Raw genomic sequence first — 119,141 nt, 5'->3', positions numbered from 1 at the left:
AAACTCTTGTGAATTATTGGTTCGTCTTGATAAGAGGAATTGAAAAAAGTAAAAAATTAAGACTTTTACCAAATATTTTGAGAAATTCAATATTTTAGGTAAAAGTAATAAATTTATACTCTTTTGATTCCTCTCGTTGAGACAAACCAATAATCTATAAAAATTTAACGCAAAACTAACAAATACGAAAAAAATTCAAATATGAACAAAAATCAAAAAGCCTAAAAATCCCACAAATAAACCCACAAATTTTTTTTTCATGCGGGCTTGTTTGTGGGGTTTTTTAGGCTTTTTGGTTTTTGTTCATATTTGAATTTTTTTCGTATTTGCTAGTTTTGCGTTAAATTTTTATAGATTATTGGTTTGTCTCAACGAGAGGAATCAAAAGAGTATAAATTTATTACTTTTACCTAAAATATTGAATTTCTCAAAATATTTGGTAAAAGTCTTAATTTTTTACTTTTTTCAATTTCTCTTATCAAGACGAACCAATAATTCACAAGAGTTTGACAGAAAATTAACAAATATGAATCCTTTTAAATAAGGACAAAATCTCAAAGTGAAATGAGCACAAAGTGTAGAAATGTTTGTATTTTATATTTTATAAATGAGAGGGGTAAAGAGTCTGATGAGAGTAGTGTAGGTATTGTAAAAAGTATAGTACAACATCACCTTTTCCATCCATTTTCTAACGGAAAGTTAACGGCAGGGGGGTCCCTTGATATTGTCGGGTAAAGGAGGGGAGGGCAGTGTCATTTCAGAAACCTCAGGGGAGGTTTCTGTTCGTGTCAGAAACCTCAGGGGAGGTCAGTGAAATTTGCCCAATAAATTTTGTAGAGGAATTGGGAAAAATAGGAGTATACAGCAGTACTGTAGTTCGAGAAATTGAATGGGCCCCGAGGTGCCCATCCGACGGCGACCTGCGCACGATTGGGGTGCTTCCCAACAATTTAAAACCAGAGACGCCGTACTGACACATCTCCACCTTCAGTATAGTGGTCCCTATCCCATGTGATTGTTCTGCCACGTTTCCATATTCCTCCGGTCCTCCCTCGTGGTGGCCCCCCACCCCCATATTCTCTCTTCCCATCCTTTTAGGAGTATTAAAATTTAAATACTCCGATTTAACTCCAATTAACCGACTAATAATAATAATTCGAAATACTCCATCAAACTAACCATTTTGTAACAGGGGTTTGAAAGTCTGAACAAAAACACAGGAGTAATTAATTCCTACAATTAAAATAAAGTTACGAGCACATAATCCGGGGATAAAAAACACCCATTTTCCCTTCCGGAAATTGGCACACCCGCGTAATGAAAGACAAAATGTGGAGCGCTCGAGGTTTTTTTTTGAAGTGAGAAATATATATATATATATATATATATTTTGTAGACAAGCAATAAATGGTTTTTTTTTTATCAGCAAAAAATTTATTAGTCACCGAATTTGAAAACTACATAGATTAAAAGACAAGCAATAAATGTTAGTAGTTGTATTACTATTAGTGAGAGTTTAATTTAAATATTGTGCATGAGAGTAGTACTAAATCTCGAACTAAAGACTTTCGAGACCCCTTGACTTTCGGATAACTACCATTGCTCTTCTTGTAAGTTCTATCTGTGCTTTGTTACAATTTCCTTGTTACTGTATTTGAGACTTTCGGATAACTACCAATGTTATGATTGTTAGTATCAAATGAAAAATAATAATTTATGCAATAAAGCTATAGGTACATATGAGATTGTACATATTATGTACATATAGATTTTGTGGGGGTCCATTTCGGATCCCACAAAGATAATAAGAACTGCATATTATTTATAAAATATTTTTTTAGGCTTATAAAAAAACAACTCAACACGATATCGATAAAGATATTATTTTATTTATTTATTTGGGTAAGGATATTATTTGATGCTGGCCTTTTGTTCCATCGAATTTTTAATGTGGGGTAAAGATTGGAGATGCCTCCCTATGTTAAAGCTGAATCAAACGGGTACAAACTTCAATAACTCGAAGCATACTAGTACTACTTTTGATGTTAACCATTAATTAAAAACTCTAAAAATTTCTGAACTGATGTTATGTTTATTTGTAAAATCAGCCACCTGTCTTAATTTATTTCTGTTCTGAATCCTAGGCCTAGCTATTCTCTTTTTAGGAACTCAAGAACTACCGCCGCCGTGCTCGTTTGGTTTGCTATCTTTACAAAAGATAAGTGAATAGTATTATAATTAATGACTAACCAAAATAAACATAACTAAACGAATGATAGTCAAAATCTTTTAGTTATATGCACATCTGATTTGGAATTAATCGTTCATCTCGATGAAACAAATTGAAATAGTATAAAAATATGAATCGATGTTGAAAAAATTCAAATAGTATAACACTTTAGAAGCAGCAGGGATAGATGACCGGTCAAACCCTTTTCTTGTGGGAGTATTTAGTTAGTACTCCTATATTTCTTTGTTGGAAATGTGAATTTCTCATTACCGTATTTCTTTAGTGCCGAAAACAGTTTTAACATTTGTTTAGCCGCCCCTTCATGTCGGCACACGATTGGCAGCACACTTTTTAAATCAGTACTTCTGTTTCATTAATCATGTGCTTTTCCCCCCCTAAAGCATCCTTAATCATACACTTTTGTGCTGAATTTAGTGATTTCACTTTGTGCTAACTTTTGAGGTTGTTTCGTTTCTTGGAAAGTAATTTTACAAGATGAATCGAGGAGCGAATGAGTTCAGACTATCGCCCTACCCAAGTTTCAAACTTTTCCTTGAATCATAGAAGGTTTTTATTGAAAAACTTTAAAATCATATAAGTTCACTCGCTTAACATCGTTTTGAACACTCCTAACACATTTCTAACAAAGAGTTTTGGAAAAATAATGTTATTTTTTTTAGCAATATCACTATTTCTTGTAATATTATTTCTTGCTTAATAAATGGGGATGTACAAGATTCTAGTACGTAGTCATAATCGAAAAGATTATTTGATGATATTTTTCGAAGTATTCTCATAGTGCATGCATTTCTGAATTTAATATCGTATTTCTTATTTATTTATTTTTACGTTCGCCCACTCAAATTTAAAATCCTTATTACAATTTCATGTTTTTTAAAATCGCAACCAGAAGAAGGTATTTGGATAAAAAACGCGAGTCTCATTCATTTATTCATCCTTTTAACGAATTTATGGCCTTTTTTTTTATATTACAAATATTTGAACCCCTCTAGCAAGGGCGGAGGAAAATAAAAAGAAGTGGGTTCACGCAGCCTCACTGAATTGAGTTTAATTTGTCTTAGGCTCCGTTTCGAAAAGAAAAATAAATACTTATTTTTTAACAAGGCAATTTCAAGCTCAAAAATTATGTGCTTACGCAAATTATTTTTCTATCAGTATGGATCTTGTTTGATAGATCTCATTGAGATCTTTAATACGGTGCAAAAAAATTGAAAAATTATTTTTTATTTATATTATTTTTAAATTTAAAAATATAAAATAAATACTTATTTTTTAAAAAAGTATTCTAGAACGGGACCTTAATAAATACCAAAAAAAAAAAAAACCCCATCCACGGCATATGCCGCATATCTAGCTCCGCCCCGGCCCCCACCAATGAAACGTCTTATCCTATTTTTAGACAATGGATGCGCTAAGAGAAAACTAGGCTGAGTATGCTTTAATTTCATTGACGCAAATCTGTGTGTCCTTTTTCCCGATTTAGGCTGTCGCCTTTGTTCACTCTATCAACAACCCCCCTTTCTTTTTCTTTTTTTATACGATTCAAGTATCTGGACCAACTTATGTATACTTGAATAATTCCGGGAGATCAATCGTACATTTCACTTGCGGGGAAGCCTAATTAAAAACCGGATCAAAACTTCATATCAATTGACACTGAAAGCATTGATAGCTAGTATCTGAAAAATTTCGAATCCGAAAGTTTAAGAAGAATCGATTTTTAAATCTCAGGCCTTAATCACCTCGCAATCAACTCAGAGTTCTCTCTGTCGAGAAGCTTGCACTTTATCGTCTTCTTTTTTCCCCTTATCTTTGAAGAGTCCAAATCTTTTCTACGTACCCAAATTACAAAGACTAAGGCTCGTTTTGATTTCTTAAAAAATAAACTTTTAAAAAATAAAAGTAATTTTAAACTCAAAAATCATGTGATTATTCAAATAATTTTTCTATCAATATGGATCTTGTTTAATAGATCTCATTGAGATATTTTAAACGGTATAAAATAATTGAAATATTATTTTCCATTTTCGTTATATATGAGTTTAAAATTACTTTTTTTAAAAAAAATTAAAATTAAAAAGAAAGCGAAACGGATCTTACTATAATTATAGGCGTTACTGTGGGTATTATTTCCCTCCCCCTCTTTTTCTTAAAGCTGGATCGCATTAATTCTCATCTACTAAATAAACATGGTTAAAGTGCAAACGAAGTTAAAAAGGTTTATTAGAGTTCGGTAGCCCACTTTAACCTTTCCAGTACATTCCCACTTCTCTTTTTTTTACCCCCTTTTCTGTGTGTAAATGCCCCCAAATATTTGTTATACTTGAATAAAGAACTTGCTGTAGATATTTTTTTGGCGAACAACGTGAAAAATATCACTCATTATTTTATATATTGTAAAGGAAAAATTGATGAAAAGTAGGAGTACTGTACTCACAATAATACACTATAGGTGTGTAGTGCGTCTTAATAGGCTTCATCAAAATTCTTAGGTGGTGTTTTCAAAAAAGTAATTTTTGAAAAAAAAAGTAATTTCAAGCTCAAAAATAATGTGTTTACGAAAATAATTTTTCTATCAATATGAATTTTGTTTGATAGATCTCATTGAGATCTTTTAAACGGTGCAAAAAAAATTAAAAATTTATTTTTCATAATCATTATATTTGAGCTTGAAATTACCTTTTTTTTAAAAAGTATTTTTTTTTTTGAGAAAGTGAAACACCACCTTAATGTGATATGAACCGTTTAGTTTGTAGAATTCGTTGAAAAACATATCTGAACCAATAAGAAAGTTTGATCGGACATGAATAACCGAATAATTGAGATATATTTTCATCGTACTTTACTTTTATAGAGTTATAATGGTCATCTTTTTTTTTTTGTGTATCAAATATTGTCTTGCCAAGAGGCAAATTACATTGGATTAATTTTTAGTTCGTTTCCTGATAATGTACTTACATAAATTTTACAAATCGAATGATTCATATCACAGTAGGAGAATTTGAGTAAATCTTACCTAAATATACTACACCGTTTATTGCATTAGCACACTACGAAAAACCGTTTTGGGAATCTGTGGCCATATGGATAGGACGAAGGCTACATACAACGTTGTCCGGCAGTGTCTTCTTATAGGCAATTATAGTTTTGCTGCTGCAAAACACAGCTCACACCCAGCTTTTTTTGCATGTTGGTAATTACTAGTAGGCTTGTGCAGCATTATCAGCCAGGATCTTAATTAACTGTCTAATATAAGGTGGGTGGAAGAAATGATTGGACTCTTAAAAAGTAGTCCTTCCAGGTCAGGTAATTATTCAGTACTCCGGGAGGATATTCTCTCATCTCACATAACATGTGAGGTCTACGTGTAGATTTTATGTAGCCCCCTTATGTTATATGAGAAGAAAAAGTATATTTCCGAAATATTGAATAATTTTCATTCAAAGGTCATATACCTTCCAAAGTTCCACAATTCCATGCCGAAGGACTCGGATTTTGCTGGCCAACTTTTCATTTATGTAATGATGATGCTCTCCCTTTTGTTATAATGAAATTAAGTTAAAAAAAAAAACCAATCCTTCAACAATTACGCGACTACATGGTTTAGAAACATGCCAATTTTACGCCGGTCAAATAAAATATTAGTTTGTTCGAATATCGATAGGTATATAAACAAAACTGATTTGTATAAGAAAAAAGAGAGGATAATTTAAGTTTCAAAAATTTAAGTCCAAAAAAAAAAAACAAGGGTTTCAGAAGTTTGTTTGTTGTCCCATTTTCTTTGTACAACTCTATTTTGTTTATGTACTTATCGATATTCGATCAAACTTGTTTTTTACTTACTGATGTACTCAACGAGCCTTATTCATTCATTGTTGTGAGTCTATGAGGATTCTCATTTTTCCTTTTTCTTTTTAAACTTAAGGCTCTGTTCCAGAACACCTTCTTAAAAAATAAGTACTTATTTCACATTTTCAAACTCAAAAATAATATAAATGAAAAATTATTTTTCAATTTTTTTTTCACCGTATAAAAGATCTCAATGAGATCTATCAAACAAGATCCATATTGATAGGAAAATTATTTACGTAAATACATGATTTTTGAGCTTGAAATTGCCTTCTTAAAAAATAAGTACTTATTTCCGTTTCCGGAACGGGGCTAATCTACTCTATCCTAGAAGATTTGGAAAGAGAGATGGATGTATAAGAGTATAAATGAGACACCAATTGTAATTCACTCCACTTGCTCTATGAGGATTCACAAAAGCTCAAATTGGACCGGACTGAACCACAACAAAATTAGACAGGAGCCCTGTCCTGTCCTGTTGGTACTACAATTGAAACCCCCAGAGGCCAGACTTCAACTTGAATCTATTTGCTTGAAATTTTTTCCACCACTCCGTCCATCGGGGTACGGACTGTGACACAGTGCAAACCCAAAAATCAGGACACATACACACAGCAGGTGTGTGGGCTCGACCTTGACATGGTACACGTGCCTCATTTATGTGGTTGTCCTTAGTAATTGTAAGGTAGTAGAAAAAAGGGATCGGATCTTATCCCTTCCAAGTTATGGACTTGGACCGGACCGGAGGAAACAATCCAATTTTGAATCACTAACGGTAGTAATAGATGGTCCAGGCTTAGACCGACTCCTTGAGTCCAAAATTTGGACCAGAGGTGATCCAAATTTTAAAGAAGAAAGATTATTAACATAAACTTCTTATACATTGGCTGAGTTAAGAATTAGCACAATTATAACCAAACTCACGTCGCGAATTGATGCATGTGAAGTAACTAACGACATGCCATAATTGTGTAGGGTTACTCGCAGGGATGGAACTAGAATTTCATAAATGCGGAGGCCGAACTATGAAAAATAAATTGAAATTTCAAGGTTCGAAAATTTAATAGTTTGTTTGGTTTAGATTTTGAGGGAGATTTTTTTGGATAATGAATGGAGTGAAGTAGAAAGAGAAATTTTTGAGGAAAAAAAAGAGATAGAAATAGAAATGAGATTAATAATTAAAGGAAAACTTATGGCAGCCATGTGTGGAGAGAGAAATTAGATTGTGGGACCCAAAACGATTACATTCTAAGTATTTAAATATCTTCAGCCTTGTTCTCTTTGCTTTTCTAAAAGAATTTTTCAAAAAATTCTCATTCTTCTTACTTCCAACATCTCTTTCTATCTCTTTCCACTTATTACCCTTACTATTTTTCAAAAAAAATTTAAAAACCAAACTAAACACAGCATTAACACTCAATACAAAATTGTGGGCACACGCCTTGAAAATCGATCGTGACAAGCGGATGCGCCACTTTTTGAAAAGTGCGGCGAAACGCTCAATTCAGAGTCGCCACTTGTTGAAGGTCCGCCACTCAAGGAACCAAACTTGAAATGTTTGCTACTTTATTTGATTTGAAAAGGCTTGTAGACTGGTTCGTCGTCACCTTGATATCTGAGGTTCGGGAGCCACGTTAAGAGAGGGGAAGGGTTTTAAGGCACCCCTCTTGCCCAATCTAGAAATCGGTTTCTATTCAGGCATTTGTAAAACGTTTGCGATTCTCTCTCATTAATCAATTTTTAGTCAGTTAGGGTGGAAGAACAATTTAAGGGGATTACAACTGTAACAAATTTGCAAGATATGGTAGATAACATGCTTGCTTATTGAAACAACTAGTATAGGATGAAAACAAACTCCTATGGCGATCTTAAACAGACTAGAAGGCCATTGTTTTGGAGTGTCGAGCGCAAGAATAAACCAGCATGCACTGATTAAGTCACTACGTGTTGATCTAACCTGCGCGCGCCAGTAGATTCAAACCCATAGCTCTTATTTTCAACCCTCTGGGCTCTGGAAATGACCAGTACACACCCAAGACAAACGAGTGTTGCTACAGGTACCGAAATTGGGGGACCGAAATCGGACCGACGGCCGCCGGCGGGCCGTCTCCGGCCACCGGACGGCCGATCCGAGCCGTCCAAAAATTCTAAAAAAAAAAACCGAGGGGCCCCACGCGGGAATCAACGTCATCCGAGGTGTGTAGGGTGCTTGATCGGAGCACCCCTTTTCGTGTGTATATGTAAATTTTACATATACACACGAAAAGGGGTGCTCCGATCAAGCACCCTACACACCTCGGATGACGTTGATTCCCGCGTGGGGCCCCTCGGTTTTTTTTTTTAGAATTTTTGGACGGCTCGGATCGGCCGTCCGGTGGCCGGAGACGGCCCGCCGGCGGCCGTCGGTCCGATTTCGGTCCCCCAATTTCGGTACCTGTAGCATTTTTGCAAGACAAACCACACAAATCATATAACAGTTAATATACAGTCACAGGTAGTTTGAAAGGGCTACAAAGCCACAGAAATGAACAAAACATCCCATAAACAATGTGGAGATAAAAATAGAACCAATGCTTAGTTATCCGTGCAAAGGCCAGCCACTGGTTGAGACTAAACTTGCATGCGCGGGTAGAGCACTGCTGCATGCAGGTTTGAGTCAACAAACCAGTGCTTGGTTCTACATATTTCTGGATTCTGGGACATGTCCAAAAAGACCACAGAGGTATTCCATAGCAGCAGATATAAGCACTGAAATAAAACTAGCAGTTTTAACAAAGGAAAGCAGTAAACTGGTTGTTAGCACACTTACAGTGATCTATACAAAAGAGAGTATAAAACATGACCTTAGGCTCCACACAAGATCTGTGCGTGCAACCAATGGGGTATTTTATAGATGATGGACGGATATAGGAGAGGAGCGATCAACCAAGTAATGGCTGGTTTGGCTTGGCAAACAAAGTCCTCTCATTCAAGAAAGGTTGATGGGAGGTGTGTGAGAGAGGGGGGACATCCCTCTGTCCGAGGATCACCCCTCAAGCGAATAAGCAAGGTCAAAGACACCCCAAAAGTCCCGTGATCCTGGCAAATGCAGGCTGAAAAAGGTGATGGGACAACCCTTGACCAGCGCGCGCATGTATGACCTGTGCGCGCAGGTCCAAGCAACACTATGCTGGTCAACGGTTAAAGCTGACAGATGACCAACATGTGACACTTGGACCAGCGCGCACTAGTTTCGGACCAACGCGTGCAGGTAGGTTTTCTCTGGCTAGGTTAGGTTCAAAAGGGTGTTAAACACTCAAAGCTCAATCATACTAACATTTTCGGGGTGTTCTTGATCCGTTTCATCATCGATGAATCAAAAATTGAAAGTAAACTAATCTGGGAAGTTCATATTGGGGTGTCTACAAAAATACAGTATTTAGGTATTTTTAACAAATTAAAAAAACTAATACAGTATTAATATTGAAATTAAAAAAAAATACAGAACAACACGGGGCCGTGGCTCTCATATGCCCGTACACAGTTCCGTCATTGGATACTCGTAACTTACATACGGGTAATTTTGTATGCTTTCATGCAATGCATTCCCATCCAAAGACCAGACCGTCCTCTGGTTTTGGATCGAAGTGCGAAACGCAAAGAAACAATAAATTTGACGACTGTTGAGTTGGTATATTCATATTTTTACGAAACATCGTACATTATAATTCATGTTTTTTTATCCTCTCAAAAGTTCCCCTGTAATACCAGGAAAGCTAAGAGTTAGAGAGAGAAAAAGTTAGGTGAAGTGAGAAAGAGAGCAAAGAAGTCTATTTTATAATTTATATATAAAAAAATAAGGCCACTAATGTTCAATTGTAGATGGCATAAGGAAATTTAAAAAATAAGGCCATGCAAAAAGTGGGGTACTCAACTCTAGCAATTTTCTTAATTTTTTTTATTTAATTTTATTACACTCCAGAATTTTTTAAATACTTCAAATTCATTAGAGTAGTTCTGACGTATCATATTAAAGCACCATCTATTAGATTCTTAATATTGTGGTTCTTATCCGTATTTCTATAATTTACAGTTTCCAAACCTTTCTTGTGAATGTTTCGAAGAACAATGCTATCAATGCAACTTAAAACACAATTCCGGACACAACTGCGTTTAGAACCTTTCGACGCGCATGGGTTCACACACATTGAATGATTCCGGACACAGTTGTGTCTAGAGTCATGTTTTCGTGTCAGTAGACTTTGTTAATTCTAGTACTCCATTTGGGAATATCAGCATCAATCCATTAGTTGTTAAGAAAGATTGCACAAAAATCATCTCCCAAAACCACGTGCTTCTCTTGTGACCATGAAGGAGTGAAAAGAAAGGAAACAGAGTCCTAGTAATGGTTTGCCAATGGAGCTTTCAAGCTCATGATTTCTTATTTGGCCATTGAAAAGAAGCCAAGTCAACATAAGAGTGGTTCCTTTGGTAAAACTTCTGCCTTGGGAGCCCTGGCACTCAACATCATGACTGATAATAGTATTGAATAATGATTAATAATTATTCACAATCTAATTCTCTCCTCAACAACCCCATTAATTATTTGATAATACTATACAATATATAATCGCGTGAGTAATCCTATCATATATTACCATATCTCCCGCGATATATATTTTTTATAATCTAATTTCGTATAATCTAACCAATCGAATTAATGGACGCGTATATCCTATTACACCAACCGTGAGGAAATCACAACGATCGTACCTTTCATATCTCGTAGTCGTGTATCCTACGCATTTACAATCTTGCTAGATTCATAATCTTTTTTTATACACGGTCCATCCAACAAAATAAATTGATTCGTGCATGGGGTCCAGAAAACCGAAGCCGATCACAGCTGGCCACGTGGTTGGCATCGGCTAATCTCTTTGATCGGACATCATTATCGTTTTATCTAATCCAAAATGAACAGCACTAGTTAATTGATTGGATCAAGGGTCAATTTTATAGTAGTATCTCTCACAAAGAAGAAGTAAAATCTCTATATTGGAACAATTGTTGAAATTCCATGGTGTTTGAAACTGACTAGTACTTGATTCTTGACAGGGACAGCCATTCCCACAGCCACCCATTGAAATTTCATTTATGGGCAGACAATTGGGGTCCCCTCAAAACCATGATAAGCTCTTGACACAAACACAAATTCAATGTAAAAGAAAGCTTTTCAACAACAAACCCCCCTAAAGTCCCCCTTTTGATGAGTGAATGTTTCCACTAGTTGTGAACCAACAGATCTTTCTAGTCTTGGTTGGATTATTTCCTTTCCTACGTGATTGGAGAGTGCTGTAAATGTGTTGGAGTCGGCCAATTGTCAACAAGATAAAAGTGTGTGAATAGGTCCCCACACAGTTTTCACACTCATTTTGGTTGTTTAGACTCAAGCTATTCAATGATCCAATTCAAAGTTTTTCCAACCATATTCTTTTTTATCTTTCTGGTTCGGCGGTCAGTGGTCTTCGAGTTAGCTTATGCGTACCTCAACTATTCTCTTCTCTAGCATAGTCAAAGACGGGGACCGTCCACGCAGTCCGCTAGGACTTGAAAATTTACAAGAGATTCTTGTATTGCGGTCTGGCCCAAAGAAGTTGCCAAGTTTCGAATTCAGAATGTTTGAATATACAAGCTCATCCCTGTTGCCACTTGAGCTACCCTTTTGGGATTTACCCCACCCATATTCATATTCTTGTCCACAAGAGGTAGTGGGCCAACTAATTTACTGTCCATTAGCTAGGACCTCAATAGAAGTCGGAGAAAAGACTCGTACGGACTGACCCAACTCAAACATTGGTAGGATATAGTGGAAGTTGGAGCACCAAACCAAAAGTTTATCGACCACTGTGTTGGGTTCCATAATCTTTTTACGCTCGCTAAAATTGTATACAATTATCTAATGTTTAAAGCAAATGATGCTTCACTATTATGATTCACATCGTAGTAGAGAAAATCATCTCGTTGGCGTAAAACCGCGAGGCCTGACATTTTCAACCTCAAATACCAGTCACAGCCAAAAGATTTGACACCTTAAATCTACTCATGAGTCCCAAGGGAATTTTTTCCCCGACGTGTTGGCGTCCACGGCTCCACAACATGTCGGTTTTGGGGTACCGTCACGTGGTGCCCCAGCAGGCCAACACACTCATCCAGCAGACATTTTTTTTGGAGTCTCCGACCGCCTTTCTCCTGGCACATAAGTGCACCTCTAATGCCGTTAGGCTGAAGGCTTCTTGGCCCAAGTGCACCCCTGAGTTCAGTTTATAATTAGCGTTAGTTCGTGTTTTTATAGTTACCTATTACACATTACTTTTGGGCTTTTCTTTTGGACTAATTAAGGAGCCCAAACACTTCATTACACACGTAGGGGAAGGGTAGGGTTTGGATCACTCATAAGCCCAACAACTAGGATAGCCAATTGGGCTAGTTCTGTAGTTTAACCTCTCGCTTGCTAAATAAGAGGCCCTAGTCATGCCAAACGTATATTGGGCCTCGACCGACCACTTAAATAAATTGTTAGCGGATATCCGTGCTTAAAAACACGTCAGAATGTATCATGGTCTCAACTTAAATAAATTGTTCGTACTATCCAATTGCTCTACGAAATAGTTGTAATTTCCACAAAGCGTCAGTTACCATTTTTAGATATTATCATATTTGATCATATAAGGCAACAGTATTTTACGTAGAGATACATTGCCTAAAGTGAGGATAGAAAGTGATAGATTTATTAGGATAATATTCTCTGCATCTCTTAAAAAAAATTGATCCGATGGCTATAAATTTAACATAAAAGTGATCTAACGCTTATAGAAGTTACTCTCATTTATATGCCTAAATATTTTTTAAACAGAAAACCGCTCTGTTTTATAATAACCTTCCCGCCATGTTTGGATGCTTGCAATATTAAGTGCAAATGTAAATCCGATTATTACAAGAGAAATTAAGAACTACTCAATCCAATAACAAAGGTTCTGATTAGACAATACGAACCCTGTTAATCTAAACACCAGATATAATACGTTCATTCTAATGTTTAAATTAATTCAAAAGTGTTATCCATGGAATCCATAGATGTTGGAAAGTCTTATTCATTCAATCGTTGGAAAAGATAATCATGTATTTCCGTCGTTCAGAAGAGTCCTCACATTGATTGTTGACTCTGAAGTTTCCGTCTTCGTTCTTCCTTCTAATGGTCCATTACGTGTCCAACTTCACGTTCTGAGCTTTCAGTTATAGAATGATTTCGATTTGTTGATTGCATGTTCATTTCGTCTCCCTTACGCAGCAAAATTCCTGGTTCTCTCTCCCCTGCCTCATTCCACTCTCTCTTTCTCTCTCTCTTTTCGCTCATTTTTTTTTTGCACTTAGTATTTCTCTTCTTAATATCTCTATTTAATTGGCCCATTTTTTTTTGCACTTAGCATTTCTCTTCCTAGCATCTCTGTCTAATTGGATTGTGAGGCGGTGGAGAGAGAGAGAAGACAAACGGGAGAAATAAACTGGACCGGTCCCCTTGGGATGGGAATTCCGGACACGATCTGTTAACACGACGCGAAGTTAGAGGGTTTGTATCAACCACTTTGTTTTTTTTGACACGAACACGAACACGACACGATATGTTAACACAACACAATAATTAAATGGGTTAAATACAGATTTGACTAGCGTAACTGCACTTTTATACCACCAGGGTTTTATCCCCTATGGTCACACCCACCCACAAAGGGTGTACCCCAACAGTATATATGTAATCTTTTTTCTTTGAAGAGTAAGTAAAGTATTAACAATCTATACGTTCATGTATTCCTAATACTTTTCATTCACGTTATGCACGAAGTGTAATGTGACAATCCTAATTTCATTCCTAAATTACGGATTAAGCCTAATTTAGTCAGATACCGCATTAGGCACTTCGAATTTTGTCAACACCTCCATTGATTTTTTTTGAAATGAAGTTAAATGGGAGACTTAGTAAAAAATCCATTATATTTATATTTTGTGTGCTCAAGGACAAACACCTTTTGCAATCAAACAAAATGACAAATGTACCTGTGAAAGTACCTAAATCCTAAGGTATTCTATGAAAGTGGCTAAAACCCTAGGGTACCCTATGAAAGCGCTTAAACCACTAAAACCCTATAATAGGAAAGTGCATCCTAAAACTCTATGAAAGCTCCTATACATGTTTTGGCCTTATGGCTGAAAAACTCAAAAAATTGAAGAACCTCCACTGAAAATTATTTTGCTGGCGTCCTTTCCCTAAATGAAAACTATTTTACTGTTTTTGTGACTAATTTCCCCAAGTTATTAAAGTATGTTGTATCTTATGGCCAGTTCGGATCCCCTAAGGGATCCCGCACGGCCTTACCGTGCGGGACTCCCCTTTCTCGATCGAATTGTGATGATCCGAGCTGCTCAAAGTGATCAGAACGTGATTTTAAGGGTACTCGAGAGAAATCAGCAAAAAAAAAATGATCGGGAAGGGCTTGATCCGAGCAGTTTTTTTTGAACGGTTCAATAAAAAACTGCTCGGATCAAGCCCTTTCCGATCATTTTTTTTCTGATTTCTCGCGTGTATCCTTAAAATCACGTTTTGCACACTTTGAGAGGCTCGGATCGTCGCAATTCGATCGGAAAAGGGAAGTCCTGCACGGTAAGGCCGTATGGGATCCCTCATTGGATCCCGAGTGATCTTATGGCTATGTGGTACCAATGCCAATTTAAATCTTATCGGCTGTGGTTCGAATTGTGGCTTCCTTTTCCTCATAAAAAAAAGAAGAAGTCAAAATATACAAATCATCAAAAAAAAAAAAAAAATATCAATGGAGGTGTGTATATTGACTTGTAATACAATATTAGTTCGACGGTGCCTTTAAAAATTCAGCCGGCAGCACCCCGCATTGTTTAGAGCAGATTTGACCTAACTGGAATACGCGTTGACCTACAATTATAAATCGTTGTGGTAACTATTTCCGACGTACCAAAAAAAAAAAAAAAGAATCGTTGTTGTAATGCAAGTGGTCCCGGATCAGCTTGCACGCATTTCAAATTAATCCCTATATATAGTTCATTCCACAACCTTTTTATACGCTTACGCGTAGGGATGAGGTGACCCCATAAATTACTCCCCAGAGAAATATGCGATTCATCCTCCTTTTTGGCGTTTGCTTGTAATTGAAGTTTGATCAAAATAGTTACATGGCACTTGGCCGGCAAATTCACATTTCGCTTACCATTGATCGGATTTGCCGATAAAAGTTAAACTTGATGGGGAGGAACAATGCAGCAGGCTGTAGAACTGTTTGAGAAGCCCAAATTGGGTTATTCCTTAGTATACTATATTAGAATAGATTTTCTACAGTTTTAGGAAAATCCGATACTCCTAATTGTCATTGTAGTTGTTAAGCACTATGAATAACTCAAAACATGGCGAGTACAGTACTCGAAAATTTGCGAATTAGTGTGTTTTTTTGGATGTCCCTTGAGCCACCCCGTATGTGTGTGTGTGTGTGTATATATATATATATATTTTAGGGTAAGTTTTAAATTTATTTGACCAAACAACAACCCTTACAACAAGTCCTCATGGGAACAGTACCCAAAACAACAGCAAACAACACACCCAAACAGGCGAAGCAAAAACAACTTAGAAAGGGAGAAAATAGCATGAGAAAAACTCCACTCCCGACTCAAGAGCTTGTTCTGAGCATTATTCTTCTTAGATGGTACTAGTATTTACTAATTTTCCAATTACCCGAGATTTATAGCTAGCTTACACATGCACTTGACTAATTCAACCTTTATAGTCAGCAGCTGACAGAATTAAATGTGGGACAAAAACTCCGTACGACTAACTCCACAAAAGTACTTGATATTACCTATGAAATTCTAAAAATGTGATTTTTTAATACAAAAACTCTATTGATTTTTGTACTAGATTTCTTGCTTAAAGGTTCTTTTCTGCTAATCACCAATGGAGCCCAGTTCTTCGTCATTCTCCCCTATTTGGCCAATAATATCGTTAGACTAGTCGAAATAGTGGTGCTAAAATATATATATTTTTTATTGATGAACACTTTGACTTATTCGAAACAAATTATGTAGTAGTATAGTAAGAGAAGGAAATTTTGTGGATATTAGTACTATTCTTCGAGCAATAGTAGCTCAAGTATAACACGAGATATAGGCCATACTCTAACTTGTTCATCTTAGTTCAGCACTAAATAACTCAAAACATGGTAAGTATAGTAAGCAAAAAGATATGAATTAGTCTTCATATATGTATATACACGAAAAAGGGGTGCTCGGATCAAGTACCCTACACACCTCGGATGCCATTCATTCTCGCGTGGGCCCACTCGGTTTTATTTTTAAAAATTTTTGGACGGCTCGGATCGGCCGTCCAGTGGCCGGAGACGGCCGTCCAATGGCCGTCGGTGCATTTTTCCTATGGTACCGTCGGTACCAATAGGATCTCCTCAATTCTATATCAGTACGTATTTGATTACATAGCACTTGTTTCACTTTCCATTTTAGAACAAAATTTTAAATCAAGAATGGAATGCTTTGATCAAGCATTTTGTCGCTATCCAACAGTGAAAGGAGTTACTTACAAAATTGTTGGGAAAATTTCAAAATGACACCTAAACTTTGAACCCAATGTCTCATAAACACTTGAACTTCATTTTATTTCAAGTAGGTGGTTTTGTAAAGCACAAGTGCCTAATTGAAATAGAGTGAAGTTCAGGTGTTTATGAGACATCGGGTCCAAAGTTTAGGTGTCATTTTGAAAATTTTCCAAAATTGAATTTTTAATTTTGTATCAATTTTACAAACAAGATAGAAACTTTTTTAATTGAATAACCTTTTTTTTTTGCTCAGCATATTTAATTGAATAACTTGCAAAATGCATTAATCGAATCATTTGCAGTTAGAGAATCTCATTCCCAACTGAAACCCCAGTGACTCTCTCTCTCTCTCTCTCGCCAAGGGTCACCTCCAACCGCCTAGCCGTCCCATTTTGTTCCCGCCTCCCACCGCCTAACCGCAGCCATCTTCTTCTCATCTCCCACTGCCTTTCCCCAGCTACACGGCTTACACCACAGCCACCATCTTCTGCGGCCCTGCCTCTTCCGTGATCTCCTTCCTGTTGTGCCCTAAGGATCAAAACCAAACACACACAAACACAAAATATATGTAGTTCCCGAAAATCGGGTAGCCCACGGAGGTAAACTGGAGCTATTATGAGACGGCGGGAAGTTTTACAAGTGAAGTCTCATACCTCACTACACTCTCCTACATAGCTACTGCAATTGAACCTCACTGGTCTCTCTGATTTTCAGATGCAAACTACACAAGGCCTAAGCACTCTGCCACAGCCCGGCCGGAGAGGAGGTGTGGTTTCCAATGTTAGAGATTGGAGCTCAAAGCATGGATTGGGATCTGATAATGGGATTTTTTGGCACCGGAGTTTTGATCTACCTTTTCTTTTTTGGGAGCATTTTTGTTTGTTTTTCCCACTTAATTTCCTTTTGTGGTTTTCTGTGTCGGGAATTATATGGTTCTGCAGTGCTATCTTTGAATTGATGAATTTAATCCACCCTTTTTTTGTTTTTCCTCTTGATGACTTGCACTATTGCCCAACTTGTTCGCGGTCCATTTTACGGTATGTGTTAAGACTTAAGAGTATGAGGCTCATGTCTAGATACAATAGAAACTTCCCCTATTTTGTTTTATTTGTTCGTATTTCTTGACAGTTGCCATTAAATTCTCTTCTTTGTTGTTTTAGATGTACTAATTCTTTTCTAAGTTCCAAATGGCTTTCATGAATGAGAATATGACTAACTCTGCAAGAGTTGATATTACTTATGAAGTCCCCAAAAGGTGACGAAGGAGTTTGCATTTAAAAAACTTGTAAAGAGTCTTAAAAGGTAAGAAATTAGGAGACATTCATGAACCGACCGAAGCTTAGACTGATTATTTGGATTATTTAACCAAGCTAAAAAGAAGTTAAAATTACATACAAATACACAGATATAGGTCTGATTTGTCGTTGATTTTTGTATAGATTTCTTGCTTAAAGGTTCTTTTTTGCCAACCACTAATGGAGCCCAGTTCTTCGTCATTCTCTCATTTCCACTAATATCCTCAGTTTAGTCGATAAACACCATATTATTTTTTCCTGACCATAGCGAACATTGGTTATCGGAAACAAAATAGTCGTGCTAATATATTTTTTATTGATGAAGACTTTGACTTATTCTAAAACAAATTATGTACTAGCATAGTGAGAAAATGAAATTTTCTACTGAATCGTTTAATTCCGTGAAATCGAATTTTCGGTGGCTTATTAGTACTTTCTTCGCCTTTCAAAAAAAAGTCAAGCACTAAGAATAGCTCAAAACATGGTAATTGTAGTACGCAAAAAAATATGAATTAGTCTTCATAGATGGTATTTATTGGTTTCCTAAAACTCAAGATGTCTGAGCTAGTTTATGCTTGCACCTTGACTAATTCCACCTTCTACCTCTGCAATTATTGGCAGCATTTTTTTTGTATCGACTAACCCCACATATGGTGATATTACCTATGAGTTTCCGAAAATGTGACAAAGGGTTTGCTGACCTTGACAAAATTGTAAAGAGTTTAAGGAGAAGATTACAACGGGGGAAGTAGTTACGAACTGGCTAAAGCTTAGACTAAATTATTTGGATTTACAGAGCTTAGTTAAAATTAATTATTAACATTTTACACCCAGGCATATAGCTCAGATTTGCAGTTGGTTTCATATAGATTTCATGATTAAAGGTTCTCTTCGGCTAACCATTAATGGAGTCCGGCCAATTCTTCATAATATTCTCTAGAATGCACAATACAGACCGTATTATTTGTTAATGACCATAGGAAATATTTGTATTCTCTTCTGCTAAACCATTAATGGAGTCAGGCTAGTCCTTCGTAATATTCTCTAGAATGCAAGATAAAAACTGTATTGTTTGTTAATGACCATAGAAAATATTGTTTATAGGAGACTGACATAGAGCTCAGCTAAAATTAATTATTAACATTTTACACCCAAGCATATAGCTTAGATTTGCAGTTGGTTTCATATAGATTTCATGATTAAAGGTTCTCTTTTGCTAACCATTAATGGAGTCCGGCCAGTTCTTCGTAATATTATCTAGAATGCACGATACAGACTGTATTATTTGTTAATGACCATTGAAAATATTGTGTTCTCTTTTGCTAATCATTAATGGAGTCTGACCAATCCTTCGTAATATTCTCTAGAATGCACAATAAAGGCCGTATTGTTTGTTAATGACCATAGAAAATATTGTTTATAGGAGACGGACATAGTGGTGCTAAAATATTATCTATAGAACAAGTAAGAGACCGTGATAAAAAAAGAAGAAGAGAGGAAGAAGTAATTAGAGAGCAGATTGGCAATACGTGATTTGATTTTGAATAATTTTGACCTGGTTGTAACGCTAATTAAGAAAACAATTCACTTAAAAAGTACTGTATTTAATTTAATTGAACCAACAAATTCAGCTTCTTCTTCAACCTTTGGACAAAGCGTGAACACACGCTAACTAGCCTTACACGCTCCACGATTGAACGGCGCGTGAGAGGTAGTTACTGCTCCGATTGAGATGGGTTTTACACAAATCTCTTTGTATCGACGATACGAAAGGGATGAACAGATCAGATCAAGTTTTCAAGCAGTTTCGAAAACCTGCAATTTCGGACATAGAACAAAAAATGGCGGTGGTTTCGCAAGTTTTGGTTCCCTAGTGCTCTGATACCAATTGTTGCGGAAATAAGGATCAAACCAAAAACACACAAAGAAACACACACACCCAATTGAACACAGAGACAACGGATTTACGTGGTTCGGCAAATCGCCTACTCCACGGACAACTGATTTGTATTTGGAGGATTTACAAACTCTCACCCAATCCCAGTGTACACCCACCCAAACTCACAAACTCTCAGATCTCTGTGTTACTTTACAATAGCAAACTACTAGGGTATATATAGGGAGGAGTAAAACCATGTTCACAGCCACGCCAGAGAAGAAAATTCCCATTGAGACTTTTAATGCAGCTTTATCCCAAAGCTTCCTTTTGTCAAACATAGCTGCTGGAGGGGATGAAAATTCCCATTGAGACTTTTAATGCAGCTTTATCCCAAAGCTTCCTTTTGTCAAACATAGCTGCTGGAGGGGATTTTGAGCCAATCCTCTGAAGATCTTCTTTGACCAAAATCCTCCCTCTTGTGGAAAACGTGAGAAAACTCCAATCTTCAACATCTTCTTATTTCTACTCTTCCCTTTTGCAAACTCTATTTCCTTCAACTTTCCAAATTTCAACCCAAATGACCCAGACATATACTACCAAGGGGATGCATTTGAAGCCAGCGGAGTAATCCAACTCACAAAGAACCAAGCCGACGGTTCCCTCTCATTTAGTGTCGGACGGGCCACGTACGCGCAGGCCATGCACCTATGGGACTCCGAGACCAGAAACTTTACAGACTTCAACACCCAATTCTCTTTCAACATAACAGCACTTAACCTCAACACTGCCGGCGATGGACTCGCCTTCTTCCTTTCTCCCTTCGATGCTACAATCCCTGACGATTCTTCCGGAGGATGTCTTGGTCTTTTTGACAACTCCCTTGCCTTCAATCATACCAACAATCAGATTGTGGCCGTTGAGTTTGATACTTTTAAAAATACTTGGGATCCAAGCGCGGACCATGTTGGTATCGATATCAACTCGATCGCCTCCGAGGCCACTGTCACGTTGAATACTAGTATGAAGAACGGAACAACAGCAAATGCTTGGGTGAATTATAATTCCACTACAACAACTTTGAGTGTCTATCTAACTTACGCGGAGAATCCTATTTTCCAAGGGAATTATACCCTTTCCTATGTTGTTAATTTGACGAAAGTTTTGCCTGAATGGGTTAGTGTTGGTTTTTCGGGTGCTACAGGCGGTATGAAAGAAACACATAGTGTTGTTTCTTGGACCTTCAATTCAACTTTGGGGGGATCCAACAATCCAACCTTAGGGCCCTCGCCCTCACCGAGCACGGGTCCCTCCACTGGTATGGGTCATAAGATGATCCCACGTCTGGTGGTTGGTTTGGCAGTGATTATTGGTACCTTGAGTTTTTTTTTTCCTGTGATTTAGTAATAAGAGTACAATATTGTTCTTTCTTTTCTTTCTTTTTTTTTGTCAAAGGGAGTACAATGTTGTTCACTCACCTAAAAAGTGTGTAAAAATTTCTCACTCTCCGTGAAGCTAATACTGGATGCCACTTCGATGATCAAATCCATTTTGAAGAGCTTAATTTTTTATGCTCCTGCAAAAAACTAACTCCCCATATCAGCAAGTGTTTGATTAAATAGTACTTGTTTCGCTTTAAATTTAAGAATTTTTTTAAATCAAGAATGGAATGCTTTGATCAAGCATCTGCCGCTACCCAATTGATGAGTTATTTTGTTTGTCAAAGTTCTGACAAAATCAAGCTTTACAAATTGAATAACATAACAAAATTCAATAATCGAATCAGTAGCAGTTAGAGAATCCCAACTGAAACCCCAGTGAATCTCTCTCTCTAGTAGCCACTAGCCATGGGTTCTTCTCTTCGGACTTGCCGAGATTTGAGAGCCTTCCTCCCTCCCACCATTGCTGTGTATTTGCACCATAAATTCCACACGACTTGCCCTGATTTATGGTGCGAATTCATTCCTAGTGTGTCCCGCATCAAACCTATTTTGAATCTATACGTGTGCACCTCGACGATTTTCTCCTTCTACCAGCCGGTCAAAGAAAGACGGGATAGAATTCTGTATGAACCAACCCCACGAAAGTTGATATTACCTATGAATTTCCGAAAATGTGACGTAAGGGTTGGCCTTGACAAAATTGTACAGAGTATTAGGAGAAGATTACAACGGGGAAGCTCCAGGTTTCTGATCAGGATTGTCTTCAGTGGAAGTGAAGCAATCACCTTGCATTTTCAATTAAGACAGCCAGCTTGAAATGGGAAAACGCGAAGTTATAACTGAAGATCCCGATCCATGATCCGTGTGGGAAAACATTTGCCTTCCAAAGGTGGAATTGTTTCTCTGGATGGCTGTCCAGAATTGAATAGCATATCAAAGTTTGTCCTGGTTAGGTGGGGTATTATAGCTAATGACTTAGAGCCATGCCCTCAGAGCAACTCTGAAAGGGAAACTCCAAACCATCTTTTACTACTGCGCAGGGTCTCCTGGGGTATTTGGTCAGCAGTGATGAAATGGTGGGGAGTAGAATGGGTGAGGCTATTCCAACCAAAATGGCCTTACTGCAGGTGTAGAATGCACTACAGGAAAACGTGGTTTTCTTTTCCTGACACTAGTATTGAAACGCCGTTAAAGATGACTTTTACCGGCAACTCTGAAAGGGAAACTCCAAACCATCTTTTACTACTGTGCAGGGTCAAATGGGGTATTTGCTCAGCAGTGATTATGGTCGCAGGGTTGCTTCTACGCTGTTGTGTGGTCAATTTGGTTAGCTAGGAATGAGATTGTGTTCAAGAATAAAAATATGGACAAGGAGGAAATTGTAGATTTGGCAAAGACTAGGAAGGCACAAAGATTAAAGGGAAATACAAGGTTAATAACTCTACTCTGTTGAGGGCTTCAAAAGAAGCTTGAAGGGTATCAGAAGACTGAAGATAAAGCTTATTGAGGGATCCATCACTGAGTGGGCTGAAAGCAGCTGGATGATGTCTTTGGGAAGGCCAACTGAAGCTTCTTGGTTCAAGTCTGTGTATAAATTATAATGCTATCTGCTACTATTGTTTTAGCTCCTCCGGCTGGTCATGTTTTCACTTCTGATGCAGCTACGGCGGGCAGCATACCTGTGTTTTGGTGGAATCTTGCACTTGACCAACTACACTTGCAGGCCTTAAGAGTACTTATGCTGTTGAATCCTTTGTTTCAAGGAATTTGTGTTCTTTGCTTTCTTGTTCAATTCGCCTTTGTATTTATGCATTCAACATCTTGTTCGATGTTGTATTTTCGGTCTAGCACTTTGCTACAACAACATCATGGAGCTCGTGCTGTTCCTTCTCTTTTTTCCGAAGTACCCTTATCGAGCTATCAATATTTTTTTTTGGCTGATAAAAAAAGATAAAAAAACGGGAAAGATGTTAGGAGAAATTCTTGAACAGGCCGAAGGTTAGACTAAATTATTTGGATTTATGGAGCTAAGTTAAAATTATTAAAATTATAGATACATGCAAATAGCTTTTGTTCTTGGGTTTTGTATAGATTTCTTGATTAAAGGTTCTCTTTTGCTAGCCATTAATGGGCCAATTTTTGGTCAATCTCACCTCTCCAATAATATTTTCAGTTATATTCGATAAATACCATATTGTTTGTTAAAGACCACAGGAAATATTGTTTATAGGCCCAAAAAAGAGAGAGGTACATCAGTTATGCAGGAATTCAAAAAAAGTAATGAATTATGAAAACACAAATTAATAGACCGGCATAAGTGTCACTCTATTAAAACATACATACTGCATCCCCATTTGTTGGATCTTTTTGGTAATTTAATTAAATATTAAAAGAACAGTCATAAACTTTTCATATTTTTATTTTCGCTTTTAACCTTTAAGTCTTTTAAGAAACATCGTCGTCGTCCTTTCTTATTGCTAGTAATTAAGTTCAAAAGTGAAGGGTAAATAATAAAATCTTTTGATCAGGAACAATTCTTTTGGGACAATAAAAGTGCCAAAAAGAATCAACTAATTGGTACTGCGGGCGTATTTTTTTTTTTGAATCGGAAAAAGGATTGAGTATCGTTCAAGATACACAATCTATCGCCATATATTGAACATGATTCCACACAATCTCATTTCGTTCAAATAACGGAATCTATTCATTTAAAGACCCATCTTATTTCGTCAGATACTGGCCTTAGGCACTTGGAATTTTTCCAACACCTCCATTGATTTGTTGCTTTTTATTTTGCAGATTTGTTTATAGACTTTCATATAAGTATATATGACTACGTTTGTTTCATGGTGCCTTGGAAAATTCAGCTGGCAGCTGGCAGAAGCCGGCATTGTTTAGAGCAGTATTATTTGAGCCTGCTTGAACACTTAATACTAATCGTTCGGTTGTAATCAGTGATTATTTTAAGCGGATTCTTTTTTGGGTTTCAACGTACTCATGATCGCCCACGTTGGACAAAGCAAGATTGGAAGTCCTACACCATTTTGGATCCGAGCAATGCTAGTACGCACGCTCCTACCGACCACTTCTCTCTCACATCCTAGACTTATTGTTTGGATCCCCTCGTCCGAAAATGAAAATTTACCAAGATGATAAAATGTAGGTGGAAATTAAGGAGAAGGGGGAGGGAACGTTGTGTCGATATGCTTAAGCTAGCTCCAAGACAAATGTTAATATTTCTACAGAACAGAATGGCATAGGGTTAGAGTCACTTAGAGAGATCATGTGGTTTTTCTATACAATTTTTACACCGGTGGATTAAAATCCTGTAGAGGCACCCCTGCTTGAAGAAATTGTGCAGAGTATTAGGAAAAGATTACACCCGGGGAAGAATAGGAAAAGTTCTTGAACCGACCGAAGCTTAGACTAAATTATTTAGATTTATGGAGCTAAGACGAAATTAGCAACATTATAAGTACACGCATATAGCTCTGATTTGTAGTTAGTTTTTGTTATTGATCTCTCGATTATAGTCTCATTTCTACTTACCATTAATGGAGCGAGCTTTTCGTCACTCTCACCTGCCCAGTAGGGGTGAGCATGGATCGGATTGGTCTGGTTTTATAGTAATCCAATAACCAAACCACTACTTACGGATTATGAATTTAGAGAACCAAACCAATCCATAAAATTCATAAAATCAAACCAATCCAAACCATTCAAAGGCGGTTTGGTTTCGGTTTTAAACCACGGTTCGTTTAAAATTGAGATATCATTACTATAAACTATTTTAAGTACTTAAAATTGCATAGATAACTTAAACTAAAAGTTATATTGAAATTAATATATTAAAATCATCAAAACTCACTAACATCAATCAACTAAATAAGAATAGAATACATTAGAAAGTAAGTTACTGAGATAAAAGAGTAAGAAATCACTTTACTAAGCACAAACCATATATGTAGCGTAATGAAATTGTAGGAATAGGAAGTTTAGGAAATTAATATTGAAAGTGAAAGAAAAGAATAGGGTGGTGGAATAGAGTATTAGATAAGGAAATTAAGTTTATTAAGTATATCTAAACAAATTATATACTATATGTGTGTGTGTCTATCACACGGTTTGGATTGGTTTGGAACCAGAACCATTAACATAAATCCATAAACCAAACCATCTAACACGGTTTTTATTTTTTTTAAACCAAGACCTAACCACATGATTAAAAAACCAAACCATATTATTCGGTTTAGATTGGTTTGGACTGGATTCACGGTTTCATGGTTATTTTGCTCACTCTTACTGCCCAGTAATATTCTTAGTAATGTTTGATAAACATCATAAAATCTATTAATATTTGATAAACATCCTTTGGACATGCTTAATTTCTTGACGTACCAGAAGTCGTCCCGGAAGTTGAAACAGATCCTAATCTGCCCATTTTTCTTTCGAACGAACACGATGTTAAATAATCAACTGGTATAGATGAAGGGCTCAATAAAACCGGCCTTCTCCATCTTGTCGACCTCTGCAATGACAGGTAACTTCATGATTCATCCGTCTCTATGGTGCTAAAATATATTTTCTTGATGAAAACTTTGAAATATTCTAAACAAAATATATAAGATAGTGAGAGGAGAATATTATCTACGTACTGAATCTTTTAATCTCATAAATTCTAATTTTAGTACTAGCTTATTAGTATTATTCTTTGAGTAACACAAGAGATACAGCCCATTCTCCTAGTTGTTTGTCTTAGTTAAGAACTAAGAATAAGTCAAAACACGGTACGCATATAAAGATAATAGTAAATTGAGTAGACTTGGAACATTTTCTAGTGTAATATGGGAAGCTTACGCCTGCACTTGAGAACTAATTCAACCTTTAGTCAGCAGCTGGCAGAATTTAATATGGGAGACAAAAATTTCCTATGATAACTCCACAAAAGTACGTTGATATTATGTATGAAGTTCTAATGTAAAATGGCACGAAAAACGAGAATGGACAATAAAAATGGGACGGAGGGAGTAACATTTTACACGCAAGCATATAGCTCTAATGTTTGTTTGGGGGTCTTAAACTCCTTTGCGCACAGTCCTCAATAAATTTTCTATATCTATCCCTCTCCACTCATTATTCTTAAAAGCCTCCCTCCCCAAACCAAACAGAGCCGGTTCTCTTCTTGTTTTAGCTAACCAGTAATGGAGTCCAATTCTTCATAATATTCTCTGGAATGAATATTGTTTGTAAATGACCATAGGAAATACTACTTCTATTGTTTATAGGTGACGAACAAAGCATGGTGCTAAAATAAAGTTGGCAATGCGTCATTTGATTTTGAATCATTTTGACCAGGTTTTAGCGCTAAAAATTTAAACAATTCACTTAAAATGCACTATTTAATGAGACTTTCTCTGTACCTTCTCAAACCATCCTCATTCTCTCCATTAACATCCATGGCTCTCTGCAACTCAAAATCACCAACCCATTTCCAAATCCAACAATCACAACCAATTCTCTTCCTCAACTTTCTCAGGCTAATTACTATCTTCTTATTTCTAGTCTTCCCTTTTGCAAACTCTGTTTCCTTCAACTTTCCCAGTTTCCAACCAAATGACCAACAGATATTCTACCAAGGGGATGCATTTGCAGCCAATGAAGTAATCCAATTCAACATGAACCAAAAGGGCGTTACCCTCTACAACAGCGTCGGACGAGCCACATACGCGCAGGCCATACACTTATGGGACTCCGAAACCGGAAACTTGACTGACTTCAACACTCAATTCTCTTTCAACATAAACGCACCTAACATCAATGATGCCGGTGATGGACTCGCCTTCTTCCTTTCTCCCTTCAATGTTAAAATCCCTAACGATTCCTCCGGACCATTTCTTGGCCTTTTTGACAGCTCCCTTGCCTTCAATCATACCAACAATCAGATTGTGGCCGTTGAGTTTGACACTTATAGAAATATTTGGGATCCAAGCCCCAACCATGTTGGTATTGATATCAACTCGATCGTCTCCGAGGCCACTGTCACGTTGAATACAAGTATGAAGAACGGAACAACAGCAAATGCTTGGGTGAATTATAATTCCACTACAACAACTTTGAGTGTCTATCTAACTTACGCGGAGAATCCTATTTTCCAAGGGAATTATACCCTTTCCTATGTTGTTAATTTGACGAAAGTTTTGCCTGAATGGGTTAGTGTTGGTTTTTCGGGTGCTACAGGCGGTATGAAAGAAACACATAGTGTTGTTTCTTGGACCTTCAATTCAACTTTGGGGGGATCCAACAATCCAACCTTAGGGCCCTCGCCCTCACCGAGCACGGGTCCCTCCACTGGTATGGGTCATAAGATGATCCCACGTCTGGTGGTTGGTTTGGCAGTGATTATTGGTACCTTGAGTTTTTTTTTTCCTGTGATTTAGTAATAAGAGTACAATATTGTTCTTTCTTTTCTTTCTTTTTTTTTGTCAAAGGGAGTACAATGTTGTTCACTCACCTAAAAAGTGTGTAAAAATTTCTCACTCTCCGTGAAGCTAATACTGGATGCCACTTCGATGATCAAATCCATTTTGAAGAGCTTAATTTTTTATGCTCCTGCAAAAAACTAACTCCCCATATCAGCAAGTGTTTGATTAAATAGTACTTGTTTCGCTTTAAATTTAAGAATTTTTTTAAATCAAGAATGGAATGCTTTGATCAAGCATCTGCCGCTACCCAATTGATGAGTTATTTTGTTTGTCAAAGTTCTGACAAAATCAAGCTTTACAAATTGAATAACTTACAAAATTCATTAATCGAATCAGTAGCAGTTAGAGAATCCCAACTGAAACCCCAGTGAATCTCTCTCTCTAGTAGCCACTAGCCATGGGTTCTTCTCTTAGGACTTGCCGAGATTTGAGAGCCTTCCTCCCTCCCACCATTGCTGTGTATTTGCACCATAAATTCCATACGACTTGCCCTGATTTATGGTGCGAATTCATTCCTAGTGTGTCCCGCATCAAACCTATTTTGAATCTATACGTGTGCACCTCGACGATTTTCTCCTTCTACCAGCCGGTCAAAGAAAGACGGGATAGAATTCTGTATGAACCAACCCCACGAAAGTTGATATTACCTATGAATTTCCGAAAATGTGACGTAAGGGTTGGCCTTGACAAAATTGTACAGAGTATTAGGAGAAGATTACAACGGGGAAGCTCCGGGTTTCTGATCAGGATTGTCTTCAGTGGAAGTGAAGCAATCACCTTGCATTTTCAATTAAGACAGCCAGCTTGAAATGGGAAAACGCGAAGTTATAACTGAAGATCCCGATCCATGATCCGTGTGGGAAAACATTTGCCTTCCAAAGGTGGAATTGTTTCTCTGGATGGCTGTCCAGAATTGAATAGCATATCAAAGTTTGTCCTGGTTATGTGGGGTATTATAGCTAATGACTTAGAGCCATGCCCTCAGAGCAACTCTGAAAGGGAAACTCCAAACCATCTTTTACTACTGCGCAGGGTCTCCTGGGGTATTTGGTCAGCAGTGATGAAATGGTGGGGAGTAGAATGGGTGAGGCTATTCCAACCAAAATGGCCTTACTGCAGGTGTAGAATGCACTACAGGAAAACGTGGTTTTCTTTTCCTGACACTAGTATTGAAACGCCGTTAAAGATGACTTTTACCGGCAACTCTGAAAGGGAAACTCCAAACCATCTTTTACTACTGTGCAGGGTCAAATGGGGTATTTGCTCAGCAGTGATTATGGTCGCAGGGTTGCTTCTACGCTGTTGTGTGGTCAATTTGGTTAGCTAGGAATGAGATTGTGTTCAAGAATAAAAATATGGACAAGGAGGAAATTGTAGATTTGGCAAAGACTAGGAAGGCACAAAGATTAAAGGGAAATACAAGGTTAATAACTCTACTCTGTTGAGGGCTTCAAAAGAAGCTTGGAGGGTATCAGAAGACTGAAGATAAAGCTTATTGAGGGATCCATCACTGAGTGGGCTGAAAGCAGCTGGATGATGTCTTTGGGAAGGCCAACTGAAGCTTCTTGGTTCAAGTCTGTGTATAAATTATAATGCTATCTGCTACTATTGTTTTAGCTCCTCCGGCTGGTCATGTTTTTACTTCTGATGCAGCTACGGCGGGCAGCATACCTGTGTTTTGGTGGAATCTTGCACTTGACCAACTACACTTGCAGGCCTTAAGAGTGTTGGTTTAATTTAATATTTTGCTTTAATGTTAATATTAATTTTGTGGGTTTATTTTAAAGAGGTAATATATGCAATTAGAGATAAAGGAGTGTAAATATCTTTGAAGAGGTCTCCTTGTTTTACTCCTAATTATTAGTAGCATGTGTTGCATACTAACGGCAGAATAAACCCTATCCTTGATAATCTCCTAATTCTTTTCCTAAAAATCTGCCACTTTTCCTCTTGCCCAACAAACTATTGTTTTACTATAAAACAACGTTCATTGTTTCGACTGTTTGGTAGAAGAAGGAAAAAACTCTATCTACATCTTATTCTCTCTCCTGCTTTAGAAATCATAAACAGTGACTGATCATATTCGGTTCATATATACATATTTGGTTCGGTATTATATTTGGATTTTGAGTGTCGGGAAACTATACGGTTCGTGAGTTCAATTCGCTGCACAGAAGAGAACTTGAAGGTCGTTGTATCTTGGGGAAAGAACGCCATCCAACCCCGTGCAGAAGGGGGTGTATCATTCCTTAGGAGGGCGTCATCACGTGCCTCGACCACCCCACAGGCTATTCTTATCTTTTCTCTAATAATATTGAATTGCCTTTCTTGGTAGATTATTTGTTCTTGTTTAGGCATTTAATTCTAGCAGAAATATCCTAATCATATAATTTTCCCAACAATCTAAGGAATGTTATTTGTTAGGATTTTCTGTTAGGGTTACACTTGCTATAGTATTGTTGAGCAGCTTTGTTTTGAAAAAAAAAATGGCATTTGACGATTCGAGTTCTTGCAAGCCCGAGAAGTTCAATGGTCAAAATTTCAAGAGTTGGCAACAACAAATGAAATTTTGGCTCACCACTTTGGGTTTATATTCTGTGATTCACAAAGGTTTGGTTTCAAAAGGAAAAGGAAAATCATCGGATAAAAGTGGAACTTCTAAGGCTGTTGAAATTGTTGAAACTGGCAAGGATTCGATCCCGTCGAAAAAATCTACTGACGATGATGGTTTCGATGAGAAAGATTATTTGTGTCATGGTAGGATTTTGAGTGCATTATCTGCTAGTATCTATAATATTTTTTGCACTACTAAGACTGCCTTTGAGTTGTGGGAAGCATTAGAATTTAAATATGGGGCCGAAGATGCCGGTCTTAAACGGTATTATGCGGAAAATTTTTTAGACTTCCAAATGGTTGATGGAAGGTCAGTGATGGAACAGGCCCATGAATTTCAAAATATACTCTATGACCTTAAGAGAAAAGGCATGGATTTAACTGATACTTTTCTAGTTGCTTCTCTCATTAAAAAATTGCCTCCCTCGTGGTCTAAATTTGCTAGAGAACAAAAGCAAAAGCACGATGACTATACTTTTGATGAACTTTTAGTGTCTCTAAATATTGAAGAGAAGCATCGTGAAAAACTAGTTGAACCTGCTTCTGATTTTTCGGCTAAGGCTCTCATTGTAGAAAATCTTCATAAGCCTACGCATCAAAGTTTTAAGAAAACCAACTCTACTAAACAGTTTGTGAGCCATAGCAATAATAATAATAATAAACCAAAAGGCGGAAATATTATTCAGGAAAAGGTAGTGGCTTGTTGGGTGTGTGGAAATACTAATCACAAAGCCAAGGATTGTTACTATCGTAAAGGCCAACCTCCTAAGCCTCATGGGAATAATGTAGCTCCTAGACCACAAGCTAATGTCGTCACTGTGGAGGCCAACTCCTCTTTCCCTGCTAACAGGTATTTTGTTAGTAGCCCTGAGTTAAATGCTGTTTCAAATCAAATGTTTGGTTTATAGACTCGGGTGCTAACGTTCATGTGTGCGCTGATAAAAATATTTTTCCATCTTATTATCAGGAATCAGGCACAAGAACTATAAGCATGGGAAATGGGAGCATGGTCAGGGTACTAGGAGAAGGAAATGTTAGTTTGAAGTTGACCTCAAGCAAAGTTTTCACCTTAGATCGAGTCTTGCATGTTCCAGACATTAATAAAATCTAGTCAGCACTTCTTTATTAGATTGTCATGGTTTTAAGATTGTTTTAGAGTCGAATAAAGTTGTCATTGCTAAGAATGGTAGTTTTGTTAGTAAATGTTGTTTAGTTGATGGTTTGTTTAGTCTTAATGTTGTGAATTTTGATTTGAATAAAAGTACTTGTTCTTTGCCTATAAGTTCTTCAGTTTCTAATGTTGAATGTTGTGGTATTTGGCATGGCAGACTTGGGCATGTAAATACGAAAATTTATATTCGGCTTGTCACATTTTGAATAAAGTGTTTTACAAAGATTGTGATAAAACTCCCTTTTGAACTTTGGAAAAATCAAAAGCTTAGCTAAAATATTTCAAAGTGTGGGGGTGTTTGGATTTCTTTGAATTGGTTGGGCTGGTATGCACGTAGTGCTTGAGAAAAGGAATGTCGAGATTTTATTTTTTGAAGCGATCAATAGTAGATGTCGATTTGCAAATTGTATTACACTACACTAATTTGACATTACAGAATGTTGTTTGAAAGACTTTCAGGTGCATGTCGCTAGCTACCTTGCAATAATGAAACAATCAATTCTGCAACAATACTTGAAATATGTGGGGGCCTGATCAGCCCATAGAGAATTCTCATTTAAAAAGATTAGCGCGCAGGCTAGTTCTTAAATCATCGAGGGGAATAGGACTGAAGCCTATAAGTTAGTCACCTCGGCGGACACCTAACCTTTGTGATTGGAGATCCCATGAATCAGGTTCAATAGGTAACAACGAAGTTGAATGGTGACTAGGAAGAGCACTAAAAATATTAGAGGGAAATTCCCTGGTCCTATTCCTATGGTGATAGTGCTCAAGTTAATTATGTGACGATAGGAAGAGCTTAGCTCTGAATGTGTCCAAGGTAGGATTTCTACAGGGTGTTGGTCACAAGTCACCCTTGGAGGATACACCTATATGAGTGTGGCAGTGGGGTCGCTGCTGTGAGAAATTAGGCTACTCTCTAAAGACACTCATGAAACAAGATACGTGCGCATGACCGTCTATCGCGCCAAACCGTTCTAGAACCGTAATTGTTTCCCGTACTGTGTGTGTGGTAGGCGTAAGTTTGATTTCAAGGACCTAGTTCAAGACTTAGTTCACTATGGTTCTTCGAATTGAAACCTGCTAACACTAAGTGTAGGTTCAAGTCTGGAAGACACCTATGCCCATTGCACAGTAAAAGCACTCTTGTAAAATTTTAAATTATGTGGGGGATTGTTGGTTTAATTTAATATTTTGCTTTAATGTTAATATTAATTTTGTGGGTTTATTTTAAAGAGGTAATATATGCAATTAGAGATAAAGGAGTGTAAATATCTTTGAAGAGGTCTCCTTGTTTTACTCCTAATTATTAGTAGCATGTGTTGCATACTAACGGCAGAATAAACCCTATCCTTGATAATCTCCTAATTCTTTTCCTAAAAATCTGCCACTTTTCCTCTTGCCCAACAAACTATTGTTTTACTATAAAACAACGTTCATTGTTTCGACTGTTTGGTAGAAGAAGGAAAAAACTCTATCTACATCTTATTCTCTCTCCTGCTTTAGAAATCATAAACAGTGACTGATCATATTCGGTTCATATATACATATTTGGTTCGGTATTATATTTGGATTTTGAGTGTCGGGAAACTATACGGTTCGTGAGTTCAATTCGCTGCACAGAAGAGAACTTGAAGGTCGTTGTATCTTGGGGAAAGAACGCCATCCAACCCCGTGCAGAAGGGGGTGTATCATTCCTTAGGAGGGCGTCATCACGTGCCTCGACCACCCCACAGGCTATTCTTATCTTTTCTCTAATAATATTGAATTGCCTTTCTTGGTAGATTATTTGTTCTTGTTTAGGCATTTAATTCTAGCAGAAATATCCTAATCATATAATTTTCCCAACAAAGAGTACTTATGCTGTTGAATCCTTTGTTTCAAGGAATTTGTGTTCTTTGCTTTCTTGTTCAATTCGCCTTTGTATTTATGCATTCAACATCTTGTTCGATGTTGTATTTTCGGTCTAGCACTTTGCTACAACAACATCATGGAGCTCGTGCTGTTCCTTCTCTTTTTTCCGAAGTACCCTTATCGAGCTATCAATATATTTTTTTGGCTGATAAAAAAAGATAAAAAAACGGGAAAGATGTTAGGAGAAATTCTTGAACAGGCCGAAGGTTAGACTAAATTATTTGAATTTCTGGAGCTAAGCTAAAATTATTAAAATTATAGATACATGCAAATAGCTTTTGTTCTTGGGTTTTGTATAGATTTCTTGATTAAAGGTTCTCTTTTGCTAGCCATTAATGGGCCAATTTTTCGTCAATCTCACCTCTCCAATAATATTTTCAGTTATATTCGATAAATACCATATTGTTTGTTAAAGACCACAGGAAATATTGTTTATAGGCCCAAAAAAAAGAGAGGTACATCAGTTATGCAGGAATTCAGAAAAAGTAATGAATTATGAAAACACAAATTAATAGACCGGCATAAGTGTCACTCTATTAAAACATACATACTGCATCCCCATTTGTTGGATCTTTTTGGTAATTTAATTATATATTAAAAGAACATAGTCATAAACTTTTCATATTTTTATTTTCGCTTTTAACCTTTAAGTCTTTTAAGAAACATCGTCGTCGTCCTTTCTTATTGCTAGTAATTAAGTTCAAAAGTGAAGGGTAAATAATAAAATCTTTTGATCAGGAACAATTCTTTTGGGACAATAAAAGTGCCAAAAAGAATCAACAAATTGGTACTGCGGGCGTATTTTTTTTTTGAATCGGAAAAAGGATTGAGTATCGTTCAAGATACACAATCTATCGCCATATATTGAACATGATTCCACACAATCTCATTTCGTTCAAATAACGGAATCTAATCATTTAAAGACCCATCTTATTTCGTCAGATACTGGCCTTAGGCACTTGGAATTTTTCCTAACACCTCCATTGATTTGTTGCTTTTTATTTTGCAGATTTGTTTATAGACTTTCATATAAGTGTATGACTAAGTTTGTTTCATGGTGCCTTGGAAAATTCAGCTGGCAGAAGCCGGCATTGTTTAGAGCAGTATTATTTGAGCCTGCTTGAACACTTAATACTAATCGTTCGGTTGTAATCAGTGATTATTTTAAGCGGATTCTTTTTTGGGTTTCAACGTACTCATGATCGCCCACGTTGGACAAAGCAAGATTGGAAGTCCTACACCTTTTTGGATCCGAGCAATGTTAGTACGCACGCTCCTACCGACCACTTCTCTCTCACATCCTAGACTTATTGTTTGGATCCCCTCGTCCGAAAATGAAAATTTACCAAGATGATAAAATGTAGGTGGAAATTAAGGAGAAGGGGGAGGGAACGTTGTGTTGATATGCTTAAGCTAGCTCCAAGACAAATGTTAATATTTCTACAGAACAGAATGGCATAGGGTTAGAGAGATCATGTGGTTTTTCTATACAATTTTTACACCGGTGGATTAAAATCCTGTAGAGGCACCCCTGCTTGAAGAAATTGTGCAGAGTATTAGGAAAAGATTACACCCGGGGAAGAATAGGAAAAGTTCTTGAACCGACCGAAGCTTAGACTAAATTATTTGGATTTATGGAGCTAAGACGAAATTAGCAACATTATAAGTACACGCATATAGCTCTGATTTGTAGTTAGTTTTTGTTATTGATCTCTCGATTAAAGTCTCATTTCTACTTACCATTAATGGAGCGAGCTTTTCGTCACTCTCACCTGCCCAGTAATATTCTTAGTAATGTTTGATAAACATCATAAAATCTAGTAATATTTGATAAACATCCTTTGGACATGCTTAATTTCTTGACGTACCAGAAGTCGTCCCGGAAGTTGAAACAGATCCTAATCTGCCAATTTTCTTTCGAACGAAAACGATGTTAGATAATCAACTGGTATAGATGAAGGGCTCAATAAAACCGGCCTTCTCCATCTTGTCGACCTCTGCAATGACAGGTAACTTCATGATTCATCCGTCTCTATGGTGCTAAAATATATTTTCTTGATGAAAACTTTGAAATATTCTAAACAAAATATATAAGATAGTGAGAGGAGAATATTATCTACGTACTGAATCTTTTAATCTCATAAATTCTAATTTTAGTACTAGCTTATTAGTATTATTCTTTGAGTAACACAAGAGATACAGCCCATTCTCCTAGTTGTTTATCTTAGTTAAGAACTAAGAATAAGTCAAAACACGGTAAGCATATAAAGATAATAGTAAATTGAGTAGACTTGGAACATTTTCTAGTGTAATATGGGAAGCTTACGCCTGCACTTGAGAACTAATTCAACCTTTAGTCAGCAGCTGGCAGAATTTAATATGGGAGACAAAAATTTCCTATGATAACTCCACAAAAGTACGTTGATATTATGTATGAAGTTCTAATGTAAAATGGCACGAAAAACGAGAATGGACAATAAAAATGGGACGGAGGGAGTAACATTTTACACGCAAGCATATAGCTCTAATGTTTGTTTGGGGGTCTTAAACCCCTTTGCGCACAGTCCTCAATAAATTTTCTATATCTATCCCTCTCCACTCATTATTCTTAAAAGCCTCCCTCCCCAAACCAAACAGAGCCGGTTCTCTTCTTGTTTTAGCTAACCAGTAATGGAGTCCAATTCTTCATAATATTCTCTGGAATGAATATTGTTTGTAAATGACCATAGGAAATACTACTTCTATTGTTTATAGGTGACGAACAAAGCATGGTGCTAAAATAAAGTTGGCAATGCGTCATTTGATTTTGAATCATTTTGACCAGGTTTTAGCGCTAAAAATTTAAACAATTCACTTAAAATGCACTATTTAATGAGACTTTCTCTGTACCTTCTCAAACCATCCTCATTCTCTCCATTAACATCCATGGCTCTCTGCAACTCAAAATCACCAACCCATTTCCAAATCCAACAATCACAACCAATTCTCTTCCTCAACTTTCTCAGGCTAATTACTATCTTCTTATTTCTAGTCTTCCCTTTTGCAAACTCTGTTTCCTTCAACTTTCCCAGTTTCCAACCAAATGACCAACAGATATTCTACCAAGGGGATGCATTTGCAGCCAATGAAGTAATCCAATTCAACATGAACCAAAAGGGCGTTACCCTCTACAACAGCGTCGGACGAGCCACATACGCGCAGGCCATACACTTATGGGACTCCGAAACCGGAAACTTGACTGACTTCAACGCTCAATTCTCTTTCAACATAAACGCACCTAACATCAATGATGCCGGTGATGGACTCGCCTTCTTCCTTTCTCCCTTCAATGTTAAAATCCCTAACGATTCCTCCGGACCATTTCTTGGCCTTTTTGACAGCTCCCTTGCCTTCAATCATACCAACAATCAGATTGTGGCCGTTGAGTTTGACACTTATAGAAATATTTGGGATCCAAGCCCCAACCATGTTGGTATTGATATCAACTCGATCGTCTCCGAGGCCACTGTCACGTTGAATACTAGTATGAAGAACGGAACAACAGCAAATGCTTGGGTGAATTATAATTCCACTACAACAACTTTGAGTGTCTATCTAACTTACGCGGAGAATCCTATTTTCCAAGGGAATTATACCCTTTCCTATGTTGTTAATTTGACGAAAGTTTTGCCTGAATGGGTTAGTGTTGGTTTTTCGGGTGCTACAGGCGGTATGAAAGAAACACATAGTGTTGTTTCTTGGACCTTCAATTCAACTTTGGGGGGATCCAACAATCCAACCTTAGGGCCCTCGCCCTCACCGAGCACGGGTCCCTCCACTGGTATGGGTCATAAGATGATCCCACGTCTGGTGGTTGGTTTGGCAGTGATTATTGGTACCTTGAGTTTTTTTTTTTCCTGTGATTTAGTAATAAGAGTACAATATTGTTCTTTCTTTTCTTTCTTTTTTTTTTGTCAAAGGGAGTACAATGTTGTTCACTCACCTAAAAAGTGTGTAAAAATTTCTCACTCTCCGTGAAGCTAATACTGGATGCCACTTCGATGATCAAATCCATTTTGAAGAGCTTAATTTTTTATGCTCCTGCAAAAAACTAACTCCCCATATCAGCAAGTGTTTGATTAAATAGTACTCCTTGTTTTGCTTTAAATTTAAGAATTTTTTTAAATCAAGAATGGAATGCTTTGATCAAGCATCTGCCGCTACCCAATTGATGAGTTATTTTGTTTGTCAAAGTTCTGACAAAATCAAGCTTTACAAATTGAATAACATAACAAAATTCAATAATCGAATCAGTAGCAGTTAGAGAATCCCAACTGAAACCCCAGTGAATCTCTCTCTCTAGTAGCCACTAGCCATGGGTTCTTCTCTTCGGACTTGCCGAGATTTGAGAGCCTTCCTCCCTCCCACCATTGCTGTGTATTTGCACCATAAATTCCATACGACTTGCCCTGATTTATGGTGCGAATTCATTCCTAGTGTGTCCCGCATCAAACCTATTTTGAATCTATTCATGTGCACCTCGACGATTTTCTCCTTCTACCAGCCGGTCAAAGAAAGACGGGATAGAATTCGGTATGAACCAACCCCACGAAAGTTGATATTACCTATGAATTTCCGAAAATGTGACGTAAGGGTTGGCCTTGACAAAATTGTACAGAGTATTAGGAGAAGATTACAACGGGGAAGCTCCAGGTTTCTGATCAGGATTGTCTTCAGTGGAAGTGAAGCAATCACCTTGCATTTTCAATTAAGACAGCCAGCTTGAAATGGGAAAACGCGAAGTTATAACTGAAGATCCCGATCTATGATCCGTGTGGGAAAACCCGAGCCGAAGTTATAACTGAAGATCCCGATCTATGATCCCGATCTACCTTTTCTTTTTTGGGAGCATTTTTGTTTGTTTTTCCCACTTAATTTCCTTGTGTGGTTTTCTGTGTTGGGAATTATGTGGTTCTGCAGTGCTATCTTTGATTTGATGAATTTAATCCATTTTGTTTTATTTTTTCGTATTTCTTGACGGTCGCTATTAAATTCTTTTCTTTGTTGTTTTAGATGTACTAATTCTTTTCTAAGTTCCGAATGGCTTTCATGAATGAAAATATGACTAACTCTGCAAAAGTTGAAATTACCTATGAAGTCCCAAAAAGGTGACAAAGGAGTTTGCATTTAAAAAACTTGTAAAAAGTCTTAAAAGGTAAGAAATTAGGAGACATTCCTGAACCGAACGAAGCTTAGACTAAATTATTGGGATTTATTTAGCCAAGCTAAAAAGAAGTCAAAATTACAAATACACGGATATAGGTCTAATTTGCAGTTGATTTTTGTATATATTTCTTGCTTAAAGGTTCTTTTCTGCTAACCACTAATGGAGCACAGTTCTTCATCATTCTCCCTATCCATTAATATCCTCAGATTAGTCGATAAACACCATATTATTTTTTTCTGACCATAGCGAACATTGGTTATCGGAAACAAAATAATGGTGCTAAAATGTTTTTTTATTGATGAAGACTTTGACTTATTCTAAAATAAATTATGCAGTAGTATAGTGAGAAAAGGAAATTTTCTACTGAATCGTTTAATTCCGTGAAATCAAATTTTTGGTGGCTTATTTGAACTGTCTTCGCCTTTCAAAAAAAAAAAAAAGGTTAAGCACTAAGAATAGCTCAAAACATGGTAATTATAGTACGCAAAAAGATATGAATTAGTCTTCATAGATGGTATTTATTGGGTTTCCTAAAACTCAAGATGTCCGAACTAGTTTATATTTGCACATCGACTAATTCCACCTTCTACCTACATGGCAATTATTGGCAGCAAAAAATTTCGCATGAACTAACCCCACAAATGGTGATATTACCTATGAGTTTCCGAAAACGTGGCAAAGGGTTTGTTGACCTTGACAAAATTGTAAAGAGTACAAGGAGAAGATTACAACGGGGGAAGGAGTTAAGAACTGGCTAAAGCTTAGACTAAATTATTTGGATTTATAGAGCTCAGCTAAAATTAATTATTAACATTTTACACGTAGGCATATAGCTCAGATTTGCAGTTGGTTTCATATAGATTTAATTATTAAAGGTTCTCTTCGGCTAACTATTAATGGAGTCCAACCAGTTCTTCGTAATATTCTCTAGAATGAACGATGCAGACTGTATTGTTTGTTAATAACCATAGAAAACATTGTTTATAGGAGACGGACATAGTGGTGCAAAAAAATATATTGTCTATAGAACAATTAAAAGAGATTGTGATAACAAAAACAAAAAAGAAACAAAAAAAAGAGAGGAAGAAGCAAGAGAGCAGTTCGGCAATACGTCATTTGATTTTGAATAATTTTGACCTGGTTTTAACGCTAATTTAAGAAAACAATGCACTTCACTTAAAAAGTACTGTATTTAATTTAATTAAACTTTCTTTATACCATCTCAAACCACCCTCATTCTCCATTAACAACCATGGCTCTCTCTCTCTGCAACTCAAAATCACCAACCCATTTCCAAATCCAACATTCACAACCAATTCTCTTCTTATTTCTACTCTTCCCTTTTGCAAACTCTATTTCCTTCAACTTTCCAAATTTCAACCCAAATGACCCAGACATATACTACCAAGGGGATGCATTTGAAGCCAGCGAAGTAATCCAACTCACAAAGAACCAAGCCGACGGTTCCCTCTCATTTAGTGTCGGACGGGCCACGTACGCGCAGGCCATGCACCTATGGGACTCCGAGACCGGAAACTTTACAGACTTCAACACTCAATTCACTTTCAACATAAGAGCACTTAACCTCAGCACTGCCGGCGATGGACTCGCCTTCTTCCTTTCTCCCTTCGATGCTACAATCCCTGACGATTCTTCCGGAGGATGTCTTGGTCTTTTTGACAACTCCCTTGCCTTCAATCATACCAACAATCAGATTGTGGCCGTTGAGTTTGATTCTTTTAAAAATACTTGGGATCCAAGCGCGGACCATGTTGGTATCGATATCAACTCCATCGTCTCTGTGGCCAATGTCACGTGGAATACAAGTATGAAGAACGGAACAACAGCAAATGCTTGGGTGAATTATAATTCTACTACAACAACTTTGAGTGTCTATCTAACTTACGCGGAGAATCCTGTTTTCCAAGGGAATTATAGCCTTTCCTATGTTGTTAATTTTACGAAAGTTTTGCCTGAATGGGTTAGTGTTGGTTTTTCGGCTGCTACGGGCGATTGGACAGAAATACATAATATTGTTTCTTGGAGCTTCAATTCAACCTTAGGGGGATCCCACAATTCAACCCCTGGAGGATCCAACAATTCAATCTCAGGGCCCCCGCCCCCGCCCCCGCCCTCAACCTCCAACAATTCAACCATAGGGCCCCCGCCCTCAACGGGTACGGGTCTCTCCACGGGTATGGGTCATAAGATTATCCCACGTCTGGTGATTGGTTTGGCTATGATTATTGGTACCTTAAGTTGTGGAGTTGGCTTGTTTTGGTTCATGAAGTGGCAAAAAATTAATTCGCGGGGAAACAATGAAATGGGCATTGATGCTTCTACTGATGATGATGACGACTTTGAGAAAGGCACGGGGCCAAGGAGATTCACGTTCCATGAACTAAGTCACGCAACAAACAATTTTTTCGAGGGGGGAAAGCTCGGACAAGGTGGATTTGGAGGTGTTTACAAGGGTGTGTTAAGTGGTACTCAAGAAGAAATAGCCGTGAAGCGCATCTCCAAAGGGTCAAAGCAAGGGAAAAAAGAATTCAAATCAGAAGTGAAGACCATTAGTCGGTTGAGACATCGGAATTTGGTTCAGCTCATTGGTTGGTGCCATGAACGAGGAGAGTTCCTTCTCATCTACGAGTTCATGCCTAACGGGAGCCTCGATAACCATCTTTTCGATGGCAAATCCAAGCTAAGATGGACAGTGAGGTACAAAATAGCCCTTGACTTGGCTTCTGCCATCCTTTATCTTCACGAAGAGTGGGAGCAATGTGTGGTTCATAGAGACATCAAGTCGAGTAATATCATGTTGGACTCAAACTACAATGCCAAGCTAGGCGATTTTGGCTTGGCTAGGCTTGTGGACCATGAGTCTGGCTTAGAAACAACCGTCATGGCTGGCACCATGGGGTACCTCGCTCCAGAGTGTGTCAGCACAGGCAAAGCAAGTAAAGAATCGGATATCTTTAGCTTCGGTATTGTTGCCCTTGAAATAGCATGTGGAAGAAAGCCGGTGGAGCGCAATAGGAATTTGGGTGAGGTAGTACTACTAGAGTGGGTTTGGAGCCTCTATGGGAAAGGACAACTCTTTGAAGCTATTGATAAGGATCTCACAATGGAGTACGATAAACATCAAGTAGAGCGGTTAATGTTGGTTGGGTTATGGTGTTGCTACCCTGACTTCAAACTCCGACCATCCATAAGGCAAGCGATCAACAGTCTTAAATTTGAAGCTCCATTGCCTGTTCTGCCATCACAAATGCCGGTACCTGTATATTTTTCACCTTCCATGTGCATGCCTAGCTATACATCATCGGTTGTGACCACAGATTCCGACATTAATGGTCGGATTCAATGTTCAAGTAGCAGTCATGCTCGCAGTAACTATTCATCAGTTTCAGTTGAATCTTCTAAAGCTCCCTTGCTATTGCATGAAGATAACGAAGAGAGCATCCTTCTATAATTTCTTTCTCACTTGAAAGAGGGGATGATTGAGGTATATTCTAATAGCAGGATTGTTAGATGCACTGTAAAGTACTGCTAAGTTTGTTTGTTTTTTTTTTTTTTTCTTTTTTCTGTGATTTAGTAATAAGAGTACAATGTTCTCTTTTTTTTTTTTTGGTCAAAGGGAGTACAATGTTGTTCACTCACCTAAAAAATGTGTAAAAATTTCTCACTCTGTGAGGCTCATTCTGGATGCCACTTCGATGATTAATCCATTTTGAAGAGCTTAATTTTTTATGCTTCCGCAGAAAATTAAATCCCCATATCAGCAAGTATTTGATTAAATAGTACTTGTTTCGCTTTAAATTTAAGAATTTTTTTAAATTAAGAATGGAAGGCTTTGATCAAGCATCTGCCGCTACCCAATTGAGTTATTTTGTTTGTGAAAGTACTGTCAAAATCAAGCTTTACAAATTGAATTTTTAACTGAGTGACAAAAAAAATTGAATTTTGAACTACTTTTACAAACAAAATAGAAACTTTACAAATTGAATAACTTACAAAATGCATTAACCGAATCATTAGCGGTTAGAGAATCCCAACTGAAACCGCAGTGACTCTCTCTCTCTCTCTCTGCCATGGGTTCTTCTCTTAGGACTCGCCCAGATTTGAGAGCCTTCCTCCCTCCCACCATTGCTGTGTTATTCGCACCATAAATTCCATAGGATTTGCCCAGATTTATGGTGCGAATTCATTCTTAGTATGTCCCTCATCAAACCAATTTTGAATCTATACGTATGCACCCCGATGATTTTCTCCTTCCACCAACTGGTCAAAGAAAGATGGGATACAATTCCGTATGAACCAATCCCACAAAAGTTGATATTACCTATGAATTTCCGAAAATGTGACGTAAGGGTTGGCCTTGACAAAATTGTATAAAGTATTAGGAGAAGATTACAATGGGGAAGCTCCAGGTTTCTGATCAGGATTGTCTTCAATGGAAGTGGCGCAATCACCTTGCATTTTCAATAAAGACAGCCAACTTGAGATGGGAAAACCCGAAGTTATAACCAAAGATCCCGATCTATTATCTGTGTGGAAAAACATTTGCTCTCCAGAGGTGGAATTGTTTGTCTGGATGGCTGTCCAGAATTGCATAGCACATCAAAGTTTGTCCTGGTTAGGTGTGGTATTGTAGCTAATGACTTAGAGCCATGCCCTGAGAGCAACTCTGAAAGGGAAACTCCAAACCATCTTTTACTACTGTGCAGGTTCAAATGGGTATTTGCTCAGCAGTGATTATGGTCGCAGGGTTGCTTCTACGCTGTTGTGTGGTCAATTTGGTTAGCTAGGAATGAGATTGTGTTCAAGAATAAAAATATGGACAAGGAGGAAATTGTAGATTTGGCAAAGACTAGGAAGGCACAAAGATTAAAGGGAAATACAAGGTTAATAACTCTACTCTGTTGAGGGCTTCAAAAGAAGCTTGGAGGGTATCAGAAGACTGAAGATAAAGCTTATTGAGGGATCCATCACTGAGTGGGCTGAAAGCAGCTGGATGATGTCTTTGGGAAGGCCAACTGAAGCTTCTTGGTTCAAGTCTGTGTATAAATTATAATGCTAACTGCTACTATTGTTTTAGCTCCTCCGGCTGGTCATGTTTTTACTTCTGATGCGGCTACGGCGGGCAGTATACCTGTGTTTTGGTGGAATCTTGCACTTGACCAACTACACTTGCAGGCCTTAAGAGTACTTATGCTGTTGAATCCTTTGTTTCAAGGAATTTGTGTTCTTTGCTTTCTTGTTCAATTCGCCTTTGTATTTATGCATTCAACATCTTGTTCGATGTTGTATTTTCGGTCCAGCACTTTGCTACAACAACATCATGGAGCTTGTGCTGTTCCTTCTCTTTTTTCCGAAGTACCCTTATCGAGCTATCAATATTTTTTTTTGGCTAATAAAAAAAGATAAAAAAAACGGGGAAGATGTTAGGAGAAATTTTTGAACCGGCCGAAGGTTAGACTAAATTATTTGGATTTATGGAGCTAAGCTAAAATTATTAAAATTATAGATACATGCAAATAGCTTTTGTACTTGGGTTTTGTGTAGATTTTCTTGATTAAAGGTTCTCTTTTGCTAGCCATTAATGGGCCAATTTTTCGTCAATCTCACCTCTCCAATAATATTTTCAGTTATATTCGATAAATACCATATTGTTTGTTAAAGACCACAGGAAATATTGTTTATAGGCCCAAAAAAGAGAGAGGTACATCAGTTATGCAGGAATTCAGAAAAAGTAATGAATTATGAAAACACAAATTAATAGACCGGCATAAGTGTCACTCTACTAAAACATACATACTGCATCCCCATTTGTTGGATCTTTTTGGTAATTTAATTAAATATTAAAAGAACATAGTCATAAACTTTTCATATTTTTATTTTCGCTTTTAACCTTTAAGTCTTTTAAGAAACATCGTCGTCGTCCTAGTAATTAAGTTCAAAAGTGAAGGGTAAATAATAAAATCTTTTGATCAGGAACAATTCTTTTGGGACAATAAAAGTGCCAAAAAGAATCAACAAATTGGTACTGCGGGCGTATTTTTTTTTTGAATCGGAAAAAGGATTGAGTATCGTTCAAGATACACAATCTATCGCCATATATTGAACATGATTCCACACAATCTCATTTCGTTCAAATAACGGAATCTAATCATTTAAAGACCCATCTTATTTCGTCAGATACTGGCCTTAGGCACTTGGAATTTTTCCAACACCTCCATTGATTTGTTGCTTTTTATTTTGCAGATTTGTTTATAGACTTTCATATATATGACTACGTTTGTTTCATGGTGCCTTGGAAAATTCAGCTGGCAGAAGCCGGCATTGTTTAGAGCAGTATTATTTGAGCCTGCTTGAACACTTAATACTAATCGTTCGGTTGTAATCAGTGATTATTTTAAGCGGATTCTTTTTTGGGTTTCAACATACTCATGATCGCCCACGTTGGACAAAGCAAGATTGGAAGTCCTACACCTTTTTGGATCCGAGCAATGCTAGTACGCACGCTCCTACCGACCACTTCTCTCTCACATCCTAGACTTATTGTTTGGATCCCCTCGTCCGAAAATGAAAATTTACCAAGGTGATAAAATGTAGGTGGAAATTAAGGAGTAGGGGGAGGGAACGTTGTGTTGATATGCTTAAGCTAGCTCCAAGACAAATGTTAATATTTCTACAGAACAGAATGGCATAGGGTTAGAGAGATCATTTGGTTTTTCTATACAATTTTTACACCGGTGGATTAAAATCCTGTAGAGACACCCCTGCTTGAAGAAATTGTGCAGAGTATTAGGAAAAGATTACACCCGGGGAAGAATAGGAAAAGTTCTTGAACCGACCGAAGCTTAGACTAAATTATTTGGATTTATGGAGCTAAGACGAAATTAGCAACATTATAAGTACACGCATATAGCTCTGATTTGTAGTTAGTTTTTGTTATTGATCTCTCGATTAAAGTCTCATTTCTACTTACCATTAATGGAGCGAGCTTTTCGTCACTCTCACCTGCCCAGTAATATTCTTAGTAATGTTTGATTAAACATCATAAAATCTAGTAATATTTGATAAACATCCTTTGGACATGCTTAATTTCTAGACGTTCCTGAAGTCAACACAGACCCTAATCTGCCCATTTTTCTTTTCAACGAATACGATGTTAGATAACCAATTGGTATAGATGAAGGGCTCAATAAAACCGGCCTGCTCCATCTTCTCAACCTCTGCAATGACAAGTGACTTCACGATTTATCCGTCTCTATGGTGCTAAAATATATTTTCTTGATGAAAACTTTGAAATATTCTAAACAAAATATATAAGATAGTGAGCGGAGAATATTATCTACGTACTGAATCTTTTAATCTCGTAAATTCTAATTTTAGTACTAGCTTATTAGTATCATTCTTTGAGTAACACAAGAGATACAGCCCATTCTCCTAGTTGTTTATCTTAGTTAAGAACTAAGAATAAGTCAAAACACGGTAAGCATATAAAGATAATATAGGAGAAATTCTTGAACCGGCCGAAGGTTCGAAAAAATTATTTGGATCTACAGAGCCAATCTAAAATTACAAAATTATACATACATGCATATAGCTCTGATTTGCAGTTGGTTTTGTATAGATTTCTTGATTAGAGGTTCTCTTCTGCTAACCATAAATTAATAGAGCCCAGTTCTTCATCATTCTCACCTCTCTAGTACTAATATTCTCAGGAATAATAGATAAACATCATGACATTGATTGTTAATGACTATTGGAAATATTGTCTCTCTATAGGAAACAAAAACAAACATAGTGGTGCTAAAATAGTGTCTACTGATATATACAATTAAGAGCAAGTTTTCCAACACATTCTTTGATTTTCAATCATTTTGACCTGGTTTTAATACTGATAAACCAACTCAGGCACTCAGCTAATGGGTATTTAGACTTCCTTTAAGCCATCTCAAACCACCTTCATTCTCCATTTACAACCATGGCTCTCTGCAACTCAAAATCATCGACCCATTTCCAAATCCAACATTCACAACCAATTCTCTTCCTCAACTTTCTCAGGCTAATTACTATCTTCTTCTTATTTCTACACTTCCCTTTTGCAAACTCTACTTCCTTCAACTTTCCCAATTTCGACCCAAATAACCAAGACATACAGTACGAAGGGGATGCAACTGCAGCCAATGGAACGATACAAGTCACAAAAAACCTAGAGAACACTCAGCTCACAGGAAGCGTTGGACGAGCCTTTTACTTGCCGCTCATACACCTATGGGACAACGATACGGGAAACTTGACAGACTTCATCACCCATTTCTCATTCGTCATATCCGCAACTAACCTCACTGCTGTCGGTGATGGACTCGCCTTCTTCCTTTCTCCCATGAATGCTACACTCCCTGTGTCTTCAGGCGGAGGATACCTTGGTCTTTTCGAGAGCTCCGTCGCCCTCAATGATACCGACAATCAGATTGTGGCCGTTGAGTTTGATACTTTCCTAAATCCTTGGGATCCGAGCATGAACCATGTTGGTATTGATGTCAACTCGATCCAGTCCGTGGCCAATCTCACGTGGGATACTAGTTTGGCAAATAATGAAACAGCAAATGCTTGGGTGAATTATGATTCTACTACGACAACATTAAGTGTTTATCTAACTTACGATGAGAATCCGGCTTTCGAAGGAAATTATAGCCTTTCCTGTATTGTTGATTTGAGTGAAGTTTTGCCTGAATGGGTTAATGTTGGTTTTTCGGCTGCCACAAACTCTAACGCCGAAATATATAGTATTGTTTCTTGGACCTTCAATTCAACCTTAGGGGGATCCGACAATTCAACCTCGTGGGGCTCGCTCTCAACGGGAACGGGCCACCAGGCGAACCTGCTCCTGATGGTTGGTCTGGCTGTGAGTATTGGTGCCTTGAGTTGTGGGGTTGGCTTGTTTTGGTTCATGAAGCAGAAAAAGATTGTTTTGCAGGGAAAAAGTGAGGTGGGACTAGATGCTTCTATCGATGATGATGACTTTGAGAAAGGCACAGGGCCAAGAAGGTTCACGTTCCAGGAACTAAGTCATGCAACAAACAATTTTGCTGAGGGTGGAAAGCTTGGACAAGGTGGATTTGGAGGTGTTTACAAGGGTGTGTTAAGTGACACTAAAGGAGAACTAGCCGTGAAGCGCATCTCTAGAGGATCGGAGCAGGGCAAAAAAGAATATGTATCAGAAGTGAAGATCATTAGCAGGTTGACACACCGGAATTTGGTTCAACTCATTGGTTGGTGTCATGAACAAGGAGAGTTGCTTCTTGTCTACGAATTCATGCCAAATGGGAGCCTCGATACCCATCTTTTCGGTGGGAAATCCAAGCTAACATGGACAGTGAGGTACAAAATAGCACTCGGCTTGGCTTCTGCTCTGCTTTATCTACACGAGAGTGGGAGCAATGTGTGATTCATAGAGACATCAAGTCAAGTAATATCATGTTGGACTCCAACTACAATGCCAAGCTAGGAGATTTTGGCTTGGCCAGGCTTGTGAACCATGAGGTGGGCTTAGAAACAACCGTCTTGGCCGGCACCATAGGGTACCTAGCTCCAGAGTGTGTCACCACAGGCAAATCAAGTAAAGAATCAGATGTCTATAGCTTCGGTGTTGTTGCCCTTGAAATAGCATGTGGAAGAAAGCTGATAGAGTTCAATAGGAATCCGAGTCACGTAAGACTTTCAGAGTGGGTTTGGAGCTTCTATGGGCAAGGACAACTCAGTGAAGCTGTTGATAAGGATCTCACAATGGAGTATGATGAACTTCAAGTAGAGCGGTTAATGTTGGTTGGGTTGTGGTGTTGCCACCCTGATCACAATCTTCGGCCATCCATAAGGCAAGTGATCAATGTTCTTACATTTGAAGCTCCATTGCCTGTTCTACCATCACAAATGCCGGTACCTGTATATTTTTCACCTTCCATGTGCATGCCTAGCTATACATCATCGGTTGTGACCACAGATTCAGACAAGGATAGGACTTCAAGTAGCGGTCATGCTCGCAGTAACTATTCACCAGTTTCAGTTGGATCTTCTAAAGCTCCCTTGCAATTGCATGAAGATAACGAAGAGAGCATCCTTCTATAATTTCTTTCTCACTTGAAAGAGGGATGATTGAGGTATATTATTTACTAATAGCAGGATTGTCAGATGCACTGTAAAGTGCTAAGTTTGTTTTTTTCTGTGATTTAGTAATAAGAGTACAATGTTGTTCACTCACCTAAAAATTGTGTGTCGAGGCTGTATATTTTTCACTTCCCATGTGCGTGTATAGCTAGCTATTCATCATTGCTTGTGACCAAATAATTCTGACGAGTATAATAAGGCTCGGTGTTCAAGTACTAATAGTCCCAATCCCAGTTGCTACTTATCCTTTTTAGTTCGATCTACTAAAGCTCTCTTGCAATTGCATGAAGATAACGAATATAGCACCCTTCCACAAGTTCTTTAATTTCTCACTTGAAAGAGGAATGATTGAGGTATATTATTTTCTAATAACATGATTGTTGGAAACACTGTGAAATTCAAACTTGGTTTTCTCCATGATATAGTCACTACCAAAGAGTGCAATCTTGTTCCCCCACCTAAAAAAGTGTGGAAATTACTCACTGTGAAGCTGATCATAATGGATTCCACTTCGATGATCAATCCATTTTGTAGGGCAAAGAGTGCAATCTTGTTCTCCCAATTCTTATTTTGTTCTATTATTTTCTATCAAATTTCTACGTACGTAGTGATGGGGTTGTAATGATTTGATACAGATTATGGGATGTGTTATTTGCAGCTTCAATTATTCTTGTATCAACTGCAATTGATTAAGGCCTCGATAAGGTTAATTATACCAGTGGGTTTACTCTATCGAATTTTTACAACGACTAACATTGATAAACGAACCAAGGTATCTGAGTTTACTCTGTGTAAATAAGCTAATACCTGAATCGTTTTTTTTTTTTTTTGATCGGCTAATACCTGATTCGTTTTGATTATAATGTTCAAAAAATCCAAACTACTCGAAGGCAGTTCATTTTTTGCTTAATTAATAAGTACTTGTTTGGGATCAATTTGTCTGATAAACAAGCAAGTTTGAACATATTTTGGTGGATATTTTTGCTACTTACACAACCATTGTGTTGGTTGTGTGCGTAATTCTGACCGTCCGGATGTATTTGGACGGTCTAGATTTTATAAAAACTCTTCCAATGAAAAATTTAACTTTTATGAGGAAGAGTTTAGCGAATTCTGGTCATTTATTACAGCAATGGACGGCTAAAGATTCGTTGTGTGTTGTGTTTTACACAACGGTTGTGTGTATAGCACTTTTGGTGTACAAAATCAAAACTCGAAAAGCTATTAGAATGTGTGCCAATAGAAAATGAATTAGATGCAACAACCACCCATTGTACCTTAGATTATTTATTTATTTATTTTGATCCGCCATTGTACCTTAGATTGTTCCTCACATTCTTGGCTGCAGAAGCGGTTCTGTTTCTGAGACTTCTGAGGCACAAATAGTAAACACCCGTTGTTGTACAGAGAGAAAGAGAAAATGGGTGTGGCCGCGTGGACGATTTCACCAGCTCGGATAGTCTGAGTAGCGAACATACCTCTGCCGGCTGACTCAGTGATCGGACTCGGATCGGCGACGGTGAAGGTCGACTTGGATGGCGTCGTTGTTATGATAGACTACGACCACCAAAAGGAGAAAAAAAATGTCTTTTAAAGTTGTAATCAAGTGTTCCCGGCTCACTTTTTCAATGTTTTTTTCTACATAGTATCTTCTCTAATTAAATACTAAAAGAAGTATTCGATTTGACTTGATAACTTACAAAATCACTGTAATTGAAAATTTCTACAATGTGAACAAATCGGATCATAAAAATGATTCCGAAGTAAGGGCAAAATTTTAAAAAAACGGAGGAGGACTCCTTATCCAGTTTCATAAGGGTTGTAATCAAGTGTACTCAACTAATTTTTTTTCATCCTTTTTTGAAATATATCTTCTCCGATTAATAACCATTTCGTACTCGATTGAATTCATACTTAACATGAACATTTTAATCGACAAGGTATACAATAAGGACAAATCGGATCATCAAACTAATTCCAAAATCAGTTTCAAATTTGCCAAGAAAGGAAGAGAAGTCTTCTTATTGGGACTTCGTTGGTTGAAGATGCGAAGTCTCTTCACTACCGAACTCACGGAAGTCTACCCATTACGGAACTCGCGTTTACGAACCACTTTTTTCATAGAACATATATTTGTTTTGTTTTTCAAGATTTTCCTCTTTCTCCTCCTCCTCCTCTTCCATTCAGATCCCTTTGTTCCGTCATACTTCTGCATCACCATCATTGAGGTGAATATCTTCTAAATAATCCTCTGGATTATATCCTCTTATGATTCAATTTCGTTGCTGAAAAATTGCCAGGAAAGAAAATGACTTTTTTGGCCTATGTTTTCTCAATAACGGATTGAAATGTGAATTCTCGGGTTTAACAACGTTTGAATTTTGGGTTATTGATGATGGTGGCTATGGGTTTTTGTGTGGCCGTGTAGTATTGTTTTTGCTAAGTATGTTTGGCAACAAAGATTACGTTTTTCCGGGGTTAGCATAGTTGAGGAGGGAAAAGTATCTACTTTCTCGTCATTGTTTTCCACTTCAACAGTATGTACACAAATCTATTGTGCTGAAATTGAGCCACTATTTTGTTTTTTCCTAATGTTGTTTAGCCCAATAATCATGGTATGTAAAATGCAATTGTGTCGGAAATCCTTTGTTATCATTGTAGCTCTATTCTTGTTTATAAAGTACCTGTGAGGGACAATATCTACCACCCTTCCAATTTTTTTTGGTCTCTGCTGTAGCTTTTTTCTGTTTAGGGTGATTAACAAAGCAGAGTTCTAAATCTTTGGTTCGAAGGTTCTAATTAACAAATTAATACAGTCAGTAACTTTGATCGAAACAGCAAATTAAGCAGTAACTTAGATTGAAACAGCAAGGAAAGAATATGCATTTGTACTACAACACATAACCAGCTGCATCTCATCGTCTCTACTTCATAAATCACCTTTCATTTTTCCAAAATAAAGAAATCGTAAAGACTGAAAATTCACAAGAAACAACCAGGGGAAAAAAAAAAAATTTACTGTGTCACATTTTGTTGGCATGAAGACAACGAACTACAAGTTGGCTTCTCCTGGTTTTTCATTTTCACTACCTTGACCAAATCCTCTTCTTATTTTCCCTCTCCTTGATTGCTTGAACTGGATCTCTCGTGGTTTGGTTATGCGCAACTGGCCTTTTACTGGTTGTAACAACAGGCTGCTTGACTGTTGTTCTTGCAACCCTAGAAAATGGTTTAGGAGGGTCAGAGTGCCTCCCCTTCTTGTCATTCAAGGAATTGTTTTCTGGTTCGCTGTTTCTGGATAAACGCTTCCTTGTACCGTGAAAAGGTATGTTTCCTTTAGGCAATGTCGACCCTAGGCTCATTGGGCGGTTTATGGAGTTTGAACTCCGGAGGATATGGTGCTCAGTATCATTCATAGTGTCATCTCTTATGCAGCGTTTTCCTTCTATCGGAGTGGCCCTTACCGTGGGATCTAGACTTAGCTTGGAAACATACTGCTGTTCCTGTTCTCTCAATTTGTCTTCAAGCTCCTTAACCTGAAATCAACATTTCTAGTTATTCTTTAGCAGTTGAAAGAAAAGAAAAGTAGTCCGAAGACTGTTGTAGCCATTTCAATGAGTTCAGTCAGAAATGACCAAGTTAAGGAAAGTGAATGGGCTGAATTGAGGAGGAAGCAACTATGATTAACTGATTATGGAAATAATGACCAAAAAAGAAAGGACAACAGAAACTAGGGATCAATTTAGTGGAGATCATGTTAAGTGTATAAGAGAAACAGAAGTCAAGGTTTCTGCGTATGTAGAAAATTCTGTTGGAAAAGGTTATGCATTGACATGATGGCAAATGCTGCATGGCCTTAGAAGGAGGGTTGAATAACGGAAACAGGCAATCTGCAAAAAGGTGGAGTAATATGCTATCTCTTCCGAACCGAAACAAAGAGCAGGAAGTTATGCCTACTCCATCACTTGCTTTTCTTCTGAGCAAAAACCAAAAGAAAGAGAGAAAAAAGGCAAGACCTTTTGATGAAGTAAGGGTTCTGAGTTGTGTTCATGACCTTCTTTCAGTTTCCTCTCTAACTCCTCAATCTGAAACAAGGAAGAGTATAAACGATTACTTTTAACTTCTCACTTGCATAAAATTACAAGGAAAAGACCCGCTTTACAAGGGAAAAAAACCTTGTGTTGAAGGTTAGCGGAGTAAGACTTGGACTCTTTCACTTGCTCTTTCAGTTTGTTTTCAAGATCCTTGACCTGGTTGACAAGTTTAAAAAGCAGGTAGTTTCTACCCGTATGAAGAATAATATATATAGTACATTCCTAAAGGGCTGTTTAGTAATAATCTATGTGGTGTTCAAAAAAGAGAGTCATAATATCTGTTATTTTCTACCTCAATTAACAGGAAATCGCCCATGAATTATGTATGGGACGAAAAGACAATAAATTTTTGTGAAACAAATAAAGAGGGTTATCACAAAAACCTGTTGATAAGTCGTAGACTCTGATTGCTCTTGCTCTTTAAGCTTCTTCTCCAGCTCTTTTACCTTGAGTAGAAGCAAGACATCTGATTAACATACTTTATCACAAGTTATCGGCAAAAAGAAACATCAACCACTTTACTTCATAAAAAACACACTTTCTGTTGAAGACAGGCACAAGTTTCGTCATTTCCCTTTAATCTTTCAGATAGATGAAACACTTGCTTTTCTGATTGGTTATGTAAAGCTGTCTTCAGCTCAAGCTGGCTTTCAAGTTCCTTGATCTTTTCCTGTTGGTTTTTGTAAACCTGATCCTTGCCTTTAGCCTTACTTTCAAAGTTGTGTAAACTATCCTCTAGCTTCTTCAGAGATTCATCTTTTGTTCTGCATTCCTGCCTTGCTTTATCAAGCTTCAGGGAAACCCATCAAAGATCAGTCAAATGAAGTCCAAAAAGCACACATGCAAAAAAAAAAAAAAAAAAAAAAGAACTCGAGTTGAACATCACCAAGCATACCATCATTTTTAATTTCTGAAGCTCACTCGTATCAATTTGCTTCTTTGCAGGACCCAGCTCAACTCCTCGAGCCCGGGTGGCGAAGTTCAATGAACTCAGGGTCTCACTCAAGTCATGCTCAGAAGGGCTTATTTGCACGAACATTAACGTTTTAGAGTCGCCTCCTGCAGCAAATAACATTTTCAGCATCAAGTAGAAAAAGAAGTTGGAAAAATTAAGGATAATGTCCACATAGCGAAAGCACTGGATTTGAATTGTAAAACATAATGGCAAAGCAGAAAACTAAGGATTTGATGTACCTAATGAATCCTGAAGTAGATGTGTCAGCTTAGAGTTCCTGAAGGTAGAAACAAAGAAGAAATCAGATGTAAGTTCAAGTCAATATTCAAACAAAGAAGGCAATTTGTGTATTAAATAGTACCTATATGGAATGTGACTGCTTTTAGTTGCTAAAGCTGATATCACATCTCCAAGGGCTGAAAGTGACCTATTGATATTTTGAGCTTCCTTGAGGCGATCCCCTTGAACATCAGTTTTCGCAAGCCTCTCACTGCCTGCCAAATCCACAAGCCAAAGTTTGCTCTTGGTGCATTCACCACTCATTAAGTTTCTTGTTTTTACCATTATACAGAGCATGCTGAAGAAAAGGGAAAAAAATGCAACTGCCATTAATACAACAAGTAACAAGCAACTGAAAGTCTGAAACAAAAGAAACCATAACAAGGAGTCAAACAACAAAAAATGAAGTTGTGTCTTATTGATTACCAATGAGAACGGCTGCTATGCTCATTGATATTATTGGATCCCACGGCCCTTGCACTACTTCCAGCCTGCAGTACATTCCAGACTTCCCTTGTGTTCTCCACTTTGGCTTCCACTATTCCAGGAACATGATGAAACCCTTCCGAAGCTTGCTTTATCTCCAACCTACTAGTCCCCAACAATAATATCATTAAGTATGGTCTTCCGTTGGTTCATCTCAATGGAGCTAGATTGTCTATAAAACCTTTCTAGCTCAGTTGATTTATTCTACATGCATGTATGCAAATTGCAAAGAAATGTCAAGAGTGGTTCTTACTTTTTCGATGTTGGTGATGCACCCAAAAGGTCCCTAATCTGCTCATTATATACTTCAAGCACACTAACAGATATATCGTAGGAAAAAGTTTCGCTCCTTTCCTTGGAAACTCTGAACAACTCCTCGAGTGTCCTATAATTGACTCCCCGATTTTGCTCAATACCTTCCATTGTAAAAGTTTTACCAGTTCCTGTTTGCCCATAAGCAAAGATACACACGTTGTAGCCGTCCAACACTGAGATCACCATTGGTGAAGCATCCGCAAAGACATCAACTGTCAACAAAAACACAAACTCTTCATAAAAGAGGATTTGGAAAGATGTGATTATGATTCATCACATACTCCTAGCACATAGATGTTGTTATGCACAAATGAACACGAAATTCTAAGGTGTCCCCGTCTATTTTGGGGACACCATAAAATTCTCAAGCCATTTTATGGGGAATGCATGTTATGCATCAATTGGGGCCAAAAAGCTACAGGTATTTGGTGGTATTATTATTTTGTTACGCCTTGCATATTTTTTTGTGGTGGCGTTACGGCATTGTGTGGTGAAGTCAAAGGAGGATATGGTATCACACTATACAAGCTCCCCAAGTAAACATTGGAATTTTTTAGTGTGATTTATCATGTAGTTGTAGCCATAGAGGTACCTTGATCATCTTTTGGTGTATAAACTCGGTCGAATTTGAAGTTCTTTCTCGTAGAACCACCAGTCAGTATCCCAAGTTCCCCATCCTTGGCTGCATCAAAGTCCACAACTGTTGCATGCCCAGATGCAACCTCAGTCTTGCTTAAAGGACGACATCGGCAAAATACCCGTATATTTCCTGATGTGCAACCAGAATAATTAGCACCTTTAAGTTTGCATTCAAATCATAAAAAGAAGACATGTTAACATGCCTTTTGCTTCCTGAACTTCGTTATATAGCTTCCTTCTCTTTGTGTGCTCTTCATTGTACTTGACTTTTAAATCCTCACACTGAGAAACTGTAACATGACACCATGAAGATTAATGGATAATTCAAATACCAAGCCACTGGAACTCTCCTGTAACTCAAAACTTACCCAACGACTGAACTGCAAAAACCATTTTATTTAAATCAGGAATTGAGTCGGTGCATTCATGCGCTTCACGGGAGAGCCGAGAATGCTCCTCTTTCATCACCTATGAAACAGTTGAAAAACGTTACGTACCAGAGGATAAAACACAATTGTGCACAGCTGAAAATGAGAATACAAAAGTACTAATTGGTACTCTCCTTTTGTAAGGAGATTACCTTTATCTTTTCCTGCAAATTATTAATTGCCATGGCCCAAAACTTCTTATCGCACTCATACTTGCTAGAAATATTCCTTAGGTTTTCAGCTTGTTTATCCACAGTTTGGTCTGAAAAGAGAAGATAGAAAGAATAAGAAGGGTTCCAAACACAAAGGACAGTTGTATGAATACGCATACATGGTCTTAACTACCATTAAAATGGTTAATTGGCCAAAAGACTTTTCCTTCTATATGAAAAAGAGGCTAACAACAAACTTATATGAGCATCTCCAAGGGACTCATCAAAGTTTAACACCAAAATCATACTTCGCTCTTGTTTACATTTTTTTTTTGCATCATATATTGTTGACAATTTGAAGGTGAATTTCTGTGCTGCACTCCGCATTAGGCCTTACAAATGCTATTTCATGAATATGAAATGATGCTAACTACAAAAGAAAAGAACTTAAATTGCAAAAGGCAAGAAAGTAAAAGTTACTATTATCTCAACATTTGAAGGTTTCTAGCAAACATTCAAAATTTGAAGAGTGAGAAGCAAAATTTGAAAGGTGAGATATAGGTATTCTCTGGAGCACAAAAAAAAACACCAAAACCTCCAAAATTTTAAAGTTTGGATGTTTGAAGGTTCTCTTGCAGAAGCTCTAATGGAAAACATCAATGGAACAGACCAAACTCTAGCCATATCGAGACATAAGCTGGCAAGATGACTTAAAAATACTCCTTCCGAACTATCTCCGAATACGAATGATATTCTTGAGTAACAAAAACATTACTGAACCTTTGACCCCATCTTACCAAGAGAGTATGTCTGGAACAACTTGTTGTCAAGTTCCATCCTAACCTTCTCTAGTTGTTCATTTGCAGCAGTTAAAGACATCCAGGCTTGATAACATTCATCTGACTTGCGTTGGCACTGGGCACTCAGCTCTTGTATCTTCTTCTCATACTTGGCAGTTGATTTCATTTGCATTACTTTGTGCTACAAGTATATAATTTTTCAAATATGAATTTAGAATATACTCAACTTTTAGGTCATACTTTTCACATTTAGCTTAATATCATACCTGAGCTGAAGTAACTTCAATCTCTGCAGCACAGTTTCTACATACAAGATGCTCACGTTTCACTGGTAAAGCTATAACCAAGTCAAAGAAAGGCAACATTAGAAGTTAGTGAAAGACCCACAAATAACCCATTGAATACACAGAACAATTAACTATTTGAAAGATTAAACAGAAAGCAACCTGAGAACTTTGGCGCTCTCCGTATACAGATCCCACTAACCAGAGGACTTCCATTGACTCCTTCAAATCTTATTATAATCAGGCCATCATCCTTAACAGAAACCCTTGAATCAACGAGCTGCAATGGTTTGTTGGCTCCAACAATGGAGAAAATGTCAAAGTCTGACAGGATCTACAAAGTTCAAAGACAAAAGTAACAAAATGAGTCCTACTGTCGTAGTGTATAGTTTCTCTGAGAACCCACAGTAATCAAGATAAAGTAATTCTACTAACTGACTTCACAAAGTAATCCAGATAATGTAATTCTACTATTTGACTTGCCTTCTCATCCTGCATGAATACATTGAACACCCTCATTCCTTTAGGACCATAAGTATTTATTATCTCTACAAAATGAAGGTCCACGTAATAATCTCCAGGAAGCATGTTGTTGAACCGGTAACAGAAATTTCCTAGTCGCACTGATTGGTATATTAAAGAGTGATCGCCGCTCTCAACTATGCGCTCGTCAGTTTGGAATGCATCCCCTCCTTGAAAAAAGCTATCAGCCATGAAACTCATAGTGCAATTTGCTTCAGTTGAACCCTCCCCGCCGGCATTTACAAACATCACAACTTTCTCTGATTCAAAACACAGTCATTAAATGTAAGTACTTCAATCCCAACTTACAACTCGAATAGGACAAACTAAAGTGAAAAAATGAGGATTGAAATTAATGGCCATCATTTGGTTCTTGGAAAACATTACAAATATAAATTTTGTTTCTAGGAGCATAAGAAATGAAGCCTATTCAAACATTACCCCTCAGCTGATCTCATTATTTCCGACAACAAAGCAGGCTATACTTGTCGTTTGATTCGGAAATGGGTGGGAGAAAATACATGATGTATGAGTTTCGACACTGTTCTTGGTACCCAACCAAAAGGAAGAAAGTTGAGTGATCTTTGTACTAAATGATACATTGAGGCTTTTGAAAACAATCTACTTGTTTGGGAAGTGTTATTGCTCAATGAATCGCAGGCATGTTCTATGTTGAGTTCTGAGTCTTCAAACTACTAAGATAGCTGATTCATTACTCTGGAATCTAGATTGGCCAGATATTCTCAGTCAAGTCGTTTTGCAATACGTGGGTATCTCACGTGGTTTACTTGGGGGAGGTGGTGCATGTAATTGGTCTGACCTTCCTACCATCTTTTGAGATTGTGAATTGGTGAGGGTTCAACGGGCGTACTGCCTCCTACTCAATTGTCTTACAACAAAATTATTCTTTTGGCTGATCAACGACAAAATAAAAAGGAAAATTCACTGTTACAACTTTCAACATTGATCTAAATATAACCCCAAGGGGTTGGCTAAGTGGTCGTGGTCTGAGACTTAGGTGTTTGCTCGATCCTAAAGTCTCGGTTCGATTCTCTTTGCCCACAACTCTTGGGGCCACCTCACCCCACGCGTAAGCATGTGAAACGGCTGTGGGAGGGGCTGTAGGGATTAGTACAAGGTACGCACAAGCTAGCCCGGGACACCCTGTGTTACAAAAAAAACAACTACATTGATCTAAATACGAGAACATGACTTCAACCCAAAGACCCAATTGCAACAGAAACCCTAATCTGAGTTGGGTATTGTCAAATGCATCTACCTTAAACCAAAAATTGAATCAAACCTAGAGCATGGCCACAACACAAAGACCCAATTCCAACAGAACACACTAATCTAACCTGAGTATTGTTACATTACATGCATATAATTTCACCATAATTGCACAAACTGCCAAAGCATGACTACAACCCGAAGACCCAATTACAACAGAAACCCTGATGTGACTTGAGGTATTTTTATATACATCTGAGCTTAACCAAAAAATTGAACTAAAACTACAGCATGGCCAGAAGGCCCAGAACACAAAGACCCAATTAAAACAGAAACCCTTATCTAACTTGGGTATTGCTGCATACATACAATTTCACCAAAATTAAACAAACTACCAAAGCAAGGAAAAAGCGAAGAGACCCAATTGCAACAGAAAGAAGTCTAACTAATGTAAAGAACGAAATGAACACAAGATACACCAACCTCTGCAATCAGGCTGTATAAACCCACTTAAAATCAGCCTTGCACTTGAATCGCAAACCATACGATCTGTCGAAGATTCCTCGTCCTCATCCATGGGAGATTCTTGGTTTTCCTCGTTGAAGGGTTTGTCCCAATCGAAAACAGGAGCAATAGAGGGGTCTGAGATTTGGGTTTCTGTGTCTTGACCGAGAGTGCTGAAATGGGTATCTTCCATTGGTACGAAAGATTTGGGTGTTTGGGTACCGAGAAAATCTTGAACTGTAAGAAGGAAAATTGCTTTCTTGCAGCGTAAAGAGCGCGTGGAGTCGGGAGAGTGGTATGCTTCTTTCGCCGGAGTGGTGTGTCCAAAGATATTCAAATGTAAATTGCTATTCCCCCCCCCTGACACACCCCCCCCCCGGCCCCACCTCCCTTTTCTCATTCTACCCCCCTCTCTTCTCTCTCTCTCTCTCTCTCTTTTCTTTCTTTCTTTCTTTTTTTCTTTACCGTTTGGTTTTTTTTTTCCTTTTTCTTTTCAGTTTCAGTTTCGTTTTTTTTTTTTTCATTTTATTTTCAGTTTCGTTTTTTTTTTCATTTTATTTCCTTTTCGCTCTTTCCAGTTTGAATTTTTTTCTCTCTTTAATAATAGGTTCAAGTCTAATTCTAGGCTTTGTAAAGTAATTGAGAGAAAAAAAAAGTGTTTTAATTGATCATGTTTATCCGACTGTTTTATTTTTATTTTTTTGACCTTTATAGATTAAAAAATATAGTTACTAAAATAAGTGTTTCAATTTTCAATCCGTTTGAACCGGTGCAAAGTTGTTATTTTTCTGATCATTTCATCCTAAATGGATCTAGTAAATTTTTGGCTCCAAGGCCTTTCAATGTACACCCTAAAAGAGTTTTGAAACTAAATAATGAGTCTTAGGGTATTTGTTGAAAGGCCTTAAACCAAAAAATTCATTATGACCATTTAAAATAAAATAATAATAAAAACGATCTTTGCTCTGATTTAACTGAATTGAAAATTAAAACACTTAATTCTTGAATTATATTTTTAAATATGCAAATGGTGTATTTATAGAAATTAAATAAATAAGGTATAAGTAATTAAATAAAAAAATAAATGAAAAAATAGGTGGGACCCGGGGGGCTCAACTGCCCTCATTGGCACAGTAGCCCCTACGAAGCCCCTAAAACGTTTCCGTTTTAGTTATAAAAAAAATAGAAACCAGCCATTTGCAATCCTATGGAGTAGAGACGTGATTTGAAGCAACATACTACTGAATCAGTTAAGAGGATTTATGCTAAATAATAGTTAACAAATTTATTAAATTGTACTATAGTTAAAAAAAAGTAATCCTAAATATAACATTTGTATTTTGGATTAGTATGTCGTTTGCAAAATACATTTCGTAATTAGTTCCCGAACACTAATTGTAATCTTAATTGAAAATAGAATTTGAGTTAACCAAAAAAAAAAAAGAAGGGAGGTAAATGGGAAAAGAAACAAATAAAGAAAATAATTGGAAAAAAAAAAGATTCAAAGTGGAAGGAATAAAAGGAAATAAAGAGAAAAAAAACGAAAAAAAAAAATCCAGCCGAAAAGAAACAAAAAGAAAATAAAGAGGGAAAAAGAAAAAGAAAAATAAATGGACGGAGGGGGGAAGCAGGAGAAGAAGAGAGAAAAAAAAAAGTAAATGGGAGGAGGGAGGGGCAGGAGAAGTAAAATGGGAGGAGGGGAGGGGGTAATATGGGAAAGGGGGTGTGGGGCCGGGGGGGGGTGGGGTGTCAGGGGGGGGGGGAAAAGCAGCCCTCTATTCAAATTTCAATTTTCCGTGACCGTTGTAGAGAATGACCGTTAATGCGTTGTGTCCTTTTTATAACCTACACTAAAAGTCAAAGATAAATGGTATGAACATATTCACCAAAATATTCAACAATGGTAAGTAAATTTTTTTTTTTTTTATAACTGGATATCTGGTAAATATTCTTTTGAGTTCAATTTTCTGTACGTAAAGTTATTTACTCATTACTTTTGTACCAGCCCGACTAGAGTTGAGTTTTTTTCACCCTCCACTTAAGAGGGTGAATATTACCCTCCTTCCTGTTGGTTGAAATGATGTGGACAAGTGATGTCATACTTATCAAAAAATGTATTGTATGGTAAGCATGATATCACTTTGTGGTGAGGTCTACACCATTTTAACCAATGAGAGAGATGATAATGTTCACTATATATATATATATATATATATATATATCAGTCTCCTTCTTATAAGAACTACCTTATTTTAATAAAATGTGGACCTCCATTTTCCGATCGAATTTCGATGATCCAAGCTGCTCAATGTATTCAGAACGTGATTTTAAGGGTACCCGCGAGAAATCAGCCAAAAAAAAGACCAGGAAGGGCTTTATCCGAGCAGTTTTTGTTTGTTTTTTTATCTAACGATTCAAATAACAACTGCTCAAATCAAGCTCTTCCCGGTCATTTTTTTTGCCGATTTCTTTAGGGTACCCTTAAAATCATGTTCTGAACACATTGAGCGGCTCAGATCATTGAAATCCGATCGGAAAAGGCGAGAAATGGGAGATCCGCATATAAGTCCTCATTTTAAGGTCCTTACCTGAAAATTTCTGTATATATATACAGTCCGGATCTCCTAAGGGATTCTACACGGTCTTACCGTGCGGGACTCCCCTTTTCCAATCGAATACGATCCGAGTCGTTTTAATAAGAAACTTCTCGGATCAAGCCCTTCCCGATCATTTTTTTTGCTGATTTTTTGCGAGTACCCTTAAAATCACGTTCTGCACACTTGGAGCGGCTCAGATTGTCGGAATTCGATTGGAAAAGGGGAGTCCCGTACGGTAAGACCGTGCGGGATCCCTCATTGGACCACGAGTGTGTGTGTTTGTGTATATATATACATATTAATCCGGATCCTCTAAGGAACCCCAGACAGTTTTACGGTGCGGACCTCACATTTTCAATCGAATTTCGATGATCCGAACCGCTCAAAGTAACCTAACGTGATTTTAAGGATACTCATGAGAAATCAGAAAAAAATAAAAGACCGAGAATGGCTTGATCGGAGTAGTTTTTATTGAACGGTTCAATAAAAAATTGTTCAAATCAAGCCATTACCGGCCATTTTTTTTGATGATTTCTCTCAAACACCCTTAAAATCACGTTTTGCATATTTTGAGTGACTCAGATCATCGAAATTTTCTCGGAAAGGGGAGGTCTGATGAGACACTTAAATGATATCCGATTGAGCTGATTTTTGATACACTCATTCTACACGATGAGCTCTAGGAAGCGAACGACTTCGATCATTGATGTGGGATCAGAGCGGCGGCAATTTACTGTGCATAGCAAGCTGTGCAGCCCCGTGCTGCACAACACACTCCTCCGGTCTGGTTTAATAGTAGTTTTTCAGTTCCCTGTAGAACCGGACCAATACAATCCCACTTACCCCGGAGTTGGAAGGTCATAGGATAGGATCATCACACCAAGAGAAAGAGAGAGAGATTTGAATTGTTTGGACTTTGGATTGCACCCCAAGAAACAAACCCTGCCCATATTCCACTATATCTATACAGCGTCCACATTGAAACGGCCTTTCTCTCTAAAAAGTGTCAAAAACTAGCACTGAGTTCCCGATCAACCATGACTGACATGGATGGTGGTATGGTTTTCTATCTTCCCTTTTGCTGTTTTGAATTTGCTATGATTTCTGGTTTTTTTTTTTTTGCCCTGCTTGGTCCTCTGTTTTAATGCGAGTCACAGGAATTGGTCTACCACTCAAAATTGTTTTTTCGTGTCAAATATGCAGCTCCTCCGTCGCCTTCTCACGGTGACAATGGTGGATTCAATTCTTCTGGTGTTCGTGCTCACTTACTCTGGGGTACGTGCAGTCTCCTTCGATGGTTGGTAAATTATCTACTTCCTTAACACTTATGACTTGCAAGAGAATCACTTTCACGTTACAATTTTCAGAATACACACTGAGTCGTATATATGACAATGAATGCCATGATTGTGGCTCGTACAAATTGTTTGAATTGAGATCAATTTCAAAAAAAATTTACTCCGTATTGCAAAAAAATGAATTTTTCATAAGATATTTTTGACAAAAAAAATAGAGCCAAACACCAAAAATTAAGTAGGACCCAAACACCAATTGAGGTGAACAACTAAGGAGTTTAATTCATGAAATTACGAATAGCGTCTCCCCTCCATCCCCTTCTACTTCCCTTTCTTTCTCTTTCTTTTCAAGTTCTATTCTGAACAATATTCTTTTCTTTGAGTCCTTCATTCGCCTCGATTTGCTTAATTTCCTTATTCCATCTTTTAATTTGAGTACTTTGATATTAGTAATAGTTTTAGTTTGCTTTAATATAGTACCCTTGAATAACTATAGTAGTAATAGTTTCCCACAAATTGTTTTTTTGTTTTTAATTTGCAGCCGTGTCATATGGTGTAGCCTCAGCCATAGCACTCAGGACCATCGATGCCCTGACTTGTAAACGAACAACAAATCAACCTGGATCTGAGAAACCAAAAGAGAAAGAGAAAGAAAAAGTGGAAGAGAAAACTACTACTACCACCAATCCCACTGTTTGCCATGTTAATGTTTTTCCATCAGTCAACACTATAACCAACTCCAAAGATTCATCTACTCTTATCACTACTAAAAAGGAAGATCAAACTGCAACAGCTTCTTCTACTCCTACAAAACTTAGTGAAAAAAATGGTGGCGACAATGCTGCTGTTGCTGGTTCTAATGGAGGAGTCCTAGGCCCTTTCTCTCGCCGTCAAGCCCCTCAAGCCAAGGCCCTTCCTCCTCCTATATGCAAGCATGTACTTGACTTCTACTACGATGTAAGTACTTTTCTGGGTTTTTCCCTTCCTTCCTCTGACTTCTACAACGATCTAGTACTTCTACAATGATGTAACTCCGGACTTTCAGATTAATACCGGAGTTACAAATGTTACGGTTTCTTAAAAACTTTTGAAATTCAGAACATGGGAAAGTTTGCGGCATGAAGCCAACCTCATAGTTGGAGCTCTTTACGTGAACACAAAATGAACGATAAATCACTCTGGAAATCAAAATAATATATACTCGAGTAGATTAAATCATCAAAGTATTAGTCATCGACAATATCAATTAAATATCGCTCTTCTTATTTTTAGCACCTTATAGGACTTGGACAATTTTTGACTTTTTTTTCGAAACAGTGTCTTCACGTTGCCACCGAGAAGAAATGTGAAGGTTACATTAATCTTACGGAGAAATGTCATCAAATAGGTAATCTGGTTTCTCCTCTATAAAATATTCCATTTTCTCTTTGTTTAATTTTGTGTTCCTAGGAAGACATTTAGATGTCGAGTTTTGGTGCATGTTAGCTGTTTTTTTACAGACTATGCCAAGCATGAATCTTGGCAATTGCAATGTAGTATCACTTCTACATGATTTTCTTCTATTAGGTTTTTATATTAAGCTCTTTTCATATTATTTACATCTAAATTATTGAATCTTATGTCTGACCACCCGCATTCTTAAGTCGTGTGACTGCAATGCAAACCGAAATCTCCTTCCGCAGCTATTTCGCCCGAGCTTTAGCTTGCGAAGAGTTTGGATGAAAGGATCATGCTATATTGTTTGACCAAAGTTTAGTACTGAAAGACAATTGCATGGGTCCTCCGCTATTAACATAAGTAGTCGAATGAATTACTTCCAAGCTTAGCGGCAAGCAGAAATGTTAACATAAGGAAAAACGGTCCAGGAAAGGAATTTTCATGAAACTATCTAGGAAAGGAATTTCGGAATTCTTTGACAGTTTCATGGACCGTTTTTCTTGTATCACCGGGGGAACTGAATATTTCACTTGCATGAATTTTGTTTCGTGATCTAGTCTAGTCTAGTATTAAAGGAGTGGAGTGTTGTTCCTTTGTAGGCCCAACATCTGCTGATATTTCCAACGTCTCTGATGATCGTCAAAATTCCACTCTACATCCTCCAGCTGAACTTTTGCATATGTCCTACCATGGGGTAAGTACTGTTACTTGGGAATGCAAATTATTTGGCAATATCTAACAACGGAAGTTCTCTGTGAGACCCGTCTTATATTCAGGAGAAACATAGCCCTGACTATGCGGACGTACGAGCACATAACCGTACGTGGGTTGCTCATGGCTGGTAAAACGGATAATGTTGTACCTAAGGTGGGATGGAATGATACAAATTTGATACCAAAGTCGACCCTGTTCCCACGATGGGCTTTGTGGCAGTGCGGTTCCACATCGCTTTCCGGGGAGAGAACATTGACAACGAGACAAGGACTTCGTACATCTAAGGGGTAGATTGGGATGTACGAATTGTCATACATTTTATTAGCCATTGCTCGCTCCAACTGATTTTAATTCAGCGGTGACAAAAATGTATATAAAAATTTAGCATACAAAACACTATATATAAGATAACTACATTTACTTTGCTTGAAGACTTATCGAGCCTAATTTATTTTACTTTGTTGAGCTATTTGATCTATTTACTCACAAATTTTAGTAAATTTTTATTTACTCTGGTTTGCACGACTAATTCAGTGCCGATAATGAGAAAAAAATATCAAATTATCCGCAAAAATATACATTTTTTGAACCCAATGTTTTCCATTGATCTCCTTCAAACCCTAGTGGAGCCGCCCTTGATTGCTAGAGGCGTTGATTTCAATCATATCAATGATGGGTTCCATTTCATGGAAATGCAATAGGTACAGTTTTATACGTTACATTTTGCAACTATTACATAGTATTACAGAAAATAAATTACATGCGTATTATAAAGCAAGTACATTACATACGTACCCATTCAAAATTAAAATTCTTCGACTCACAAATAGATTTCTTTGCTAATTTTTTCTTTTATCAGGATTTTTCAGCTAATTTATTGACTGTGGAACTTATCAATTGTTGTGTTGCTTAATTACAGTGTAGGAAAAAGAATCAATATGACAGCTGCAAGAAGTACCTGACATACGTTTCGGAAACATCCCAAAACAGTTAAGAAATTCCTAATTGTCAGCGTGCAATATCCAGCCTGCAAGAAGTGAGAACTCAATAATTTTCAACTTTTTTTTTTTATGGTAACGCAGAGTGTTCCTAGGCCAATTTGCGCGCACCATAGGACAAAATCTCTACAGCTCCACCAGCCTTTGCTAACCCTAAAGGGTTTTTATGCATGGGTGGCCCCAAGATTTTTTCGCAATAATAGTAATTTTCAACTTTCTTCTTGAATATTGAACATATGCTCCAAGTGGGTTTTTGGAGTTCGAATTATGCCATTGGAAAATATTATTCGTTGAGAGGAGTGTACTTAGCATTGTCGCTTTTTTCATAGCTTCTTTTTAGAATTATTTTTGCGTACCCTCCTAACCAATCATTCCATACAGAATAAAGGTGTGATATTCAAAATGAGTCTAATAACCAAAGACAGGTAAAGTATAACCCCTCCAAAGGGTGGATGAACTGTCGCTTTACTAAACAAGTTTTTTTTAATGCTCGGAACAAGTGACGAGACTTTAGCTTTGGTCTTGACATGAATGCAATAGAGTGCCATGCAAATGACTATGTGGTGCTCATACCAATTCTTCTTGACGATTGTGTTGAGTAGATTATTTTCATATCTCACCACTTGGGTGCACATAATTAAGAATTTTGAACTTCTTTTTCTAAGATTAAAGAATGTAATTGGTAACTATTTGGGGTAACCTTCAAAAAGACTTGGAAGCAATGGACCTCCATTATAGCAATTTTTTTTTTGTTTATGGCAAAAATCAATTACTTTTGATTCAGGAAATCTAGAATTTGTTAAAGTTTGGTTTTGGTTTTTCAGAGACTAACACAAACATCAAATGCTGCATCATCAAATTAATACGTGAATATGATCAAATCAAGTGCCCTGTTTTACCATTTTTCCTTTCTTTTCTAGGACTTGCAACATTGATCTTATATTGCATCCGTCTTTTTCGATTCTTTGGCTAGGTTTGTTTCTCAATTTCGCTGAAGAAAGCCACATCGCCCACTCAGGGCCAGCTCACACAGATATGACCTTCTTTTTGTAGTCAAATTCGTGAATCCAATCTGACAGTTTGCTTCTTGTTTTTTTGTTGCTTGGTTCGGATATGGTTCCGAAAAATAGAAAACTGTGTAAGATAGATTGGTTCAAAGTTTTTTGCTTGCGGTTCCGGATTGGTTCTAGTTTTTGCGATATTGAAAGGATTATGCTATATTGTTTGACCAAAATTTAGTAAATTAAAAGACAATTACTTGGGTCCTCCGCTATTAACATGAGTAACCCATAGAATTACTTCCGAGCTTAACGGTAAGCAGAAATGTTATGATACAAGAATAACGGTTCATGGAACTATCCAGAAAGGAATCATTCAATTTTTGGATAATTTCATGGACCGTTTTAATTTCTTATTTTGTAATACCCCTCAACGGTAAGTGCTACTATATCAAAGTGGGACCCAAAGCCGCTTGCCGGACTGCCTTGTCCCTTCCAAAACTACGAAATGTAATTTTTTTTTTTCCCTACATTCTTGATTCTTTATTTATTTCTGATTATAACCTTTGCACGCAGTTTTTCTAAAGAAGGTGTTAAATTTTTCGTTGTTGTATTCTAATCTTTGGTACTTAAGAAACATATCCAAAATCCCCAAGGTCAAAGTTATAGCAATCTAACTCAAACTACGTATAAATGTTGATTATGAGTTGTAGGATGAATATAAAAAAAGTGCACATATATGTACAAACTCAAATTAGATATGTATATATATTGAAAAATCCTAGCTTGCCTAGGAATATAAATATTTGCTATGTTTCGAACTTTTTCAATACCAACCTACAATCAATATATAAATCCAATCAATCGCTGAAAAGCAATAAACATTAGAACACCAAGATATACGTGGAAAATCCTAAATGGGAAAAAACCACTGGAATAAATAATTACAAGTAATCTTATCCTACGATTTGAATCCCTCCCAATCGAGCCTAAGACATACTTACCGAATCCACGTTCACCACACCAAGTGCTTGACCGCCGCTATCTTGAATCCACAAGCCTTTCCATTTGCCTCCCAGAAATCCACCGAAGGACTTTCACTTGCCTAGAAATCCTCTTGGGCTAGCTTTTCTCAAATAAATTGAAGAAGATACTAAAATCTCTTAAAAGATATCACGTATGCTCAATGATCCATCGATCCCATTTTACTCCAACATACACAAGCAAAAACCCTCCTTTTAATATTCCATTTGTCTACACAAAATGATATGAAGTTGCTGTGTGTATTCTCTTGAAATCCAAGCCTCACAGCCTCGTGTATGTATATAGCCTCCTTGATTTTCGCGACTGGTGTATTCCATAAAGTTGCCATATACCGAAAACACGATTTCCTTGATTTTACTTTCCTTACGCTGATAATCAAAATCCTTGGTTGCATATCTCTCAATTACACAATATTGATTTTCTTTCACTTCCTATACAGACGCTCTAAAAATAATCTATATTATAAAATAGAGCGGCTTTTTGTCTACTCATATAAACATGAGCATCCTTCTAACCATTGGATCTCAATTTCAATAGATTATGGCCGTTAGATTGAATCATTGATTCCAACTTATTTCCCACACCTGTCCCAGCAGTTTTCCTCTTCTCCATCGTGTCTCCTCCTCTTCTCCATCGTGTCTCCTCTCTTCTCTCCTCTCTTCCTCCATAGTTACTCTCTCTCTCTCTCTCTCTCTCTCTCTCTCTCTCTCTCTCTCTCTCTCCGCAGAATCCACTCCTCGGTGCTTCAAAAAAAAAAAAAAAAAAACAACACCCACAAAGCTCCTCCACCAATCAGCCATCCACAAAATCGATTTAGTTCTCCCTTTCCGGTACGATTCCCATCATCCTTAGGTCTTCTTGCAGAAAAAATAATGTGGCCTAAATTGCTATTTAGGATGAGGATTTTTTTGATGGGAGTCTTACGGGAAAAAAAATTGTTGTTTAGGATGAAATTTTTTTTGCTGTTTAGGATAGGAATTGTTTTATCTATATATTTTGTTATTTGTCTTTCAAAGATACTCACCTTGTATTTGTTAAAATGCATGTTTGACAGAGTGAAAATAGTGGAGAGTGAATTAATTCTTTATGCCCACTTTTGTGTAGCTCTCTTAATTTTTGGATAGACTTTGTGGTCCGATATTGCGAGGACAGACGACATTACAGTAACAACATGTGGAGACATGTCTGGGGAAATACTAGGGACACGGCAAAGTGAATTTAACACTTTCTAAAAATAATTCCAATTGAGAGTTTATTTGTTGTGGATTTTGTTCCTCCTTCGTTTTAATGGTATTGTTTGATCAAATCAAATCATGTTAGGACCAGCACATCCTTTTCCTTGGGTAACAATGTGATCAAATCATTACAGGACCAACACATTTCTTTCCCTCGCTCTCTCCCCTATCACCAAGCGTATGACCGAAACATATTGTGCTGTGCCTTCAGGCACGGGCATGCACTAGTAGAAAATAAAATACAACTGGATAATAGAAATACAAATAAATGTGTAATTTGTAAATGAAATTGCCAACCAAACAGAACGCAGCTTTTTGGGACTAACAATGTAGGTATGAATAACCTAGGAGTATTTAACAGGCAGTATATATCCATTTTATGGATCCCATGGAGGACAAACAAATGAAGAACAAATCTGATATAGGGAATCTACTATCTTTGTCGACTCAAATTAACAAAGATTAAATTGATATCACCGGCGGAACTCAATATTTATTCCCACGATGGGCTTTGTGGCGGTGCGCGCAATTCCACATTGCCTCTCGGCTTTCGTAACTCTTCCCCAAAAAGTTTATTTTTAATCTGGACTATTGATTGGCGAGATGGAGGATCTAGATGAAAACCCTCACACCATTTCACAGAGAGAATCCGGATCCGGGAGACCCTAGCTGTGTGTTCCGCATCGGTTGGGAATGAGAGGTTTTATATCCGGGGACCATGAAAGTGCCCATGAAAGTAATTGATTTACTGCACGCAACCTAAGTCTTTTCGTGGTAAACCCAAGAGAAACATCTAATCGTCAAAAATAAGTTTTATAATGCAAGTGCATACGTACCCTTTTCGAAATTAAAATTCTTCCGACTCACGAATAGATTTCTTTACTGATAAAATCCACTGAATTATCTTAATATTTAGAGCTGAGCATGTAAGAGAGTTTATTTACGCATGACGGGAAGTTTCGCTAATTTTTTTTTTTCCTTCTATCAGCATTTTTCTGCTAATTTATCGACTGTGAAACTCGTCAATTGTTGTGCTCCTAAATTACAGTGTAGGGAAAAGTATCGACGTTATGCTGGTGAACAAGCCTGCAAGAAGTACCAGACATATACTATTTCGGAAACATCTCAAAACAGTTAGTTAGGAATTTCTAAAACATTTTTAGAAATTCCTAATTGCCAGCGTGCAATATCAGCCTGCAAGAAGTGCCTACTCATTAATTTCCAACTTAATTTCTTCTCGAATATTGAACTACCAGCGAATGCCCGTGCCAGAAGACACGGCTCGAACATTCAGCCCAATCGTGAAATATGTATTTTAGATTTTAGAATTAATATCTACTCGTATCTATAAACATCCAAGGAATAGTAAGAATTTTTCTCATATTTCCCAACAAAAAAAAAAAAAAACAACAAATCTCAGTCGTCATCTCAATCTTAACGCAAGACCAAAAAAATCGACCGGACCAAAATCAGTTCCCGAACCACCCCGAACCAATTTCTTGCGCTATCCTCAAAAAGAAAATCATAATTAAAATCAATGTCATGCATGGGACAATGGTATAAATTGTACAATGAACTCTTAGGGTGCCCATGATCCTCTTAGTAGAAAATCTACCTTACATATCTACTGTCTACATACATGATAGCGCTAATGAAATTTATTTCATCAAATTTAGCCTCAATGTAATGATGTCGAGCTAACACGATGTGTTTTTTTTTTTTTTTTGACATTCCATTCCTACTGTTCTATCCAATAAAGTGGAAAAAATAGCCATTGATGACCAAATGTAGCCAATTCAAAACTATTACACACCCACCAAGTCAATTGCCAAAAATCAAAATATGAGAAGAACAAAACAGAAGAAAAATTCAAATAAATGGGATGTGAATGATCAGGAAAGTGATCCAATATATGCGAGAACCAAACATTGAAATGTTAGACAACAATGATTCTACATTGAAATCTAATGGCTTTGAAGAAAAAGAACTCGTACACTTACAGGGAGTTTGCTGAAAAATTGATACCGAGAAATGCAATCGAGATAATTAAAGAACACTTGCGTTTTAATGTCCATAAATGTAATGTTTTTTAAACTTGAAATTTGAAAATCTTAATTGGGATCTAAATTAACGTAAAAGGATTTTTTTGTTTTGGCTGTTACGTAAAAGGAAATTAGAAAGGTCAACTTGCTCATTACTACCGTAAATATTTTATTACGTTTCATTCATTCCACAAAATACAAATCATGCCTTAATTAAAAGGATCCCTTCAAAAAAATTTCAGTTTTGAGACAATTATCCCATAAATTACGTATTTATTAACCTAAAAGAATTATTTCAAACATTCAAAGCAAATTTGATTAATTAATTACATTGGCCAATCAATGGAATACATATACAATTAAATCAATGGAAATTATGGAATACAAATTGCCGTTTCCAAAATCAATGGAATACATATACAGCTAATTGCCGTTTTCAAAATCCATTGGCCAATCAAAATCATATCGGTTTAGCCTAAACCGTTTAGGTGATGACTTTCCAAAATCATTGTATCATCCTTTCCATATTTTTGGCTAGCTAGATAGAAGGTAGGAATTATATTTGTATCATCTTTTCCAAATATATCGTTAGTCATTCTATCATGTAATCTCAGCCGTTGAAAAAATGTGTACTGATCCTAAGGTCCAAAATATAGGAGGGAAATTAGGGGATTCAAAAACTTCCCTGTCATATTATATAGATTATACTAGTAATTGCCTGTGCCTGAAGGCACGGTGCAACGCGTTTAAAACACAATTAAAACGAATTAACCTTTTCTACCGTTGACCTCCCCCGCCAAGAAAGCCGTCCTCTCTGAAAAGTCTTTTTTTCATATAAGGTTCAAGAGTTTATATTAAGGTAATTGTATTTAAGAAAAATATTAAAATTTACAACAACAAATGAATATAATTTCTTATTGCTCATGAACCAAATATAGAATGTAAATTGTATTTAAGAAAAATATTAAAGTTTACAACAACAAATGAATATAATTTCTTATTGCTCATGAACCAAATATAGAATGTAGAATCAAATGAGATTTCCGATCGAATTCCAGGCAACCAGCAATTAACCAAGTCAATTCCATTCGTCCAACAACTAAACCAAACAAACAAACAAAAAAAATTAAAAAAATTAAAAATTCTGCTATTTTTTTTGTTGGTTTGTTCGGCAAAAGATGAACAAACAAAAATAATAGCAGAATGAAACGATCAAATAGATAGCATATGAAAATCCTCATTATTTTCTTTTTGGTGGGAGGTTCTAGCTAGAACATTCAAAGTACTTTTTTTGTAGATTCACTCCAATTCCCATTCTTTGATGCTAGTAATAGCCTGCGCCTAAAGCACAATGCAACACATGCCATCCAAACCCGGCTTAAACTTATCCTTCCTTACCATTGGTCTCTCCAACCAAAAAACTGCAGTTCTATCCAAATTTGTTTTTCAAAAAATATCACATTTACCAATTTCAAAGACAACTCCCAATGGAATGTCTACTGAAACATATAGGAGTAAAAAAGAGAATTAAATGAGGTAATGAAGAGAGCGATTGTTGTCTGACATAAGAAAAGTGAACACCAATCTTCTTTATAAAACATTAGTCCTTCTATGGAGAAAAAATAGTGACTGGGATATAAATAGAACTCCGTATACATATAAGCTCATCGTTGTCTGAAGTTGGTGAACTCCTAGGCCTCGTAGATGGGCTCTCAATTGAAGTGCTAGCGACAAAATTGTTGGCCACCCTTGCTGGCTATGAATTCTGTAATCTGTAACTAAAAAAAAAAGAACACACCCTCTTTCTGTCATGCTTTCTTCAAGATTAATCCTTTGAACGTGAGCAATTGGAAAATTGAATAACATCATTCCCTCAATACTACTACTTTCTAGAAGGGCTGCTCAATGCTATGACTTTAAGAACCTAAAGAATATTACAATCACGAGAATTTCTATCTCTCACAAATTCATGCGAAGTGTGAACTATGTATAGAAAAACATAGTTGTGCATTGGATCACTCATGAAGCTATCAAAAGAAAGCTAGAAAATTTGCATGATGCTACCAAAGCAAAGCTAGAAAATACCCGCGATTTGCCAAAACGCTCACAATTTCCTAGCAATCTTTGGCCCAATTGTACAATGCTTTTTTTTCTTTCTTGTTTTCAACGTGCATGTTGGTCCAATGTCACTTTTGATAACATATTACCAACTTGGGCCTAAAGTAGGAGAATGAAAAAGCACACATTAAAATTGGAAAAAAATTTAAATTACAAACACATAATGCATTTAAAAAACTAAACTGTTTGCATGACGTTGTTTTAGATTAGACTCAAAAAAGACAGGTGTAGTTTAGAGATGCTTTCATAGTTTGTCATTCTGACTCCGGATAATTTTTAAAACTACCAAAAGAAAGGCAAATGATACCCTTGAATTTTGATTTTCATTCTCCACGTGGATGACATTGTGATCCCGCTCATCACGGATTACTATTGCAATATTTTTTGTCTCGAAGAGGTTGAATCTCAATGTACAAAGTCAGTTGTTAATAAAATAATCAGAAGATGACATGTCTATTTGATTCTAAAGAAATTTAGAGAAATGAAATAGTCATACCCATTCATTTTCATTTCCCATGGCATAAGTTGCCTTCTCTTTCCCTCTATTTGACATTTGTTTTGCCTGAACCGATTCTTATTTCCGTTCGTCCTATAAAAGTAAGGTATGGTGTATTGTCAAAGTTTACAAAAGAAAATAGTGAATATATATGTATGGAACTGATGGACATCTTTTTTTTTGTCAATAAATTGATGGACTTACCTCATTGCTACGGATGACATTGACGTTTTGCTCATCACATACACTTTTTTCCCTTTGTAGAGGAGGTTAATCCTGCATAGAATTAATAGAGAGACTTGAAAGAGGTCGAACCTTAACTTTTCTATAAAAACTATACAAAAATTCAAAAAATCATACCGGTGCATTTTCCTTTTTCTTGGTAGAAGTTCGTGTAAATTTTTTCTTCTTGGGCCATTGAGCCTTCTTTTTCACAATAGATGTAAGAGGCAGAAAAAAGAACAATATTTTCAAAATCAAACCAATATAACACCACCATGTTAAGCTTTTACACATATCCAAATAGTATCTAAAAATAAACAGAACAAATTCAAACTACTTAAACAAAGTATCTCAAAACCCATTTAGAAACCCATACCAACGGCAAATCGTTCAAAAGCCAATCGTACACGTGATCAGGAAATACTACAATCTCTAGTACAGTGGGATACTACACTAATGGTTATCGTCGACGTCGCCAACAAAACTGAATAAATGCCAATCGTACCTGTCCCGTGATCAGGTAAAAAAAAAATAGTTTACTCACAACCTCAACCTAATGCTTTCTTATCTTCTTTTCTCTTCTTCACGCAAACAATCGTACTCGTGATCAGGTAAAAAAAAACTCATAATTATATAGTAGAGGTCAATTGAGGTTATCATAGGATCCAAAAAAGCAATTCCAGCTGTTGTGAACATTGGAGACACTTAAGATTGTGTAAGATTTATTTGAGTTATTGTCATCTTTTACTCAAAATTCGATTTGTTTAAATGTAATTTGGGAATAGATAGGTTAGGCCTTATGTACCTGGTTCCCGTACTTCTTAGTAAAATGCTTTCACAACAATTGAATGGAGGAAAATCCTGCTTTGGAGTATGTAAAAATCCTGCTTTGAAAAAAAGGGCACACACCAACCTATCTGTTTTCATCGATATTCAAAATTGAAATGAGAACACGGACGCCTATTGTGCTTTAAATTAAAATAGAAAGCTTTGATATTCCAAGACATGGAAAAAAAAGAGAAAAGAACCGGATAAAGAATTCACAGTGAGTAGAGAACAAAGAACTAATTTTCTAAACAACTAATTTTTCAATTCACAGCCGCCACAACCGTTTGTTCAAAAAAAAAGAGAACAAAGAGTCATATCTGTGGAAAGTGAAAAGAGAACTGGAGAGAGAGCGAGAGTCAGGGAGACAGGAAAGAGAACTGGAAAGAAAATGATTAGGGAGAGAGAGCGACATTCGTTCACCCAAAATTCGACTTAGCCAAAATTTTGTTCAAAATTGGCTATTTTGAACAAATTAATCATTACCAAAATTCGTTCACCCAAAGGCAAATAAATCTTTACCAAAATTCGTAGTCCATTCAAAGGCAAATAAATCATTACCAAAATTTGTTCACCCAATCAACGCCGCCAATCAACGTCATTATTGCATGTGATTATATTATCTTACCCGATTTATAGCACGTCATTGTATTTTCCAATAGCATGTCATTATATTCTCACCCAATCAACACCAATCAATGGCAATTTCAGAAATCATTACCAAAAATCTCGTATAAATCAGTCTTTGTATGACCGTAATTATAGTCCATAATCTTCCCATAATTTGCTACTCTAGTCCACCCAATCATTACCAAAAATTCGACTGAAACCATATTGAGCAACTCTCAACCATCGGATGAAATCAATCTGAGTCATCTAATGCCAATGGTTGAATGAAGGGTGGAGATTTGTGCAGAGAAATGTGTCCTAAATTCAACAACCAAGATTTATGCAGAAAAAAATGTGTGGGCCACCACACCGTCGTGAATTGTATTATAGAGTATTATAGATACTACTCCGTTTTAAGGAAACAACGTAATTATCAACTTTAAAAAACAAAGAATGTTTTCTTTTAGTATATGAATCAAAAAAGGTTTGTTTCGTTTTTGAATGTTAAAAAATCAACCTAAAAGGAAATTATTGAGTTGGATGTAGGAAAATTAAATAGGAAAACCTTCTTAAGGAAACAACGTAAAAACAATTAATTGAAATGATTTATCGGTCATAAGGTTAGAAGAGTTTATATTAGGAAGTACTCTCTCGATCAAACGGCTACAACTAACATGAAATATTGATCGGACGGTTGTAAAAGGTGCTGAATTTATATGTATAGACAAAAACCGCTCTGTTTTATATAATATATAGATATGCTCCAACTGGGTTTTAGAGTTCGAATTTTTGCCATTAGATCCGAGGCGGCCGGTGGCTCCCGCGACACTTCCTGCGACCTCGTAGTTTTATTTCCTTGTTTTTATTTTCTCTTGGTTCTTGTTACCCCTCCGGTTAAGAAGATTTTTCGTTCCCAGAGTGAAACTTTGTCTACCCTTTGTGGGTATTGTTTTCTTGCACGTGGTGAGATTCTACCCAATCCACATGGATACTCCTAAACTTGAAAATACTTATGGACGGCTAAGATTTGCACTGCAGAGATCCGCCTTGCAAGACTTGTTGAGCATCGTTTTTCCTAGTAGAGGGCCGGATTTTGGGTGTTTGAAGCCTTTGGGCATTTTCAGTTGATTATTAAAAAAAAAAAAAAACAATGAGCAATCAACTCTCTAATAACTTGAGAATATCTTTTTAACGGAGCTTTCATAAATAGTTGCTTACGGAGGTAAATTGCCTGTGTCTGCTATTGACAATTTGGAATTAAATAAATTTTTTCGAAGAAGAGTTAAACTCTTCGAATTTCCTGGAAAAATTTCATTTAAATTCGGATTTTTCAAAGTTGAAACGGACAGCCGAGATCACGCAGCTCCGTGAATAAGGGAATCACGGCCCCCCGTGAATAAGTCAATCTCTAATAACTTTGAGTTGATGAATTTTAAAGAGGTCATAATTTCTCAATTTTTTCGACAACTTTTAAATGCATATTGGCTACAATGGAACCACGGTCCGAACCGTGGAAAAAAGTTTCAAATAGGTTTGGTTTCATGAATTTTCTCGGTCCGTTTGATTCTCAAATTCTTAGAATTGTAAACTATGTTGTACTCTAATTGATTTTTATTTCCTTATCAAACCAAACTAATCCAATCCATGCTTATCTGGGAGTTGACAGGATCATGACGAGGAATTTTTCAGTGCCAAGCAGGTACCACGTGGTGCTCACTCAGCGCATTCAGGCCGTCCATTTCAGTTTTGGACAGTTCTGATTTGGAGAGAGAGAGAGAGAGAAAGAGGGAGAGAGAGTGGTGGAATGAGAGGAGAGAGGGTGTTTCAATCTGGACCGTCTAACACACTTTTAGACGGCCCATATGTGGGTGCTCGGCACCACGTTAGCTTAGTGACAGTGGTATCCATCCGGCCCCCAAAAATCTCTCGGATCATCACACACCCAGAGATAGAGAGAGAGTTTTGGTAAGAGAGAGAGACGTTTGGACTTTGGATTGCACCCCAAGAAACAAACCCTAGCCGTGGAATATATATATACAACCTCGGCCTTTCTCTCTAAAAAGTGTCAAGCCTTGCACCGAGTTCCCGATCAACCATGTCTGACAGGGATGGTGGTATGGTTTTCCATCTTCCCTTTTCCTGTTTTGAATTCGCTATCATTTCTGGTTTTTTTTTATATATTTTTTATTTTACCCTGCTTTTCCTCTGTTTTAATGCGAGCCACAGGAATAGGAATCGGTCTACAACTCAAAATTGTTTTTTCGTGTCAAATATGCAGCTCGTCCATCACCGTCTAATGGTTCTTCTGGGATTCGTGATCACTTACTCTGGGGTACGTGCAGTCTCCTTCGATGGTCGGTAAATTATCGACTTCACTAACATTTATGACTTGCAAGAGAGTCGATTGTCCGACAATCTTGCAATATATATGTCTGGATTCAGCAATGTCACACATCCTAGATCACTATCACGTTACAATGTTCAGAATGCACTATGAGTCGTACATATGACGTTGAATGCCATGAGCAATCATGTCTTTTATAAATTTTTGGAATCGAGATTGATTTCAAGAAATTTTTTTGGTGGACCCCTTGAACTTGCTACTTCCTCTTTCTTTTCAAGTTCTATTCTGAACAATATTCTTTTCTTTGAGTCCTTCATTCGCCTCGATTTGCTTAATTTCCTTATTCCATCTTTTAATTTGAGTACTTTGATATTAGTAATAGTTTTAGTTTGCTTTAATATAGTACCCTTGAATAAATTTAGTAGTAATAGTTTCCCACAAATAGTTTTTTTTGTTTTTAATTTGCAGCCGTGTCTTATGGTGTAGCCTCAGCCATAGCACTCAGGACCATTGATGCTTTGGCTTCTAAACAACCAAATCCCTCTGTTTGCCATGTTGATTTTCCATCAGTCACCACTATAACCAACTCCAAAGATTCATCTACTCTTGTGATCAGTACTAAAAAGGAAGAAACTGGACCAGCAGCAGCAATTTCTACTCCTACAAAAGTTAGAGAAAAGAGTGGCCTTTTCTCTCGCCCTCAAGCCCCCAAGGCCAAGGCCCTTCCGCTTATATGCGAGCACGTCTTTGACTTCTACAGCGATGTAAAGTACTTTTCCCTATAACATCTACCACGATGTAACTTCGGACTTTCATATTAAGACTTCGGAGTTACAAATATTACGGTTTCTTGAAAACTTTTGAAATTCAGAACATGGGAAAGTTTGCTGCCTGAAGCGAACCTCATAGTTGGAGCTCTTTACGTAAAGAGAAAATGAACGATAAATCACTCTAGAAATCAAAATAATATATACTCGAGCATATAAAATCTTCAAAGTATTGGTCATGATTGTAGAGATTAAACAGTCTGCAAAAGGAATATCTATGGGCCTTATATTTTCATGAGCTTAATTACCCATGATGGACTTACTTTTGTATATCTATTATAGCACCTTATAGAACTTGGAGGCCACTGATTTTTAAGTAGAGATTTTGGAGGCTCAAAGTCCAGACATTGTCTTACGTACCTTGGGGACGAACCGGATTGAGAACCTGGTCCTACATTAATGGATTTTGAAAAATTTTAGGGGCTTGGTCATTTTCCACCGACTGTGCATTGTTTTTTCCTTTCCTTTTGGACTTGGGGTGGCATGTGTTTGGCGAGAGGCTTCACTGCTTCAGTACCAACATTGTTGGGATTTTCGCTTCTCGTTGTAACGCCATCATTTTTCATATCCCTTTAATCATTGATTCTTCATTCAAACATTTGTTTTTTACTGTTAAAAAAAAAAACTACCTCTAAAATATGTAAATATTTATTTATATTCTATTCAAAAAAAACATTTACGTATGCATGTAAATTTAATGTGACTGACACGATTTTTGACCTTTTTTTTTCATAACGCAGTGTGCTCACGCCTCCGAGAAGAAATGTGAAGGTTACATTAATCTTACAAAGAAATGTTATCAAATGGGTAACTCGATTCCAATCTCGTTTCTCCTCTATAAAATATTCCATTTTCTCTTTCTTTTTGTATTTCTAGAAATCGATAATATTGACATTTAGATGTCAAGTTTTGGTGCATGTTATCTGTTTTTTTAAAGTACAGACTAGAAATTTAATGCCAAGCATGAATCTTGGCAATTGCAATAGAGCATCACTTCTACCAGCTTTTAAATTAAGCTCTTTTCATAATTATTGAATCTTATGTTTGACCACCCGCAATCTTAAGTCGCGAGATTGCACTGCAAACCGAAATCTCCTTCCATGTACAGCTATTTCGCCCGAGCTTTCCCTTGCAAAGAGATTGAATGAAAGGATTAGGCTATATTGTTTGACCAAAGTTTAGTAAACTGAAGGACAATTACTTAAGTCACAAGACTGCAATGCGAACCGAAATCACTACAACACGAAAGGGCTATAGCGAGGATTTAGTTTCCTCACAAAAGCACCTGATTTCCTCGCAAAATGTATTAGCGAGGAAAAATTTTGTCGCCAGTTTTCGTCGCTAAAACCCTGTCGCAAAAAGTATTAGCGAGGAAAATAAATTCCTCGCCTAATTTGACGTGTTGCGAGGAATTTCTTGCTCGCTAAATGCTTAAATTCCTCACTAAATATTTTCCTCGCAAATACCATTTGTCGTCAAATAGGCTACGAATTTATCAATAGGCGAGGAAATTTTTTCCTCGCTAAACAAAAAGAATCCCAAAACAAAAGTTCTCTCCGCGCTTTTTGCAGCTGCTAGTACTCGAACCTTGGACCTCTCCCATAACACGCGAAGCAACTACCAACCACGCTACACTGTACTTTCTGTGAAATTGGTGAAACTTTATTTATATATTATCTCTTTCACCACTCCAAATTAATTTTTTCAACATTAATTTTGGTCTTTCTACTTTTTGTAGTTTTATAGTGTCTGAACTTTATTTGAACAAGTTAATTTTTTGCTAGCACAACAATTTTATCTGACAACTTTTGAAGAACTAATAATATGTGTTATTATTCTCATTTTTTTATGGGATAATCCTAACTTTTATGGAATGAGATTAATTTTGTCGTCATAAGCTTGAGATATATTTTAACGAAAAGTTAGGGACAAAGAAAATTTACCTCAGAGTGCCTCGAAAAAAATAACTAGTGGTTGAGATTCAGTTTGATGTGTGGGACCCTATATATTAAAGTGAATCTCAACCACTAATTGTTATTTTCAGGGTAAATTTTTTTTGTACTTAGTACTAATATTTTAATATCAGATTATGAATAACAAGAAGCATCACCCTCATTTTCTAATTTTAAAAGTGAGTTTGACCTTCTTTTTTGCCAAATACAAAGGGTATTATAGATTTGTAATTTTTTTCATCATCGCTATAATAATATGAACAAAATTTATAAATATTCATATAAGATCATCCTAAAAGCACTAAAGACAATACTTTTTTAATTTTTTAATCTTTAATAAATTTTTTTAAATTTTAAAACGTCTCTCTCTCTCTCTCTCTCTCTCTCTCTCTCTCTCTCTCTCTCTCTCTCTCTCTCTCTCTCTCTCTCTCTCTCTCTCTCTCTCTCTCTCTCTCTCTCTCTCTCTCTCTCTCTCTCTCACACACACACACACACACACACACACAATATGTATATGTATAAATAAAAGTATCCATGATACTTACAAAATTGCATTTGAAATTAATACTTAACATATTTATCTGGTTATAAAGGAATGTCATTACAATCACCTAAGTTGGTTTAAATAAAAATCAACAAACTATTTACAGGGGAAAAAAAATTACAGCATGAATGCACAACACATATGAAATAGTGTATTTTTTGTGAAATAGTGCATTTTTATGTAGATGTTCTGAAAATAGAATTGTGATGATCCAACTTTGAGATATTTTAAATACAACGTACATCAGTAACTTAAGATATTTTTAACTTTATCTTCTGTTGAGTTTTTCACTATTATGAAAAAAATCATCGATACCTACACTTCAAGATATCTTTCATTGCTAATTAGAATAAGAAAAGTGACAAATACGAGGTTTCTTCACCAATTCAATGCGATTGGTGATGAAAACTATTTGTTCCCTTTTAACACTTTTTATTTTAATAAATTTCATAATGGTATAGTTTATTATGTCATACCGTCGTGATATTACAAAATACATAGGACTATAATTAATAATAACTTATATATAAAAAAAATGAATCCTAAAAAAGGTGACGAAATATTTTCTTATCAAAAAGTTACATTTGGCGAGGAAAAATATTTTCTCGCAAAAAGGTTACATTTGGCGAGGAAAACAGATTTTCCTCGCCAAATGTAACCTTTTTGCGAGGAAATTATTATTTCCTCGCTAAATGTAACTTTTTGGCGAGGAAATTTCATTTCCTCGCTAAATGTAACTTTTTAGCGACGAAATTGGATTTCCTCGCAGATTATGTACTTTTAGCGACGAAATTGAATTTCCTCGCCATATTTCCTCGCAATAGGCCTTTCGTGTTGTAGTGAATCTCCTTCCACAGCTATTTCGCCCGAGCTTTTGCTTGCAAAGAGATTGAATGAAAGGATTAGGCTATATTGTTTGACCAAAGTTTAGTAAAACTGAAAGACAATTACTTGTGCCCTCCGCTATTATAACATAAGTAACCCAATGAATTACTTCCGAGCTTAATTGTAAGCAGAAATATTAAGTAGGATACAGAAAAAAAAGGGTCTATGAAACCGTCCAGGAAATGAGATATTGACAGTTTCATGAACTATTTTTCTGTACTGTAATACCCCCTTACTTGTCCCTTCCAAAACTACTAAAAGTACAGTAATTTTTTTTCTCCATTATTGATTCTTTATTTATTTCTGATTATAGTATGTCCTTTGCACACGCACCTTTTCTAATGGAGGGTACTGTTTTGTTAAATTTTTGGTATCTGTATTCTAATCTCATTCTCTAATATTTGGTACTGAAGAAATACAAAATACCCAAGCATCTCCCCAAGGTCAAAGCGATAGCAATCTAACTCAAGGTATGTACAATGAAGAACAACTCTGATAGATGTACAGGGAATCTAGCTAGCTACGTATATATCTTCGTCGACTCATACAAGCTAGCTAGATTGAATTGATATCACCGGCGGAGCTCATGAATCTCTAGTCTAGTCTAGTAGTATTAAAGGAGTGGAGTGTTGTTCCTTTGTAGGCCCAACATCTGCTGATATTTCCAACGTCTCTGATGATGGTCAAAATCCACCGCTACGTGCTCCAGCTGAACTCTTGCTTCTGTCCTACCATGGGGTAAGTACTGTAGTATTCTCTATAATTCCTAGTTGTTATTCACTTGTTTTACGTTCGTATATATAGAGGGCTTGCAATCTAAGATCGATCACGAGTCAACAAACGCTTTTTAGGTTTAGACAAGTACTATCAGGTTCACATTATTTGGCAATATATCTAGCTAGGAACGGAAGTTATCTGTGAGACCCTGTCTCATATAGGTTGCGAATGAGACATTCTTAGCACCCATGTAATTGAAGACTTTCGACCTATTGGCTAAAATTCAGGAGAAACATAGCCCTGACTATGCGGACGTACGAGACATAACCGTGCGTTGCGCATGGCAGGTAAAACGGATATTACGATGGGCTTTGTGGCGGTGCGCACGGTTCCACATCGCCTTCCGGGTGAAAGAACATTGGCAATGAGACAAGGACTTCGTACATCTAAGGGGTTGTTTCCGGTAGTAAAAAATTTATAGATTTTTATTTGTGGTTGAGAAATTATTAAGTGTTTTCAGTAATGAATAAGTTATTGAGAAATGTCATCTGGTAGTGAATAAGTTGTTAATGGGTTTGTAAGTAAAGTTAACTGTAGCAAAAAAAAAAAAAATTTGTTGACAAACTTTTTTTTGTTAGTAGAAACGAGATGGTAAAATATTGAAACTTTTTTGTTAGTGAAAACGAGATGATAAAATGCGTTAAATTTTTATGAATTCTCATACAATTTTATACGCTCGAGGCGTTGATTTTAATCATGCGTTTCAATGATGGGTTTCATGTCATGGAAATGCAATAGGTAGAATTTTATTTTACATTTTGCAACTATTACATATTACAGAAAATATTTTACATGCGTATTGTATACTTTAAATTTTATACCATGTAATCGTCAAAAATAAGTTTTTTTTTATAATTTTTTAAATTTTTTTTTGGAAGGCGAAAAATTTATTACAAAGATTAAAAGGAATCAAGTCAGCTTCAAACTGAAGGAGAGAAAACCCACAAGGGGAAACAATCGCTCCAGCAATCATAAGTCAACACGGACCTTAAGGGAAAAGATACCAAACCGAGTTGGCAAGAAACCAACAAGAGAATACCTACGACCCAAAGCAAATAAACCAAAAGGGCACACCCAACTAGACAACCCGCAGTTAGAACAACAGCTAAGACACTCAAAAAGACACCTAACAGACATCCAAAAAAACACCTAAGAGTCAATCATTATAATGGATACCATGCGTCTTAGCCCTTTCCTCATCTTCGGCTTCCATAATCACTAATCGAAGAGTAAGATCCTTCTCATCACCCGAATAATGGAGGCCCATAATCTTGTTAACGGCCCAAACAACCTGAGCTTCATCTAGATGAGTCTTGTTGATGCCTATAGAAGAAAGAGGTAGTAAAGCAGCAGCGGCAACTGCTGATCTCAACAGATCACTTTGATTCTTTTTTCCACCTTTCTTCTTGGGCTAATGAATTATTATTTACGTATGGCGAGAAGTTTTGCTAATTTTTTTCTTTTATCAGCAATTTTCTGCTAATTTATTGACACTGTGAATTAAACTCGTCAATTGTGTTCCTAAATTACAGTGTAGGAAAAAGTACGGACGTGATGGTGTAGAAGTGTGCAACAAGTACGTGACATATGTTTCGAAAATATCTCAAAACAGTAATTAGGAATTTCTAAGTATTTTAGAAATTCCTAATTGTCAGAGTGCAATATCAGCCAGCTGCAAGAAGTGCGCGCGTACTCAACAATTAATTCCAACTTTCTTCTCGGATATTTTGAACAATTAGATGATCCAAGTGCATGGGTTTTTTAGTGTTTGAATTATATATATGCCACTAGAAAATATTATTCGTTAGCATAAGGATATTAATTAATTTGATCGAGTTTCTTGCAATTAAGGATTGTCTCGAACTTACTTCATGGCTTCGTTTTAGAATATAGAGATAGAGATACTGCACATTAATTTCACCTTAAGATGATGCACTGTTATATATAGCGTGAGAATGCAGAACTCAAATTTTTGTGAATTATTAGTTCATCTCGAAGGGAGGAATCGGAAAAATAAAAAAACTATGATCCAAACTTATATTTATTTGATAAACACAAAAATTAACCAAAAAGCTAGGCTCCGTTCCAGAAACCTAAAAATAAGCAGCTTATTTCACATTTTCAAACTCAAAAATAATGTAAATGAAAAATAATATTTCAATTTTTTTTTGCATCGTATAAAAGATCTCATTGAGATCTTTCAAACAAGATCTATATTGCATATTTTTTTATTTCAATAAATCTATAATTTTTTAGCTTGAAATTGCCTTCTTTAAAAATAAGGGCTTTTTTTTTAGTTTCGGAACGGGGCCTTTTTGGCTTTATTCAAGAAAATTGAGTCTGTATTGCAATTTTTAACTTTTTGATTTCTTTTGCCGTGATGAACCAATAATCCAAAATAATTTGACGTGACACTTTTAGCGACAGCTCGGTGACAATTGTTTTTGTCAATATCGCTCTTTTTTTTTTCTTTTTTTTTTTGTAGTGACTTGTCGTAATCGTATGAGTTCTAGGTTGGCTGAAGAGATGGCTTGGGTTATTGATCATAGATCTAGCAATTCATGTCAGCCAACCCAAAACTCATACTATTGACACTGCCAAGCAAAAAAAAAAAAAAAACTCATACGATTAACATTATTTCTCTGCAAGAATATATTCCATATTGTATTAGATTACTCACAAGCAAAGAATAAGTGATCATGTGACTCGTCTTCATTTTGACAATGCAAACATCTTTGATCTTCATCCACCCGGTATTTCGTAATTTGACAGGGGCAATTTATGCCATTGGCCTTATCTATTTACAATGTCGTATTGTAATTAGGGTTAAAATTGTTTCCAGAAAAATAGAGAGGCAGCAATAGAAAATTCTTCTCAGACTCAGAGAGAACAAAGAAGACTTGTACTCCGATTTCAATTATTGTGGACCGATTTGGCTTCCGTAATTTTTCCTCACGTTGAGATTTCTCACGTACATCAGTGTGTTCTTTTTTATTTGTTCTTTAGAAACTCTTTTTTCGTTTGATTTGTGATTTCATTAATTCTAGTTTCCAATATCTGTAGGGGTGTTGTGGATTGAAAGTGTAGTTGATTCCTAACATTGTAACCTTTGAGTTTGAAAAATTATTTTATAATTATGCGAATTTACATTGTTTTGTCTACCATTCCAAGGGGGGGACCGAATTGTGACAGGGGTCTCTTTTTTCAGGGTCGAGTAAACCAATAACGCAACGTAGAGGACCATAATTGGAAATACGAAAACTCCTGCGACAATTGATGAAGTTTTGGAACTGTGGCTCCTATCAGTAATCCTTCCCATTTACGGTTGTGCTTAATTAGGAAGTAAAGGTTGATGAAGCTTTGGAACTGTGGCTCCGAAATTTATTTTCTATTTATATACTTATCGATGAAGTTTTTTTTTTTTTTTTTGGATAAACTTCTTTGAGATTTTTTTGGATAAACTTCTTTGAGGGTCCTATAAGATCAACGGTTCAAATTAATTATAGTGAACGCCCGATGAAAAACACGTTGGCGATGGGCGTAAATGGATCTCACCATTCCACGGCTGGCATAAAGAACTTAAACTAAAAAACTATACTGGCAAACTAAATGCCATTTTAGCTAGCTACGAAAATAAAAGAAAAATCCCAGCCTATCAATTGGAAAGGTAAGTGTATCTCGTATGAGAAAAACTTATTTATGGAGGGTTCCGTAAACAAGTTTTACGGAGGTGAATCCGGACCGTCCAAGAGTAAACTCTTCCCCGAAAAAATTTGTTTAAAATCTAGACCGTCCAAAAAATCCGGAGATTCGATCACCTCCGCCGTAGATAGCTTATTCACGGCTCATATAGCATATCCGGGAGATCGAGATCGAGAGAGAGAGAGTGTGTGTTCTCCACCGCTTACAGTTGTTTGGATTGCACCACAAGAAACAAACCCTACCCATATTAATTCCTGTAAGGATGAGTCCTCTCAGGAAGCGGACTGCCCATATGTATATATCTATATATACAGCCTAGCCATATGTTATATGGACCTTATCTAAAAAGTATCAAACCTAATAACACCAAGTGTTCGATCAATCATCACTGGCATGGATGGCGCAGGGTATGGTTTTCTATCTTCTATATATTTATCTGTTCTGTGCGCCGTTGCTATAATTAATTTGTTTTGTTTTGTTTTGTTCTGTTCTTTTATTAATGCTAGTCGTCACGGGCGCCTAGAACTCAAAATTTGTTTTAATTGCGTAACTAATATAAATATATTTAAATATATTCAGCTTCTCAAGCCAAGGCCCTTCCTCCTACATGCAAGAATATCTTTGCCTTCTACAAGGATGTATGTACTTTTCTTTCTCAGGATATGTACTTTTTCTTTCCCAGATTGTGCTTAAAAATTTCAGATAAATTCTCAAGTGACAAATACTACACTTTTTTTTTTTCAATACTTTTGCAATTGAGAGCGTGCAGTCGCTCATAGGGTAGAGCCCTTTACGTGCTTTAACGAGAGGCCAAAAAAAAAAGAACCAAAAAATGATACATAGGAAGTACTAGAATATTAGGTAATTTCCACTAGTTAAATTTATGCGAAAGAAGTAATATTTTACTAATATGACAAAAAATAAAAATAAAAAAAAATTGGATCAATTTTTGAATGTCAATTGTTTAAATAGGGGCACCGTTTATATATGAATCTAATTTTTTTTTAAATACGATTGATACTAGTTTTGAATGTTTGATTAATTATGCAGTGCCTTGGGGGATATGGAAATGAATGTGAAGGTTATGTTAAGCTTACGAAGCAATGCCATCAATTGGGTAACTCAATTCTATATATATATATATGATTCCGATTTTTAGTGTCTTTCTGGATTTCTAGAAATCTGTGGTATTGACATTTTAATATTGAGTGCATGTTTGTTTGATTAATTGTTTCTCTATCTATAGACTACAATTCTAATCCTAATGATCGATGTAATTCCTTCTTCTTTTTTTCATAAGTAATAAAATCTATTGATTGCTAAGTACAAATTTTGCCAGTTCGTGCAAACCGGAATCTTAAGTCGTGTGACTGCACTATGAACCGTAATTAATCTTCTTCCACATCTATTTCGCCTAATTAAGCTTTTTGCATGCAAATTAAGAGATTGACCTCAAGGATTTTGTTATGTTAATTTGACCGAATTTTGATTTCTTGATCCTTTGTTTAGAGGTGGAGTTTCCTCTTGGTATATTGTTTCTTGGATCTATAATATCATCTGTTATCGTTTTGGTAAAAAAAAATAAAAAATTTGACCGAATTTTACTAAACTGGAAGCCAATTGTTCCTTCCACTATATGAAAGTGCGACCCAGCTAGCCTGCATTACTTGGGCCCTCCACTACTAATAAAAGTTTTAGGTTTTTTTGGCAGTTCTTTAACATATACAAATGAAATAATAGAAAATTTCCTACACCATTTCTTAGTTTGTAAGTGCTTAGTTTTTTCTTTTGTTATTGTTCTTTAACGCATAAAAGTGAAATAACCATTAATTGCAATTAGTTTCTTTTGAATAACTTTGTTAATTTATCTAAACCATTTTCTGTTAATACATTTCATCGATCAAGAGAAGTTCATTTGAATAATTATGCTGCATTAATTCTTTTTTATTTCTGATAATAACCATTGCAAGTAGCTTTTCTAAAGAAGGAATATTCTGTGATTAATATTGTTTCGTTTTTTATATTCTAATCTCATTCTCTAATCTTGGTACTGAAGAAATCGAAAAATCCCAAGCATCTTCCCAAGGTCAAAGTGATAGCAATATAACTCAAGGTATGTAGGTGGGGGTGTGTGTGTTTACCAAGTAAGGTTAGGTTTGGAACAACAGTTGGAACAGTTTGCATTATATCCATATTTCATTGACAAAAAAAAAAAAAATTCTAACAACTACGGGTCCGAGATATGGAATCCACTAGCTTCGTCGGATCATAAAAGGTTGGATTAATTAGTTGATATCACCATGTCGATCACTCAATATTTATCGCTTGCATGAATTTTGTTTCACGACAGATACCATGATACGCGTTCCAGTTGCTCTTATACTGATGTCCTACCATGGTGTAAGTGCATTATGTATCTCGTAGTTGTCATTCAACTTATTTTTTTGTTAATTTTCATCTCCAATCCATGTATCAAAACGATATATTATGCATTTTCAGGTAACGTACATAGGGTTTCAGTGTTAGAATAATTAGATTATCACATTGGAAACTCTTGACCTCTTATTCTCCTGGCACCTAAGTCATTGCTGATGTGTTAGGCCAAAGGTTAACAAACTCTTTTTTCAGGTTAGACTAGTATCGGTTAATTATTTGGCATACAAATTGACAGTAACATACAAAAGCTCTTTGAGAGACCCTGTTCTCACATTGTTTGCAAATGAGAAATTCTAGTACTCCCTCTGTCCCCTAAAGTTAGTCCCTATAGACTACGTGCAATCTTCAAAGGAAAGAATATATACAGACCATATGTACAGTAGAAGTACATATGAATTAATTAGGAGTAGAATCCAATTAACTTGTCCTAAAATTTCCTAATTTATGAAAATTAATCAGTCATATGGATTCTACCTACCATTCTTCCATTTAGTATGCCATTAGAATATATTTTTGGAATCTATAAAATTAAAAAGTGTAAAGAATAAAGAATAAAGAATAAAGGGAAACTTGTCACGTCCATAGGCCTCCTCAGTAAAAGACCATTGCTTTAATATATAGTATAGGTTAGCACTTTTTTTTGACAAGCAATATTTAGTCACTAGTGCATGTCTGGGGCTGAAGGCATGACTTGAACGATCAATACATGTAAATAAATACTGGATTCGCATGCAATCTATCAACCCCTGCCCATTGAATCCAACTATGTGTAATACAATAACCAAAGCATATTCATTGATCTGTTTAACTTGAATCAACAAATAAAAAACAAATAATTTTTCAATCACTAATTTTTGCACGCACACACTCAAACACATAAGACTTGATAAAACACAAAACACCATCCAAAACACCAATAAAAATTTATAAAAAAAAATGATACATGACAATGAAAATGCGTGTCTCTAAATAGATGTATAAAAAGAACACAGGAAAACATGTTATATTCACGAAAAGGAGTCAGAATATAAAAAGAGAACACTAAGAGTCTCCCTAGACCCTTGGAAAGTCCATCCACGAACACAACTAATGTCGAACATGTTAAAATAGAATTGTACAATAGATTTATTTATTCCTTAATTTTAGGGTGTAAATATGGCCGACCTTTTTGTTTTTCTAGTAAGAATACAAATCCTCGAAATTTAGGATTCTGAAAATAAAGAAAGAAGGAAAAAAATATGCTTGATTGGTTTCCTAATGGCAAGGATTATGACAAATCTTGTTTTCTTACTAATTGGCAGTAACGATATACAATTGGGTGAGCACTTCGATCCCCTCTTTCTATATAGCGCAGGACACATCGTTAGATTAGTTTGGAAAGACAAGGGCTGTTGAATTTATGTAGTATATAAGATTCAAATATTGAGATAGCTTATGATGGACGAGGTGGATTTGGGTTTTTTAATTTCTGTAATACAATAAGGCCTTAATGTGCCATTTGGCGCTAGCTGAATACACATCAGTCCCAGTTAATCACCGTTATTCACATCACCATATTCAGTCGCTCAGCAAAAGGTTGACATTGAAAAATATTCCATAATATAAGGACGAAATTGAACCAAAACATATTGCAAGGGTATTTTTGAAACCAGCAATATTTTATAGGGGAGAGTCATTTTACGCACGGTAATGAGAAGTTTTGCTAAAAAATTTTATCTGCATTTTTTTTTTGGTAATTTAGTTACTGTGAAACTTATCAATTGTTATGTTGTGAATGTCATCTGACAGTGCAGGAGGACGCAAACTTACCTATCAGATTGCAAGAATTACGAGACATATGTTGCGGAAAATGCTGAACACGTTTATGAATGGATCCTCAAGAATAGATGTCCAAAGCCATTCTAAATTGGATGGCCTCGAACTTAATCGATATCTTATTTTTACATTATAGAAATCGATATTTTGCATGCTAATTTACATTAGAGAACGATGCACCATTATATATATTTGCGGGAGAGAATGTAAAAAACCATACATACATGGAAAGCATGGACTTGCATAATGTTGTTGTTTTCCATTGAGCGATACATTACATTAATCATTAGGCGGCCGAAACAATGTCATCACCCTCCATCCCGTGGACTTTCGGAATGCCGTCGGATCTCTTTTCAAACTCAGATTCAGAGGACCTAACAGAGTTGATGCCCAAACCAGGGAGGGACTCAATTTTGACAGGGGTCTCTTTCTTCAGGGTCAAGTAAGCCAATAACGCAACGTAGAGGACCAAAATTGGAAATACGAAAACTCCTGCGACAATTGATGAAGCTTTGGAACTGTGGCTCCTATCAGTAATCCTTCCCATTACGGTTGCGCTTAGGAAGTAAAGGTTGATGCCGATTGAGCAGAAACCCAAGAACCATGATGTGAAAGTCACCTATCATGCATCTCAGGGAAGGACTTTTAGTTGAAAAATAATTTGGCAAGAAAATGTAGGATAAATTACACTTAAAACGAAAACCATGAGGATAGATCTGCAAACGAATCGAGTTGTGTTTGCGAGTAGCTTGAAGCTCTGATAAAATTTTAGACTTGTTTACTAAACGAGCCTCAGCTTGTAATTATGATCTCAGCTAATTGTGCACTCAAATTGAGCTGGTATTCGAGTTAGAAAATTTAGTCTTGATTCAAGCTCAAGCCCAGCAAGAAAGCTCACTGAATTCTAAACAGGCTCGTTTGCACCCATGCGCATGGCCTGGTCAAGTAAATTGCTATTCCCCCTCACTCTCACACACACACACCCACCCCGGCCCCACCACCATTTCCCAGATTACCCCCCTCCCTCTCTCTCTCTCCCTTTTCTTTCTTTCTTTCTTTACCGTTTGTTCTTTTTTTTTCTTTTTTCCTTTTACTTTCAGTTTGGTTTTTTTTTTTCTTCCTTTTATTTCCTTTTCTTTCTTTCCAGTTTGAATTTTTTTCTCTCTTTAATAATAGGTTCAAGTCTAATTCTAGACTTTATAAAGTAATTGAGAGAAAAAAAAGTGTTTCAATTGATTATGTTTATCCGACTGTTTTATTTTTCTTTTTTTTGTCCTTTATAGATTAAAAAATATAGTTACGAAAATAAGTGTTTCAATTTTCAATCCGTTTGAACCAATGCAAAGATGTTATTTTTCTGATCATTTCATCCTAAATGGTCGTAATAAATTTTTGGCTCCAAAGCCTTTCAATGAACACCCTAAGAGAGTCCTTAAACTAAATAATGAGTCTTAGGGTGCTCGTTAAAAGGCCGTAAAACAAAAAATTCATTAAGATTACAATTACTGTTCGGAAACTAATTACGAAATGTATTTTGCAAACGACATACTAATCCAGAATACAAATGTTATATTTAGGATTACTTTTTTTTAACTATAGTACAATTTAATAAATTTGTTAACCATTATTTAGTATAGATCCTCTTAACTGATTCAGTAGTATGTTGTTTCAAATCACGTTTCTACTCCATATGATTGCAAATGGTTGGTTTCTAATTTTTTTTTAAAAACTAAAAAGGAAACGTTTTAGGGGCTTTGTAGGGACTACTGTGCCAATAGGGACAGCAGAGCCCTCGGGCCCCCCTACTTTTTAATTTTTAATTTATTTAATTACTTATATATTATTTATTTAATTTCTATAAATACACCATTTGTATATTTAAAAATATAATTCAAGAATTAAGTGCTTTAATTTTCAATTCAGTTAAATCAGAGCAAAGATTATTTTTTTATTATTATTTTATTTTAAATGGTTATAATGAATTTTTTGGTTTAAGGCCTTTCAACAAACACCTTAAGACTCATTATTTAGTTTCAAGACTCTCTTAGGGTGTCCATTGAAAGGCCTTGAAGCCAAAAATTTATTACGACCATTTAGGATGAAATGATCAGAAAAATAACATCTTTGCACTGGTTCAAACGGATTGAAAATTGAAATACTTATTTTCGTAATTATATTTTTTAATCTATAAAGGACAAAAAAAAGAAAAATAAAATAGTCGGATAAACATAATCAATTGAAACACTTTTTTTTTCTCACAATTACTTTACAAAGTCTAGAATTAAACTTGAATTTATTATTAAAGAAAAAAAATTCAAACTGAAAAGAAAGAAAAGGAAATAAAATGAAAAAAAAAAAAACCAAACCGGAAATAAAAGGAAAAACAAAAGAAAAGAACAAACCGTAAAGAAAGAAAGAAAAAAAAGAGAGGGAGAGGGAGAGAGAGAGAGAGGGAGGTAATCTGGGAAAGGGAGGTGGGGCCTGGGGCCGGGGGGGGGGGGGGGAAGAAATGGCAGGTCTCCCTGTCAAATGGAACTGTTGAAAGGTACCCTGCAAGAACAAGAGTTAAGAATCTCACCAGTACAGAGCTCTTGTGGGGGCCCATCTTGGCTTCACTGCTTGTGAACCTGAGGAGGGGAACCAGTGCAAATGGTAGTTCAAATGACAAGACCATCTGAACCCACCACAAATGCACATGCAGGGGTACAATTTGTTAGCTCTTTGTACAAAGTACATATTAATTGATTGTGAGTGGGTAGAGTTGGATATTGAATTATTGATTTGACGTTACAGAAGCAATGATGATGAGCCTTGAAGCTCCGGACGCTCCCCCAATAATGCAAATTACTAGGCTTGGAGCAATTGCAATCAACCTTGTTACTAAATTTCTCAACCACAGCTTCATTTTCAGATCCAGAAAACCCTGCACCCAAGTAGTAGGAAATGCTCAGTTAAACTCTCAATATGTAGGTATACATATATACGTGTTTATATAGGCAGGGGCGGATCTAGGATTTCGATTTTGGGGTGCGAATCATTGTAGTTATTACTACAATACGAAGTTATCCGAAGTTCATAACCCCGTGATTTTGTAGCATTTGTGCGCAAGAATGAACAAGGAGGAAGTGCAAGTAGAAAATTTCTTGGTTAGAATAGCAACAGAGTCACATAGTGAGTGAGATTTTTTGGTCGATGATTTAAACAGACGAGGCTTTAAGGAATTAATCGCACGGATCATCCAAACTGAGGCCCACGGGTCTCGAGAGCATTCTACAGTTTATTGGAGACGAGCGATCTCGTACTCTTATAAGGATATATTATTTGTGCATGTGATATGCTTAATGAGGATATATAGCACCTGCATAATGTACTGCCCAGCGTAAGTGCCTGTAACGGTTGAACTCTGTCCAGATGCAAGCAAGGATATTGCATACACCTTTGAGCTCCACTTTCCAAGAGAATTCTGCACCAAAACCATGCCAGAAGTTACGATAAATGGGCTATGGAAAAGGATTTTATTTCTGTTACCAAATCTTAATAATCACTGGGGAAGATTGTTAGAACCTTTAACAAGAACGCAGCAGAGTTGAGGGTTATATTCTCGCATTGGGCCTTGCTTTCCGAAGACAGATTCCGATTCCAGCACACACCGCCACTAACCGATATGACCGCGACGTTGATAAGGAATGCTATGAACAATGCCAGGCTGCTTTCTAGTAGAAAGTACTTTCTTGCACTCTGATGGAAAAGTGATGGAAAAGAGAGAGAGGATATATACAGAGATCGTGCGTAAATAACATAAGGTTATTGAATTTATTGCGAAAGCATAATTGGGTGATTGGAGTTGGTTTACTTACGCGAATGCCCTCAAAGGAATGAGGGATTTTCCTGGAGATGACCAACGCCGAATGCAGAAAGAGATTGTGCCTGCATTTACCCATGGCTTTCCCAGTGGTCAATCTTACTACAAATTTTGTTCTTCTTCTCTTCTAAAGAACTCGTTTAAGAAATGTGTCGACTGGTTTTCACCGAGTCTTGACTAGCATATGAACCAGAAACACATGTCTCAATATATGATCGTGCAGTTGAGAGTGCATTAAGAAGAAAGATTTTAGAGGTGAAGGATCCCATGACAAATAAAACGTAAATACGCATAAAAAGAGTAGCGAAATTAGGATTCGGGAAATTTACGGCATGATAAGAGCTCCTAAAAGAGCAATTGCATCTCGGGTGGCCCTAGTACCGGTCAATTTGGGGATGAACATTCCAGCCATAATCTCTTCTGGGCAAGGCCTTGCATGCACCATCATACTGAAGAAGCACCCTCCCACCACCAGTAACAGGATCCCTATTGCCACCTCCAGCTTCCTTATCTAATTACCAAAATAATGAAAGACAGTACTAACTACATATTGTAATCTACGGAGGTCTAGCATCGTGTAACCTTTTTGTTAAGTCTCAAGTCGTGAATCAATTGATTGTGTTTTTTTTTTTATCAGAGAATTGAATGAGTTCCGTTGTCATAAAATGTGAAGTAAGAGGGAAGATAAGAAAAGTCGATAAACATGAACAAAAATCGGTGATTTGTGGTATTAGCAATGCTAGGAACAAAATCTTAGAACACGACTGCGGACACCACCATTTTCAGATCCGTTCGATGCGTGTACGTCCATCACACCGCACGCATTGATGGCTCCTGACAAAGTTGTATCCAGAGTTGTGTTTTAAAGTTACGTTTGTATACTTACGCCATAACGCTGCAATCCAAGGAGGAGGAGGGTGTTGAATCCAGCCAGTAGAACCCCACACCAAATGGGTATGTTGAAGAGTATGTTGAGTGCAAAAGCCGTACCTATCACTGCATCAAACATATATAAATGAACAAAAATTCCATATGGCCATATGGGAACAATATGAATCAGATTCAACCCCAATACGGTCCCTTCTTATTTAATTGAATGCATTCTCTCTTCTTGTTTTTCTAATAGATCAAGTACAAGTGTAAACGAGTCGAGGCGAGCTTTTTGATGTTCGAGCTTGGCTCGTTTACCAAACATGCTTCAATAAACGAATCGAACCTACGGAAAATTCGAGCTCTAACTTGGTTCGATTATTAAACAAGTCGAGCCAAATCTCAAGCTCCTCACAAGCAGCTCAGTACGTTTGCAATCTTGAATTAATGCCCAAATATTCATATTCACATGATCAATAGACAGAGTCCAACCTTCAGGGATATCGGCAGCTATCACTGCAACCTCAGCAACTATCCAGAGGATGTAATTCACTGGGTTGGGGTACTCTGTCTTACAGTGCTCCGAGAGATGTTTCCCTGCACACTTAGAGCCTTGTAAGTATTGTTGGTAAATATAAATTAGAACTAGTACTCCAGCCCTTCTTTGTCCCTTAATTGAAATTTTGAAATTACCTTTTAGAAAGTTTTTTATTGCTCGGCATTTTTTTAGAAAGTTGTGACATGACATCTTATTATAAGTTAAAGTAGTTTTTGTAAACAAATTTTCATAACTTTTGCATCGCTCGTTAAAGATCTTGTGACCTTTTAAAAAGAACTAAAATTATAAGACAAAATAGAGGAGGTAAGACAAATAGGATCAGTGATCTTTGTTCCACTAACTTAAATAAGTACTATTGTAGTACTTATTTATTAAATAAGTACTTATTTATTGAATTAAATGTGATGTATTGTGAAAAAATGACATATCTCGTAAAGTGAAAAATAAATACTTAAAAAAAAAAACTTTAACGGAATGTGCTTGAGTCATTTGTATTGTTTTTTCTTTTTTTATTTTCCTTGAACAGAGCATGTGACCACGATAGTAGCAATAACAATTTTGAGGATATTGACTAGGGTGACAAGCAGTACTCAAATCTTGAGGAGTAAAATTTAGTAGAACGATAACAGCTGCGACAAATTTAGAGATAAGCAAAGAGTTGTCTATGTGCTAAACTTTTCTAATTGGATCCGGCTTCTCGGCAATTGGACTGCAGAGAAGCCTCTGCAGTCTCATCTCGTTCGTTTACCTCAGTAATCAATTGTTCATAGTACTTTAAAGAGATTTTTCACAGGAAAAACTAGCCTTCCTGTAAATAGTGTTTCAACAAAATCTAATCATTAAAATTATTTTTGAACGGTTGAGAAAGAAGCCATTTCCTTCCAAATGGTACGGTATTGGCTAAGGTCATGAAGGACCGATTAATCAGTGGTACACATCAGAGTACAATTATTGTCGTACGAAAGCATCAATATTCGATTCAGATAAAAACTTGATTATGATCGGAAATAAAATCTGAGCTGCACATGTTTTCTGCTTTAGATACACTAGTATACGTTTCTATCATTTCTTCTTGTGGGCGTTGTCAGGCAGGGGAGGCTAGGAAGGCTTCCGCCTTGGGCTTCTAATTTTTTTTACTAATTTAAATTAGGAGTCTCAAATTTTGTAGGGTGCTATGTTAGATGTAAAAAAATAAGATGTGATAAATGAGCGGGTTAAAACGGATCGTGGATTGATGTAGACGAGTCGAATACGGGTCAATATTAAACAGATTGAAACGGGTTAGGTCGAATATGGGTCAAGCCTCCAAGCCCGGCCCAACCCGTTTTCCTTTTCCTCCCATTTATTCCCCATCATATATGTAACATGCACAGGTTTTGTAGAAATACCATGTGTGGTATAGCAATTGTGTTTTGTAGGCTTTTTTTCGTTTCGTCATTATTCAAAAACAATCACATTTGTTTGTTTTGCGACAAATTTTTTACCCTTATTGATTCGTTTTGACAAGAAAAATGGAAAAAGTAAATTTTTTTAACTTTTACCCTATTATTTTTTGTAATATCCAAGATTTTAGGCTTTATCTTGGATATTTTTAAAAATATTTGGATAATAGTCATAATTTTTAATTTTTTCAATTTCTCGCGTCGAGAAAAATCAAACTTTAAACCAATAATAAAAGTGGGCAATACAAAAGAATGTCCAATATTTTGGGCTTTATCTTGAAATTAATTATTTTTTATCTTTATTCAAAAATAATTTCACATTTTTTAGTTTTCCGTCAATTTGGATTTCGATCATAAGTTTTTATTTTTAAGATTTCTCTCTTCACGAGGACACAATAATTCAAAAAAAATCGACAAAAGAAAATAACAAAAAAAAAATTTGAATAAGAACAAAAAAAAAAAAACCAATTAACTCTAGTAAAAAGCAGCCTCAGTTATAATTACTACAGTATAAAAGGTTCCGCTTTCATCTCTTAAAAAATAAGTACTTATTTGTAATTTTTAAATTTAAAATAATAAATTTATTGAAATCAAAAAATATGTAATATGAATCTTATTTGATAAATGTCGGTGAAATCTATCAAATCTTGTAAAAAAAATTAAAAAATTATTTTTATAAACTCATTATTTTTAAATTTAAAAATAAATTATTATTTTTTAAGCCCTTATTTAAAAAAGTGCAACAGTAATTTCTGTAGTAATTATAATTGAGACTGCTTTTTACTCAAGTCCATTCAGAGTCGACAGGAGCTCCAGGAGTTGGTCGGTCTTGGAGATAAGAAATCCTTGAAAGTAGAAATTTTTTAGTGTCCGGTGGGTACCACGTTATCCGGCTAATGTGGTATTCGAGCGGGAACATTTACGCCATCCAAAAATATATTGAACGATTCAGATTGAAATATTCTCTTTTTTATTTCTCTCTCTTTCTTCTCTCTTCAAATTTGAACCGTCCGAAACCGAAATAGAAGGCCCAAATGCACCAAGCGGGTACGACGGGGTACCGGCTCGGCTGTGAAAATTTTCCTTTGAAATCGCGGGGGGTGGGGATGTATCCCAGTGGAACCCATTCTCAATAATTAGGTTGTGTTTGGTTACCATTTTAGTTTAGTTTTTCAATCATTATTTTATATCTTTCTCTAATCATTACTCTATTTCTTCAATTATTACTTTTTCATCTGTCTCTATCTCTTTTCAATCATTACTCATCTCTTCAATCATTACCTTATTTCTCTCTCCACCAATTACCAAAATTAAACTAAACTTTGAAAACTTACTTTTTGACTTTTCATTTTCAACTTTTTGTCTTTTTGGCTTTTTGAATTATGGTTAGAATGTATTTTGAATTTAGTAAAGTGTTTGAATGATATGTGCAAAATATAATTTGTAATAAGAATAGTGTTTGGAAGGTATGTAAGGAAAATGAATTATGAGTTAATTTTTTACCATATTATCCCTGATTATTTATTAGTGGTCCCCCTCCCTACATTTCAGCCCTATCCTCCCCTCCCCCCTTTTGCCTCCCCCTCTCTCTCTGGATATGGATGTGGCTAACCGAACAGACATGGAAGTCCGTCGTACTCCGACAACGGAAGTCCCTTAGCAGTAACCGCGGCCATCTCGAAGCAGCCCAAACCCTCCCTAATCCCGTCGATAGTGATTGTTGTGTTGATAAAGGTGCAATCTTTTCAATCCATGATTCTTAGGTTGAAAACAGCAACATCGGGGAAGAACAAAAACACCCACATCGGGATATCTTAATTGGTTTGATTTCTTGTTTATCTGGTTTTTGGAGATTTCTTATTGTTGGATTGATGATTTTTCTATATTAATTGATTTCTCCCTTTTTTGGGTTTTGGAATCGATCTGGTTTTCACATATCAAGGTTTCAAGTTGATCTTTCGTCTTGTGTCATGGAAGAATGTGAGTAAAGTGACAGCGGAGAGGATAATGTTTTTCGAGTTTTGTGGAATTATGGACAAACGGAAAGGGTATGAATATCTTTTGGCGTGGCTGGAAAACGAAAATGGGAAAATGAGAATGGGAAAAACTCCTCCGGACCTCTTTCTCACTTCTCTTCTCCTTTCTTCAAATCTGAAAAATCGTTCTGCTGGAATGAGTTCTCTCATTCTCAGCCAAACAACCAAAATGCAAAAAGAAGAAACCGAAAATGGGATAATGAGGCTGCAAACACCCCCTAAGATGCCAACTAAACAAATCGTGAATCTGGTAGCCTTGTTTTGTCCTACAGGAGGCGAGAGCTTACAGTAGTTCACTCTTATGCAACTATGCAATTGGGTCTTTTAATTTCAGCTCATATTGAACTCATTTTTAATCTATTTAGATTCATGTAAAAATGGGTTACTATGGGTTCAACTTATTATACAATATGAGCGGGGTGGGTTGGGTTATAAATAAACAAATTTGAACGAGTTAAAAAATATGGATTGAGATTATCATCTCTAAAAAATATATAAGCCCAGTTTGCTAGCATAATTACTACTTTTGCCGTAAAAAATGCAAGAAAAATTACAACCGAGCTACGCCCACAGTTCTGTTTCACCGCTCAACATCTCGAACCCGCAAAATGTCAAACTGTGCCGTTGTACGGTTAAAAGTCGGACATGAGAATATGCTCTACGGTTTTAAAAGGGAGAACCTGTAACGACTCCGAGATTTGCTGAACGAGACTGGATTAGAAGAGCGAATGTCAGTCCAACGAGCACGATCCACAACAACTCGTACTTGTGGTTAGCTCCAGCTTGTAAATCAGTTTGCACTGCATCTCCGTTAATAGTAGTACCAATTAATTAACAACACAAAAGTTAGATATAATTGAGTGAAAAAGCACTGCACCAACTAAAACTACTACTAGTCTACTAGTAATGGAGAGAGAGAGAGAGAGAGAGATGAGAGAGAGAGAGAGAGAGAGCAGACAGTTGCCAGGATCAAGATAGGCAACGGAGACCAAGAAGCCAGGTCCAACGTAGCTCAAGAGCTTCTTCCAGTGAGGGGTCTCGTGTATCAGCACCAGAGCCATATTTGTGATCTCTCTCTCTACTGGAGTACTAATATTCTAGCTACGTATCAACTCAATTGTGTGCATTGCTCGGAGTTTTGCTCCAAATTTATAGACTCAAGAGGCTGGGTGCCCCCACTGCATTAGGCCAACTAGGCGCCGAATGCGTCGTGATCAAGGTCTGATACAGAGAAGATTGGTCTACTTATAGTAAGTTTTTTGATTAAAATTCTCAAAACAAAAGAAAGTATTTGACTCAAACCTTCTAACCCCGTTCAAGAAACTTTTTTAAAAAATAAGCAGCTTATTTTACATTTTTAAACTCAAAAATAATGTAAAAAAAATATTTTTTTAATTTTTTTTGTACCGTATAATAGATCTCATCAAAATCTAGGTAATTAATACGTAATTACCTACTTCCACGCACTGTCCAAGCGGTTGCAAACATTGACCACTCTTTCTGCCTCCATAATAAGTTAATACTAGTACTTAATAACCTGTTTTGACGTGACCCTTCAAAGATTCCTAGCATCGGGCATATGATGATCCAAGCACTGTCTTAAATAAAATAAAATAAAATAATTATTGTGGTTTTGAATGGATACCAAAGAAGATGAGATATCATCAGTGAGAAGGACAAACGCAGGATTTCAAGGTTGGATCGGTGGACGAATCCTGACAAAAGAAATTGAAAGATATGAAAGATGATCGATATTAATTTCGCCAATACATATCGTAAAAATATACCATATATGGATCATCTTATAGATTTCCAATCAACGTATTCAAGACACTAGGCAAGAATCTCATATCGACCCATAGAGATCTTCTATCAGCAGCCGAATTGAATTGACTAATTAGATTTTGTCATCTATAATTATAAGTTTATAACTGGATACAAATTTTGCAAAACACTTGGTTGAGCATTGTTAAATTGTTCAAAACAATGTTGGGTGGACGAACTTATATACTTATATAAAGTTTTTGAGAAAAAAAAATACTACAATTCTAATAAAAATTTGAAATCAGGTAGGGCGGTCATGACTTTGAAATTTTGCAAATCTTGATGAGATCTATTAAACAAGATCCATATTTGTAGAAAAATTATTTGCATAAACACATTATTTTTGAGTTTGAAATTACCTTCCTAAAAATAAGTACTTATTTAAGGTTCTGGAACGGGGCCTAAGTGTTAGTATATACTTTTGTGCCGCTGCCAATTCCTACGTTTTCAAAAATTGGTCGAGATGTGCGTAAATAGATGGGCTTTTTACCTCTGGGTTCCGAAAATAGGAAGTAATTCCCACCAGGTCTCCTCTAATTAATGAAATACTAAAATCCTATGAAAGTGCCTAAAACTCTAAGAGTACTGCTATCAGTGCCAATTGAAATGTAGGGAAATCGTACCGACGGCCGCCACCGGGCCGTCTCCGGCCACCAAACGGTCGATCCGAGCAGTCCAAAAATTCTTTAAAAAAAAACCCGAAGGGCTTGCGCGGGAATCAACGGCATCCGAGGTGTGTAGGGTGCTTGATCTACACACCTCGGATGCCGTTGATTCCCGCGTGGGCCCCCTCGATTTTTTTTTTAAAGAATTTTGGACGGCTTAGATCAGTCGTCCGGTGGCCGGAGACGGCCCGGTGGCGGCCGACGGTACGATTTCCCTACATTTCGGTCGGTACCTATAGGTTTTCCAAAACTCTAAATCCTGAAAATGCCTAAACCCTAGGATACTCTATAAAAGTGCCAAAATCCGAGTACCCTATAAAAATCCTAAATCCATAAGGTGCCCTATGAAAGTGCCTAAACTATTAAAATCCTATACTAGGAGAGAGCACCCTAAAACCCTTATGAAAGTGCCTACACTTGAACCCTAAGGTTCTATGAAAGCGTCTAAACCTAAACCCTTGGATACCCTAAACCCTAAGGTATCCTAAATCCTAAAATTCTAAAACCCTAGGGTACCCTAAAATTTTAGTGGGTACCCTAAAACCCTAGCTAAGGTGACACTTCCATTAATGGTAAATACTACCTCCGTCCGAATTTAATTGTCACTTTTGAAAATTCGTGCTACTTTTCAATTGATTATATTTTGTAATTTATAATGTTTTAGGTGATTTTAAAAATATTATATTATAAAACAAATCGAAATCTATCAAACAAGATCTATGTTGAATATGAAATTCATTACCAATTTAAAGATATAACTAGTTTTTTTATTTAAGTAGAATAGATCTAAGACAAGTAAATTGGAACGGAGGGAGTATATTTTTGTAAAAGTGGACCTAATGGTAATTAAGTATTTCATCTCTCCTTAATGAGAATTAAGTTTCACTTTTCTGTACTTAGAGGTAAAAATGTGCTCTTAACTTTTAAAAAAAAAACATGTAGACTCGGATAACATGTTCCGGACAATGATGAGAGATAATGTAGGTAGGTTTTCTTCGCAAATAACTCTTGAGAGCTTTATATCCGATGCAATGATGCATGAAGAAAAATCAGGGAGGATAAATTTTTATAGTACATTACAAACCTTGGGGTTAGGACGCTTCGCTCGGTCGTTAATTACTTTAAGGTTTTGACATTAGTCGAAATGTTTATAGGCTAGTCCGGACATTCAGTTATAAAGAGAAAAAAAGTGATTACTCGAGCTTTTATATAGCAATGTTTGAAAAAGAAAAAACTAAACTCAGTAGGTTCTTACTACCACGTCATCAAGACACGCCACGGTATTGTTTGATGGTACTCCTTCCGTCCTGATTTATTTGTCCACTTTTTTTTTTACTTTTTAACATCCCAAAATGTTTATCCATTTGACTTTTTAATGAAGTTAAAAGGGTAAATGTTGGAAAGTTAAATGTTTGTAGGTGTAATCATTATGTTTCCTAAAAAAATTGAGTTTCCAAAAATGTACAAACAAATTGGGACAAAGGGAGTATCATTCATTATGTCCTACAGTTTTTTTGGTATTTCCTATGGATTCGACATGTAAATTTCATTTTCGAGTTAAAGTTTATGTATTTTCAAAACTTGACAAAAATGTATCATCGGAAATATCATTTTGGCGAAGGCCGGTCTATAGGACCTAACCATTCCATAGGATCATCTGTTCATACTCTCAATCTTTGCTCTACATGAACGTTTTCAATTTTTGCTTTTACAAATTTTTGTAATTTAATATATTTTAATTGGAATAACGCTTTCACATTCACGCATGCTCATGCTCCTACTCGCTCTCCCGCTTGCAATACGTGACTTTGGCTGGGTGACCCACGTCTAAAACAGTTGTAAAAAATATGATTGGTATTGATACCCCTGTGATATTAATTTTTTTTTATCATATACCCTTTGGTATTCAATTTTTTTTAATTTATCATATACCCATTTGATTGGGTGATTAACTTCATAAACCCCACCATAGTGGGATTTGCATTTTGTTAGAAAAATCAAAACTGTATCACTTTCATAAACACATTGGCAAAGCATGTTTTTAAGTTCTTCCTCTTCCTTTCTTTAATTTTTTGTTGATTAATTAGAAGCGATAGGAGAATACGAGTATTTGAATTATATCAAACAAGCTAGACATGATCACCATCAAACTATATCCAACCGGTATCCTTACAAGGGGAACAAATAAGTAAACAATGAAAATAATATTCTTAGTTTTGGGCAAAATTTGGTCTCCTCACTCCCCATTTCGAAGAAATAATCAGTTTTTCCTCCTCCTCCTCCTCCTCTCTCTCTCACTCTCTCTCTTAATTTATCAAAATAACAAAGCAGGCATCTCTCTCTCTCTCTCTCTCTCTCTCTCTCTCTCTCTCTCTCTCTCTCTTAATTTATCAAAATAACAAAGCAGGCATCTCTCTCTCTCTCTCTCTCTCTCTCTCTCTCTCTCTCTCTCTCTCTCTCTCTCTTAATTTATCAAAATAACAAAGCAGGCAGCTGGATACACTACAAGAAAAAACACAATTGCCGATTAAAGGTTTAGTCACCTAATGTGACCTTTTTAGTCGCAAAATGGTTTTCCCTACTAAATAATTTGGTCGGCAATTTAGTCGGGAAATGAGAGTCGGCAAATGTAATTGCCAACTAAATAAGGTTTAGTCGGCCAATGGATGGTTTTAGTGACTAAAAAACTTAGTCACAGTTTCTCTTTTAGTCGGTAAAATTAACTTTTGCCGACTAAATATTTAGTCGGCAAAAATAATTGCATTGTGGCATCAAATGTTATTACAAAAAAATCAGGGGGTGTCGCCAAAATGGAAAAATTAAATTGCCCTTTTTGATGGGGATTTGCCTTGGTAAGATTCCCTTGTTCCAAGATGGTGCCCCAAGTCTTGAAGCTAAGACCATATGGTTCATCCCACACGCAACTTGCCACTCCACCACCGCTGTACTTTGTTTTCTTTTCGGTAATAAATATACTTATACCATTCGGTTTCATCTGTTTTATTCTTATTTTTTAAATTTACTTTCTTAAAATACAAAAAAACTTGTTAGCACTAAATCTTTTTTTTAGGACCTACACACTAAAAGAGAATATTGCAATCACATTCACAGACAGAACCTATTTCTCCAAATACGCAAATTAGAACCATTATCACCCGAGCCTCACTTGAGGTCTTTTTGCCCGACTAGAACCATCTATCTTCGTTTTATTACTAGGTTAAAGATCATTCTTTACCGGAGATTATAGTTTGATCGTTTTTCATTAGACAATTGTTTGAACGAAAATATTATTTTATTATGAGTTCATGTCTCGATAAAGGGGTTTTCTAAACCTGATCGAGTCGCAAATTTACGAGGATGAATTATTCAACAAGTGTAACAAAATGAACGGTCTCGATCGTAATGATTTTCTCTCGATCGTGTGGCTCTGCAACATAAGACCTAGTTGACTATCAAGTAAATCAAAGGTATAAATTGTAAAACATAACTGTCGAGTAATTTTTTATAATGCTTGATCTGAACCGTTAGGATTTCACTTATTACCAATCATAGCATTGTCACCAAAATCGAAGATCACTTGATATCGGCGACCACATGATATACTTGGAGGACGAAAATGAGACTCGGGTGAAACTAGGAGGACCATTTATATAAATTTTTCAAAAATATATGTCTATTAAGCCGGTTCTTCCGGGTCAAAATCCTTGCCCGCCACTGATGACCATGTCGTTCGCTTATACATTTCCAACCAATATTGTCTTGCCCACAGATATGTATATGTTCGTAAACCTTTGTCATTTTGGTTACTGTCATAGTGTGGGCCGTAATGATAACGTTTCTCTACATAGTACCATTTGAGGTTCAATTGATAACGCTTGTGGGGATAGAAGTGATAGTAGGTTCTGTGTTAGAATTAGAATTATTGATTTTGCTTATATTCTATGACAAAATTGATTTCTTAAAAGTACAGGTAAAATATTTTTATTAAAAAGTCATTTTGAAAACAAGGAAATGCTTTGCTGTAATCCTAAATAAAACTAATGTTTTGATATGAGTTTATAGCTAATTGCTTTCGTGCAAAAAGGGTTCTTTAGTGGGCAATAGTTATTAACCTTTTTGTTATCTAAAGCCCGCAAATGAGCTACACATGATCAATAATACATAATTTCATTTTTCTTCACACTAATAACGACATTGAGGACGAGTCGCCTATTAGATTAGATTCATTGCACCTAGGGGTGGAGCAAGGAATTTTGTTTGCTGGGGCCAAAAGTTAGATTCACATGTTAGATACTTTTCATTTACAAATCCACAGAATAACTAAATTAAGAGGTTAATTATAAAATAGATATGCACTTATAAAATGTATTTCTGCTTTATAATTAATTGGTCCCAAAGACTAGATACATTTTGAAAACGATGCATGACTAGTTTAGTCACAGCGATTACCTGATATATGTGGGACAAAAAATAGTAAATAAATGGGGACCAAAATAGACAGGCAGAGTGATCTTGTACGCTTATATTAGGCTAGCTAGGAGGACAAAAATGAAAAAAGGCAGAAAAGACTACTCCAAGAAGTATGTGTGGAGCCTTTGGATCAAAGACAAGCATGCCCAAGTCGATGGGAATATGACGGGCTTACCATCGACATCGACCAAGACAATGGGCAGAACCATCCAATGACCAAGACTTAGCATTTAACTCTGTGGAACCCATGATGACTTCAATAGTATGTCTATTTAATTTTTTGCTAAAATATATAACGGGGCTAGGGTTCTTACCAATTTTTTTTTTTGGTCAAACTTTAGAGATACTTTCATTGATATGAAAAACATATATCGGGAACGGCCGAACGGGTATCCACCTCCAAAGAGAGAGGAAAGCAATCACAAAAGAGACCTAAACTCACAAACAAATTGAACATTTAGGACAAGACTAGTTTCTGACCTCGAAAAGCCATAAGACGACGTAGAAAACCCACCAAAATAACACACACAAGGAGTGAGAGAAAATCCCATGCAGGGGAAGAAAACCAACAAAAAAAATAGTAAACAAAAACTAAAGCAAAACCTACGAGCAAACAACAGATCCACACCCGGCCCTAAGTTCAGCCGCACAAAAACGTTGATCAAGACCCTCACTGCCGCCATGTCAAGGTGGCCAAGCGACAGCAAAGACCACAGAACGTAACCTTGATCAGCACAGCAACCACACCACAACACCAACACCAACTACTATCTCCTTCCCAAGAAACGCGACTACGTTTGGTTTGAGTTTAGTGATCCAACCCTTTCTTTTTGCGCACAGTCCTTAATTATTACTTCCTCAATTCTAATTTTTTATTCATTTTTGGGAGTCCGTGCGACTTTTCAATTAATTAAGATCGAAAGATATTTAATGCTTTCAGAGACGTTTAAGTGTTATAGTGCACTAACCAAGCCTTGCTTGAGGTCTTTTTTTGGCAAAATCCAAATAATCTCTTTTGACATAATACAAATTAGATCATTCGTACCAAGAATGAAGTTAATTGCCTATGGATAGACACTTGATCTGACAAAAAAATTCTTTTTATTTAAGAATTTGCAAGCTGATAGACGGCTTTCCTTAATCCGATCTAGCCAAAAATTTACGAAAAATCTTATGATTAAAGAAGGAAAAAAAAAAAGAACGGGTTAAATCGGGAAAGGTTGCATCGTGATCAATGCCCATCGAAACAAATATTTCCTTTCTTGAAATTTGTGTAAAGGGGAAAAAAATTGATATTCGCCGACCAAATGTAATTTTAGTCGGCAAATATTACCTATTCCAGAGAAAAATTGATATTTGCCGACCAAATGTAATTTTAGTCGGCAAATATTACCAATTCCCCACTAAATTATTTAGTCGTAAAATGTTTTTCACTTATTGTTTTTTCAAATTAGGGGAAAATTTATATTTGCCGACTATATTTATTTTTTGGTCGGCAAACATTATTATTTCTCGACTAAAATTTGTTTTAGTTGGCAAAGATTATTATTTCCTGACTAAAATTATTTAGTCGGTAATTGTCCAACAATAGGCGACTAAATTTATTTTAGTCGGGAATTTTAGTCGGCAATGGTGTAATTTCTTGTAGTGATACGACCCAACAACTTGCATGTCAATTTCAAAATAATGAAGAAATGGATACAAATAACGAAGTTTATTGGGAGCCCACTCAAATTGCAACAATATACTCAGGTATTAAATTCGGTTGATGGAATTCTTTGGACATCCATATGCCTATTTTGTGAAGCAGAGGTGTGGTGATTATGAGTCTATCAAAGTGGTTGTGAAAGAGTGACAGCGGATGTCTTGATTGTGCTTCTTTTATTTTGTTAATTATTTTAATAATATCCTCTCTTTGGGGGGTTTGTCCTCCTTCGGAAGGTTTTGTCCTCCTTTGGGAGGGTTTGTCCTCATTCTGTAAGGCGACTCATCTATGCGCTTATACGCTCTTTTTGTTGAAGTGTCCGGTTTGTGGACTCCCAACCTTCCCCATAGGAATTTTTTGATGAATACTACCTTTCAACTTTTGGAAAAAAAAAAAAAAGTGTAACGGCATAGTTTCCCTTGCTTTTTCATGTTCCATTCTAATTTCTTTCTTTCTTTTTCACTTTTCCTTCAAACATTTTTTTTCAAAAGTTATTTTTCCTGAGGAAACATAAAGGAGTACCTTTTTTCAAAAGTTACATTGATGTAAAGGAGTACTCTTTTTTCTTTTCTTATTATCCAAAAGTTGGGAGAATGTACCTTTGGGGAAGGGAACATATGTATAAACCACCGAAGTTATAAACCACCAGTGCAACACTGCAGCGAGATTTTGAACCCAAGAATCTAAATTGGGAGTGTAAAGAAAGTGTCATCCGCAATAGCTAGAGCTCGTTGGCTTTCCTTCTTGGTTGCTATGTGTATATCTGTGAGAAGATTCACAACACAGGTAGTGGCGGATTTAGAAAATTCGGACAAATGGATCACTTTTCGAGCATAAATTTAATAGTAAAAAAATACCCATAATCTAATATAAAGAGAACATGCGACCAAAAAAATCGAGAATAAAAAATGAATGTGCTAGTGTTATTTCGTTTTCTTGAGATGATATTTAGGTTTTATTTTTGTAATTTAGTGGAGTACAATATATAGTACGTGTTGGGCCTCTTGGCCTTTGTGGTTCTTCAACTACCTAGAAACCAGAAGGAACGTGGTTTTTTTTTTTTTCCAATCGTTAACTTCTGGAGAACGTGGTTAATTGAACAGTGGTGCTCAAGTTCCCGACCAGGGGATACCGACCGAATTCCCGACGTCTCGCCGGGCCCACTCCGGCCACCGAACGGAATGGAGTGATTGGATCGGCTACCTACACACATCGGATGCCGTTGATTCCCGCGTAAACCCACTCGATTTTTTTTTATAGAATTTTTGTTTGGCTCCGATTAGCCGTCCGGTGGCCGGAGTGGGCCCGGCGAGGCGTCAGGAATTCGGTCAAGATCCCCCCAGTCGGGATCCTTAGACTTTCTGTTAATTGAACCCCTTCTAGGTACTCCCTCCCTTCAAAATTCTTGATTCTCTACGATTTTACGTATAATTTTCAATTGTCTATATCTCTCAATGTATATTATATAGGCTATTAACAATTGCACATAAAATCGTATAGGACCAATAATTTAGAACAGATGGATTACAAGTTTTGAAGAGTTTTTTTTTTTTTTTTTCCCAACCGCCTGTGGCAGTTAAAAACAAAACCGAAGGGCAGTAGCGAGTTTCAATTCTCTATGTTGCGTAGTTTAATATATATATATTACTACTACTTGTTTCAATTCAAAAAAAAAAAAAAAATCCGATAACTTTAGGGTCATGTGATCTTTCAGTGCCTTAGCTGAATCCGCTCCTAAACACAGGTATATCTGATAACAATTTATTCTGCTGTCAATTAGACAAAAGTAATACCAAAATAATGGGATTTTTATTTTTGGTAATGTAGGATGCTCCGGATCAACTTGTGCGCACTTTTAACTAATAACTAGTCCCTATAGCCCATACCAACACTTTCACATGCGTTCTTACACATGAAAGTGAGATGATCTCAAAGAGTGGTCCGCAAGGAGGATGGGATTTTCAATGCACATCTATAGGTGTAATTTGCTCTCAGATATACCAATCCAGCTTAGGGTCATTGGCTGATAGGTGGTACACGGCTGTCTCATGAGAAAGTACAGTATTTGAGAAAAATATCGTGGGAAGGATAGGAATTAGGAGGGACCCAACTCATATTCATATTTTTTTTAACGAACAATATCATTCTATTTATATATATATATATATTTAAATACGAGAATTGTGTTATCCACCCTTTGATTTTTGTATAGCGTGGAAGAGGCACAGTGTTGAGATTATGTATCCACTATAAGAAAAATTATATTCGGCGAAGAATATTCGTTATATATTGCATGTTTTTCGTCACAAATAATATAGGTAATAAAAAAAAATTTGTCAACTAAAGGTTGTCAAGAATTCTTACCTAGCGACGAAATTTATTTTTCGTCACCTATAGTTCCTTTTATCGATGAAAAATTTCGTCACTGAAAATGACTTGTTAACGAAATGTTCTTCGTCACCTATTGTGCTTCCCTTTGACAAAGAAAAAATTCATCGTCAAAGGTGACCCATCGGTGATGGATTTTTTTTCGTCACCCAATAGTTATCTTTGGCGACGAAAAATAATTTTGTCTCCTTTTCTACTCTTTCAGCGACGAAAATTTTATTTCATCACCAAATAGTTAGGGGTTTTTAAGCTAAAAATTAAAGCTTTTATCTTTGAGCGTGTGATGAATGAAACTAGAAAATGAGGAGACAACATAATCCTGATGCTTTATTATTTGTAATTTTGATTTTCTGTCTTCTGCTATCGATCTTGGGTTATTTCTCCACCTATTTTTTCATTTTTCCAGACTGGTGAGGAGGGGTTGAGATTTTCTATCCATAGCTGCCCTGTTGAAAAGACAATTTTGCCATCCATTTTACTAGTATACAAGCACGCATGTGATGACGTACAATAGTCCATTTTTGTACAGCAAATTGTATGTACTAATTGGATATGAAATTGCAAGTTATCTAATAGTTTAGAGTGAAGTATGCTGCTTTAAAAGTTGAAGGATGATATAAACACATTATAAATAGTTCTGGGGATAAAAGTGATAATAACCCTGTAACGACCTGCTTTTTTCTAGAAATAAATTCTAAAATACATTATACCTAGAAAGAATGCGGGTTATTACAAATGCTTTTTTCTAGAAATAAACTCCAAAAATACACGATGATGATGCTAGAAAAAAGGAAGGTTGTTACAAATGCTTTTTTCTAGAAATAAACTCCAAAATACATGATGATGATGCGTGTATTTTGAAATTTATTTCTAGAAAAAGGCGGGTCGGGGCAATTAAATACAGTCTATTTTGGAATTTATTTCTAAAAAAAGACAGATCGTTACAAATCCGTTTTTGGTCATCATTAATGGTGTTAGGTTAGGTATGTACATACTTATCCGCATATAAAAATTTCTAGAACCCCACTAGATTGCAACATTTATACTATATGCTATAAAATGATATATATATATATATATATATGATTTTTTTTTAATTTCACGATGATGATGATGATGCGTGTAATTAAACTGCAATTAATTAGCTAAATCTGAGAAATTTCAAGAATTATACACTGATCGATCGGGTACAGTCAGTCTATACGTAATCCAATGTCATATCATGTTGATGGTTACTCTACTCTATAGGCCCCGTTCCGGAAACCTTCTTAAAAAATAAGTAGTTTATTTTACATTTTCAAACTCAAAAATAATGTAAATTAAAAATAAATTTTCAATTTTTTTGGCATCATATAAAAGATCTTGATGAGATCTTTCAAACAAGATCCATATTGTATATTTTTAGATTTCAATAAACTCATAATTTTTTAGTTTGAAATTGCCTTCTTAAAAAATAATGACTTTTTTTCCGTTCTAAAACCGGCTCTAAACCCTTTTGGTGTAACAATCCAGTCCTTTTTGCATTTCCTGACACCATGACCATGTCCGTTTGTAATTACTCTAAATCTGTGTGGTTGATAATCACCTTTCATTTTTTCTATGAACCAACTTGTTCTCATGCATGCATCATATGCTAGATGATCCCTCCGTCCCATTTTCATTGTACGTTATTCTGTTTGTCTCTTTTATGTCTTTTGCTTATGTCTTTTAGTATGGATTTTGAAAAATATACAATATGAATATTGTTTGATAGATCTCGATTAGTTCTATAATACAAAGTTTTCAAAATTATGAAAAATATTATAGATTAAAAGATATAAATAATTAAAAAATAACACGCAATTCAAAAATAGATAATAAAAATGAAACGGAAAGAGTTCGATGATTTTTCATAGCCTTGCTGTAATGAATGAAAATTAGATTTTAGATCATATCTGGCACATGCGACAAAATATAACACTGAAAGTGTACTTTTTTAGGTAATTGAAATATGCATTAAAAACTAGACTAAAAGAGTTTAGGACACGAGAATGTAAAACTCTAATCAAATCCGCATAAAATAGATTAGTAATACAAGGGTGGATATATAAATCTCCCGTTGGAGTCGGTGCGTCTTTTGCCAATGTATTCGCACAATGATTTGCTTCTCCATAAACGTGTTTGATAGACACCACCTCGAAAGCCTCTATTAAGACTTGAACTCGCTGTTAATTTGATATCTTACTTTCCCCTGCCCCAACTCATTAATGGAGTCTTTATCTTAGTCACATAATTCTTCAAAATGGCCTTCACTTCTGCTCTTAATTTTCGTTTCGCGCTCACACTCTCAATCCTCGCACTCATGAATTGTAATTGTTTGAGAGGTTTTTGAAAGACACTTTCACGCTAACACTAACACTCGCACTAGCTCTCACATTCGCACACCTACGCAAGCTGATTATGTGACGGCTTAGGTCCTTACGCAGAAGGAGTGCGGTTCAGTCGATAAATTCCTCACTCTTTTATCTATCTTGCATTTTGAAAGGTAAAATTTTGTTGGGTACTCCATTAGAGACCTTAAGTTCGTCATTATACTAGTTTTCGAGCGTTTTACTGCATTGATAGAGTACTCGAGCACTCTTCAAACAACAATTTCATACAGACCAGACCAACTATGGATATCGATGAAATGAGTATCGATGATACACAAAAGGTACGTAAGTTCCACTCCGGAGTTTCATACAAAATGATTTGATATTCAATAATTTTAAGATAATTTTCCGAGTAGATCAGCAAAAAAAAAAAATTAGTTTAATCGAATATCTATAAATGTTTGATCCAATCATTCAATATGTCATTCAAAAATTAGGATCACTCGAATCATTTATATAGGACTTCAAAATGGGCTCCACACACCATCTATCCACCATCGGAACTCGTTTCATCGGTACCCGTAGCTTTTTTTGCTTTTCGTAGATTGATGTGACATTAGATTTATGTTACCTATAAATATGTAGAGATAAAAATTTTGAAGGGTACTTTCATATATATAGAATTTGCTAGAGAACCTAAATTAAATGGTACTTACGTAACCTCCTAATAATTTTGTTCGGTTGCCAATTTAGTTTTAGTTTTAGTTTTGTTTCCAATCATTACCCTATATATTTCTCCAATCATTACCCTATACCTCTAATTATTAATTTCATTTCTCTCTCTATCTCTCTCCAATCATTACCCCTATCTCCAATCATTACCCTATTTCTTTCTCCACCCACTACCAAAACTAAACTACCAACCAAACACAACCAAGTCATTTTTTTACGAAGTAAAATCAAGAACAAAGGAAAGAGGAAACAAACAAAGAGAACCGATCAAAGGACAAGACCACAAGACTCTGCTGAACTTTGACCTCGATGATCTCAGCTATAAGGGCGGCAGGAGCAAGTTTAGGAATTTCACCTTTGTCCAGAGTCCCAGAAAACTTTAATCGCATAGCCCAAGCAGCTAATTCCTGAGCAACCCAAACCGGACTACATACGAGTTGAACTAGACTTCCTAGTAAAAGTATTTTTTTATTTATTTTTTGAACAGCATTTTTTAAAAACACCTTAGATAAATAGGCATAACTGCGCACCAAAACCTCGCGCATGTGTCTCCAACCGCACACACAAAGCGCCATTCATCAAATGGGGATTTTGTGCAGTTGGGCCGGGTCAGATTTTTAGAGTGAAAACAAAGAACTATTCATTACTAAAAAGATATCAAATCCTAAAAATATTTAAATAATGTATATAATTGGGTCGGGTGGAGGTTATTATCAACACATCTTACATACTCTTACGGCTGTAAACGAGCTGAGCCGAACTTTGTCGAGTTTGAGCTCGGCTCATTTACTAAACGAGTCAAAAACTTGAGATCGAGCTTGACTCGAATCTTAACGAGCAGAGCTTAGTCATTTACCAAACGAGTCTCTTTAATAGAGCCGAGCCTCCTTTTTAACGAGCCAAGCTTTTGTCAAACGAGTCGAGTTCACTAAACGAGCCAAATTCGAGCTCGAGCTCGGCTCATTTACTAAACAAGTTTAACCAAGTCTAGCGTTAATAAGCCGAGCTCACGAACTGCTCGGTTCGTCGACAGCCTTACATGATGGTATCCTACCCAGTACGTCCGTACCCTAACTTCTTTATCAATGCACTCCCGCAACCTCTCCACCGGAGTGAAGCAGATTTGGAGACCTATTTACTAGGTACTGATAAAAAAAAAACCCACACGTACTTTGAAGTTTGGAGAAGGGTAATCAAAGATATCTCTCGCCGTCCCAAAATATTTGTTCGGTCGTAAAACAAGAACCAAAAAATAATGCATTTCTTTTAAAAAAAAATTCAAAACTTTTTTCATAGATTAAAAGAACTCGTCGAGATCTAGTAAAATGTCGAAAGAAATTTAAATTTTTCTTGCAAAATTTGAATTATTTTTACGTCATCGTTTTGCAAACCGAACAAACGTTTTGAAACGGAAGTAGTGACAATAATGCACACAGAGAGGGACCAGTGGGGAGTGATGGAGAGTAATATTTTATTAAAATTAAAGGACCAGTGGGGAGTGATGGAGAGTAATATTTTATTAAAATTAAAGGACCAGTGGGGAGTGAAGGACCAGTGGGGAGTGATGGAGAGTAATATTTTATTAAAATTAAAGGACCAGTGGGGAGTGATGGAGAGTACCATTAATGAAAGGTAAAGACATTCATTGCAAATCGATCTTCAGTTGGTAAAGAAAAGGACAATTCTTTGCCGTCTACAGCCATAATCAAAGCAATGGAAGTTTTCAAGTCGAATGGCATTTTCCGGGAAAATATGATACAGTAGTTGGCACTGTCAGTCACCTCATGGTGTCTAAATACCCTACTGCTGCGTTCTTGTAAACTTATATACGTATGAAACTTATGTCGGTATTTTTATTTTTCGTAACTTTTTATTTAGCTTTTCGTTATAATTTTTTGGGTTCATCATTCGGAATCGGAAAAGTATAAAAATATGGATGGATGTTGAAAAAATTTAAATAAGACGGTTCTTTAGACAAAAAAATAAGACATTTGTTTGATACTTTTTTCGTCTTGAGTGATTTTTTTTTTCTTTTGGTTATAATTTTGCAATTTTTAGACGGATCTCGTCGAACCGGATGATTAATCCAAAAAATATCACGTAAATCTAACAAAAATTCAGGAAAGATGAATAAAACTCATAAAACGAAAAAATAAGTTAAGCTTACAAGAATCCACCTGTACATCACATATTCATCTAGCAACCTGCATGCGGTGTCCCAAGGTTACTGATGAATATTTACTCGTTTTTGCAAGGCCGTGAATTGATGATATATGAGTCAATTTCACAAGTTCCGAGCAAAGCAATTGGTTGAAGGCACCTCCAATTCTTACCCAAATTTAAAATTTGAGTAAAAAGCTTAAAAATCATTCGCCAATGCCATACCCAAACCCATTTTCCTACCCAAGTTTGGGTTAAAAAAAGGGTCAACGGTGGTGATGCTCTTACAGGAGACATAGCACCGACAGTTCCACGAGCTACTAGTTGCTGTCTCCGTCCTCCAAAAATAATTTTAGAAACCTGTGATCATTTGATAAGAAGGTGTTCCAAAATGATTGTCTGGGGATCGAGTGGCAATAACAAAACTATTTTGGTTGTTAGTGGCAGATACTACTGTATACACTAGCAAACATGTGTATACTATTGTATACACTAACAAAACTATTTTGGTTGCTAGAGACATCTATTCTATACTCCTAGCTTAATTGGATGACTTAGAGGAACCGGGGGGGCCTGCTGTTCAAGAGTGCACTGTTCACAGACAGACGAACTGAAATTATGCACAACACCTACTGTTTATCGTACTGCGCAGCAGCCAGCGGGCCCTTCGCGTTCGACTTAGAGAGTGATATGGAACAAGTTTTGCCCTCTCGAGCACACGTAACCCAATAGCATGTGGAAGTGATATATAGTAATAGAGAGCATGCAAGCAGAAAATAGACTTGAGCCGAAATTTGGTGTACGATATTTCCATCGACCCAGCTTTGATATTTGGTCAAAAAAATTTAAAAGATTAATCTAACCTAAAGTCAATTGAGGTGGAAAATCCTTCATGTCACATATCTAAAAAGGTTGGCCGGTGGTTGGTAAAAAAATCCACTAGTATAATAAAAATAATAAAGTTGATAGATTAAGTACTTCTTACCTGTATTTTTCTTTTTCTTTGTGGTGCAACATAATTGCAATTTAGTAGCTTGACGGGAATAGGCTACAATACACTCTTATTTGGGTGTGTATCATATACACTTTCAAAATATTAGTATGATTCATAGATGACATGTTATAAATCATATTACTAAAAGGTTATGATTTTAGTATAAAAGTTATGAGACGTATCAAAATGTTACTTTGTGATCCTAGTGAAAATGTTATGAATTCTAAACGTCATGTGTTCTATTACTGAAAAGTTACAATCTTTTAATATAAAAGTTACGAGATGCATCAAAATATTATGAATCCTAGTGAAAATGTCATAAATCCTAGTGAAAATGTCATGAATCCTATTGCTGAATTAAAACAAAAGTTATGAAATACATCAAAATATTACTATGAAATGACACAATATGAACCATATAAGAAGAGTGTGTATTGTAGATTTTTCCATCTTGACGAGACAACTAACAACAAAGCAAAAACAGGAAAGAAAAAAAAGTAGTAGTACATATATTAGGTTAACTATTTTGGGTGGATTAGGACTAATATCAAAGATTTAAATGATTAGACATGAAGTAATGTTAGGCTTCTGCTTAGATCCAGTATTTGTCGATAGTCCCAACCCAAAGCAAATAATTGCTACTATTTTCAATGAGGCAGAGAGGTAGGTGCCAGTCACGTGGCTTTCTACTTTAGCAGTTTAGGGTTGCTTCACTTCACTTCCAGAATTGGTCCAAAGGCAATTTGCTGAAAGAGACCTGCTTAAAGTCACTTTGGTGGCTGGGGACCTCCCGGACCTGGGGTGGCCAGCCGCGGGTTGGAAGTTGCTCTGTTTCAGTGTGTTTAGGTTTAGGGTTTTCTTTGGGTTGGCCTTTTGGCTGGGCCTAGCTCACTTTGATGAGTTAAGTTTCTCTTTGTGCTTAATTGTAAGATTTGGGTTTGTAGGCCTTCAGATGTTTTAGGCTGTATTTGCATTATCTTGCTTTTTGGCCTTTAGGTGTTAAGAGTTTTGTCCGTAAGGTGTGTTCTATTATCTTGTTTTTTTGAAAAAGGGGTGTTCGAATTAAGCATTCTACACACCTCAGATGCCGTTGATTCCCGCTATGCCCCCTCGGTTTTTTTTTATAGAATTTTTGGACGGCTCGAATCGGCTGTCTGGTGGCAGGAGATGGCCCGGCGCGGCCGTCGATACGATGTCCCTCCCCGGTGCCCATAAATTTTAAAATAATATTTCATGAGACCCTGTAAAAAATCAGCTCCAATGGATATCGGTAGGTATATTTTTCGAAATTCGTAGGAACGAAACTGTTTAGTTTTGCAGTTTCGTTCCTACAAATTCAAAAAACATATCTACCGATATCCGTTGGAGCTGATTTTTTAAAAGGTCCCATAAAATATTATTTTAAAATTTATAAATATTATTTTGTATTTTTTTGGGGCCTGCTTGAAGGAATCCTAGTTCTAAATTAATGGGTTGCCCCAAGCGTAGGGCGGAAACCAACGTAGCACAATATCCGATAAGTCCGGATTCGAATCCAC

At 36.5% G+C, this 119,141-nt stretch overlaps 6 protein-coding genes and 1 pseudogene across 11 annotated transcripts; 5 read left to right on the top strand and 2 right to left on the bottom strand.

Annotated features, from left to right (window-relative positions):
* The first annotated feature begins 29,600 nt into the window (after nucleotides 1-29,600).
* Nucleotides 29,601-31,806, top strand: LOC131298294 (uncharacterized). Its single transcript, XM_058323673.1, has 2 exons — nucleotides 29,601-31,328; nucleotides 31,446-31,806. The coding sequence occupies exons 1-2, from the start codon at nucleotides 30,352-30,354 to the stop codon at nucleotides 31,465-31,467; spliced, it is 999 nt and encodes a 332-aa protein (XP_058179656.1). The 5' UTR covers nucleotides 29,601-30,351; the 3' UTR covers nucleotides 31,468-31,806.
* Nucleotides 31,807-36,464: 4,658 nt separating this feature from the next.
* On the top strand, nucleotides 36,465-37,612 carry LOC131298293 (seed lectin beta chain-like). Its single transcript, XM_058323672.1, has one exon. It carries the CDS (start codon nucleotides 36,489-36,491, stop codon nucleotides 37,578-37,580), a length of 1,092 nt encoding a protein of 363 aa, XP_058179655.1. The 5' UTR covers nucleotides 36,465-36,488; the 3' UTR covers nucleotides 37,581-37,612.
* Nucleotides 37,613-40,021: 2,409 nt separating this feature from the next.
* Nucleotides 40,022-42,398, top strand: LOC131336229 (L-type lectin-domain containing receptor kinase IX.1-like). Its single transcript, XM_058371987.1, has one exon. It carries the CDS (start codon nucleotides 40,022-40,024, stop codon nucleotides 42,239-42,241), a length of 2,220 nt encoding a protein of 739 aa, XP_058227970.1. The 3' UTR covers nucleotides 42,242-42,398.
* Nucleotides 42,399-46,712: 4,314 nt separating this feature from the next.
* Nucleotides 46,713-49,034, top strand: LOC131298287 (L-type lectin-domain containing receptor kinase IX.1-like; annotated as a pseudogene).
* A 2,799-nt stretch (nucleotides 49,035-51,833) lies between these two features.
* LOC131298286 (kinesin-like protein KIN-14R) lies at nucleotides 51,834-59,963 on the bottom strand. 2 transcript variants are annotated; one of them, XM_058323661.1, is made up of 19 exons: nucleotides 59,613-59,963; nucleotides 57,861-58,159; nucleotides 57,540-57,711; nucleotides 57,360-57,430; nucleotides 57,091-57,274; nucleotides 56,294-56,403; nucleotides 56,082-56,181; nucleotides 55,917-56,003; nucleotides 55,667-55,843; nucleotides 55,013-55,286; nucleotides 54,700-54,861; nucleotides 54,356-54,571; nucleotides 54,234-54,271; nucleotides 53,935-54,098; nucleotides 53,578-53,829; nucleotides 53,423-53,485; nucleotides 53,121-53,195; nucleotides 52,962-53,030; nucleotides 51,834-52,481 (listed from the first exon to the last, which is right to left on the bottom strand). In XM_058323661.1, exons 1-19 carry the CDS (start codon nucleotides 59,824-59,826, stop codon nucleotides 52,032-52,034), a joined length of 3,177 nt encoding a protein of 1,058 aa, XP_058179644.1. In that variant the 5' UTR covers nucleotides 59,827-59,963; the 3' UTR covers nucleotides 51,834-52,031. The 2 variants fall into 2 exon arrangements, with proteins under 2 accessions (XP_058179644.1, XP_058179645.1); XM_058323662.1 differs by lacking the exon at nucleotides 55,667-55,843.
* Nucleotides 59,964-63,051: 3,088 nt separating this feature from the next.
* LOC131298285 (uncharacterized) lies at nucleotides 63,052-85,352 on the top strand. 4 transcript variants are annotated; one of them, XM_058323660.1, is made up of 7 exons: nucleotides 63,125-63,286; nucleotides 78,542-78,595; nucleotides 79,076-79,371; nucleotides 80,175-80,241; nucleotides 83,229-83,285; nucleotides 83,459-83,553; nucleotides 85,125-85,352. In XM_058323660.1, exons 1-7 carry the CDS (start codon nucleotides 63,268-63,270, stop codon nucleotides 85,209-85,211), a joined length of 675 nt encoding a protein of 224 aa, XP_058179643.1. In that variant the 5' UTR covers nucleotides 63,125-63,267; the 3' UTR covers nucleotides 85,212-85,352. The 4 variants fall into 4 exon arrangements, with proteins under 4 accessions (XP_058179640.1, XP_058179643.1, XP_058179642.1 ...); XM_058323659.1 differs by lacking the exon at nucleotides 63,125-63,286 and adding an exon at nucleotides 78,263-78,377; XM_058323658.1 differs by lacking the exon at nucleotides 63,125-63,286 and adding an exon at nucleotides 78,269-78,377 and having other exon boundaries at nucleotides 78,542-78,617.
* Nucleotides 85,353-91,709: 6,357 nt separating this feature from the next.
* LOC131298283 (metal transporter Nramp7.2-like) lies at nucleotides 91,710-101,528 on the bottom strand. Of its 2 annotated transcripts, XM_058323654.1 has the most exons (11): nucleotides 101,273-101,528; nucleotides 100,995-101,114; nucleotides 96,770-96,874; nucleotides 96,294-96,403; nucleotides 95,737-95,918; nucleotides 95,403-95,472; nucleotides 95,110-95,283; nucleotides 94,904-95,008; nucleotides 94,337-94,468; nucleotides 94,124-94,219; nucleotides 91,710-92,164 (listed from the first exon to the last, which is right to left on the bottom strand). In XM_058323654.1, the coding sequence occupies exons 1-11, from the start codon at nucleotides 101,373-101,375 to the stop codon at nucleotides 91,832-91,834; spliced, it is 1,530 nt and encodes a 509-aa protein (XP_058179637.1). In that variant the 5' UTR covers nucleotides 101,376-101,528; the 3' UTR covers nucleotides 91,710-91,831. The 2 variants fall into 2 exon arrangements, with proteins under 2 accessions (XP_058179637.1, XP_058179638.1); XM_058323655.1 differs by lacking the exon at nucleotides 96,770-96,874.
* Nucleotides 101,529-119,141: the final 17,613 nt, after the last annotated feature.

The sequence above is a fragment of the Rhododendron vialii genome, chromosome 8a (genome assembly GCF_030253575.1).
Source record: "Rhododendron vialii isolate Sample 1 chromosome 8a, ASM3025357v1".
In the NCBI taxonomy this organism is placed as follows: Eukaryota; Viridiplantae; Streptophyta; class Magnoliopsida; order Ericales; family Ericaceae; genus Rhododendron; species Rhododendron vialii.
The sequence above is the reverse complement of the archived record's forward strand: the minus strand, read 5'-3'. Positions and strand labels throughout refer to the sequence as shown.

Excerpts from the sequence above, each read along its gene's own strand:
- LOC131298294 (XM_058323673.1), top strand. The coding sequence starts at position 30,352 with ATGGCATTTGACGATTCGAGTTCTTGCAAGCCCGAGAAGTTCAATGGT. Across the intron at positions 31,329-31,445 it reads TCCTCTTTCCCTGCTAACAG|GAATCAGGCACAAGAACTAT; the intron begins GTATTTTGTTAG and ends TCTTATTATCAG.
- LOC131298293 (XM_058323672.1), top strand. The coding sequence starts at position 36,489 with ATGGCTCTCTGCAACTCAAAATCACCAACCCATTTCCAAATCCAACAA.
- LOC131336229 (XM_058371987.1), top strand. The coding sequence starts at position 40,022 with ATGGCTCTCTCTCTCTGCAACTCAAAATCACCAACCCATTTCCAAATC.
- LOC131298286 (XM_058323661.1), bottom strand. The coding sequence starts at position 59,826 with ATGGAAGATACCCATTTCAGCACTCTCGGTCAAGACACAGAAACCCAA. Across the intron at positions 54,099-54,233 it reads TCTACTTCAGGATTCATTAG|GAGGCGACTCTAAAACGTTA; the intron begins GTACATCAAATC and ends TATTTGCTGCAG. Across the intron at positions 52,482-52,961 it reads AACCCTTACTTCATCAAAAG|GTTAAGGAGCTTGAAGACAA; the intron begins GTCTTGCCTTTT and ends TGTTGATTTCAG.
- LOC131298285 (XM_058323657.1), top strand. Across the intron at positions 63,506-64,066 it reads TCGTGCTCACTTACTCTGGG|CCGTGTCATATGGTGTAGCC; the intron begins GTACGTGCAGTC and ends TTTAATTTGCAG. Across the intron at positions 64,913-65,561 it reads GGAGAAATGTCATCAAATAG|GCCCAACATCTGCTGATATT; the intron begins GTAATCTGGTTT and ends GTTCCTTTGTAG.
- LOC131298283 (XM_058323654.1), bottom strand. The coding sequence starts at position 101,375 with ATGGCTCTGGTGCTGATACACGAGACCCCTCACTGGAAGAAGCTCTTG. Across the intron at positions 95,473-95,736 it reads TTAGGAGCTCTTATCATGCC|GCACAATCTCTTTCTGCATT; the intron begins GTAAATTTCCCG and ends GGGTAAATGCAG. Across the intron at positions 95,009-95,109 it reads CTGCTGCGTTCTTGTTAAAG|AATTCTCTTGGAAAGTGGAG; the intron begins GTTCTAACAATC and ends GTTTTGGTGCAG.